General features: G+C 39.4%; 5 protein-coding genes across 8 annotated transcripts; 3 read left to right on the top strand and 2 right to left on the bottom strand.

Annotated features, from left to right (window-relative positions):
- Nucleotides 1-9664: 9664 nt before the first annotated feature.
- Nucleotides 9665-15474, bottom strand: LMOD2 (leiomodin 2). Its single transcript, XM_066550376.1, has 3 exons — nucleotides 15202-15474; nucleotides 10035-11351; nucleotides 9665-9691 (listed from the first exon to the last, which is right to left on the bottom strand). Exons 1-3 carry the CDS (start codon nucleotides 15472-15474, stop codon nucleotides 9665-9667), a joined length of 1617 nt encoding a protein of 538 aa, XP_066406473.1.
- Nucleotides 15475-26137: 10663 nt separating this feature from the next.
- On the bottom strand, nucleotides 26138-35755 carry ASB15 (ankyrin repeat and SOCS box containing 15). Its single transcript, XM_066550714.1, is given in 13 exon segments — nucleotides 26138-26209; nucleotides 26211-26274; nucleotides 26859-26959; nucleotides 26961-27028; nucleotides 27031-27069; nucleotides 27072-27424; nucleotides 27799-27972; nucleotides 28561-28744; nucleotides 28747-28827; nucleotides 28830-28868; nucleotides 29281-29412; nucleotides 29573-29598; nucleotides 35694-35755. Coding segments are annotated over 13 exon segments (1395 nt in total).
- On the top strand, nucleotides 35741-40108 carry NDUFA5 (NADH:ubiquinone oxidoreductase subunit A5). Its single transcript, XM_066550760.1, has 5 exons — nucleotides 35741-35828; nucleotides 36795-36839; nucleotides 38369-38485; nucleotides 39260-39325; nucleotides 39885-40108. The coding sequence occupies exons 1-5, from the start codon at nucleotides 35754-35756 to the stop codon at nucleotides 39984-39986; spliced, it is 405 nt and encodes a 134-aa protein (XP_066406857.1). The 5' UTR covers nucleotides 35741-35753; the 3' UTR covers nucleotides 39987-40108.
- A 3393-nt stretch (nucleotides 40109-43501) lies between these two features.
- On the top strand, nucleotides 43502-63964 carry IQUB (IQ motif and ubiquitin domain containing). 4 transcript variants are annotated; one of them, XM_066550645.1, is made up of 12 exons: nucleotides 43502-43802; nucleotides 44858-45120; nucleotides 45958-46089; nucleotides 46197-46372; nucleotides 46617-46772; nucleotides 49126-49336; nucleotides 52928-53103; nucleotides 57423-57593; nucleotides 58978-59154; nucleotides 60520-60768; nucleotides 61190-61375; nucleotides 63622-63964. In XM_066550645.1, exons 2-12 carry the CDS (start codon nucleotides 44892-44894, stop codon nucleotides 63781-63783), a joined length of 2025 nt encoding a protein of 674 aa, XP_066406742.1. In that variant the 5' UTR covers nucleotides 43502-43802; nucleotides 44858-44891; the 3' UTR covers nucleotides 63784-63964. The 4 variants fall into 4 exon arrangements, with proteins under 4 accessions (XP_066406742.1, XP_066406744.1, XP_066406743.1 ...); XM_066550647.1 differs by lacking the exon at nucleotides 43502-43802 and adding an exon at nucleotides 44236-44317; XM_066550646.1 differs by lacking the exon at nucleotides 43502-43802 and adding an exon at nucleotides 44439-44584.
- Nucleotides 63965-68053: 4089 nt separating this feature from the next.
- LOC136557078 (V-type proton ATPase subunit S1-like) lies at nucleotides 68054-124719 on the top strand. Its single transcript, XM_066550648.1, has 10 exons — nucleotides 68054-68220; nucleotides 74413-74539; nucleotides 74642-74710; nucleotides 81491-81684; nucleotides 82718-82761; nucleotides 90573-90658; nucleotides 110073-110314; nucleotides 110901-110954; nucleotides 116701-116944; nucleotides 121689-124719. Exons 1-10 carry the CDS (start codon nucleotides 68108-68110, stop codon nucleotides 121896-121898), a joined length of 1383 nt encoding a protein of 460 aa, XP_066406745.1. The 5' UTR covers nucleotides 68054-68107; the 3' UTR covers nucleotides 121899-124719.
- The last annotated feature ends 573 nt before the right edge of the window (nucleotides 124720-125292 follow it).

The raw sequence follows: 125292 nt of genomic DNA, 5'->3' as shown, positions 1-125292 counted from the left end.
TTATGCAACTCCTGATTTGCCTTCAGGTCATCCCCAGCTGGTTTCAACTAAACCAGATGTTCTGCTTTAAAGAATGGGATTCTGTGTCAGAAATAACTACTCAAGCCCACTGGTTGCTTTTAAATGCCAGGGAGGGCCCTGGAATCCTCCCATGACCTCAGGACAGGAGGCTGCATCTTTTGCTGACAAATACTGGAACAAGGTGAACACATTTGAATCTTCTTTTCACAGATCATTGCAGCTCCCCCAGACTCAGAAAGAGGACTGAACAGCCCTGCAGTTTTCCACCTCATGGCTTGTTGAAGAACTGAGCAGTTTTACCATTTGCCCCAGAAGTAATGAACTCTCCAGACTTCTTCATTTCAAATCAAATGAGAGACCCTGAGTCTGCCCAAGAGATTCATTAACCTCGAATTTCAAAGAAGAAAATATCCTATAAACAAAGCTATGGTCAAATTGAAAATCTTTTGAGACCACTGCTCCATTTGGAAGAGGGGTTAAATATTTATCATCTTGGAAAGAAGCTGATTTGGAAAGCAGGTGTTTAAACATTCATTGAAATATGACAGTGAAGTTCAGGTCTTTGCTTCGAACCATCTCAGGCATGTGAGTCTCACCACAACAGCAGCACTGGACACCCAGAAATTCCACCTTGGAAGTAATGAATTGACCCATCTCTAATGAAAGAACCTCTGCATCTATCACCCCATTGCCTCTTTATCCCAGGTGGCACTGCTAATGTCAGTGCAATGATGAGACAGTATCAGACAGTCAACAGGCAGAGCAGGTGATGGGAGAGCAGTCTTGGGTAATGCAGATCCCCAAATGGGATGAGGACCCCACATTCCCCCAAATGGGATAAGGACCCCACATTCCCAGTTACTCAGCACCACATCTCCTCTGGTGAGGAATAAAGCTGAGGAGAAAGGTGCTGCAGGGGGGAAAGCTGACTGCCTCAGGATCAGTGTGACTGCCTCAGGATCAGTGTGACTGCCTCAGGATGAGTGTGACAGCCTCAGGATCAGTCTGTAGTGGGATCACAGCTGGCTGACAGGGCAGGGAGCTGAGGGCCCTGAGGGTGGTTGTCTGAGGACCTAGTGCCCCCTGCATTGAACAGGTTTGCTCACCCTGCGTTTAATTAGGCATTAGAACGAGCCACAGCAAGTTGTAGTAGTGCCATGCTGCTCAGTCACTCACAGATAAGGCCATTCATTGCCACTCTGAGGTAGTCAAACAATAGCTATCAGTTGTGAATGGTCCTCCATGTCCAGTGTGGTTGATATCAATGACCTTAATTTTCACCTAAGAAGATGACAAAGAACTAAGACTTCCCAATGGACATTGTTTAGGGAGACTGGGAGCCCCATCTACTATGTATTTTTAAGAACCAGTTTAATTATGTTTGATGTTTTCTAGGAGCAAAGGCCAGTCTGGAGGAGTTTTTATGCTCTGCAGACAGGAAGCTGACAAAACGTGCTCAGTGCCCTTGAGGTAACACCATGTCTTGTAACAGGGAGCTGTCAGAGCAGGATTAGGGCTCAGGATTGTCTGGCACCCAGCTGTGAGCTCAGTTCTCCATGTGACCTGTGGGATTCTTTGCAGTGGGAATTCGAGAGTGGGAGCCAGTGGCACGGGGGGTTATTCAGGCTGCTCAGCTGTGCTGGCCTATCAACTATCAACATCTGTGGCTCTGGAGTCACTGAGAGCTTAGGGTACTGATCCAGAAAAATTAAATCCAAGCTAAACCCATGCTGCCCAATACTGTCCTCCCTCTGTTCCTAGCTAGAGGTTCCCAGCATCTCCTTTCCACCAGCAACACAGCTCTGAAACTGCAGTGAGACATCTTATGTCTCACTGCAGTTTTCTTTCTGTTCTAGAGAAGAAAACTGGAACAGTCTTCCTTTTTGTTGGTTGATTTTTTTTCCTACAGTGCACATCCAGACCTGCAAAATTGTCCTGGAGCTGCACCAGCTGGTGTTGCACCTAAAATCCAGCTACTGGGATGTTTGGAGTGATTGGATCTCAGACTGATTTTAGTCACTTTAAACTTTAGCAGAGACTGAAAAGTTTACCTCATGAGTGGCTAGACAGAAGATAATCCTGGCATGGGATGACATAAATCTTCTAACAAGGGCTTGTAACACACCCAAGCCCATGCTAAACTGGGATGAAAGGCAGGAGTATTTGCCCTGGAGTATCTGTCTGGGTGCTGCCTGTGCAGTCACAAACCTGGACTGGTGCTGGTGCCTGTCTCACCACTCACAACATGGGCAGAGTTTGCTTGCTCCTGCCACCCTCCACAGCTGAGACTGACCTGCCACAGTCTGGCCACACTTGGGGAGGAGGAAAACAAAGGGCTGGAATTTGGCTGAAGTGATTAAGAGCACATGAAACTCGAGCACTGTTGCCTTCCAACTTGTTTGTGAAACACAGCAACACAGGCATGGGTCGCAGATTTAGAGAGCAGTAAGCTGAGACCAAGCAACAGGGATGACCCCACACTGTGTACACATAAACACTTCCTTCAGGTGCCTGCAAAATTCACTGCTTTAACTGTAGCTCATTGGCAGCCCTCAGGAACTTTGATGAGTGTGATAATTAAAAAATACAGCTATACATATACACAAGAAAAATACCCTTCATACGTGGAGGCTATACTTGGTTAGTCTGGTGAAATGTCTTTTAGGCCACTCCTGGGAATCATCCCAGATTTATCCTCCCCAGAGTGCATAAGCATTTCTGACTATCAGTTCCTTAGATGCTTGTTTCTTAAATGAGGGAATGGCAGAAATGGCGTGCCTTCCTTTTCACAGGCATTCTTTCACTGCCAGGTCAGCTCTGAGACTCCCGTCCTCACGGCTTGCCTCATCTGCATTTACAAATTTCCACACTGGATCGTGGGCTGTGCTTCTCTCACCATTTAGAAACACACCATTTAGAAATATTCATTTATATTCCACCAGTTAAAGTATTCCTGTTAGCAAAAATTAAAATAAAATAAATATAGTAATAATGAACAGCACTTGATGCCTGAGGATCTTGGAGCACACTTCAGTCTATGTGAACATAACCTTGCAGTACTGTGAGATGGATCACTTCTGTGAGATGGATCAGTACTGATGTCTCCAAGGCAAAGGAGAGGTACAACAAATTAAAAAATATACCCCAGGGTACACAAACAGCCCAGGACATAACCCTCAGTCTTGGCTTTGAGATACATGTCTGGGCTCTTACCACACACTCAGTAAGAATTTTTACTGTGACTGTGTTTTAATAAAAGAAAAACATCTTGCCCTGTGTCATAGAAAATAACTCAATTGAAGAAGACTTTGGTTTCTATGTGATAGTCTTTGTGTAAAGTAACATCTTACTTGCATGGATTTGAAAATAGAGCATCTTACTACAAATTGTAGGAGATTTTTGCAACTTTCAGTACTCTTCCAGGTTGCAGATCCTGTGGAGTTATCACATCTAAGAGCATTAATTTAATAATGGCAGAGCTTCTGTGTTACCAGTTTCAGGCTTCTGCTTCTGAAAACACCAAACCATACTACTATTTTCATAAGCTTTTTGCACTATTTTAACAGTTAGAATTTGTCCATTCTTTTTTAATGGGAAGGCTGTTCCAAGCACCTTCTTGTTCTAAGAGTTTGGATATGTCTTCTAATTTCTCATCCAAATGCAGTCATGCACGTTTCTGGGTTTTTTTCCTACTGCTAACTATGTCCCATAGCTCCTTCCACATTGCAGTATTTATAGACATGAGCTGAAATCCCTTTGAGCCTTTGTTTGGCTAGATTGATCCCACCACCTGTTCTCATCTCTCTCACAGGACAGCCTCTTCAGTTCCCCAATTATCCCAGCCATTTTCTGTCTCCCTTCCAATTCAAAACAATTTTTCCTGGCTGTTAGTTACTGAAATTGTACACACCCTTCCAGATGCTGTTTCACTTGGGCCTGCACCTGTGAAAACAGTGTTTGGAGCTACCTCTCCCCTTACATCCAGGCCTTGCAAGTACCCTCTTCATGGCTAACTCATGGTGGTCATTCGTGCCACTCTTTAAACAGCCTGCAGAGAAGCCCTCTCTAATTTGGGTGTGGAGCTGCTCTGCCTTAATCATTACTTCTCCTGAGCTGATGGACTTTAAAGAAAGATGTATGAGTGGTGGCATGGAAGTCTGCTGTGTTTTGCAAGAGCCATAACTGTGCTGTGCTGCCATGTGGGCAAGGAGAGGCCTTGGCTGCAGCTTCCCACTCCTCTGCCTCACAGCCTCTCAGGACATCCATTCTCCCACCACGCCATGCAGGGACTGTCCCACACCAGCTCTTCTGGCTCCCCACCTGTGTGCAGCACAGACTTGGCCTCCAGAAATGGATGTGGCTTCACCTGGCAGGAGCCCCCATGGCCACCTGCCCTGTTTGGTGGGAAGGAATCACCTCTGCAGGGCAAGAATTCCCTCTGCTCTTCCAAGCCCTAGCTAGGTGGGTCACTGTCCAGAACACCAACAGGGGACTCAAAAGGAAGCAATAAAACTTCCAGAAGATGTGAAAATAAAATTTCTTGCTCTTTTATGAACTCCTTTTCTTTCTATAATTTCTGCCACTTCCCTGGGTGGTGAGGCATGACCTAAAGGGCCACATACTGGATTTACAGGGAGCAGTCAGGCTCTGGTATTTTGGTTCTTTTAGGTCTTTTATAGAAGCAGAGAATCATTAAGGTTGGAAAAAACCTTCTAAGATCATTGAGTCTAACTCTTAATCCAGCACTGCCAGATTCACCTCTAAACCTTGACTCTAAGCACCACACCTACACATTTTGTGAACACTTCCAGGGACATTTCCACCACTTCCCTGGGCAGCCTATTCTATTACTTGATCACCATTTTGCTGAAAGAAAAAAATTTAATACTGTAGAGAGCTTTTTGGATAATTGGTTAGCTGAGAAAGGACATTTCGATGTGATACCAATGGATAAGGATAGGGGAAACAAGCTGGGAACTGAGCAACCAGTGTCTAATCACTGACAAAGGTCACAGTGACCTTCTCTGAAACGGGAAGACGGGGGAGAAAATCGCTTGCCAGAAAATGTAGTTATCTTAGGTAGAAAAGTTAGAAGAATGCAAACATAGAAGCAAAATAATTGTTAGAAGATAGAAGTAGGTGTGGTTGATCTAAGTGAGCTTTAACCAATGATGAGCTCAGCTTTTGCAATATGTATAAGCTTCATTAACACCAATATAAATATGTGTAAGCTTTCAATAAACTTCGGGATTTGCTATTCACGCATATGGTGTGTCGCATTTCTCCCGCCGTTCACGACACAATACCCAGTCTAAATGTCCCCTGGTGAAATTTGAGGGCATTTCCTCTTGTTCTGTCACTCTGGGAGAGGAGCCTGACCCCCACCTGGTTACAGCCTTCTGTCAGGTAGTTACAGAGAGCAACAAGGCTCCCTTGTCTCCAGGCCGAGCACAGCCAGCTCCCTCAGACACTCCTGCTGTGACTCACTCTCCAGACTCTTCACCAGCTCTGCTGTCCTCCTCTGGACACGCTCCAGCCCCTCAGTGTCCTTCTGCAGTGAGGTGTACAGGAGCTGAGGTGCTGCCTCACAGTGTGAATTGTGCTGTGTTACACATGGAACACACACATGATGGATTTTGATGTGTTTGTTTCTCTGACTGGTCTTTCAGAGAAAAGGGATGGCCACCCACTGCAGGAGCCTCAGGAGTCCAAATGAGGAGCATATCTGCATCCTGGGGCTCCTGTGTCTGACTCTGATGGGAGCATGGCACAGGATGTGCAGGAGCTGACTCCAGGACACCTGTCCTGCAGGTCAAACAAGGGGCAGCCAGCCCTCCAGCAGAGATCATCTCCTTGTGAGCAAGAAGAAGTGAACTGAGCTTACAGGCAGGACCTGGGCCCCAGGGGTGCCTGTTCCCAAGACAGAAACACACTTGGCACCTCTTGGCTCCTGCTAAACCATATTACTGTCCAGGGAGGCAACACAGTAGCTCCCAGAGGGGTTGGGCTGCTTTGTCATGGGGTGCTTGCCTGTTTGAATGGAGAAGAGACTGCTCCTTGGACACATGCCTGGCAGCAGAGCTGACACCCCAGAGGGAAGGGCACTGGCTTTCCTTTCAGGGGGACATCAAAGCCTTAACAAGGGTTTGGGGGTGCCTTGTGGCTCTGCAAATGGGAGCCATGCCTTGAAATGCCTCCAAGGGAAACTGCTGTGAAATGTGGGCAGGCAGAAGGTAATGGCCCAGATTAGACTTTGGCTAAGGCACAGGACATGACCCTTGGGGAGGGAGTGTGGCACAGAGCTTCGATAGCCACGCGTGGCAGCTGCTCCTGAGGCTGCACAGCTCCTCAGAGCAGGGCTCACACCCCAGAGCAGGGCTCAGACCCCAGAGCAGGGCTCAGACCCCAGAGCAGGGCTCACACCTCAGAGCAGGGCTCACACCTCAGAGAAGGGCTCAGACCCCAGAGCAGGGCTCACACCCAGAGCAGGGCTCACACCTCAGAGCAGGGCTCACACCTCAGAGAAGGGCTCAGACCCCAGAGCAGGGCCCAGCACCTCAGAGCAGGGCCCAGCACCTCAGAGCAGGGCTCACATCCCAGAGCAGGGCTCAGACCCCAGAGCAGGGCTCACACCCCAGAGCAGGGCTCAGACCCCAGAGCAGGGCTCAGACCCCAGAGCAGGGCTCACACCCAGAGCAGGGCTCAGACCCCAGAGCAGGGCTCAGACCCCAGAGCAGGGCTCACACCTCAGAGCAGGGCTCACACCTCAGAGAAGGGCTCAGACCCCAGAGCAGGGCTCACACCCAGAGCAGGGCTCACATCCCAGAGCAGGGCCCAGCACCTCAGAGCAGGGATCACACCTCAGAGCAGGGCTCACACCTCAGAACAGGGCTCACATCCCAGAGCAGGGCTCATATCCCAGAGCAGGGCTCAGACCCCAGAGCAGGGCTCACACCTCAGAGCAGGGCCCAGCACCTCAGAGCAGGGCTCACATCCCAGAGCAGGGCCCAGCACCTCAGAGCAGGGCCCAGCACCTCAGAGCAGGGCTCAGACCCCAGAGCAGGGCTCACACCTCAGAGCAGGGCCCAGCACCTCAGAGCAGGGATCAGCACCCCAGAGCAGGGCTCACATCCCAGAGCACGGCTCACACCTCAGAGCAGGGCTCACATCCCAGAGCAGGGCTCACACCCCAGAGCAGGGATCACACCTCAGAGCAGGGCTCAGACCCCAGAGCAGGGCTCACACCCCAGAGCAGGGATCACACCTCAGAGCAGGGTTCAGCACCTCAGAGCAGGGCTCATACCCCAGAGCAGGGCCCAGCACCTCAGAGCAGGGCTCACATCCCAGAGCAGAGTTCACACCTCAGAGCAGGGCTCACATCCCAGAGCAGAGTTCACACCTCAGAGCAGGGCTCACACCTCAGAGCAGGGCTCACACCTCAGAGCAGGGTTCATACCCCAGAGCAGGGCTCACATCCCAGAGCAGGGCTCACACCCCAGAGCAGGGCTCATGGACACTCAACAGCCACCACTGGGAGCTCTGGACAAAGCTTTATAGGAGCTGTGCCTATCGTCCTCTCCTTCTGCAAAAGGGTAATTCCAGCAGCTCTTACCAACCTGAAAAATGAATTCTTCCCTCTTCCTTTTTTTCTAGGCTTTTTCTCCTTTCGCATTTTTCTCTTCTCTCATCTGACACTTTTCAGTATTCATTTTCTTCTTTATCATCTCCTTTTGCTATATCATTTTTCACCTCTCATACAGTTTCCTCACTTGTCACTCTACTTCTTTTCTCAAAAGCATGGTATTGGTTTTTAAAAATGTTTACTTGTCTTGTCCAAATCCTCTCCATCATGCTTTCCCTGAGTTCCCTCGTTGCCTTTTATTTTCCCTTGCAGCTGCTTAGCTGCTTTTGCCTTTTGATTAAACATCCAGGATGTTTCTCATCGTCCTCAAGCTTCTGTGTACAAGGTCTGTGGCCACAGGTCTACTCCTGAATGGGGTCTGCATTCCAACATTTCTTTCATCCTCAGAAGATCCCAAGCCCCAGCTTCCATTTGGTCACGGGAGATTGACCACAGGTCAATTTTTATGCTATGGGAGCCTATGCAATTATAAAGGCAGCTAAAGACCAATCATACTGTAATATTGAATTTAGAAATACTCATAAGTAGTTGTGATCCTGAGCAAGAAGAAAATTGTTGCAACATGTTTCAGTTAGTCATAAATTGCTTTTGGTATGTTTTGGTCAATAAATACAAAAGAAAAAGGTGTCTTCACTGGTTTTTTTTTGCCATGGTAGTAACATTTCTGACAATTCGATTTCCCTCCAGTAATTTGTTCCTATTTCTGGGAAAATCTATCTCATTAATATTTATAGGAACAAGCTTACCCATATTTTTTCAGTAACACTGCTAGGTAACCTTAAGTAATTCTCATTGGTGTGGCTTCATAGAAAAGAAATACTAATTCTGTTATTTATAGTTGCAATGAGTAAACTAATTAACACTTAGCAGTGCTTCTGGACATACCTACCTTCTTGCCTTTCAACATTTTGGCCACTACTCAGTTTTCTTCATGTTATCACTGCCTTCACACTAGCTGAAGCACCCAGAACCATAACTAATTTGACAGAGGGAGATGTCTAGTGCTACATGAGGAAGGGCTATCCATGCCATTGCCTGTGATGTGATATCTCCAGTTGTGCATCTCCAAGTGACATTGGCTCTGCTTCCACTGTATCACATTGACAGTTCACACCCTGCTTGTTGTTCAACTGATACCATAGGAAAGCCTTTTTCCACCTGGTTGGTAGGCTGCTTTTCAAGTTTCTCTGACTGGATGTCTGCACTGGGGTTAGTTCTGATTACAGACAGGACTTGCATTGAAGGGATCTCACTTGAATAACTCTGCTGCATCCTTAAAATATTGACATTAACTATCAGCCTCTAAGTCAAGGTGAACTACAGCTCTGTTCATCTTCCAGTTCTTCAGGCCAAGTTTCAGGACCTGGTGGGCCATACTGGTGACCTGACACAACCCATAGCTTAGTTTTAATGGCCCTATAAACCATTTTTTCCAATACAAATATGAAACTGCACTAACATATGGGCTCAGGTACTGTGCTCCACACATGCTCAGGGGCAGCTGAGAAAGATCTCAGATTCTTTCCCAGGAGACTTCCCAAATGCTCATGAACTTGATGCAAGCATCTGGAGGGTTTTCACTCACAGAAATCCAGGACTATGTGTCTGCTTGAAAGCTTCAAACCACATTTATTGTAAATTCATGGGAAAAAAAAAGAAGAAACCACAGGCTGGTAAACTATTACATCTCAGTGTAAAGAACTTGTCCAGTTATGTGCAATCAGATATTGACAAGAATATCTAAATAAGCAACAACTTCTCAATATAAATCTCATTAAATAAAAAAGAAAATTATTTCCATATTTACAGATTACAATGGAAATGGATCCTTAAAGCATTATTTTGTATTTAGCAGGTTTATTTCTTTGAAATAAAAGAGAAATGGCTTGAATCTAAGAGTGTACTTTGGAAGCAGCTTTCTAGACAGTCTATGTTATCACCAGTGAAAGGACAAGCAGCCTCCCCTCGATCACTGTTCTGCTTGTTCTGCCATCCAGGATTTCACCGAAGGGCTTCTGGTACCTCCACCTATGAAACAGGGAAGGGAAGGGCATTCATTACATTTGCTGTACAGTCTAGATGGCAAAACACCTGAAATTCCTGCAGACATACACTGCCAAGAGCTCTGTGCTACACATTATCTCCCATAACAAGACAGAGCCTGGGAGAGTACCCCAATTTCTGTCAAAATCACAGTCAGACAGAAATCACTGTGCTGAGAAAAGCCTAATCAGAGGGAAGCCTCCTCCCAAGTGCTTTATTATGATCACATTGCTAAGATTTTTTTTTAACTAACTATGTGTACTAAAATTACTGAGCTTGTGCTATATTTGGACCACAATCAGTTACTGACCTAGGATCTCTTACTTACCCGCCTTAATTGCTTTATGCTGCTTGCCCGAATTGCTTCCATAAGGTTGTCATGGAGAGACCTTTGTGGGGTGGATGGCCGGGTGGAGGGTCGTGAGCCTTCCTCTGATTTTCTGTCTGAGATTGATTTTAAAGAATCTTTAATTTCTTTCAATATGTTGTTCTCATGTTTTCTGGTTTTTTTGCCTTTTTTCTTTTTCTGTCCATTATGCAAGGCTTTTTTTGAGCTTTCTTGCTGTTTGATGACTTCAGCTATATTCCTGGTAGGTGCCTTCTTCTCTGGAAGAAGCGGAGGAGGGGGAGGAGGAGGGGGAGGTGGGGGAGAGGGGGGAAGGGGAGGGGGGGGTGCAGGGGCTGAAGGCTGACATTTCACTGGCAGTGCTTTCTTAGGAAGCTTTGGGGAAGACCACGGTGAGCTTTTAGGTGACACATAAGGTGAGGACCGAGGTGTCCCCTTCTGCAGAACTTTGGTCTTTGGATTGATAGCTCCGTCACAACCTGACTCCTGCTGCCGCTGCTCCTGCATACGCTTTTGCCTTTGTTTATCCATATTTCTTGTCAGGATACTTGTCATGCTCATTCTTGGGCCAGCAAGGTCAAAGTGGTAGCCCAGCTTTACCAGAGTGGTGTTCTCTTTCAGCAGTTTGACTATGTCCATTTCCACCTGGCTGCCCATGATGTGCCTTTGATTGTGGAAGCGCAGTTCTGTTAGAACTTTGTTGTGCTGCAAAGCTCTCATGATGGCCAGCACGCCTTTGCCTGTGATAAAATTTGACTCAATATTCAGACTTGTTATATGCTGATTAACCTTTAACATACCAGCAATAGCTATTGCCACGTTGTCATCAGCATGGGTGTTAGCCAAGCTGAATGACTTAACCATTGTGTTGTCCCTCAGGGCTTGAGAAAATTGTATAAGCATCTGTGAAGTGATGTTTTCAATGTTGTTCAGATTGACCTCTGTGGTGTCAGGGTCGTTGCTCCTAACTTTTTCCAAAGCATCTTCAATAACTGTTGGATTTCCACAAGGGTGGATGGCACTGCTTTTTGAGCTCCGATTATCACTGTCTTTTCCATCATGGCCATTAAGGAAGCTTTCATTGTCCTTTGCACCATTACACTTTTTGTGTCTGACATGGTCAGAATGCCTGCCAGCTGCAGCATTTTGCTCTTCCTCATTCTCATCATCACTCTCATCTTCATTTTCCTCTTCATCTTCTTCTTCATCATCCTCTTCAGTATACGCCTCCTCAGACACTTCACTATTGCTTTCTGTGAAACATTCTTCTTGAAGTTCTTCCGAATTGTCCTCTTCTTGCTCAGAATCCTGAACAGGAACGTAGGTGTGGGTGTTAAACATGATTGAAGTAATGGAACTGCTGCCTTTTAGCACAGGAACAATTATACTGTCACTATATAAATTAACATTGAAAGCTAAAAACAAACAGATGCAGTTAGGAGAACAGAAAAATGATTCATCTAACACCTATACAACATTATTTCTTTTACATTCTTTAGAAAATGCTTAGCATAAATTGCAAACACTCTACCAATGTCAGTGATTTCTGCCAAGAGACAACTTGATACAAGGTATTATGACACGGACATACTTCAGGTTTTCTATGTGTTGGCATGTCTACAAGGGGATATAATTTGGATACTTGACAGCAGAAACATAAGACAACAATTTCAGAATGAACATGAGCAGCAAGCTTCTTCATTTCATGAGGATTAGACATCTCAGACTCCCTTGCATATGTTAGTATGTCTAAAAAATTAAAGGTTGCCATGTTTTAAAATACAAATAGCGTCTGCATGTGTAGTCTTGTATACCAGCATGCAAAACAGTACTACTGAATTACAGAATTCATGTCAAAAATTACAGAATTGAATTACAGAAGTCATGTCAAAAATACTTTGGATGTATTGCATGGGCTGCACATACTAATAAACTATTTGTGAAGAAAGGTTTGAGGTGCATTCCCACAGGTAAGATGTAACCACATGTCAATAACCCCTGAATTTCTTTGTGTTTGTCAGGAGCTAAGCTGGTGCCCACCATCAGCTGTCACAGGTCAGCCACCACACTGAAAATTGTTATAACTCATTGTCTACAGAGCAAATGCATTGTTTTTCTGAAACACGAGGTTCTTTTAGTGTGTTTGGTGGGTACCAGGAAGGCAAATTTGGAACCATGCCTCAAAGGTCTGCTTGCTGCCTTTAGCAATTATGGTGCCTAAAGAGAACTCTATGCAGAGGAGCAGGAAAAGGTCTCTACCACAGGAAAGACTCACTCTTCCCATGGAGGACTCCAGCAGTGTGATGGGGATCTATGGGGTGTTACAGAACCCAGAATCTACAACCAGCCTTAAACCTCTTGCTCAAAAGGTCTTCCATGTCATGTTTTGCCTACTGGAAAAACTATAGGTACACATTTTTCTTTACAATTGTAAATGTAAAACTTTGGATGAATTATAATTGTTCTGTAAGCACTACTTTAGCAATACTTGTGTTTTAATCTCTGTAAAATACTAGATTGTATTTTGCAAAGTGAGTACACTGTGCAGAGACACAGTGATTCTGTTTCTGGAAAACAAAAGTGTTACTAGCAGGGCAGCCTATTTTTAGACAACCTGTGCAGTTTTAGGTTTGCTTAGTTATCTGTCTCTGAAAATAGAGACCTGTTAAAATGCAGGGTACTGTTTCACAATTTTCAGTAGGATTCTGTGCTGGGACATATGCAAAAAAGATGCTAATTGTAATGTTTGCAGAACTGTGACTCTTAATGAAACAGGACATTGAGTTGTTTCTGCCTGATGTTCCTGAGCATTCAGTACTTGGGATCTTGCAGGGTCTGATTGCATTGGCCTGCACACAGAGGTCTTGTAGGACCCAGCCCTATTGCTTCTCCTGTAGAACATGTGCAGCAAGGCCCTTATGCTGAGAGATACTGTGCTACCTATAGGCTTATTATGGGATTAAGATTTGTATCTGTATCTTCCATATATGTGTAGAGCTTTAAGACTTGAAAACAGCAGGTATCCAAAACCCTATCTTCATGGCTTTGGTTTTATATCTTGAGGAATATATACTACAGATGAGCAGAAGGAGGTGCCTTTAAATTTACTATTGATATGTGTAGTGATGTTAAATTAATAAAAACCTACTTGATTTTTTTTTTTTGAGTGACATTTCTGAGGTCAAAGGCAGAATTTAGTTGCCTGTCAGGTACATTTTCTGGTGTCATAATAATCTGGATGATAATTTTGAAATTGAACATGGAGAGACATACTCTTACTGTAGCAGCACTGTGGCACAGGACTGCTGTAGGCAACCTGTAGGGCTTCATTTTACTTTTTGGGAGTAATATAATGAAAAGTTAGGACTAAGAGAGTCAATGCTGAGGTAAATATCTTGGGAGGACAAGTTATTCACCCTAAAAGGCTATCTGCAAATTGTTTGCCTTTTGGACCAGCTGATCTGTCACCACTAGCTATAGAAGGAGCATGAATAACCATCTTAGATAAAGGTGCATAATTTCCAGACAGTTGAAAGCAAGAAAATTGTTTTCAAGGACCTTTCTCATTGCCATCAGTGGAGAGAGTCTTTGCAACGTCTATATCAGCATATCAACCTTTTATTATTTAATGATGCATTCTGGAAGTTTTTTCTCAGATCAAAAAGTATAGAATCTTTTGCCAGGACTTGGAGGTATAGCCAGTACCCATCATTAATGCTGCATATACATGGAAAAAGAAAAAAAAAAAGATCCTGCCATTGCATAAGATACAGAGCTAGATCTGTTCAGCAGGTTTTTTAGAAGTGCCCAGGTTTTGAGTTCCAGGCTAAGCTGGAAATAAACATTAATCTTGCCATTTACTCTCTAGGACTGACAAACAGGGAGTGAAGTCGATGTCTGCAAACTGATACTAATGGTCTGCTGACAGCTACTGGTCTCTGCTCTTGCCTGCAAAGACCTTATACCTCCATTCACAAACAAGAGAAAATACTTACATGTAAAAACATCCTGGATATTGCAGAGTAATTTAATACATCTGACTTTCATCTAGGAAGATATTTTATCTAATGTATAAACTGCAATTATTTCCTTGCAAATGAAATAAGCTCCTACATCAAGGCTGTTAGAGGTTCTGAGTTCAGTTTTGCCGTCTTTGCCTTTATTGTATTACTTTCTGCTTAAACATGGGAAAATGTGTCTCTGTAAACACAGTAAAAGCTTGGTAGGATGCAGTGCTTAAAAATCCCCAAGTCCCCACTTTGCTTTGAAATTACATGGAGCCATCATGAAAATAGAAGTTGCTTTTTGGTTGGGCTCAGTCTCACATACACTTTTAGCAAGGATCAGGAGTGCCAACGTGGACATCAGCTGAGACTGAGAGTGCTCACTGCTTGCCAAGACTAAGCCCTTCACTCCTGCCCAGCTGTACTCCTCATTTGCAGTTCAGGAAATGGCTTTTATTACTAACATTTTTATTTTGGGGAATGAGTTGCCTAACAAACACTACTGATTGTTTTTTTTGGGAATGCAGTTAAATGGTTTGACTGATGACTCTATCCACTTTTTAGATAATGTACAGCTGCCCTCTGACTACAGTTGCCAGAAGACTCCTGACCCATGCCAAGGATCCTCAGCAGGAACAAAGCAACACAAGCTGCTGACTGCAACACAAGCTGCTTTCTTCCAGAGAGCACAAAGCCTAGCATCCGCTTACTCAGCTTCTGACATAACATGTATTCAAAATTATCTTCCTTACATGTTTCTCAGCAGTCAATACTGGTTGTTTTTAAGGAAAGGAAAAGGCACTATGTGTAGCTTTCTTAAAAAATCAAATACTATCCAAAAGCCCACATCTTTAGCTATTAATAATTTCTAACATGCCCTTTAATTTTTGTTCTTGTTTTAATCACTAACAATAGTTTTTATGGCACTTTCTTCTATTCTGAACTGAGCACTTAAGGTACCTGCAGAGAGAGCAAATACTCTCTGATCTAGTACTCAGCGCTTTAGCAGGCACAGAGGTATGGCTAACAATGTTCTTAAAAATGCCACAAGAGACTAAAAAGAAATTAACTCAGTCAGTGAGATCATGCCAATGCAGAATAAAACCAAATATTTATAGGAAAGAGCAAATGCCTCAGCACCTTACCTTTTCGCATGCACCCAACCTCTCTTTTTCCAGGAGTTTCTTGGTCTCCCTCTCCCAGTAGGCCATCAGTGCTTCCCTGCTGAAAGTCCCTGTTGGGGTTTTCTCTGTCAGGCTCTTCTGCCGCTGTCCCACTGGAAGGTTACGGTCGGGCTCTATGTCCTCCAGCTCCCGCTCCAGCTCCTTCAGCTCCTCTTCAGTGAGAGAAGCGAGGAGCTCATCTTCATCAATGTCTTCATATTTACTGAGCTCTCTTCTGTACCCAAAGGTAGACATGGTCCTGCTTGGTCAGGCTGGTACAAAGCTACAGTGACCAGGCATTCAAGAAGGCTGAAGCAAGCAAGCTGTGTCTGGTGTGGTCAGCAACTGTTTCCCTGCATAGCCAGAGGCACCCTTTTAAGAGTAATCATCGGGGGCTTACGACAATGCATGAAGGGATGAAAGCATGCTCCGTTTTAAGCATCAGACGTCAGCTAGACATCTGAACAGCAAGAATGTCCCAACACTAATGTTTGCAAGTCCCTTAAAGAGGGGGATTATTGACACACTGGCCATGGCCATATTTAGAGCAGGCAGCTAGTGGGAGAATACCAGCCTCGCAGACGGGGGGGGCGGCACCAAATAAAACCCCGGGCGCACTGACACTGGCATCGTGTCCACATTGCAGTGGGGAAAGAACAATGAAAATCCATTTAATCCTGAGCTGTCACAGGGGCTGGAAATAAAACACCCTTGCTGTTGTTCAGTGAACTTCCTCTCACAGTTTTCTCATGGAATGCTGTTATCCCAGCAAGGTGTTTGCAGGTGGTTGGGATCTGTGGAAAGGCAGCCAAGGGGAGGAGGTCGGCGTGCCAGCAGCCATGGGGATCACTGCTCCCACAGTGGTACACATTGTCTGTAACAAATCACACAACTGAATTTTTTATTAATTCCCTTATTTCTTCTAGGACTATCAGAGTGAGAATCAGCTGTTCATGTCCATTTGGAGCACCTGTGAGATTTTTGTTCACGTGGAGAATTGTGCTCTGCTGGGGGGAATGGACAGAGTCACCCGGAGATTTAAGGGTAACAAGCCCTGGGTGGGCAGGGGGGCTGTGCCTTCATCACTTCTGACGGGACGAGCGACTGAAGGCCTCTAGTGGCTGTTCTGTTAATGGCTGTTGCTCGCTGTCACTGACTGATGTGCAGCTGGAGAGAGCCCTTCAAGTCTTTATTCTAAATGTATAGCTACATTATAGTTTCTGATAATACATTTTATACTATTCTGACATTATTTTTATTGACAGGCATCTTTCAGTAAGAAGAATTACAAAAAGAAAGATTAAACTTTGTGCAGTTTATTGTTTGTTTTTCTGATGTGGTCGTTTTTTGTTTTTTTTCCTTTTTTCTATTTAGCAGTGCATGATGGTGAGCTAGCAGCATTTTCTGAAACACGCCGACTAGCAATACCTGCCAACCTCTGTTGTGAGAGAGGGGGAGGGAGAGGAAGAGAGAAGGTTTTGGTACATGGAAGTAGGAACACATCTATAACAACATATATCAGCCTTCTTAAATGATGACACACAGTGTGTTTTAGACAGTCAAGCCTATATTTAATGGAAATGTAAGTAAACATAATTTGAAGTATTGTTATTTTCTGACATCATCTCTTTGGTCAGTATGGATTGGACACCTGCACTGAGGTATGTTGTTTAGCCAAATTGCTCATTTAATTTCATTATTATGCATACAGCTTTACTGACAGTAGAGAGAGGAGAATATCAGACCTTTATGAAAATCATACTCAAACAAATCATATTTTTCCTTTGGTAATTCATCTATATGAACATCATGCAGTTATCTTGATCAAGAAATGGTATGAAACCTTATAACCTTAGTCTTTCCTAACCTACAAAATACATTAATAAAGCAGACATAAGAATATCATGCAGTTTAATATAAAATAAATATTTGCAGGTCATTTACATTGACAGAATCTTTGGATAAAACAAAAAGGAGGCAGATGCTTAGCTTCTGTAGCTAAGAGTGTTACCTTCACCCTTTTACCTTCCTGGTATAAGGTCCCATGATGGGCCAAGTGCACACAGACAGGTCAGTGGGTCCACAGAAGTTCTGATCACTCTTTCACCTGCAGAATGAAGCCTGGGCCAAATTCTGAAAAATGTGAAAGACTAGAAAAATATAATAAGTTCCTTTTTTTTTTAATTTGGCATTTTCAATGCTTTTTGATAGAGCTGACATAGGCATTAATTATCTGTATATAGCTGCACTCCAAGCAATTTTATTTATTTAATATGTCTAGGACAATGGTTCACATTGTTATCATTGGAGTTAGCCAGAGAAGCAGCATAATGAAGTTACATTTCTTGAGTGCATTTTTGCTGACAACATTTTGTTACACATTTTGATGGAGTTAGGAAATGTGAACTGGATATATTTTCTGTTGGAAAATCTGATTGAAACTGAAATGCTTTTAGAAATATGCTATATTTTATTAGTACAATGTTGATATGTACAACACTGATATGTACAAAAATATGCTGTTAAAAATTAAATCTATTCAAAAATACTGTTTCCAGAAAAAAATATCAGCTTCCTGCTGTTCCTTTTTTGTTAGGTACAACAGAATTTCTATGTCTTTCAATTTTCCTGAGCTGAGAGTCCATTATACAAAGTACAAACATACAGATACCTGAATTGTCTATTTGAAATTTTCTATGTATAAACAAAATTTTCCAAAATCAAAGAAACTTTTAAAAAGCAGCATGTATAATTCACTTCTAAAATAATATTCCAAAGGAATATTAAATACCATGAGTATTACCTTCAATGCTACTCCTTACTGAGACATGATACAAGACTGGGCCAGTGGTTTTTTCTACACAAAATGCCAATGATGTCCATTCTAGCCATGAGATAATTTAAAGACCTTACTAAAGATGGACAAGGTACTTTCTTGTACATTTCTTCCCTGAAGCAGGGAGAAAACTGGCAGTCAGGTGAGGTTATGAAAGGTTTGTGTCCCTTCTTGATCCTATATGGCACTTGTGGTATTTTATGACCTATTCTTTACAGGGACATGGCCAAAGGTGAAGAGCCACAAACACTCTCCAGGAAAATTTTAATAAAAACAATAAGGCTGTAGCACATGGAAAATAACACACAGACTAAAAATAATATGCTAAAACTGTAAAGACAAGTACTCACAGGTCAGAAAATGTAGGAATAGTATTTATTATTGCCTACTGATGAGCACTGAAACACAGTCCTTAATTCCATAGTTCTCTAATCACATACTTTGATCCTAGACACGAGTGTCAGAACCTTTACTCAGAACCTTTACTCTTTTTCATTGCATGAGAAAGATCACACACATTTAATAGCTTTACAGTGTTTTATTTTGCCCCTGTTCTTCAGCATAGTAAAGCTATCAATGATTTTAATTGTCAGTGGCCTTTTCAGAGGACATGAAGGTGTTACCAGTTTTTCACGGAAGAAGAAAGAGGTACAGAAACCTTAAGACTCAAAGTACCCACTAATTTGGAATTTGGGATTCCCTTTCTGGCAGTATTTGGCATAATGCAAGCATTTCAGCTGATCAGGGTTGAGTTCCTGTGGGCATCAGCCATGGCTGAAACTTCCCACCCTTACAACATTTCAGATCACAGGTTCCAACTTCCAAGAGGAACTCAGAACAAAGACAGGAGTAATTGTGTTTTCCTGTTATTAGCATTCTTACCTGAAACATTTTGTTCCTGTTTCATAGTGTCCTTTCTCAGGTACTATAAATGTTCTGATTTCTAAAAAAACCAAGCCAAAGACCCAGAGGTCTGAGCAAACTGTTCTATCTCCCCAGCTGTGTTCTCAATCACACCATTAGAAACAGTTTAGGAAGAGTCCATTGTGTGCTAGTGAGGTGGCACAGGGAACTTCCTTCCATCACAGGAGGCAGTGAGTAGAGCATGAACAATATGTAGTACAGGAAGGCAAATTTATAGCAGCTACATTGGCTGGTGTTTAGGATGAATCCTACAATTAGACATTAGGAAAAATCTCTTCATGAAAGGGGTTGTCAAGTATTGGAACAGGTGTCCATAGCTGAGTCACCATCCCTGCATGTATTGAAAATACATGTAGATGTGGCACTTAGGAGCACAGTTTAGTTGTGGTCTTAGCAGTGTTAGGCTAACATTTGAACTTGATGACCTAAAAGATCTTTGTGATGATTTGATGAAGTGCTTTGCCAACTCCTAACAGAAAACCCAAACTCACCTCCCTAATGCCCTGCTGAAATCCTCTATGCAGGGAATTCACCATTTCACCAATAGGTCATGAAAACTCATCTCTCATTCGACAGAATTATTAAATGTTTTTTCACTTCAGAACCTGAGCTGAGAGAAAAGGAGAACTGGAAGCACCCATTTTATAGAAGGAGGATTCACTCTATCATTGTAGACCTTGGCACCCAGGGTTCCTGGCTTTCAGCAGCTAAATTTCAGATAAGATTTTCCATCTTTCCTAACCTGGAGGAAAGATCATTTATTGTCTTGGTTTCACAAGAGGAAACCCTTCGAAGTGTCCATTTTTCCCTTCAAAGCAATTAATTATTTCAATCAGCAGCCAAGGGAACTCTGTTCCGCCTCTCGCATTTCCACACTTGGGGCACATTGGCTCAATTGCTTAAAGGCCACAAGCAACATGTGGCAGGTGGTGCCCACCCCACAGCAGGACAAAGCCCACAGATAAATGCATATTTCCACTCAGATGAGTGCAGGGAAAACTACAGGCAGGCAAGGAGAGGGCTGTACAACCTTGTCCTCAGGCACAGGACAGTGGCTATTTCAGTCCTGGCTCGGGAGGACAGCCTGTCAGACAGATGCGTTGGCTCATACTGAGCTCAGTCCCACACTGCAGGAACTGCTCCAATTGCCATAGAGCACATCAAAAACAATGCATCACAGTACGCTGGGCTTTCCCCATGCCTCCTGCTGCCCATCTGCTGTGCTGCTTGCTCCTGCAGGCCTCCCACCACCACTTTTGCAACCCTCAGTCCTGAACCAGCTCCTTCCCTTGTGCTGTCCACTCAAGGCACCAGCCCCTGAGCTCTCTCTTCATGCCTTATTGCTGCTGTGCTGCCTTCTCCATCCCTGGTCCTGCAGGCCCCCCACTCCTGCTTTCCCTGCAAACCCCTCACTGTTCTCAGCCACCTCCACAGCCTGTTTGCTGACCTCTCCTTCCTACTCCTCCTTGCACGTCTCCTCTGTCCTGCCCTCGTGTTCCTCACTGCCTGCTCTCCCCCCTCCCACTACAGCAATACATATATATATATTTATCTCTATATATGTCTCAGTTTTTGTATGCTGCATGTACAGGCCCAGGTTGAATGCAGAATTCAAACCATCCTGGAGAGACACAGGGTCAAGCAGCCTGGCAAGTACACAAGACCACGAGGCAGACTGATAGGACAAGCTGCAGCTCTTTCCCTCGGGAGACTCGCATACCTTGTGAAAATCGTGCACACGGTACTGTGCCTGAAAAGGATGTGTCATCACCTACATTTAACAGTGGTGTCAGCAGAGCAAATGGGACGAAGCGGGCACTGAAGGCATTTGAAGAAACAATTTTTCAGCTGCTTTTCTCAGTGCCAGATGATTCTGTTGTTCACTCCATCTCTCCGGGTGATGGCTGTAAACAGGGAGTCACACAGAAGAAAAAGATGTTTTCTGTCATACATGCTGGGGGAACCCAAAGTGGGGTAAGTGCAAACATGACCCTGATTCAAAACCAGTCTTTGCTTGGGAATCAGATTCAGCATTCTAGCTCAAAGACAGATTTTTCCCACAGATTCCCTGCAACACACCCCAGGCTACCAGGAGGGCAGATTCCAGGTGCAGGCTGTAGTTTAACAACTCAGACCATCGTAAACAGTAATCAGCTTTCACTCAAATACATGTGCACGTGGGCTGCCTTATTGCTCAGATCAGTTTGGAAAACAGCTTTCTCAACAGTTGCTGGGGACATAATTATGCACATATACCCATAAGGCACAGGACAACCACTAGTCTAATGTATTTCAGTGGTGGGGGTGTTTGTGTTGCCTTACTTATCAAGACAGAAGAGTAAGAGGGAGTGAAGAAGCGAATGGGCTCTGATAATGCTGCTGATGGGAAGATAGTATGGACGCATCCTGGAAGGGGAGTAAGGGGGGAGTCAGGTAAACCTGCCTGCAGGGAAGGACTGGGGGCAAAAATACATCTGAGTGCAAATAAGAACATTTCTGAACTAACAAATTTCTCAATCTTTAATGAAAAGAAAGAACGCTCACCTTTGTGCATGGATCCTGGTGGTCTATTTTATTATACAGAGAGGATGCCACTGGGTGCCAAAGGTGCAGCAGACTTGGGACTTATTGCTCCTTCTGCCTACCTGAATCACACTAAACTAAGGAAGACATTGGGGGAAAATAAATCTTATTGAATAAATGTCATTCCAATTCCCAGTTTTCTTTTCTTCCTACACAGCCAATACTTTTTAATCATCTCATGTCAGTACAATGTCATGCTCTGTATTAACAGCATGAGATGAACCTGCTTATCTTTGACAGCACAGACTATTCCTGCCAGGGTTTTGCCCAAAGCAAGTGCTTTTTCACGTCTCTGCAGACTGGCCACTTCCTCATTTCTCCACACCAAATATAAACTGCTTTGTATGCAAGGACGGGCTTAATGCTCCTGCTTTCCCAGAGCTGCTCTTATTCCTCAGGAAGAATCTCAGTCTGCTTTACAAACATTGCCAACAGATTTACAAACTATATATAGAAATCGTTTCACTTGCTACTGATGTACAGACATAGGGTGACCACAGCAGCTGTTTGGAATATTACATCGCAATATTGCTCAACAGGTTTGGAAAGGAAGTAGAAGCCACTGTATTGCAAAGAAAGTAACAGAGAAACTGCTGTATGCACAGAAAATGTGGGGTTTGGAAGGATAATTTCAGTGGGATGCAGTTAGCCTACTACTTTTTAAAAAATGAAGCATAATAAAATAGGTAAAAATTACCAATGTAAGAACTGTATTATTTATGGTGGTATTTGCAAATACACTGTAATATGCATGTCCGTATCTGGTAGTTATTAAATTATAAGTGATTGTGAAAACCGCATGGATTTCATCCTTTGTTAATACCTGGCAGACAATTCTCTCATGTAACTTAGCCAAACCTATGGTTTGTCATTCAGTTTAAAAAATTATTCTATTTCTTTATACACAAGAGAGCAAAACAGGTAGTTACTATATTTCCTTTGTCACTTATAACAGTGTGTCTTTATGAAGATTTTTTTAAAAAGGAGATGCCAGCAATATAAACAAGTTACATACTTCATAGAGAATTAAATACATGCAGCAGTACTAACCAGGTAAATTCTCTATTGTCTTTAATTATGTCGGGGGTTTGTTTTGTTTTTATTTTTTGTTAGTCCATATTAATGACAACAGAAGTTCTGCCAATATCTACCATGCAAAGCAAATGTGGACAAATGGCAATGGGTTTGCCCAATTAGATGTAGAGATTTCTACTGAAAATGTGAATTTTGAAAATTAAATGAAAATACATTGAACATGTCACCAGAGCTACACTGTTATATCATTCTTATGACTACTAACCATTCACTAATATATTTTTGTAGCTTTTCAGGAAAACGCCAGCTCCCTCAGACATTCCTCATAAGACTAATGTTCCAGACCCTGGAAGTGATGGAAAAACAAAAGAGATAAAACCTGTTCTACAGAGATAAATCAAAACAAATTATATCCATGCAAGCCATAGCCAAACCATGGATATTTTAGTAGAGTTTTTTTCCTGCCCCAAGTAAGGGTCATGAAAAATCCGTTTACCTTACCCCAAGCTAGACACAAAAGAGCCTGTGACTTAGTGACGGTGTTTTTCCATGTGTGACTCGTGCACTGATGGCAATAGTCTGAGAAAGGGCAGCTCAGGCACTTGGAGCCCATGTCAGAACACAGACTGCTGCAGTAAAATTGCTGCTCACTTCCCACCTCAGCCTCACCCTGGCCTTGATACCCAAAACAAACTCTGCCATGCCAGCTCCCAAAATTAGATGGTAGCCAGTGCACAGAGCTTTTTGGATAACCCACACACAACATTATGGCTTCTACAGGGAACAGCTCATCATATACAGGACTCGTGGCGATGGTTTTCTCCCTCCTGCACTGAGCTCTGAAAACACTCACAGCTACAAACTCTATCCCACGGGTGCTGAAAAGGCTAAAGGCTGATGTAACCACTGTTGAATGTCTGGCTCCTTGGAGAGCTCACAGCCTGGTGCAGCTGCTTGTGTCAGATTTTTATGAGAAATAGAAACCAAATTATACCTCTGATTTCAAACATTGTCCCCAAATTGATAGGAGGCCCTATCCCACAGCATGCCTGATTCAGTGCCAGGGCATTTAATTACTTGTAGACAACATTGCCCGGGGGTGGGCATGCCATGGAATTGGGTTGCGATGGAACAGCCTGTGGGACACACCCAAATAGTCGAGAAAATTAAATGCTAGTGTTGCAAGGGTTCAATCACAGTCCAAGTAGGGAAAATAAAAATGTTTTTTCCTACCAATTTATTCTTCCAGCTGGGAATGAAGCCTTTGTGTCTTTTCACACAACCACCAGCTCTGGCCCAGTTACATTTCCTGGTTCTACCACCACATAGTCAAGTCCATAAAAAGTAGCATCAAATGGTCTGGCTGCAAAATACGGGAGTCAAAAGAGTTGTGTTCAATTCCTAGCTGTGCCATAAGCCTGACATGGGGAAAACAGCTCCATGACTATCTCACCTCATATTTCATTTAAAATAAAGTTTTGCTTTTCCCTCCATTCAGTTCACAGTTGCCTTGAAAATATAAAAGACACTTTCTCATAATGCTGTACTTGCTTTAGAGTTAAGGAGGATGGGGGTGGGAAGGAAGGGAAGCAAGGGTGGGCAGAAGTCTTTAATAAATAAACAACTTCAATGATGAAGGATAGAAAAGCTTTATATCAGTATCACCTCCTATAAAAGGCAACCAAACAAAAAAAGGGCTTGGCTGTACTGATTAAAAGATAAACACAACCAGTACCATGTCTTTTTAGCTTACCTAGTGATATTCAAAGGACTAGTTCATGGTATTTTAAACACTTGGGGCAATGCTCAGTGCTACATCTGAATGCTTTGATGCTACAGGCAATGTAACTACTGCCTGATGCTTGTATGAAGTCCTAAATATAAACCTTTGCCCATGAACTAAAATTACTAATGGAATTTGGCTCTAGCCACAGAAAGGGTTTAAAATCTCCTATCTAAAGCCTTATTTGATCATGTTTCCTTTGCTGGTTGCAGTATACTGTATCAGATATGCAATTACCTAAATTCTTCTGTTGTGGTCACTGTATTAATTAAAATTACCACAATTTAAGATTTACTATGATCAGGCCCATATTTCTAATTAAGAATTCCCACAAAGAAGTATCAGTTTATAGGTTAGGAAGCATACATGTATTTATCCTGTTATGTCCAGGAGGTATTGGCCAGTAGAGCCTTGACTTGCAGTCAGCTGTGTTGGGCTCACTGGGCACTCTGTGCTCAGGCCATGCCTGCAGTCACCAGTCACCTGGGGCATCCTTCTGTCAGGGGCCTGGCTCAGATGCCAGATGCCTAGAAATTTTTCAAAAGTGACTAAATTAATATTTTTCATCCTGGTCAAAATTCCTGGCAAAATCCCCAGAAGTTATGTCTCAGAAAGCTACATGAATAATAGCCCTACTGAGAGCAGAAGGAGGAATGAAGCCTTCTGTTAAACCTTCTTCGTATCCCAGACCAGTAATTTTCACGTCTTCCATTTGCTCCAGTGAATCTGTCATGAAGAAGGACACACAAAGGACCAATCTAGCTGCCTTGGGAAGTGGAATTTACATGTCTGACTCAGAAGTTAGGTCTTATATGACGATGACATTCAGCAAGTAAGGAGAAATTCTGAAGAACATGGAAAGCAAGTTCAGGGGGTAGGGCAGAAGCATACTGGAGCTGAGTTTTGGTTTCTGTGAATATGTGTATGTGTAATAAACAGCAAATCTCTCAAATAACAGGATGCCCAGAGTTGTTGTGGCTGCCCCATCCCTGGAAGTGTTCAAGGCCAAGTTGCAGATGGCTTTGAGAAACTTGTTTTAATGCAAAGTGTCCCCACCCATGGTAGGGGAGTAGGAACTAAATGATCTTTAAGGTCCTTTCCAACACAATAATTTGATAAATGTGGGTTTAGCTAAATGGATTATGCCCTGTGTAATCCTGATATCCACCAATTGAAATATCTTCTTAGTTGGGAGGGTCTGTATTTTTTTCTTTCCTCAAGATGGAACAGATGCTAGAAAAACAAAGGGAGTAACTGCAAATAATTTTTAATTAAATATCTTTAAATTTATTCTGTTGGATGTTTGCTCCTCTAAATGTGCAGAAACATACTGTGCAGTGCATGACAGCATGACTGAGGGTGAGTCTGTTAAAGAACTGGTCTGCCAAAACTCTGGAATGAAAATTAAAGTTACAATATTTCTTAACCAAGGGGATATGCTCCTTGATTTCCTGGTTTGCTCATCAAAATCTACTCTTTGTTTAAAAGAGCCTACCTAAAGTCCCTTAAATTTTGCCAAGCCTTGAAACATGCACACACCGAAGGTGTACCTGGGACCAAACACTTTGCAAAAATACCTAAAAAGAATCATTTAGGTGTTTGAAGAATTTTACATAGGACCATGACCTTTAATGTACAAAGTATGCTACAACACTTTGGATGAATGTGACCTGACATAAGCAATTAAAATTTCCTATAATAAATCATAATGTTATTAACTGGAAGTTAGATATTTATCCAGTCTGTGGTATCTCTGCTCATTTTTTCTGTGTTTCTATGAAAAACTGAATTCTTGTGCTTAGAGGCACATAATCTGTGTAATCTATAAAAAACACAAGCCACTTTTCCAGCTAAATGTCTCAGTCACAGAACAGCAATAACCTCACAAAACTGAAACAGAGAACACATCAAGCCATAATTTCAAAATCTGTGCAGAGAAATGCCAAAGAATACATTTTAAAGTAATTACAGAAGATAATTTAAACAAAGTCCTAGCAATGGCCTTCAACAGTCAAATTGATACCTAGGTAGGTTACTTTAAAATTCATTTTCTTCCATGTTTAGCCTTTGTGAACCCTTAATTTATGCAACCAGGCTTGAAGGCAAAAAAAAAAAATGCTGTAATCTGTGGCTCTGTTTTGTTCAACAGAAATATTTCTTTGGAAACACATCTAATCCACTAGTTAGGAAAAGAACAGAAATTCCAGAATCTTTCCTCATGATTTCTTAAAATTTCCTTTCTAAATTTCTAATATACTAATGAAAATAAATAATAAAACCACCTCACCACCATATGTACATCATTTTCTCTACCTCAGAGAGGAAAATGAGGAATGGCTATTTTAGCTTTAGAGTGTTTTCAAAAAATTATTTTGACAGTATGTTAATCTTAATTCAACACTATAAACCAGAGTGTTTCAATCTGGCTAATGAAAAGAGCCAAGTGAAGAGAAGCAAGGAATGTATGTATTTATTAGTTTATTATTTATTGAAGAAGTAGTCCAACTGGGAATAGGCTCGAGCTCTGGAGCTGGCCACACAAAAGAATTTCCAAAGATACCCTGACACATAAAAGCCCAAACACATCTTCACATTATATCCATGACTGAGCAACAGCCTCAGCATCATGTCACCATTCAAAGAATACCAAATGCACTGGGGAAATGTGTATCATTAAGCAACAAAATTAGCAGTTGACATCTGCTCCACAAGATAGGAGTAGTTTTACAATTCCATGGCTGTCAGCTCTCACTGCTACAAGAACACAGTTTAAAGGATCCTTGTTTGGATTTGCTCCTGCTTTGAGCAATATTTTGGTGCAAAGAATCTCATTACTAGAAACAGCATGACAAAGTGCAGTCTCTCTTCTGTCATCATAAGTATTTGAAGTTATGTGTTCAGACAAGAGAGTGTTGACATCCAAAGCATTTTCAATGACAAGCTCTAGACACTGGTTCTGGCTGTCTACAGCAGAATGAACAGTGCTTGACCCACTTTCCTGGATTAAAGTTTGGGATGTGGCTGCAAAGAGATACTTCCTGCTCCTAAAAAACTGTCAACAAAACTAGGCAGGTGTAACTTCCTTACAGGACGAAAATAACCCTCATCCATCTATGTTCTTAGTTACTACCTAGACATCTTACAAAGAATCAAAACACAGAAACATCAGTTTTGAGTACTCTCAAATAAGATGTGTTTAAGTCGTTTCAGTGGTTTTCACTTAATTCTAAGGAACGTGTTTTGCATTTTGCTTAGTTTCTGCTAAAAATAAAAGTTAATTAAATCTAATCAAACAGAGGTATTTCTGAAATAGAAATGTACCTGAATATACATTTGCAAGCTTACTACAAACATCTTTGACGTAACCATGTGCCACATTGTTTCTTAGAGAAAATGTAAAGTCCAAGCTCATACTCACAGGTGATGCCCCTCATAAGCCATTTTGTGTATGGGAAGCAGCCCTGCCTCACCAGGCTCATTGCCACTTCCTCCAGATTTCAGAAGCAGAGCTCTGCAGTCTAGATTGTGTCCTCGAGCTGCTTAAAACAATACTGGTACACGATCATCTGCTAAGGCCTTGACATGTCCACCTCAAAGGAGGATATAGAACTTATATTTATATTCAAAGTGATTTATAGATCATCATAAAAACAAATCCAGAGTACCTTCCTCCTTATTTTCAGATATATTTAAGTTAAAGCTTTACTAAAGCACGGAATATTTTTTGTGACAAATATAAAACCCAAAATCAAAATAAAAGGTGTACAGACACAAGTTCAAGTGCTCACCTGAGCGGGCTCTGCTTTGACTGTAAGCATTACAACTGAGGACTTTCAAACTGACATATTTCAAATATACTTCAGTAATTAATACCAATATAATTCCATACGTGGAAGGAAAGGTAGGAGGCAGGGATTGAGTGGAGTAAAGAGAAACACAGAAGGGCAAGAAGACCATGTATAGCAATCTCTCCTTGACTGAAAGGGATTGCTTTCAACTCTGCCACTCCTCTCACATGCATTACAGAAACATGTAAGCATCACTCCAGTCCAGCAGAAACACTCACATATGCTTCCTTTCCTTCCAGCCAGTTTCCTCTTTTTTTCCTGAAAGACCTCAGCACTCAGGCAAGACGTATGCCAGTGCAGAGGTGAATTTCTCTTTTCCTCACTACATATCATTATGATTAAGATGCTCCAGCACATCACAGTGATCACATTCAGTCGTAACCCCTAATGGTCTTACCCAATATTTGTCCTTAATGTTCACATTTCCATCATTCTTCAGAATGTCAACAATGTCTTTGCATCTCTGTTTTGCAGCTTCTTGCATTGTTGACCAATAAGTTTCTCCTTGTAAATCATGGTATTGGGATAAACACCCTTTTCCAGGATCATTTGCCCATTTTCCACAAAGCCAGTTTTTGTTGCCAAAGTTAGTGCTGTTTTCCATTGCATGTTTTTTATTGCCACGTTGATTCATAAGATGCTAGAGGTAAGAAAGTGAAAAAAAGATACAACAAAATAGAGCACAAGGCTGTTAACACATACACATATATCAGAAATCCTTAAATGCTAAGTTTTAATTACAAGTATTTGTAATTATGTTCACCTAACCAGTTCTGCCAAACACACTGAATACTGAATAGAAATTCTTGCCTTGTCTGTAAGCTTCTGAACAAAATGTTAAAAATGGTCCAATTTATTTGTTGGTGTAAACTGATGCAACTTTTCCAAAACGAGAAATTTGTTGGAACATTTAAACAACATAAGCAAGATGCTTCATGGAGGACTTGATCATACTTCTTTCAGTTAACATTTCTAGCCTACATTGATGTCTACATTATTCTATATTTCTTTGTTGCTCCCCTTATCTTATGGGATATTTTAACCTTTCTTGCCATCTAAAGTGACTTCAAATACTTGTAGAATTGGCTGAACTGCAACCTTGTGCAGTGGAAATCACTCTCTTTGATCAGTTTCCTTCAAAGCATATGTCAGGTTCACAAGTCCTTGAAGCCCAGATACTTGACCTTACAAACTTGAATGGATAAACATGATGCAGTTGAAAAACAATATGTCAAAAGCTCAGATTTGCAAAGGGACTATTTTATTTAATTTTAGGGTGTCATTTTTGTTTTGTTGTTTGTTTGTTTGTTTGTTTTGTTCTGTTCTGTTTTTACCCCAGGACACCTTGCTTCATGGATGTTACAATTTTCCTGTTGTTCTCACGAGGTGATACAATAAAATGGTCTCATCTCATGTCATTAATTATCTCTTTTAATGGTCCTTAATATATTAAAACCCCCCAAAACAAACCTCAAACACTCACAAATATTGTTTTATCTTTATACTGCCAAAGCACAGTGTATTAAAGAAGAAAAAGGTCTTTGGACTCCCCGCACTATTTCTGCAGTCGTGAAGTTTAATGGACATTCACGTGAGTTTGGTACACAAGGTCAGGCCATGGCCAAGCCATGCCACCTATTATTTTCAAGGTGTGAGAGTCATAGAAATGCTCAGTGGATTAGTAACAGAGTATGTCAAACCTTTTAACTATAGTCATCAACTTAATTCAGTCTGTTCATATCACCAACTGTAACTGTGGCTTATGTTCACTATGCTTTTTCCTCATGATATCACACCAACCAACCACCTTACTAGTAAATTCTCATTACAACTGGAAGGTCAGGAATTATCTCTTTACAACATCTTCCATGTTTTTGAACTGTAAAATGCAGTCTTTATATGTTATAAAACAGACAGAAATAAAAATGTTTTAAGTTAATACATGCTGTACCTACCTAGGTTTTTCCAAATGAGTTTTGGGTTTTGATAGTTTCAAAATAGTTTGACTGTTTGATTCAATCTTAGTGGCTTAACCCATTTGTCTTGTTGAATCTTTTTATTTATTTTTAAACTACTACTTCCACAGTTTGTGCAGTCATGTGCTCTTTCTACCACACTGAACACTTATCATCCTCGAAATGTTGCACAAATATTACACAACTATACTAAGTCCCCGTTGTATGTTTGTCACAGCTCATGGTTCTAGTCATCCTGCAAATAGAGAAGGAGCATTGGAAATGCTACTTGGAAGAAATCTTCTGAAACTTATTTTCAAGGGGAAGAGTTAATCAACTTTCTCTTCAGACTAGTTTCTGCACTGCTCTTGTAAGCAGTAAGTCACTCAAAGTACCATAGCCAGTATTATAATCCCATCCACAAATACCTTACAAGTTAGTATATTATGATAAAGCTTGCAAACCAAAATTAAATTAGTAAGGGCTTACATTTAGATTGACTCAGAAACTAACTGAAAACTAACTGACTAAAGGTCTCTTGGATTCAAACTCCCACATAATACAGTTTCTCACCTTTTCCAATGTGCATTGGAATCATGGCCTGGGTTTTCAACTGCAAGGAAACAAATTTGAAGGAAGATGTTAAAAATCTCTACGTCAATCCCATTTTCTCTGATGGAGAAAATATACAGCTTGGGTCTTGAGTGCCATCTCTGAGCACAAAAAAAAAGGAGTCCAAGAATAATAAAAGAATATTTACAAATACATTTTCATTTAGGGCTTAGAAAAACAGATCTTTCTGTTGTTCATAAAGGAGAAGCTTTTCTGAAGGTTCTCTTCTCTGTCTCTTCCTATTGTGTCCATAGTCAAGATTTCAGCATAACAGGCCAAAAGAACATTTAACATGGAAGGTAGACTGAGGAACTGCTCATCACAATGTGGACACATGTACTACTCTCCCTCATCTCTTGTGGGCAATACACTCCATTGACAGGCAGAAGAATTCTGAGGCAAGATTCTTTAACGCATTTTTCCTCTCATTTTCATTAACACTTCTCAAATTCTGATGGCACCTTACAGCTTCCATCACTTAACTCACAAATACACTCCTGTTATGAACACTCACAAACCTTTCAGAGAGCAAAGATAAAATTTCTCCTGGACTAGCAGTTTCAGAAATATACATCAATGAACACAACTGCAACCTCCAGCTGCCATCAGCTGAAAGGAAAGTACATTTTAGAGCACATGAATATCTCATTGGCAGCTAAGAGGTGCTCCTAATCAAACAGTTAATTTACATGAGATAATTTATTAAGGAGAAATATGTAACATTCATAAACTTATTTCTTCCACAACTGCTTTAAGACAAAAGTTACCTTCCCCTTTTTCATACCTTTCATTTTGAAAACCCTCACTTTGAAGATTTTATACCATTGATAAAACTTTTTTTTAATGAGTCAGGATCACCCTATTGGATCCATGGAGGGACCTTCATGCTCTGCCAGCCTTACTGAAGTTGCTGTCCTTAGGAAAGTTGAGAACTATTATATTCCAGCCCATCATGTTATATTTACCCCAGAGCCTGAACTGAAAAGGCTCCTGAAGACTTGCACAGACCTCAGATCACACCCTCACACTGCAAAATCTCTGAAAAAAAAAAGTCAGTTTAGTATATTAAAAAGACATTTTAGCAATGTTCACATATGGTCTATTCCTGCCAGATGATAAATATGCTCTTAACATCAGTGTTTCCAGGAAGAGTTAAGAACACTAAGTAAGATAGTTTTTTTAGTAATAAAATAGTTTTATTTTCATTAGAATGTATTTCCTTTCTATGACTCCTTTCTCTCCAAAAGATCAGAGGAATAAACCAGTTTAGAGGCCACCCCAGAAAATTTTCTCGGGTCACATAGTTTCCATACCCAAAACCTTCTCCTGCTTTGCTATATTCCCCTGAGTGATTTCACCAGAGGCATCATAAAGCTCTTGAACACAAACTTAACCAGAAAGGGCTCAGATGAGCAGTGTTTCAGAATTGCTGTGTGTACTATTTTCAAATTATCTTATTCCACAAAAATCCAAACATTGTAAAATGAGAAAGTTGGTTAGTAGCAAGTGACTGTGACAGGGTAGAGTCAGTGTGAGGCAAAGAGCTCCCCAGAGCTGGACACGCTGCCAAAGGGTCTACAGGCACTCCAAGAGCCTGATTTGCTGTATCACTGCTGGTAATACACTGTGCTGGGGTGACAAGGGCTGACCCAAAGCATGGATGTTCCACAGGGATCACAGGGAACAAAACAGCATGGCTGATACACTGAGCAGCAACAGAAACATCGCTGCTCCCTTACGTGATGTGGCAATGAAAAGGCTAAAAAGCTCAGCAGGAAAATCTTCTTCCATTCACCCTCTGGCACTTTCTCAACTGCCAGACGCACACACTAGATCACTGGAAACAATTGCAAACCCTTACTCTAAATAAGTTGTAGTTTTTTATATTACAAAGAAGATTTTCCTGAAACAACATTTTGAGTAGCCTGATATTTTTCTGATACGTTTTGTATTCATACCTGAAACACTAGACATTACTCCTTGATGTTCTATTTAGAAAAAATGTTTTTCTCTCTAAATTACTGTTTTCTCGTTAGAAAAAAATATGAGCTACTTGCTAATCATGGAAGTTGCATCTTTCCTTGGAAAGATGTGTATCAAGCATTTATTGCTTTTAAACACATAAAGTTAGGTGAGAGTTAATGCTATTCTAATTTCTTATCCTTAAAATAAGCTAGACAATCTTAGCTTTATTCTATAAATAGGAGGCCCTTAGGCATGCACAGAGGTTATTCATAGCAATGAAAGAATTACTAGCAACCTAAATTTGGACTCAGTCTCTGAAGTATTACGTTTTTAAACTATTTCTCTGTTAGTTTAATTGGCGAGCACAGCACAGTCTCACCATTTCAACCCATTATCTTGCCAGTGCTACTCTGGGGCCTGAATTTTAAGCAGCCAGGAACAGTGCCCTGCAAGCTGAGGTGTCCTGTGATACTTCTAAAATTAAATACGCAGTTGTTAGATAAATTAAGGTCTGACCTTGTACAACTGTAACATAAGCAGACTCGACCCTCAGGAAAGTATTACATATGACTTCTCTAAAATCTCATCAAATGTAACACGAGGTCTGGGGATATAAGAGTATCTGTGTCCCCATTGGTTAAACTACTCCCATTAAGAAAATTAAGTATTTGCCAATTATTCTCAAGCACTACGTTAACAACATATGGGAGCATATTTACATAAATCACAACAAATTTGAGAAGGTTTAGCCTTCAACTAGTTGCAGATCCCACCATATTACATCACCAAACACTAATCTCTCTCTCTGAGGCTGACATGATCAAAGCTTTATAGATTCAATGACAGACAATTACAGTACTTATTTAACCAGTTTAGTAACTTGAAGATGGACAAAGAAGCAGGAAGCATGGCACCACAGACAGCAGTGAGGAAAACACAGAATAACTCCAGAGTAAGATCAAGAACAGCAGTACCCAGCAAGCTAAACCCAGGCATGGGATGAGGAAGAAGCTGGAAATGTCACTGATTCAGATCCTGTGTTGTTCTTGCTTTAACCAATTAGTTATCATTTTTACCATAATGAACAGACAATAAGGGTACACAACAAACTGAAAAAAACCCCAAAACTTCCATCTTGTGTTTAATTGTTCTAATGAAATTAAATTTTACAGTGAACTCCTCTGTGACTTTTGACTCACTTGCATTTATAGAACCATAAAAGTGTAAGCTTAACTAAAGCACTACATGCATTCCAATCTTTGAACACGAGATCAACAAAACCATTTAATGATGATAAGCAATATTCATTGCAACTTCTTTGGCCAATGCAACCTAACTAAAGGTGGCACACTCCTAAAAAACCCCAGTATAACAGAAGCAGACAGAAGCAATGCTGAGATCCTGTTCTACTGCTAGCTATGAGATTATATGAAGAGAGATATATTCTTATCTAATTTAAAAATGAAAAACATGCATTTTTAATACATATAAAGAACACAAATGTTGTAATTATTTACTTTCAGTTCTTTCATTTTCTGTACATAACCAAGACACCATCAGAATTAGTACATATCCACATTACAAACATGGAATTGTTTTGATTTTCAGATATTTTTAATAACATTGTGCATGAAATGCCTGATTCCACTCATACATAATTACTAGATATAAATCCATCAATTATGTTTCATGCAGAATAAATAAGTTGTAGTTGTATATACACCACATCCCATGGCAATTTGAGATATAATATCATGCAATAAATTCATTGGTGAGACAAACATGAGATGGAGAGCTATAGCACGGCCTTCTTAAGTTACCTACATACTGAATATTAATACATAGGATACTAGTCATAACAGAACCCACAGTGTAAAACAAATAATAACTGTGAAATGCTATGTGGGAGGTTTGGGGTTTTGGGTTTTTTTGTTTGTTTGTTTTCAAAGTCAGTACACTGATAATACTTTGTAGGTTTCAGCTTTGTTATATTTTAAAATAAATCATGTATTGAAATGGGATTTGACCAGTTTGGAGAACTTCCCACAGTACCACTTTGAGATGGGTTTAATGAAGATTTTCATCAACAATGCCTATTGTTTTTCACTTTGTTTGGATGTGGCAAGCACTCCCACGTGCTTAGGCTGTCCAAAGTCCCTAAGAACTACTGCTGGAATGACACTGACTGTGCTAAAAGATCGTCAGGGGCAGAACCATTGGTGCTGTGCTCTGTTAGTGTCACCAGGAGACAGATCAGCTGGTTGGACCATCACAGAGAAGGGGAAAATACAGGGCTGGTCCAATAAAAAAAAAAGGCATGAACTTTTAAAGACTGGCATTTTGGAAAGAAAGAATTTCAGTACCTAGAAAAGAAATTCCAGCTGTTTCCGATGCAATTGCAAAGAGCACAGGTGTAGGGAAACACAAACCTTGCATACTGATATAAACTGTATGAGGCACTATGCTTTAGTTGCAGACTGGAGGAAGTGCTTGTTTTATCAAAGCACTGGCTTCCAGGGAAAAATCTGATATTCTGAGACTCAGCTGGGGGAGTTTGCTTACTAGTTATGAAAAAGAGGAGCTCAAGAGCAGGACAAAGGAATGATAAAGAACGAGTTGTCCAGAGTAAGACACAAACTTACAATGTGATTATTATAAAGTATAACTGCGGAAAACTCACACTTTAAGCTAGCAACTAAGCATACGACTTAATAGAGGGACAACTGGATCTTCAAATGAACATCATGTTCACCTCAACCAATAATTTAAACTGTCTTTTCATTGCTCCTTTGTCCCACTGTCTCTACCTCAAGGTCCTTAATTAAGTTCCCTGTTTTCTATTTTCTGCCTAGTTCTGTTTTAGGGCATTTTTTGCTTTTCTAAGCGATCCCACGACAGGACCCCGAGCAGGGCGCTCCCGCCGCAGCCATTACCCGCAGCGGCCCCGCGCACGCGCACTGCTGCCGGCCCGCCGGCCGGGGCCGCTGCGGCGCATGCGCAGCCCGGCGCCCTCCGCTGCGTCCTCTGCGGGCGCCGCGAGCGCGGCCATGGCGGGGGCGCTGAGGAAGGTGAGGCGCCGCCGAGGGCCGGGAGCCGCGTCCTGCTCCTGCGGCGGGCCGGCATTTCTGGGGGCGGGCAAGGAGTGCCTCAGCCGTGCCGCGAGAGCGGGCGGCCACCCTGCTAGGGAAAGGCCGAGGGCGGCGCAGGGCCTGGGTGACCTCCCCGGCAGCCGGGGGCGGCGGGCCCGCGGTGTGGGGCGGCTGGAGCCGGGGGCACCGGAGCTGTGCCCGCGGCTGCTTGGTGCGCATCAGGCACAGCAGCGCCAGGATGGCGAAGGAGGGATTGTCCCGCTCTGCTCTGCACTGAGGCGGCCTCAACTAGAATGTTTGATCACCGCGGTCTGAGAAAGATATTAAGCTATTAGAGAGCATCCAAAGGAGGGCAGCGGAGATGGTGAAGGTCCTGTAGGGGAAGCCCTGTGAGGAGCGGCTGAGTCATTGGTCTGCTCAGCCTGGAGAAGAGGAGGCTGAGGGGAGACCTCACTGCAGTTACAGCGTTCTCATGAGGTGAAGAGGAGGGGCAGACACTCATCTCTGTGGTGACCAGTGAGAGAACCCGAACAAATGTCCTGAAGTTCTGTCATGGAGGTTCAGGTTGGATATTAGAAAAAGGTTCTTCACCCAGGGGGTGTTTGGGCACCGAACAGGCTCCCCAGGGCAGTGGTCACAGCACCAGCCTGACAGAATTCAGGAAGTGTTTAGACAATGCTCTCGGGCACATGGTGTGATTCCAGGGAATGGTGCTGTGCAGGGCCAGGAGTCAGACTTGATGCTTGGGGGGTCCCTTCCAACTCAGGATATAAGGTGAACTGTTCCCTCTTGGAGCACTGGAACTCTGGGATAATGGGCATATGGCAGGAGGTAAGGCTGGTGTCATGGAATGACCCCTGTCAGGTGTATATTGAGTCAAAACAAAATGATTAGTGTGGAAATGGATGCTTAGGTGTGTTAAGTATGTTTATGCTCTCTCTGCAGACCACTGGACTTGTAGGATTGGCTGTAGCTGAGAACCCTCATGAGGTATGTAACATATCTCATTCTGTAGTAATGGAAACTCTCAGTGAGCTCTAAGGTTTTTGTGATGTGTTTGCATGGGTAGGTATGCAGTATATCTTAACCTGGTTCCAGCTTTATGAAATAATTAAAATTGTGCACTGTGATAAAGGTTTAATGCATGTCATTATAAGTTATTTTACACATGTACTTTTTGTGGCATGCACTGATTTCAAAAACCTCTCTAGTATTAGTATCTTTATGAACCAATATTTGACTTCTTTCATCAGTAATTCCAAAACAAAGAACTCTTTAAATTCATTTCTTCGTAAATATAATTCCTGCTTCTCAGGCAAAAAGATTTTTGCTGCTTTGCTGTGTAAGCAAGTATTGAAATAACTTACACTAAAGGGCTGGCCTAGTCTTAGATGATAGAGACTAGCCACGTGCAAAGCCACACCAAGGCCCCGGGATGGCAAGCAGTGCTGAGATTGGAATACTTGAGTGGTACCAGGAAACTGCGTTAGGTGGTTCTTGTAGCAATATGTGGCTTTCTTTTTACCTCCTCAGGCTCACTAGTGTAAGTATGTTTGTCACATCATGCTTATTCAGGAGGCATTAGCTTTGAAAGAACTTCAGTGATTTTTTTAAAGTTCTCCACTTCGAAATTTCTTATTATATAGCAATTCTATTTCAAAAATGCTTTTTGACTCCAATACTTAAGAATGCTGTAAAAAAGAACCCTTGAAAAAATCACTGTTTGGTTGAAATTATTCTAGCTCAGTCTACAGCCTTGTCAGATGCCTTCTGGGTGAACTTAGTACATTTTAGTTTTTTTCAGCAATTCAAAGCTAAGAGTAAAGTACTCGACAAGGGTTTAATTGAAGTTCAGATTCTTTGCCAATTTTCTTTTTGTTTCCTGTTTTTTCTTCCTCGAACTTCTTTTAGTATTCTGCTTCTATTTCTTATTGTTCCTATGGGACACTCATACCTTGTCAGATAGATACAATTACCCAGTACAAAAGTGTGAACTTATTCACCACAATGTGTCCTTTATCCCTGCATTTAAATCCAGCAATAAAAGTTTCAGGTTTAATTTAAATCTATTTGTTAACCAGAACTTTGCACCAGCATGAGGAAAAGTGACAAAAAACCCTCACTTATAATCTCTCTGTATCTACTCAGATAAATTTTCAGTATCTGATGGGTTAGACATGAATTTGCCTCTTTTTTCTCTCTCTTTTTTTTTTTAAGAGCACTTTATGGTCTTTATTGTTTTTCATTTTGCATCAAGTGTGTTCAGATTGCAACTGTCTTTATTTTTTCATGGTTCTTTTTTTCCATTGAGGAATGTGACAGCAGGAATTTTTCAGTCCTGAGAAATACTTGCTTTACCCAAGATAGAGTTCAGTGGCTCAGTCTTAATTATTAGTTGATCTTACACTTCTGGATTGAATACCGTGTTTTGTGTATAGATAGTAGCTTAGCAGGTTTGTTAGGACAAGAAGTTAAAAATTGCAGTTGTGTATTTTAACCATGTCTTGTGATCACCTCAGCGCCTGCGAATACTGTACACAAAAATCCTTGGTGTCCTGGAAAACATTCCCAAAGATGCAGCTTACAGGAAATACACTGAGCAGATTGTAAATGAGCGATTTGATTTGGTTAAAAAGGTAAGTAATGCTAGTGCTAATTCATTAATGCTGCTCATTAAAAAAAAATCATAGGATGAGAAAAGTGATTTTTGGAGTGCCTGGCTGTTTCTTAGGTGCAAATGTAACTTTCAGGTATCAATTCAGAAACAGTTAAAGTATCTAGATTTGTTTTTGTTATTGACTGGGATATTTTGATGTGATATTGACTGGGATATTTGGATATTTTGGTATGAAAAGGAATTGTTAATTTCCTGCTGATGTTTAATGATAATTAGAAGCAAACTTTTTTTTTTTTTTTTGAAAGATTCCTAGAAAAGTGGTAATTTTCACACACTTTGACAAGAAAAAGTACATGCTCTTGCCAGTGTAGTGTCTTAGCACAAGCCTCGTCTTTAATATTTAAGACCACTTTTTGTTACATTAAACCCTGCAATACTGTTACTGTGTATTTTGGGTGATAATTGAAAGCTTGCATATAGTTCTATAAAAATCTAAGAATAAGACTTTTTTCAAACTAAAGCCTTTATCTGCTAATATTTCTTTGGATTCAGTAAATAGCATTCATTCTTTGTATTTATCATTGAGGGTTTGATGTTTGCTTCTCAGTAAGAAATGAGTGTGAGATTTCTTTCATAATGTAAAATTATATAATTTTATATATAATTTTATAGCTGATTTGATAGTAGTTCTGAGAAAGATTGGAGCGTGATCTAGTTAAATTATTGTTTTCATGCTTCTCATGGGCTTTCTACTCTCACTAAAACATTTTATTGTATGTATTGAAACACACAGGAATCTGATGTGCAAAAACTACAGGACAAACTGAACTGTGGTCAGATAGAAGAAGTCATTGTACAGGTAAAGAGGGGAAATTTGAGATGACATGCAAATTTAGCTGTGTTTTTTAGTGCTCCTTGGGCTGAGCTTTTGTTCAGAAAATTGGAAGTTTCGTGTATCTTCCTTTGCTGCAGAAGAAAAATCCCTGATAACAAATTGTCATGTAGTGATGGGATGGCCTTGCTAAAACCTAAGAAATTAACAGCTGTTTCTTGCATTATGCTTACAGATATGCATGTATACCTACATTGCTGCTTACAGAGTCTAAATCAGTGAAAAGGGCAGGAGAGGATTGAATAATACTGGGGGTAATCCAAACCAAGTGGAAAATATCATGAAGTTGTCATTGGGAATGTCTCTCCGAACAGAATATCTGTTTGGGTATTTAGGGGTGATGGGAATTTTTTAAAAAATAACCCCCAAAAACATACAGTTCCTTTGATATTTATAGGTGAATTTTGTGGTAGTCTGTGATCATGATAGATAATGACATCACTGAGGTAATTAACTGACATAGAGGTAATTAATATTTTGGCAATTGTATAATATTTAAGACTTTGTGTATGGTGTTTATTAACAGGCTGAAAATGAGCTGTCCCTGGCAAGAAAAATGATACAGTGGAAACCATGGGAGCCTCTAGTTGAAGAACCTCCTTCTAATCAGTGGAGATGGCCAATATAATTTTCAAAATGGAGTAACCTCTTGAAAGTCAAAAGAAAAAATTAATTATTAACCTATTGTTACTGACAGTTGTCTTTAAATTAAAGATAATCACTTCATTAAAATATATTTTGTCCACTTAATTTAGCAGTCTAAAGGCTGCTGCCAATTTCTTGGAGAAATGGTTTTAAGAAAATTCTTTCTGGCATACCTACAACCTTTTGTTTATTTAATTTCTTGCATTTTATATTAACAGGGTACTTGCGTCTTATGCTGAGTTGTTTTTATAATCTGTATTTCTATGTTAAAAATACATATATTATAGGCTATTTGAAATCAAAATCCAAGTTGTAGAAAAGTATGGTGATTTTGTCCCACCTTTGGCTATGTATTTTTGCTACCCCCTGACAAGGTCTTAATGGCCATGCAGATACTGCAGTGAGGGATTTAATGCTTCCCAAAAACAACAGGATTTTAGGTTTCAGCTGAATCTCTGTCCTGAACTGGCTGACCCTACTGCCCACATAACTAAACACTATTTTTGACTTGTGGGAGGTACTGGGAAGATGGGAGAGGTGACGGGGAGAAAGAAGACTGCCACTCAGATTGATGGCAGCAGCAGGTTCCTTGTTAACAGGTAGGTTACCATGCTTGGCATAACACCTGTGGCACAGACCTTGGCGTTGGCATCTTAAGGAGCCATTGTGCAGATATTGGTCTATTGTTGATTCACATCTTGAGTGTTAAGTGTTGCAGGAAATGGGCTGACATCAGGCTGGCTACCAGTCACCAGCTGGGTCCCACAGGGCTCCATCCCAGCACCCTTCAGTATGTTCATTAAGACTTAGATGCAGGACAGGAAGGGATTCTCAGTAAAATTGCTGATGACACTACTTTGGGAGGAGCTGTTGGCTCCCTCGAAGGCAGAGAGGCCTTGTGGAGAGACCTCAACAGGTTAGAGATGGGCCATCACCATAGGAAGTTAAAGAGACAAGTGCTGGATTCTGCACCTGGGATGGGGCAACCCTGGTAGCAACACTGAGGAATAAGACACTGGAAAGCTGTGCTGCAGAAAGAGACCTGGGGGTCCTGGTCAATGGCCAGTTGAATGTGAGCCAGCAGTGCCCTGGCAGCCAGGAGGGCCAATCCTGTCCTGGGGGGCATCACCAGCCAGGCAAGGGAGGGGATTGTCCTGCTCTGCTCTGAGCTGGGGCAGCTTCACCTTGAGTGCTGGGGCAGTTTTGGGCACCACAAGAAAGATAAAGAGATTTTGGAGAGTGTCCAAAGGAGGGCAAGTAAGCTGGTGAAGGGCCCTGAGGGGCAGCCATATGAGGAGTGGCTGAGGTCAGTGGAGCAGAGGAGACTGAGGGGAGACCTCATTGTGGTCTTCAACATTCTCACAAGGGGAAGTGGAAAAGCAGGGACTCATCTCTGGTGACCAGTGACAGGACCCAAGGGAGCAGCATAAGCTGTATCACAAGGGGTCTAGGTTTGCTGTTAGGAAATGTTTTTCAACCACAGGGTGGTTGAGCACTGAGATTAGCTCAGTTGTTAAAGTGTGTGGGGCTAATCACACCAGGGTGTGGGTTCAGTCTCTGGATGGGCTGTTCATTTAAGAGTTGGACTTGATGGTCCCTTGCAGGTCCCTTCCAACTCAGAATATTCTGTGATCTGGGAATTCAGGATATTCTGTGATTCTTTTGAAATCTTATGTTTAGAGATTTAATCTTATAAATCCCGAACAAAATGTCCAAACTAGATCTAAGGGTACTGTGCAGTTTTGCCTTTACTGATGTTTTTTTCAAGACCATTAGCAACATTCCTGCAAGTTTAAAGACAGGAATATAGCTATATCACAAAAATCTGCAGTTTAATAAGCATTTGTATATGCACTACTAACATTACACAACATACTTGGTCACAGCTGTTTTTTCATAGATTTTAGGCTTATAAATTTACTTGTGACATGATTATTATAAATGGATTAATTACAAATTTATATTTTATGCAATGGTATTTGGGGGTAGGTCAATAGAAGAGAAAACCAGTATTCCCAAGGTATTCACTCCAGAAACTATTTTCACTGCATTCTTTAGCATTGGGTTTCCCCCCCCCCAACTATCATTACTATAATTACATAAATATTTTCAATTTTGAAAAATTAAGAATTGAAAAATACTTAGTTTTATTGTTTGGTTTTAAAGGATTTTTCAGTCTTGACCAAGATAGAAGCTGGTCTTTTCCTAAGTAAAACCACTAGATGGCATTCCAGAAGAGGACTTTGCTAAAGTCAACAAATACAACTTTCACATGAGAAATAGTAAGGGATTACAGATTTGAATGAGGTCCAATGCTGTCACATGAGTAATGAAAATTAATGGATTTTGGTAATATGTATTGAGCTGACCTGAGAGAAATCAAAATAAATTAAAAAAACAAAAGCACAACAAAGTCTAGTATAAATGATAGAGACATGAAATACTGGAGGTAGGGGGAAAAGGAGTTTCCAGAATATGGTAGCAACAATTGGAATTCTTTCTACTCTTCCATAACTGAGACATTTGCTGAACTTGTTCAGTTCTTTTCTCTAGTTCTAAAGATATATTTGTCATGTGATTTAAAACAGCTCTCCTATAAGCTTATTAATTGTCCTCCAGGGGAGAGGAAGTTTTTTTCATGGCCCACTGCTGCTGAAATTTGATATATGGCCTTTTAAAACTGAGTTTCACAAATGAAAACATACTCTCATCTTCCTTTCACAAATATGTGCGTCTGTGTCCTCCATACGGGTCCTAATTTATTCTGAGAGGAATATGCTAGCAAGGTATAATTTGAAGGCTAACTAATGATGCTGCTTGATTTTTCTCCTTTAATTGTTGGAAATACATGATGATGCAAAGAATTTTATAATCTGTTGTAATCTAATTTTATAATCTGTAGTAAGGTAAATCGCTGCAAGCTGTAGAGTTAACAAAGTTTAGATCTTTAAAACATTGAGATCATCACATTGAAGTCATGTCAATAAAAAAGTGGTTTATCTGCAAGGATGGGCCCTAGCAGAGACAGAGCCTTTTACACCAGAAAAACAACCTTCCCATCATGAGAGCAGAGCAAATACTGAGGTTTTTGTAATTCCTAACCTGCCATCTGTGCTGCTTAACTTATCCTGAGTGGCTGTGTTCTGAACCTGAAACCAAAACCAATAGGAGATGAGTGAAGGCTGCTTTTTATTATTTTAATATTCAAAGCTTATATGCTATTTCATTAGGGAAAAAATGAAAAATCATTGCAACTTGAAAATGAGCTTGAATGTTTAATCAACTATATAAAAGTGACAAAGTGACACAAATGACAGTATCTTTTTACAGGATTAATGGTGATCCTATTCTGGGAGTTCAAACAAGGTTTTAGAAAAAACAGCATTAGTAGTAGTAATGGGAAATTTCTGTCCTTTAGATGCAGAGCAGGCCACGTTCAAGTGCAAACAATGTCTGGGAAACAAGGTAACAATGATCCTGGCATACAATTATTGAGTATCCATTTGAATTCAATGCCTGCTGAAAGGCTTTCTTTCCGGATTCTCTTGGAATTGCAACACAGAACTGTGTATTTCACATCTGAAAGTTCTGTGATGTGACCGTCCATTCGGTTTTCTTGTAGCATGCTGAAAACATTTGCAGGAGTTGTGTCAGAAATGGCACCTCAAACACCAGGAAATCCATTTTCGTATGGTTTTCATTCTGATTTGCAAGTCTCTAATTTCCAGTTACCAGCCTCAGGCCTCACGCCACGGACCCTCCAGGAGAGCAGCACGATTAGGCACAAGCCATGTCGCAGGTAGGCACAGCTCGGAAGGGACGGTGTGTGGCACGAAGGCTGCCAACACTCACACACAACACCCTTTCTCGATATCCAAGAGTTCTGGGGCTTTAGTACAACTTCTGCTATTATCCGCAGCAGAAGGATATACGGAAAACCGGTGTTTTCATACATCGCTGCCGCTATGGGCTGGTACGAGCTCTCATCGCCCTGCTCCGGCTCACAGCGCGGGCACGGCCCCTGCGGGTGTGCCGGCACTGGGGCCGCTCCAGGCCAGCACGGGTTCGTGCAGCTGCTGTGGGCTGGAGGGAAGCAGGGCGCTTGCTCGTCCTTCTGCACCGCCTCCCTTTCCTCTCTTCCCGACCCTTCTGGTCCCCGGAACGTTTTCAGTCCGCCCGGCCCGGCCCGGCCCGGCCCGGCCCGGCCCCGCTCCCCAGTGCGCACGCTCCTGCTGCCGAGGCCCGGCCCGGTTGCCGTGGCTACCGCGCCGCCGCCGGGCCGAGCAGCGCCTGCCCGGAGCGCCGGGCCGGGAGGTGCCGGGACCGGGACAGGGACAGGGACAGGGCGGGAGGGTGGGTGTGGGGGTCCCAGCCGTGTCCTGAGCAGCGGCCGCACCCCCGGCTCCGGTGCGCACTGTGCCGGGGGCCCGCCCGCCTGAGCCGTTTGGCATCCCCGGGCTCCCGCCGCGAGCTGCTGCGTCCCGGATCCTGCGGGTTTAGTTGTGGTTCTATGCTCAGGAATATGGACTTAGGACTCTTCCAGCCCGTATAATTTCGGTGGCAACTTGGAAAACCGTAAAGGTGTGCTGTCTCTGGGTAATGACCCCTTGGACCATCTTGTTCTGTAGGCAGAGAACGAGAGATAAAAAGAACTGTGCCGGCTACCTGCCTTGGAGTGTTACCTTTGGTAAACACCAGCCAAAAGTGCTTTCTGTTTGGTGGAAGCAAACATCTCATGCTGTTCTCAATAGGCCTTTTGGAATTCGATACACGAAAAGCTTTTCAGGACATAATTCTGGTAGTAGAAATGTGCCAGTATGCAATTTATAATAGATCCTGTGATTATTGTTGCAGGAAGGTTAAAATCATGCAACTAATGCTTTAGAAAATGGAAGATGCATCAGATGGCTTTGAAGTTGTTACATCAGAAGGATCAGGTGCCGAGCAATCACCTGCATCCTCACAAGGAAAAGCAGTTGGAGAGGCTGGGGACCCAGCAGAAAAGCCTCTGCTTCCAGAACCTGCAGGCACTGCACAATCAGAGAAGGGCTGGAACCAGCAGTCTCCTTCTCAAAATTCAGTACTACCAGAGAGCACAGAAAAGGGGACAATGACAGGTAAAGAAGTTGTTAAAATGTTGGGTATTAATGGTTTAAAGAAATATTTTTTATTCAACTTGGTTCTTTCACTCCCACACACCCTCATTCTGTTTATGCTTGCTGAGATTTGGTCCTGCAGTACCTTTTAAATTCTCATTTGAAACATACTCCAAAGGTAAGGAATGTATTCTTTATCTCAAACTGTACTAGTCATTTCTAGATGGCATTTTATAGAATGATCCTTGTTTCCAGAAATGTGTATGAGTAGGTATACATATTTTGTATGTGCATTTAAATTAACAGTTTAGCCAACATTCTAGAAATCACCTTACTATTTTACCTTTCTTAGATTCCCCTGTAACTTACCTGCCACCCTTCTTTCTCCTTGTCTTTCTCCTTGTCTTTCTCCTGCAGTCTCCCAAATACTCCATCATTTCCTACACCTGTTCTTCAGTGTTCTGGATGTCTTCAGTCACTTCCTCTTCCTAATACAGGACCCCATTTTTTTGGTTCTTCAGAGCAAACACAGCATATCCTGTTCAGCACCTGAGCACAGTGAATAACAATTCCTCGTATGGACCTCCTGACTACTTTCCTCTTGGCTAGGTTGCATTTATCTGCTCTCATTTTGAGGAGCTGGCTAGGAATATGTTTATGTGATGGCAGTATTACATTAGATACCACCTTTAAAATTTATGATAATACTATTTCAGCTTTCAAATAGACTGTCTTTTAGCTGAAAAAATGATGGTTATGCTGTGTTGCAGTGTTACAATAAAATCATCCTCGGGTAAAGTTGAAAGAGTTCTTTGTTTTGAGAAGCTTCTCAGGAATGAATTTTGGTTTTATTTTTAGTAAGCATGATTAAGGATAATGTAACACCTAGGAAGACTTGGCCTAACTTTGAGAATCAGGAATGTTTCCCTGGAGAAGTCATTCAACAGGATTACCACATGCCTGATGTCATAACTGTCAGAGTAGAAACAGGTAAATGCTGCTTTTGCACATTTTTCAATACATATGTAAATATGGTCTAACCTAGATGTGTTACTGAAATAAGCAATATTTTTATTTTGGAACTTCCATTTTAACAGGTTCAAATTCATTTCAAGAAGTAGTTGTAAAAGTTGAAAGACCTACCTATAATAAACCTTTTCTGGGTGGATTTAGGAATGTGTCAACAGGAGTGGAATTTCATAATGCGGGATCACAAACAAAACCCAAAAAACGACCTGACAAAGGAATTCAGTTATTTTGTAGGGGAACACAGGTAAAGGCTTTGTAATGTCCTTTAAGAATGTTGTTTTTGCCAAATGGAATAAAATGCTGGCACTATTTCTGATAGGAAAGAGGAAGTAAATCTGAGATAAATGTGCAAATGAAAGTATTTAATAGATAAATATCATTATTCTTGTGATTTTTATTGCAAATAGCTAATTTTGCTACTTACTGTAATGAGGAAAAAAAAAATCTCTGTGTATTTGCTTCTAATCTGACATGCATTTTTTCCCCAGACGGCCGTGGAAAAAAATACGCGACAGCAAACAAGAAATACAACATCGACACAGATGACTAAAACTGGCCTTTATGTATCAAACATGACTGACAAACTAATAACTCCTGGAAAGTATTTTACAGCAGAGGAATACCATAAACGTAGAGTTGAAGCAGTAAGTCCTTATCTGTTTGAAACTATCAGTAAAATAATGAATTGTGAAGGTTATCTGAATATTTAATGAGTGTTCAGAGCGTTCAAAGATGGAATTTCAAAGTGAACTGTAAAATGTCTTCTTATGCTCATCTTTTGTAATCTTTCAGATACAGGGGAAGTGCGTGTTTGCTCTGGGGTTTTAGTGACATTTGATACCTTGCAATCTCTTAAATATTAAGAATTCTGAAATTATTGTTTTCTGTCTCACAGTGACAGTTAAGTTCCCATGTAGAGCATTAAGGATTAAAACAGGCTTGTTCTTACAACATTCTCATGATCTCTTTGGAATAACCTAAGATACATGCTTAATGTATGGCCTCAAATAAGTGCAGTATTGGGTTAGGATTTAGGAGATCTGCATTCAAGCTTTTGAGTTTTGAGAACAATCTATTATTGTTCCTTGTCTGTTTGGTTGGGGTTTTTTTATCAGACTTAGTAGGTTACCTTGTGCAAGCTGATCCATTTTGGATTCTGTTCAAGATCCCTGCTTTGACACTAAAGTAGAAATGGGCTGTTCAAACACAGGCAGTGGGTCTGTGGGGTTTTCTGGTGCACTGAGCTGCCTCATGAAGGCAATTCATATTACAGATTCTGCATGTTCATTGTGCAGAGGATGCCATTTAAAGCTTCCACTCTGCTTTTTGGAAACCATGTGTTCTGTGACTGCACATCTAACTCAAGTCTGCCCTAAATTGTGTTAGATGAGGCACTGCTTTGTAAACGCTCTAGTTATTAATTTGATTGCTGGAAATGGACAGTCTGAATCCAACTGAATGGAGAAACAGTTGATTCCCCAAATGTCTAAGTAGAATGATTGTATTGGTAATTGTATTGACATGGTTGGCAAGATCTTTGAAGTTTTCTGGGCAGAAGTTTTCTTGTAAATGTGGTGGTGTTCGCAGGGGTCCCAGGATGAGAGAAGAGACGAGAATCTTGACTCCATGTTTCAGAAGGCTGATTTATTATTTTACTATATATATTAAAAAAAAATGATATATTAAAACTACACTAAAGAATAGAAGAAAGGATTTCATCAGAAGGCTTGAAAGGAATACAAAGGAATGGAATGATAATAAAATCTTGTGACTGACCAGAGAGTTCGAGACAGCTGGACTGTGATTAGCCGTTAATTTAAAACAACCACATGAGACCGATCAAAGATGCACCTGTTGCATTCCACAGCAGCAGATAATTATTGTTTACATTTTGATTCTGAGGCCTTTCAGCTTCTCAGGAGAAAAGATCCTAATGAAAGGATTTTTTATAGAATATGTCTGTGAGAGTAAGAACTTCTTAAATCGGTCAGCTTTAGCTGATGGCAATGTGCATCTTGTAGAAATGGAACCCAAGTAGGGAGTAATTTCCTCAGGACTACCAATATGTTTTACTGTGGTCTTTAGTGACCCTTATGGAAATCTGTAATGTGTCTATAGGTAATTGATAATGCACAGTAGAGAGATGTCAGCTTGGTGTTGGTTCACATTGATGGATTTGCCCAGTGCTGTAGAGGTCCATATTGAAATACTGTTTGAAGACATATTCAAGAGAAGTTTTAGATTAAGATATTACCAGAGACAGTGGGACTGTATTAGTATGATTTTGTGCTTGATAGCTTTTGATGCTGAACAATGTTTGGTACCTCAAGGCATTGATCTGACTGAACTGTTTGTAGTGCAAGTACTAACTCAGCCAGCAGAAGCTGAGGCTTGTGCAGTATCCTCTCTTAACATATTGTAGACACTTCCCCAGTCCTCAATAGCCACAGCTTGGCAAGATCGATGATTTAATTTTCTTTTTTCATTTCTGTCATAACAGCATTAGAAATTTCACTTTCATTATTTGTTCACAAATAAAATGCAGTTGATATTGTGTCTATGTGTTGATTTTTGTAACTAGAAATTTAAAAGAAATTTTGCAAATGTGTCTACATTTCCACTCTGTAAATTGGCAGTAAGATAAGGCAAAGAATAAAAACAGTGCATGACAAAATACATTTTTAAGGGGAGATTTGAAAAAGAAAAATGGATATTTAAATGTAGTTTATATTTTGATTTGATTATTTGAACCTATTTTATCCACTGTACTCACTGGGTAAATTCCTGCAGTTACCTAACTGAGTAATCATACTAGTGCTTAAACTAATAGTACATGTTTGATTTTGTAACATTTAAATTAGTTTCAGTACAAGAAAAATCTTAGAAAATGTAGTTAGGGAGCTGAAGAAAAGAAGAGTTAAGAAATAATAATACATTTCAAAATACTCTGTTGTTTTATTTTAAATTCACGATTCTTTGGTATTGTATCACATATAGGTAATAGTAATACAGAAGTATTTCCGTCGTTGGCATGCTGCATATTTAGTACAAAATCTGAAGGAACAAAGGAGGTTAAGGCTGGCACAGGAGGCACAAGAAGAATTACAGAAAAAATGGGAGAAAGAAGAAAAATTGAGGAGGGAGTATGAGAAAAAACTGAACCCTAAAACAAGAGAAGACTTTGAGCTACTCTACCATGACTTGCAATGTAAGTTTTCTTAAAGGGATATCCTTAAAGCACCAAAACAGTACAGTTTGTTTGAAACAAACTTAGGGTTTTTACATGTTTTTATAGATTTTTTTTTTCTGCTTGACAGTGGAATCTTTTTCATTGTAAAATTATTATTTTACTTTCATGTATTACTAGAAACAGGAAGAAGGCCTTGATGCTCTGTAAGCACTGCTCAGCAATAACCAAACATCCCTGTGTTATCAACATCCAGCACCTTACAAGCTGCTGTGACTAAAAATTAACTCTATTGCAGCCAAAACCAGTACACCTTTTTTTAGAAACAACTGGCTTATAGAATAGTGCTCTTTGGCAGTTTTATTAACATTTTTTATTTATGTCTAAAGTTAAGGTCAGCTAGAAGAACAAAAGGCTGTTTTTTTAGATCAGAGTTACTTTTATCTTTCACTCTGCATTTAAGATGCTGAAGAATTTTTGTACAGAATTTTACAACATATGACAGAAGTTATTCCTTTTGTCTTAGTTGTCCTCTACTGATGCTTTTTCTCCTTCCTAGTTCATTCCATGTTTCATAAAACTGTGTTGTCAACATTTTAAAAATCTCTTAGGAGTTCTGCAGGATATTCTGAAAGTCTTACATTTCCTGTTCTTGGAATAGATGATGTTTAATACAGGCAAGCACCTCTAAACTTTTTCAGAAAAGTAATGTGAATACTGCAGATAATTGACACAAAACCTTACAAGAATGCAATGGTGCAAATAGAACAAAAAACTCAGAGTATTTCCTTTGGAAAAACGAAAACAGTCAAAAGCTGTGCACTTGTAGCAGCATATAATGAAACTGCAAGACAAATTTTGGTTTTTTACAATGCCTTGCCTCTTTTAAAGCCAGAGGTTTGTACTGTGACTTGTAACAATTCTTATGTTATCTCAGCTACAGTGCTTTATGGTCTAGCTCTTTACCAGTTTGGATATTGTTGTCCCTGTAGCAGAGCTGACCTAAGAGATGACCTGCTTCATTGCAAAGCCACCTGCCCTGCCTTAAACCATCTCAGCTCTTTCTTCAGTGGTAAACTGAGCATAAATTTGATGGCATGTGTTATTCATAGAGCTTAGGATCACGATTCAAAAATTCCCAAGTTACACACTAATCTTTTAGTGCTGTCATACTTTGTGTGGCTTTGTCTGAATTAATAACTGATTTATAAATATCACTGTTCGTGACAAATGTAAAAATTATTGCTTGTCTTGAGCTTTGCAGTTATTGGAATGGTATCTTCATGAGATTTGTGGCTTGTTTGAGGTTGTCTATCCCCTCCTCTTTTTCTTTGTAGATAGTTTGCTTTTCACTTCCCAAGAATCAAGCCCTTTTCAAGTTGTACCTGGCTAAGTAATCAAAAGCCGAGGTACTCAAATAGTACTTTTTTCCTTGCCACTTATGAGAAGTCTTACTATTTCACATCTGATTTTTTTTTTAAGTGTGAAAAGTCTTACTTGCAGTAGAAGCAACCAAGTCCTGTTGAAGTTATGGAAGAGTGCTGATCTTCATGATATTTTTAGATCTAAAACTTGTGGTTATGCAAGTGTCTCTTGCTTAATTGAATGACTTTGGATTCACAAAAAATAAAAGTTTCAGCCAAGCATGTTCAGGAATTTCATATCTAGTCAACCTGAAAAAAACATGTGCCACTTCAGAACAGAACAAATTCCAGTATTTGAAGTGGCTTTTTTTTTACTATTTTGTTAAATATAATGATCTGTATCCATCTTACAGTTTAGTTTTTGTTAACTGGTGTTGAGTAGTTGCTACTCTTCATGGAGATTTGCAGTCATGCTCTTCATTTTAATAGAGCTTAATGATTCTAGGAACTTGGGGTTTTTTCCTACCTGCATCTGAAACAATTTCGCATTCTTATAGTGCCAACAATTTACACAAGCTAAATCATTGTGACAGTAATAGAATGAGACGATTGTCCTCCAGGGATCTGTGAAGGTTATTGCTGTAATCACAACAGGGTTACTATTACAGGGTCAGCCAGTACAAGCAATTCCTGGTGGTACAAGAACTTGCCTGTTGACTATATAGTGCAAATGAGGTCTATCTATATATGCAGCATGTCTGCATAGGCATTTATTGTTTATTTGAAAAGTATGAACTATTTTACTTTATAAACAGTGGAGTAAAAATTGTAACGAGTAAAATCTCTGCAGACAGATAATCTGCAGAACAGATAATCTAAGTGGAGGTTAGATTGGTTGCAGGTAAATGGGGAATCAAGAGGTGAGTATCAATGGTGAGTGGCAGCTTTTTCATTTCTGAATGTATAAAATTGCTTACTGTATTTATTGCTCCACCTTAGAAGTTGCTGGGGGGCATTATTATGCCCCCTTCAGGCATAATAAAGCTTCATGTAAATAATTCTGTATCATGCTGTTGTTTGGTGAATTGGCTGTATTTAAAATATATATCTTTGGGTTCTCAGAACTTAGCAGACAGCTGTCATATTACAGCTTGGAGAGCCTTAAGGAAATGAATTGAAATATTTAAAAATGGAAAACAAGGTGTTGTAGATAAGAAGCCACAGGCAGAAAATAAGCCTTCCTCCTTTCCCTCCTCCTGCCTCTAATCTTACCTGATCCAGGATGTTACAGGCTTTTTCAGTGCCTCACATAGTGAATGGGTTTTTTTTACTCTGGGTTTTGCTTTTGCGTAACTGTTCTGGGATGATAACAACACTTTGAGGTATTCTTTAGGAATGTTGAAGTTTTGGATCTTATAAAATTCCCTACAAAACTCTAGAGGTATTTGAACTAGATCAGACTTTTCAGAGAAGCCAGAAATTGTTATGGGATATGCAAAGGCAGTAAACACAGTTTGATTTTAGAGGCAGATTTCTCTAAAGCCATGCAGTGTCTATATTGGCAGCAAAAGTGTCAGGGGGTCAGATTCTTATGCAGCATGTACTGATCCATGTGCTGCTCTCATCACCATCCTGTGGCTTCTTCTGTGGCCACTTTCACCCACTTGAATTGTTATGTTATAGAAAAGGAAAGGGAGAGTAAAGCAATGACTGTCAAGTTATTAATGTGTTCTCATCTGCCTTGGGTGGCAAAAGATGATACCACTGCAATATCCAGTGTAAAACCTGAAGTGCTAAATGTGACTGTCAGTCAAGTTTTATCTCAGTTTTGGAGGACTTCAAGCTTCTTTAGATTTTACTCATTTATGCAGGGAGAAGCAGTAATATTCTCAGCACTGAGTACTAGTGGTACCACAGTAAGATGCAGCCATTTCATCATACATTTCCATAGGAGCTAAATCCTTTTTCTCACATACAGATTTTTTTTCTCCTACTCATCCTTGAGTTTGGAGTACAAATTGGCAGTCTGGAGTTGATGTACACACACATACTCTAACAGAACATCTGTATAATTTACATTCATTTCTAGGCCATCTTGCATGTATTGAAAATAGCTATAACCATCAATTCCCTAAAATGGAAACTGAGTTTTAGTGAATATTGAACGAAAATTCAATTATGTTGTTTCTTAAATATGAAAGCAGAAATTTTGCTGGAAAGCATCTCATGAAAATATTTGTATCTGCAGTATGGATGCAGGAGGAGACTGAGCGAATTAACAGAACTCTTACTGGAGCTAAAAGAAAGGCAGCACTTTATGCACTTCTGGAAGAAGAGACAGAGCTCATTGCTTGCATTGGAATGCACAAATTAAGTGCCAATCTGGAGAATCAAAAAAAAGCAATACTGCACTTTCTGGGTAAGGTCAGTAATTACTCTGATCATAAAGAACATCAAAGTACAGGAACAGAAAAAACACCTGCAAGGTACAAAAAGTATCTTTTGTAGTTTTTAACAGTTAATCATGTGAATGCAAATGTTATAAATAACCAAATTATGTGGTTGTTCATGTCAATACAATTCAGTAAATTTCTTTTTTCCAAGCTGAGAATTTCGTAGCTGCCAGACCAACTGAAGGCTGAACAGTGGATAACTAATGATGTTAACTATAAAAAATATAAACAATACATATAATTAATTATAATAACATAAATATGTTATCCTTCAGGAAGTACATTTTTCCTTATTTTCCCAAATGATAATAGGCCTCTGGTCATCATATGTCTGTCTTTAAAGAAAGTATTTATTCTGTTTCCCTGTATAAAGAAGAGTTTGAATCTGATGTTGAATTCAGGTATTAAATCACTGACTTTAGTTCCATTAGAACTTTAACTTGAGATTTCATTCTTGTATAATCTTGGGGATGATAATTAAAGGAAGTGTTCTTCAGTCTTTATAAAAAAAAAGAGAATTCTTTAATTCACAAAAATGATTTAAATTGGCATTAAATTCAGTGGTATCTTAATGTAAAATACAAAAACCCCTTGTCCTTTTAGGTAGATGTCCAGCCATTGGAAAAAAGTAATAGTTTAGTTTCAAAATATATGACATGATTATGAAAAGAAATACTGCAACAGAAATGGTTTTTAGCTATCTAATTTTTTTTATTATTGTTATTTTAAAATTTTGACTATTGAGTGCTTAAAAGTAAAAATGGTGGTTTTGTCCAAAAGAGACTTTTTTCCGTTCTTTTTATTACTCATGCAGGGGAACTGTACTCTAAATGTGATTTGATAAAATGTATTCAATTTCTCATTATGAACAAGTTGCTTATCTGAAATGTTGGTGGAACTGTTACCGCATTTATTGCTGTGGTATGACTGTTTTCTGTCTTACTGCTTTCAAGAATAAAAAAAACCAAAAAAACCAGAAAACCAAATAATTAGGATTATTTTCAGAGCCTTGAATCATTTCTATGTTTAATGTTTGCTTCTTCTACTTACAATCTGTTCTGTTACCTTCTTAGAAAAAGAAGCCTGGAACAGTCAAAGCAAATATATTTCTCTTTTAACTGACTCTTGTTACTTTTCCATAAGGACTGTTTTCTCGTGTCCTACCTGTACAGATTGTTTCCAGCACATATTCTGACAAGCTGTGCAGTTTTCTTACATCTAGAATCAGAAGCAAAATGTTCTTCAGCACAAGAACTCTCAGTGACAGTTTATATTTGGAGAATCAGGAGACACATCAGAGACAACTGATATTTTGTCTTTCCAAACAGTGGAAAGACAAGTGGAAAGACTGTTTTTCCTGAAGCAGTCACTAATAAGTTATTTATTCCTACTTTAAATGTATAAATTGTGCTTTTCATGAAAGGGACTGTAATCTTCTTAGTTTTGAAATTTATTGAGCTTCTGAACTATTGCACATTCTGTGCAATGTTTCATGTTTTTTATCATGTCAGCTGTAGGATTTTGAGTGTTGTTCTAACATGGAGATAGTTGTAACTCGGAGAAAAAGTAAAAATTTTTGCATTTTTATAAAAGATAAATATAATATATGACTGTAACAGTGCAACTTAAGCACTTTAAATTACAGTATGAAATTTATTTTTGAGTGCTTGAGTAGAGATTATTGTTTTTTTCTTGAACTTTGAGCTGGCAATGTCGATCTGGACACTTGCTAGTTAAAGCTGCAATAATATCTTTCACATCTGAAGACTGCAAGCTGCAATAGCCAATGTGGCATGAAAGTTGTTTCTCCATGGAAACCTCTGTTCCCTTCTTTGCTACTTTAGGCATGTACCTCCACAGGCATGTGTGCCCTTATGAAGGCTGCTACTGGTTGTGTGTGCCCTATGTTCTAGGGGGTTCTTTATGCTGAACTTGTTCTTCTTCAGCATTTCTACTTTGGAGAGGAAGTATTTGATTAAGCTTTTGTACAGCAATCATATTTAAAGAAATTTGTGTCACTATTAACTGTCATTCAGTTCATACCTTTCATGCCTTGTACTATTTCTGCACACATCCTATGGATTTTTTTTGATTATACTTACCTTTTTCTCTCTCTCTGTGGTGGTGTATTTCTCTCCTCAGGCCCTTTTTCTGCTTTCATGCATTAGCAGCAGAGTGTAGTTGTAGTAATACAGATAACAGGATTATTGTAAGTTCCACAGCACTGCCAGCAGACTGAAAGACAAGAGAAAGCTGGCAGAAGATCTCAAAGTTTTAGTTTTTCTCCTGTCAGTCTGGAGTACAGAAAAATAGTCCTGAAACCAGAGAACTTGTGATTCTTTCTTTTTTTCAGCAGAAAGCTGCATATTTTTTTTTTTACATTTAAAAAAAATTTAATGTAAGACCCAGCTATGATAAGGTAGTAAGAAAAAATACAGAAGTTACATATTTATTTTTGAAGAAATAATTATAATAACAGAATTGGTCTGTATTTAAGGGTCATTTGAAGAATGGGTTACCAAGTCTACTTGCACCTATTTGGTCTGCAAATTATCAGAAAGATCTAATTTTACTGACTATTTCTTAGGGTCTACCTTGGCCATTGATTTTTTCCTAGCATTAGCAAATGACCTTTCTCTGTTATTGTAAGTGATTTCCTTGACAAGGATCAAATGTCAGTACTGAATTAACTACTATATGGAAAAGAGTGATTTGTCCCAGTCTAACATACAAAGGATTGTCAGTATGATAGACCTTCTAAGTTGGTCTGAATTTCATTGTTTGCAAAGTGTGGAGTTTTGGTTTTATTTTAGGGTTTTTTTAAGAATTTCTAGTATTGTGCAAAGATAGTGAAACAAAATGAACCTACAATAGAATGCTCCCTATATATGACAGAGAAAAAACTGGCTTGCTCAAGTTTTGCAGAAATTCAAAGATTTCACCAAGTAATTAAGAGTTGGTTGGTTGGTTGTTTTGGGGTCTTTTTAGCAAATTTTAGCAAATGTCTGGTTTTGCTATTGCATTTCTTAGTTTTGGCTGTTAAGAATATCTACTTTAATTAGATTTCTACCCCCACTGATAGTGTAATTTAGTGTCATTAATTTGATGTTAAGTCCTTTCTAAAATTATTTTTTCTTTCTTTTCCTTACCTAACTATTTATTTAAAAGTGAGGAAAAGTTTTGATTGTAGTGATAACTAATCATGTATCTTCCAGCTATCTAAATATTCTTGATATTTTTATTACTTATCACCATATCAAGTCTATTTCATCAAAATAATGATTGTGTCAATGCTGGGATCATGTCCAGAAAACTACTAGGCATGTGTATACTGCATAAAGTGTTCCTGTTGTTAGGTCACACTGAGATTGCAAGGTGAACTTCGTTAGTGTTAGTGAGTACTTAAGTTCCAAATATAATGAAAGCGAATAATTGAAACATAGAAAGAGGTTTCAAGTACCTCTCCCCATTAAGAGAAGGAAATAGAGTTAAGTAATGTTGGGAGAGACTTTTGAAAACTTTTTCTATTGGAATTGGACACCTGTCTCTTTATGTAACAGTTATTTCTAACCAAAACCCATCTTCTGGAAAGAAGAAAATGAAGAAAATGGTTGTACTTCTTAGATCTTGTGGGGCAGGTGACATCATGGAACTTCTTACTGTCTATAAAAGTTAAAGGTGTGCAAAGAGATAATTGAAGCACAAGGCATATGGCATGTGGTGGAGTTAGCAAACAAGAAGCTAGGTGAAGTGCCTGGTAAACTGTGAACACATAGCTTGCCCTAGCTCTAACAAACTGTATTCCTTCTATCCTTCTCTGCAACTAGTATAAATAGAACAGTTCCCTGCAGATACTTTTTACAGCAGTAGACTTTAAGGTCTTAAATTTTCAATCTTTGCACAGTCAACAGACCCATTGATTTTTACTGATAGTTTGATGGGATTTATGACTGCAAAGTGAAATACAAAACAAATGTATTCTAACACTACTGTCAGTAAATACACTTTAAAGAAGTAGAGCATATCCCTGTAGGAGAATATTATTTGCTTTTAATATCCTGTAAGTCAAAATTGTCATGACCTGCTGCTTTAAATAAAGTATGCAATTGAATGCTTGCTTTGGTGGAAGAGGTGCTGTATCAATATCAGCAATAGAATTAGCCTTTTGCATTAGTCAAGCATTAATGTTGAGTCCTTCTTTGCTCTGATAAAACTTGATGTAACATAATGCAATTGTTCAGCTGGTGGTCAGATTTTAATAGCTCAGAGTTCTACAAATTGTTTCTGAAGTGTGCACAACCTAGGAGGTGGAAAGCATTTGATGGAAAAATCACTGAAATGGATACAGAGAACTCACTCCGTGGCAAAGAACTACTTGAAATCTACCGCAGCATTAACCTAAAGGACATCCCAAAAGATGAGAGGATATCTGTGCTGTTAACACTCAAATGGACAGTGAAGGTAAGGTTTAGTTTTCTATTTATGTTTAGCTTGAAGCTGTACTTTCCAAAGGTGCTGTCACTTAATTATGTTGACTCATTTGCAGTGCTGCTGCTGGCAGACAAGTGCCATGATGGTGAGCTAGAGACCCTCATGCACTATGTGGTGTGTGAGTGTAATTTAAATTCCAGATACACTCTAAATTCATCTTTCACTTTATCATGTGCATATTTGTCTTCAGGTTGTGTTCGAATTTTAACCCCGTGGTTTTAGACTTCTTTGTATATTAATACATAATACAATTTTAGTACAAAGTTTTGTTTCCTACTTAATATCAACCTTATGAGTACCATGGCAGGGATATATGTGGCAACTACCATTAATTTTTTCTCAGTTCTTTGAAATATCTGTTTAGAACCTTATCTATCTGTTGGTTTGGATTGCCAATTTTATGGGTAGCAAATACTGATTTTTTTCTGCTTCTCTTTGCCTGCTGCCGCTGTTGCTGCTAGTGTTCCCAATGAATTTGAAGCTGGTTGCATTTTTTTTTAGTCTTTCATATAGGTTTTATTTATTTACTCATGTACAAAAAGAATGAGTCTCAAGGTCCTTTCAGGATGATACTGTTGACATCAGCCTAGAATAGAATGCTGCTTCCTGGTCTTATTAAAACAACAAGCATCTTGCTGTTTGTTTTAGTAGTGGCAGTATTTGATTTAAAGTCACTATGGCATTGAGAACACTTCTGGTTTATGAACTCTTGCCCATCTTAACACAAGTCAATATTGCTGTAGTGAACAAGTGAATTTCTGTAAATTAGCACTCTCTTTTGAGAAATCACTGAACTCATTCACCTCTAATATCTCTCTCTCTGGAGAATCTCCTGCCAAGCATTAGAAATATTCAAGTGACTAATTTCCAGGCAAAGTCCCCCATGCCTCTTGTGTGGTGGATTTTTTGGGTTTTCTTGTGGCATTTTTTTTAAACCCATCCATATTACACCTCCAATCTCATAGCCAAAGGAAGCTTCTTAGGGAAATATTTCTTTGGACTTTTGAGGACTTAAAATTTTGCACTTGTTGAGTACCTCTGCTAAATATCTTTTAGTTCTTCCAGGCTTACAGTTCCTCACAGCTTTGGTATACATATACAGGCTCTTTAAAACAGAATCTGTAAGCATTCTCACTTTTGTAGTTCTACAGTTGTTTCCCTGGAGATTTTTTCCCTGAGAGACTAACGAGTTCTTCTGTGAACATGTTCTTATATGAACATACAGAGGTATGAATGGTAATGTCCATAGATTCCATAGGTTTCTTTCATGTCTTGTTGAATGATTTTGTTTGTTTGCTTCTTTATGGTTGTGCACTTTATTTTCCTTTTTCTCTCTTTTTTTTTTTTTTTCCAGGAACATGAATGTAAATTAACCCAGGAAATAGTGGCATTAATTGACAGGGAAATTGATCTTATGTCAAGAGAGTTGAAAGAATGCAACTTGGAAGGACTGAGGAAAAGAATTTGTACATTATTTCTCCAGTATATCAAAACTCCAGAGTTTAACCCTCAAGTTGCTGGGTTAATTAAGGTATTATTCTTATTTTGCAGCCTGACATAGTGGCCATTGAACTAAAGAGAAGGGGGATGGAAAATATTGAAAGGTTTTTTATTTTGCATTTTGCTGTAGAATTCGTGGAGGAGTTCCTCAGGAAGTAAAATGTAGCAAGTACATAGGTTTCACACAAATAAATTTATATTGTCCTATTAGGAAGCATGGGGCATAGACATGGTCATAAGTACCTGACAAGTGGCTGGCAGCACTGAGAGAGCCCAGGAACTCTTGTGTCTGAAATAAAAAATCTGAAAGCTATAAATGGTAGATCTCATGGAATGGTATCAGCAAAATGTAATAGCAAAGCAGTATCAGTATACTGAGAGATGAAGTTGTGTTTTTTCTACTGGTCAAGAGGCCGCATGCCGTGCATCCAGAAAGGAAGAGCATAGCCCATGTCAATGTCTAGTGAGTTTGCACCTAAGCAAAAACTGTTCCAGGCTTCTGTTGCAGAATCATTTACTACTGTGTGTGAAGAAGATGTGGTTAGTTTTGTGTGAGTGTTTTTCTTTTCTGACTACATATTACAAATAAAAATATGAATCACTGTCGTATGTTGCTGCTCTAAGTAGCAATGTCCATTTTGCATCTATCAGAAGAGCATTCCTCATACAGTGGTCAATGTTATCTCAGGAGCAGAGAATCTGTCAGATGTAGATGTTAGATTTAGAACCAACTAACAGTTAATGTTACACTAGGTTTATTAGCAGAGACTGAAGATTATCAGACTACTCAAACTGTCCAGTTACAGATTCAATCCATCTGCACAGACCACATTACATTCTTTTCAGAACCCATGAAGGAATGTGGGGATGAGGAGGTCACTATCAAGTTTAGTCTATTTTCTTCCCATGTGTTGTTTCTGGACATGTGGGACTGATGATTTCGTATTCTTATGCCAAAATATTAATATGCCCATAATCTCAGGGTTTTATCTTTGCCATAAAGGGCAGATTCTACATGAAAAATAAAATGTGGAGAATTTAGTTTCTGTTTTCTCTGTGTTGTCATCTTTCCAGAATAATTGACAATCTGCATACTTAAAAGCACCAGGAAGAGCACTGGAACATAAATTTTAGGATCTTCATATAGCTTAAAAATGAATTGACTGATTTATATAACTGATTTTAGCAAATGCAGTAAGAAAGTACAGTTTCTCTTGGTATCCTATCCAAGAAAAATCACAGCACTTTATTGGGTATTTTTAAATAAATACTTTAGCTTTTACATATGAAAATACTTGCATGAAGATATGGAAGACTTATCCTGGCAGTGTTTGAGTAACATACAAGTAATACAAAGATACCCTGTGGTAAATTAACTTTTTTTTTTTAATTTTAGGTTCCACAAGATCCCTTAACACTTTATAAAAACGTTTACTTCTGTCATAGCTGTGAAAAGTACTTACCACCTTCTGAGTTTCCCATTCCTGCAAGTTCCCACACCATTGGCAGATGTCGCTCCTGTTACCAGCTTGATAATGAGGCTCGGAAACGAGAAGCATATTTCAAGTACAGACTTATACTGGAAAATCTCAGGAAGTCTGAAATTGATTATCAGGATGATAGTAAAATTGTTTTCTTAGTTCAGGTACTGTTGGAAAGAGCACTGCAACTCATAGTAAGCAGTGGCTTTGACTATATGTCCTCTATTTTGTGTTTGTTGTGGACAGATTGAGAAACGGGCTAAAAGCTACAGCTTCTTCCTGTGATATGTGATGTTCCACACCATAAAGAAGCAGCCCTTAAGCTCTTGAAGCATAGGGGTGCTTTAAAGGGGGATTTGCAAGCTGTACACTAAATGAAGTCTAGCTGACAGGTCAAAGAATCAGATATTCAACAATTATGCAAAAAGTATATATGTATATCAAGATGCTCTTTAATCAAGTGATCATATGACATGTGCATAGAATTTTTTTTTAACCCAAAGGTTTATTTGTATTTTTACATGGGTTCAAGAATTGTAGGATGAAACATGCTTATTTCCTTTTTAACCCTGTTTTCTATTTCAGCTTCCAGATATGCAGTACCTGATTGAGAACATATGGAACTGCCAGTCAGCTCTAAGTGCCTGCAGTGACCTGTATGAGTTGGTTATGATCAGGTGGGATAAGCAACATGAGTGGTCTCCATGGAATACTATTCTCCTCACTAAAGAAGAGGCAGATGCACATCTTAAGCTGCATAACCTTCAGAAGGTAAATTTCAATGGGCTTTATTTTTTACCATATTTATGTTATGTTTTAGTAGAATCCTGTGACTAATTATGTTGGGCCAAATTTAGTCATTACACTTGTCTGTGTTTGAATTGGCTCATTGTGACTATTTAAATGATTGCAGTACTATTAAACAGAATGGACAGTAGTCCAGAAGGCATCTGGCATGTCCATCGCATTCCATGTACCTGAACTCTGTCTTGCCCCAGTTCTCCCTCCTGAAAAGCAAGAAGCTGAGTGGCCTCACGCATGCTGCCTGCTGATAACAGTGCCATGCATGCTCTCTTCCTTCAGATCAGATCAGACAAGAGCCAGGCTGGATGAAAAGCATTCTAAAGACTAACCATAAATACTGTGTCCATTGTGTGCCTGTGCTCTTGGACGTGCTCTGGCCTCATTAGTTTCTGGTCTTCTAAATTTCTCATCAAAAAGAAGAATGGTTCCTTGTCTATAACTTGTCCATTTGTCATCATAAAATTTGTCACTACTTTCTTACATAAATATCAGCTAAGTATCCCTTACAATGTAACCTTATAGTTTGCATTTAAGCAATAGAGGCATAATTTCTCTTCTGAATTAAAACCACTTAGGACTGCATTAAACTCATAATCAAAACTGGATTTTTACACAAATCCTCCCAAATTCCATATCTAAACATGGTAGTCTTTGAAATACCTCTCCACTGAACATAATATATTAAGAGTATTTAGTTTTGTAAGGCACAGGAGAATCCTGTGAGTTGTATTTGTCCTGCACTTAATAATGGCTTATTAAGCCTTTCAGTTCCAGGTTATTGATTTAAATAAGTCGTGATCTGCACTCATTGTTGCCTAGTGTTCTTTTGTTTTGGGTGTTCTTGATTCAATTTTTAACACAATATATGTGCATCACAAATGAAGCTTCAGCTGTTATGTATTGCTCTTCTTTCTGGAAGTCCTAAGAGCAGACTAAACAGAGCAAATTAATTGCTCTCTTTAAAGTGTTGCTTTATGGATGAAATGTATCAGGGGATTCTAAAGGCAAAAGGAATTCTGCAATCCATTATATTTTGTGTGTGAGTGCCCAGTGCGTGTCTTCAAGCAGACACGTTTATGTGAGCTTTAGCTTTAGAAGGTAGAATCAGTTTCAAGCTGAGAATCTCTTTCTTAGCTCCTCTCACTCACTGTGAGTCAAGAAGGCTATTCAGACAATCTGAATCCAGTGATGCTCATCAGCACCCATAAATTTGTTACCAGCACTATGGCAGGCAAAGATCCTGATGGAGCACTTCTCTGGTTTGATGCCATGAGTCTGGATGTCATAGTCAAAGAAATGCCATGAATTTGATCAGGTCCAGGGCTTCAGTGGATGGGGGGGGGGGGAGTTAGGTCAGGACAGGTAAGCTACACAAGCCTACATAAAAACCATGAGGTATTTTCATTAGCTCTTGCAACAAATCTGGATGTGAATCAGTTGTAGTGAGGACTCAACTTTCTTCTTCAAAAGAATAAAATGAAGAGTGTGAAATAAGGGAAATGAGGCGAAGATAGAATGTTGTAAGTTGAATCATTGTTTTCATTCACCGAAACAAAAAAGGCCTCTTAAGCCTTTTGTTCAATAGCAATTATTCATAGGGATTTTACTTTAAAGCAATTATTCAAAGTGATGACTACAGCAATCGCAAAAGGTTTTTTCAATTAAATATTCTGGTTATTTATTCCATCATCCAAACTACTAATAATAACTAGGAATTTGGGAAAATGTCACCACTGCATGCAAGTGCTGACTGAAATGCTGCAAAATACTTGCTGCCATGATTAGTTGAAAATAACTACTCTGATTCTTATCAAAGAATGCCCCTACATCTTCTCCTTGCAAATGTTGCTATCTAAGTGTTGCCTTTAATTTTCAAATGTAAGTGCAAATGTTCCCACCAGAAATAAATAAATAAGTAAATAAGTAAGTTTAATCCTGAATGGATAAAAAAAAGTTACTCTGGTTATAAAACACGACTAATATTTCACAAGGAGAAATTTTCACTACTGGTCCATAAGATAGTACTATAGAACTACAAAATATTTCATTATGTATACATACAAATAAATGATCTGCCTTAGTTTATTAAAAGATCACTATTTATAATTTCTAAAATATGTTGAAATGTTTATAATATCTAAAATATGAAGCAACACATATATTTTTAGATATCTTAATTGTATTTATGGTATTTGAATTTTTTTTTTTTTCAGACTTACGAAGCTCCATTTATTTACAAAATAGAACAAAAGCATATCCGGGCAAAAAACTACTTTGCTCGAATTCCTGCGATGGCATCATTTTTGCATAGAAGTAACAAGCAGTCTAATGCAAATTCCTACCAAAAAAATAGTTCCTCGAAGTTAAAGAAGTGAACTAAATTCCTAGATTTTAAAGAAATATACTTTTTCATCAATACCCTAATTGTATTAAACAGATCAAAATAAACTTCTTAGGATAAAATAATTTGATCCCAATCTGTTAATTTAACTGTGTTTCAAGTTTTGTAACTTCATTAAAAAAAAAATAAAATGTTGTTAAAGGGCTTTGTAAATTCTCAGTTTTTAGAGCAATGATTATTTTTCTGTGTATTCCTGAATTGCTTGGAACATTCTGTCTGTAGCGTAATATTCCCGTTGGGCAAATTCTGTTAATTTTTTGTCACCCTTTAATTAGAAAATTAATACTATAGCACTGTATTAAATTTATTTTTCTTCTCTTAAGCACATAAGGCAGAAACCCCCTCAAGCCCTGGATTCTTACAGAACAATGGAATATATGTAGCTTTCCAGATATAGCCACCTTGCCCTGCAAACATTTGTGCAAAAGAACAACTTTACATTTTGTTGCTCATAGCTCATATAGATGGTCATAGAAGAACTGCCAGCATGTAATTGTATCCAAGATGTTGAAATGATTGTAATTATTATAATTTGACTATTATAATTTAAATACCATAATTTGAAATACACATTTCAGACTGTTTGAAATATGTTTCGTTTTGAGGAGTTTGTATTTTTTGAAGAAGGGAATTCTCCCCATAATTAAAAAAATTTATGTTTGATCATAGTTACAGAGAAAAACATATGGTGTAAATCCAAAAATCCAACAGAAAGTTGCAAGGTTCTTCTTGAAACCTCTATTATAAGATGTGGATTGACCCAGACTTTTGTTCTAACAGATGAAACTACTTAGGAAAAAGCAGTAGCATTTACAAGGAGAAATAAGCACATATTTGCCAGCAAACAGCTGAAAACTGAATTGACTCCCTCAACAGAACATGAACTGTAGAACCCGTATCTGGCTGACAAGTGCATTTTAACATCATTGGAAGCTTTCCACTGATTTTACCATTAAATTCAGAATTTTAGTTTGTTTAAGTTCTGGATTGTAGTTCAGTACTGAACTAATTGTAGAATTGCAGCACATGAGCATTCCAGCTGGCTTATGTGCTTTCTGACATCTGAGCCTTAAGATAAGGATGGCTGCTAAGTCTGAATTTCCCCCAGAGTGATAAAAGGAGTTTTGAAGTAAATTATGGGTTGAATGGCAATGAGTCACATAGATAGGAATCTGCCTCTTTATAAATTTTTTCCTTCCTTCTTAAGCATATTTTTAAAAAGGTAATTAACAACTCCAGAAGGATGCTTTAAAAAAAAGTAAGGAAATAGTTCAAACAAATGTGAACTCAGTAGTCCATTGATTTCAATCCAATGTGGTGTTGGAGGCTTCTGGAATCCCAGAATCATTTAGGTTGTGAGGACCTTTAAGATCGAGTCCAACCATTAACTTGACTCTGCCAACTCCACCATTAAACTGTGTCTCAGTTCTACATCTACGTGGCTTTTAAATACCTCCACGTGTGTGGTGACTCCACCACTCCCCTGGGGGCAGCTTCTTCCAAAGCTTGACTACCCTTTCTGTGAAGAATTTTTTCCTATTATCCAACATGAATCTCTTCTGGTGCAAATTGAGGCCATCTTCTCTTGTCTCTCTCAACTCTTCACTAGCTTCATTGCCCTTCTCTGGACATGCTCCCCCACATCATTCTCTTTCATCATCCTTAGGCAACAGACCCCCTCATCCAGGTCATTGGTAAAGACATTAATCAGGACTGGCCCCAGTAGTGAGCCCTGGGGAACACCACTGGTGGCTGTGTGCCAGATCAGTGTGAACTCCATTCACCAGCACCATTAGCTCTTTTCTGGCAGTGCCATTTAGTCACACTGTGAAAACTTTTGTGTAAATAGTTAAAAAATTGTGCTGGAAGTACAGTCAGTCAGATGCTTGACTAATATTTGGAACATGCTTTTCCACAAAATAAGTGTCTTGTAACTGTCATCCTTCAAATCAGTGTCCAAAAACCCACTATTTTTAGGAGTGAAGAAAAAGGAGAAAATATATGCAGATATATTTGTGAGCTAAATTTACTTAGTGAAGCAAATTAAAATCCCACTCAATAGGCTCTTCTCGTTTCTTTTTTTCAAAGCTTTTTTCACTTCAGCTGTTCCCAAACTGTGGTTTGTGGCGAAATATTAAAAAGGAAAAGTCAGTTTGTTTTCAGTTAAAAGTTTGTTCATAAGAGATATGGTAATCTGAGAGAAAACACTCTGGTTATGTTTCAAGAAGATTTAAGACTGTTTCTGTAAGGCAGAATACAGAGTATACCCCCCAACTGTGCATCTCACTGGTGTGTGTTCCAAGCACTGAGCAGTGAAGAGAGGGCAAAGCTCAGGATGTGACGGAACCTGGGTGGAGTCCTGTGGTTTGTGTTGCCACGGCCATGGGGAAGAACGGGAAGTGAGGGTAGAAACCATGTGGCTGTGTTCCACTTGTTGCCCAGAAATGTTTTGTACAAACCAAGTGCACCTCCTGCCAGCAAATATTCCATACAATGCAACTTCACAGAGTGAAGGTTTGACCACAGTCCTGCCAACAGTGCTTTGCACAGCAATGGTTAATAAAGTCTAAAGTGTACCTCAATTTTGTACTTCAGTGGGGGATGAGAATTTGACACAAAATTTTAAGGAACAGATTGACAGGCTTGTCTTTCTCACCCTCCACAAAAAGGATCCCTTTTGATGAGTCTTGGGTCGTCAGTTATGCTGAGTATTGACACAGGAAATTAAACTTGTGATTGCAGTCATATTGTTAATGCAATATATTCTGCAGCAGCTGCTTTTGTCACCAGCAATCCCAAAGAAGCTACATTCAATAAACCATGGATTTGTGAACCCAGCTGGCTCTTCTGAATGTGATCAGACCTGCAGACTATTTGTGCATCTGGTGTAGGACTTAGGGTGATGTTTTTGTAACTGTGTGAATTGGTTAGTGTGCCAAATATTGTCCTTCTGCAAAATTGAGTTTTGTTGGAAATTCTGCAATTCCTTTATTCTGTCTAGGTGCTTCTGTTTCTACCTCTGTCTTTGAGGTCTGGTTTACTGTCTTACCTGTACAGACCCTTAAACAGACAAACACACACACTGGCTTGTTAAAGGGAACAGATGGGATTTCTAATATATCTCTGAGGTTGAGAGGAAAAAGTACAGTAAAAATCTGTATTATGTAAAGATAACATGGAGAAGAAAAGGAACATGACAATGTTTTATTGCTACCCTTATTTTTTTTCTGAGAAATCAGATTTCAGATTGAGTTGATGAACAAATTGCCTTATATTAGGAAACCACACTCTTAACAATATACTGTGATTCAAGACAAGTAGATTTAACTGATCTGGCTACATGTGCTCAGATTTAGTCATGCATATCTTCTGACCTCTCTTTCTGTCATCTTGTACAGTTTTCACTGTGCTTCCTTATTTTTCCCTTAATACAACTCATTTTAACATAGCTCATAACTTCTTTTGTGTATGATCTCTAACATCTTGTTCTGATGGTGAGGAGGCATTTGTGCCCAGAGCCAAACATGTGCCCAGGCTGTGCTGCCTAATGTAGTCACGAGGTGTAGAAACTGCTCAGTGTTTGGCAGCCACAAAAAAGCGTCCCAGAGCAATTTGCTTCCAGGCATGAAGGAATTCTCTAAGACTATTTTGTTCTCACATGAGTCATGCAAAATACTGAAGTCCTGTCACATTCTGGAGTGATTATAATTTGCCCTGACTTAAAATATTTTTGATTTCAGGGGCAGCATTGCTCCGTGCAAAAGATAGCTTAACAATTCTGTGTTTCAGTGGCTCTGAACATGCCATTTTCTCTCTCTTCCTTCTTGCTGGAATCTGCAGTTTGTTGCAGATTTCAAACCTGTCAACACCCGAGTGTGTGACGCCAGATCTCAATATATGTGAAAAAACTAAGCTGAGGGACATGATAATATGTAGCAGGGAAAGAAGATAGAAGTTCTGCAGAATATATTTTGTGCAGTACAGAAAACTTTTCTGTAAACTCCATTTTGAAGTTACATAAGTGTTATCAGCCTGCATAGGACAGGAGTTTGGACTTCATGACTTTCCCTTGCACTTCAAGGTTAGAGGAAACTGACACTGCAGAGCGTTTTACGAGCTGTTTGAATCACAAACGTGAAAGTATTAAAAATAGGAGTAACTCCCAAGTTCAGGCGAAGGAAGTTGGTGTTCTGAAGTCCCCCTGCTGTCGGGGAGCAGCGTCAGCCCGAGCGGGAAGTGCGGCTGTGCGCAGAGCCGGGCTCTGCGTGTGCCGGGCTCTCCGTGTGCAGCCCGGAGCCATGGCACGGCTGTGCCCCGCTGCCCCAGCCCTGCTCCTGGGCTCCCTTGCCCTGCTGCTCCACGCGTCCCTGGCCGTGCATCACGTGCCGATGCTGCTTTGGTCAACTCGGAGGTAAGAGATCGAGTCGAAGTGTATCCCTGCTTGTGCTGCTGCTCTGTGTGGGTCTGCGCAGAGTGTAGTGTGCCACCGAATATGGTAAATCAGCTCTGGGCAGTAAATTAACCAATAAACAAATTTGCACCTCGGCCATCAAACAAGTCAACAGGTGATTTTACCCATTTTTATTTATAATTTTTGTGTTCTAAGCTAAGCAAGAAGTAAATTAATACTGTAAACTAATCTGAAGTAGATGTGCTTAATTCACCCTAAAGCATCTTTGAACTCTACTGTTAGAGATGTTATGGCTTAAATCCACAATATAAGGCAGTGGCACATAAAGGAGCTGACCAAAAAATCTGTTGTAGTTTTTTAATCCTTAGATTTCCTAACTTCTGAACCCTGACTTTTCACTTTAAATACAAGTTCTTAAGTACCTTGCTGTATGTATATGCATCAGATGTTAGAAACAACTGCAGTCTTGACAGATCCAGAGACATGGAATTCAGGGGTTTGCATATAACTTATAAAAACAGACTCTGAAGCTGTTTTGAAAGAACCAGGAATAGGCCTCTTTCTTTCCAACCAGGAATTTTATTAATGATCACTTTAAGGATTTGTACTATTATGGGGATTTCCAGAAATATGGCAGGTTGGGCAATGCAGTAGTTTCAGGTGGATACTGAATAGGTAAAGTTGTCAGAAAAATTCATTACCACGTATTAACCACCTTTGCCATATGTTTACTCATCTTTTATGGATTTCCAAAACCTGAAACTCTGCATATGGAAATCTGCATGTTTTGAAAAAGTTTGATTTTATAGCTTTCACTTTTTTTTCTCCCCCTAAAAGAAAAAAAAAATGTTTCAACATCAAGGCAATTTTATATTCAAAATACATAGTGATTCACCACTATATAAGACAGGACTCATATGAGTGTATTACCCCTGTGTAATACCCCTGTATTTAAAAGCAAAGTAAATGTTGGAAAGCACTGTTCTTAGGTTAAAAGTGATTCTAAGCATCTAAGAAAAGATCACTGCTTCCTTTGTCCTACTTCCTGGTTTATATAAAAAACATACCTGCTGTATATATAAACAAGATCTTATCACTTAATCCCATGTGGTCATAAAAGCAAACTTTCCATCAAGATGCAATTAGCAGCTTGTTCTACTGCAGATTTTTCTGGTTTATACAAATCCAGAGCAGAAAATCAGGATACTGGACTGGGTAAACAGTTTCATGTCTCCAGGAATACAACATTTTGTGGAGGAAGTGTTCCTCCAACCATGATACTTGCATTTTGAAAGGTAAAGCTCTTGTAGGGCCAAAATTAGTTCTGGTGAAGGTCTATGAAGCAACTGAAAAGAAGTTTTTCGTTATTTTATAAAACAAAGTAACACTAACGACAACTTCCTCTTGCTAACCCCTACGTCTGTGCTTTGCATTTGGTACTTCCCAGTGATGTGAGGTTTGCAGTGTGTCATCCACAGGCCTATGAAATTTGGAAATTACTATTAAGAGTCTTAGGAAAGTTAACTGGAGAATTGCAGTAATTATGGATATCTGTGGATATCTATTCACTCTGTAGGAACATGTCCCACCAGTATAAAAGTTCAGCGATTCATTAATCAACAGAAGTTGTGATTCAGTGATCTATTCCATCATCCTTTCCCAGGTTATCTGTTAGGATTTCATATTGAATAATTGAAGGATACTACATTTTGTTCTAATTTAGAACTAACCAGTGTTTGCCAAGCTGTGTCTCAGGACAGCTGTATCAGAGAATGTAACAGTCTCTTTTATGCATTATTACTATACTGTATTCATGCTATTAAAGATTATGTTAGATGCCAGACAGAGGTGAAACCCACAGCTGACAAACACAGGCAGTGCACAAAGCAATAAGAAGTATGATACCAGTTCTCACAGAGAAATTAGTAAATCAAATACCTCTTTCCTCTAGAAAGTAAAATGCAGATCCCTACTTGGAGAAAAGTTTTTTTTAAAAAAGCAACATTCTATCTCAATTCAAATATGGACTAACTCAGTACGTCACACTGTCCTGTTTTTCACAAAAGAATATATCACTGGATGTTCTTCAAATAACTTTGGTGTGGAAAATTTGACCTTTATTTTAAATCAGCCTGTAAACTAATATTCCCTGGTTGGGTTTTTGAAGCAGGGGAGGTTGAAAGGCTCTTCTTCCATATGATACACAAAAAAAAATTGATTTAGCCATTTTCAACTAATGTTCAGAAGAATTTCTTTTCCTCCACAGATAAAGAGAAGGAGTTTGAGCAAATAAATTCATTAAAATTAGCTTTTGTAATTGCCCCCTCATGTGTTTGTTTTAGGAATGATTTTTCCCTACAGTCTTTTAAAATACATTACTTCCTTTTTTTATGCTATGCTTATATAGGGAAGATAAACTTTTTCTGACAAACCCAGTTTATAAATGACTTTGAGAAGGTCTTAATGCAAATTAGTACATTTGCACTGTTTCCTAAACTACAGGGGCTTTACTGATAAATCTACTGAAAGAAGGTGTAATATAGAAAGGAAAATTTTTTTTAGCTATAATTTTATTGGATGCCTATGGAGACACTGTGTGCCAGCATGAAAGCTATTTTACTTCTCCTGAGCAGGGGAAAACGTGATTTCTTACATGGTAATCACAAGGTGTCTGATAGAGACAGCTGACAAGAATAACTTGTAGGAAAGAGTTCTGAAGCCAGCCACAAAGCAAAACTGTAATCATGAGTTAGAGTGCTAGAAGCCTTGTTGTCTTCCCATCTGCCCTTCTGGTGGGTCCAGATACAGGAAATCTTGAAATTTTTGCTTCCATCAACCCAATTGCTCAAATTCCAGAAAGAATACTGTTCAGGAAGGAGCATAATGTTGTCATGTCAGAGCAGTAAGGTATAAAAAAGGAGCAAAATACCAAGCTAAACTTGCTTTCCTCACTTTCTTTAGGGCACTGTTTGACTGTTGGAGGAAAGAAAGAGCAGTTGAGTTAAAAAAGCTTCCTTAGGGTTCCTTAAAGCTGTGTGCTCCTGCACACATCCATTAGCAGAGATGTTTGTCATTTGGAGCCCCGCTGGTGCCGTGGCAGGCAGCCCACTTGGCTCGTGGGTGGCTGCAGGAGGCTGTGTGTCTCTGGGCACAAGAGTTTGTGTGAGCAGTCCACAAGAGCAATCAATATGTGTGTTGGCCTGCTGCTGGTTCCACACCAGCATCCATCACTGAGCTGAGCAGCTCAGTGGGATGAGCTGCTTGGCTGTGTTCAGGGAAGCTCATCCTCGCTGTATCCAGGAGCCCCTGGCACTCACAGATCTCCCTTTCACCCTGCAGCTCCCAGTAAAGCATCCACTAAAACATCCTGACCAGGCAAGGCAGCTGGTGGGGGCTGGGGCACAAGTCTTGTGAGGAGTGGCTGTGGGACCTGGGGGTGTTTAGCCTGGAGAAAATGGGGTGAGGGGAGACCTTACTGCTCTCTACAACTCTCCAAAAGGAGGCTGTAGCCAGGCGCGGGGTTGGTCTCTTCTCGCAACTAGGAAAACATTGGATAAAAGGAAAACATTGGATAAAAGGAAATGGCCTCAAGTTGCACCAGGGGAAGTTTGGGTTGGATATTAGGAAAAAATTCTTCACTGCAAGTGTGGTTAGGCATTGGAACAGGGAAGTGGTTGAGTCAGCTGGAAATGTTCTAAAAACAGGTGGATGTGGATGTTGCACTTAGGCACATGGCTTAGTGGCGGACAAGGCAGTGCTGGATTGACAGTTGGACTTGATTTTAGAGGTCTTTTCCAGCCTAAATGTTCCTGTGGTTCTCTTTCCTGTCTGAACCAGGCTGAGAATGTTGTAGCACCAAGCAACAACTCCCTCAGTGAAGGATGTAGCCTTCCCTACTGCCATGCATAGTGCTCAGCACACTGTTAAAAAACAGAAAAATAAATGTATGCATAATGTTGTGAATACAAGTATTAGGCAAACGCTGCATTTTAAAAGAATTACTAATCAACTGATGTAGATTTTTTTTTTTGATGATGAAGTTACTAAAGTTGACTGCTTGAAAGTTAAAAAGTGTCACAAAAGGTGTTTTCAAGGTTAGATAGCTAACAAGAACTGCTTCAAGGAACAGGGAATTTCTTAGAAGCAAGTATGTTTTAAAAGAGGATCATTAAACTTCTGAGGTTTTGAGTTCACAGCAAAAGCCTTTATCATTGTGCTGCTGCAGATAATTTCGTTTTGTTTCATGTGCTTTTGTTACTTTTTAGTCGTAATTGCAAGTCCCCAAAGCTCTCAAAAGCTTTATTTTTCTAAGATTAGGTATGAAATAGATTTATTTAGGTTTTTTTTAAATAAATATACCAAGGTATTCAGTGTAATTTTCTTTCACACAAGCCATTTTTTTATCATCTTTTAATTTGTTCTATCTGCTTTTTCTTTAATATCATTAGTATTTTGATGTGGCCATGCAAGGCACAAAGTCAGTATCAAAGTCAGTTCCTGAAGAGTCATTCAGAATCTTTGTGACTTTCTGTGTTTTCAAATATATTCATAGAAAAGATTATACTAATTTTTTTTTAAATTGTGAGGTGTGTCTTCTCTGAAAAGTTGAGGCATGCCCGTTGCAATTTCTCAGTTGTTTATGTTTATAAACATAAGTTAATGTGGATTTCCAAGCACAAATTAACAAAGCGAAGATACTGAGTAAAACTAAAAAAAAATCAGATAATCTGAACCAACAAAAAAACATTTCCTTCATCTCAGCAAGATTTATTTCTAAAGCTTGTAAAATGACGGGCAAAAATTCTACTAGAATTTAATTTTCACATTTCCAGCACATTGTCCTGAAGGAGTCTTCCACATACAGAATTTTCTCTCATGCTTTCCCAAACCCCAGAGTCCAAAGTGAGGTGGGATCACCTGGTGCTGCAGGACTGTGCTGGTTTGACCTCTGCCATGGGTGCAGTTTGACACTTTTGATTCACTTTCAGCAATCTTCTTTGGAATTCTAGGGAGGACATGGAGTGCAATTTAGATTTTCTTATCCAAAAAATCACATTGAACCCCACATATGTGTTCATTAACCCTGCTCTGCCTCCATCTTAAAGGACTGCAAAGGTTGTTCTTGTTCATAAAAGCTTGCTGTGCAATGGTCATTTGCAAATTGCTTTGGGTTAGAAAATTTAACTTTTATCTCAACTTGATCAAATTACAATCAATAATAAATGATGTTAGAGCACACAACAATTGCCTACATTTGACTCATTGTAATTAGAACCAGTTGGAGTGTCATCAATTGCTAAAACCTGTTTTCTCAGGTTGCAATTGATGTGTACCTGGGCAAAGATGGAAGATTATGCATCAAGTTCAGTTTGTTTTTCCAAAGACAATTTTCTTTAGTCAAAACACCTAGGATAAAAATGTTCATGAAAAGTTTCATTCCTACAGACCCATGTTGCATACTGTTAAAATCCCAATGAGATGCTGAAAGAATAATGCCACCTCTTGTTTTGCCTGTTTCCTGTAGCAGCAGAACTAAATAGATGAGTTATTTCTCTGTCCACTCCTCATAGGTTGGTAAAGGAGTTGTAGGCTGGGTGCTTTGAGTCATTCCATTCAGAAGAGCTCCTGCTGCTGGAAAAATGGCTTTTCTGAGTGGCTTCTGTAGAATGTTTCCTTCATCATGAAAACCTTAGCAGAGAACCTGTGTACAATGGCTCTGTAAGACACTTCTACTAACAAAAGTTCTATTGACAAAAAACTAGTTTAAGACAACCTGTGATTTAGTCTGCGTTGTACTCCTCCTGACCTCCATCTATCAGCACTGCAAAGTGTTTTGGGAGCTGGGATGCCATCTGGGAATTCTCTCTGAATGTTTTCAATATATTCATTGCACTTAGTAAGTAACTTTTTATGGAAAGATGCAACTCTGCTGTTGTACACAAACAAAGAAATAGAGAGAGACATTACCCCTATTCATTCCTACTGTAATACAGTCAATTTGATGCAGGCATAAACGAGCAAATTCTTTTTCTCTTGAGTAGAATGAAAGTAAACTGAACTGCAAAGTTGATCTTAAACATGATGATTTCATTACCTGCAAGATGATGATTTCATTACCTGCTGCTGCATATTTAAAGAAAGGTATCATCATTGGCAGAAAATTCTACAGAAAAAGGAATTATTCCTTTGTAGATCACAGTGGAATCCAGACATTGCAGTGCATGAAGGAAAAGTTGTCTCAGAACAGGAGCTGACAGCACTCTTGCAACCTCTTCTTGCCCAGAACTCCAGAAATCTCATCTTGTTCCTGCAAGATAGGGTATGTAAACCATTTTTTTTTCTCACCAGTTCTGAGCACAAGTCTGTACCTAAATGAGATGCCATGGCTTCTTCTCACCAACCTACTCTCTTTGTTTTTCAGCTTAGCATAGATGACTTCACATACTTCAGTGAATCCTATGGCAACAAGAATCCGTTTCAAAATGTTCAGGCAAGCATTTATCTCATTTATTTCTTTATGTGCAGTATTTAAAAAGAAAAAGAAAGATGAAAGAAAGATGCATAGAGAAAATAACTTGGAAAAGGGCACTGAGTTGCAGAAGTTTTCCTGTTTAAATTATTGAGATTATTCCAGTTTAAGCAGATGTGTTAAAGGAAATAAACTGAGTTTGCAGATACATGCTTTGTAGGTATTATATTTTTAGAGACTGAGTTTTCACAAGTCATCATAACTGACAAAATTGTTCTTAAATATGCTGCAATTTTCTATTGTAAAAAACAATATAAACTTCCAGACCAACACCTCAAAATTCGGTTTTGAAGCCACAGGAAGAAAAGAACTTAAAGGAACCAATAACTTTTTTTTGTATTTTCAGAATTGAATATCTCTTTTGTTTTTACAGAAATTGAAGCTCATTCTGGGAATTAACTCTTTTATATTTGTATGAAGTTAATATATCACTAGATGTTATTTGCCTAATCTTCATGAAAAAAAATAATGCTAGCTGATTAACTTGAAATAAACTCTAGGCACAGAGTTTAAGATGGAATCATTCTGAATCAGTCAACAGCTTCAAGTTTTGTCCTTACTGAGAAGTTTTACAGATTTGTGTAGAACATCTATGGTTGTACTTACATGACAGTTTATTGAAATGTAATTAGACAAAATGTTCACTTGTGGAAGTCATAAAGACATTCCTGGAGGCAGTGCAGGATGAACAGAGCTATTAGTAATGTAAATGGCATCAGAGCACACAAGGAAATGTAAATTCCCAAGCACCACACAGCAAGCACTATGTGTAATTAAATACATAAATATTCACATAATACCTGTCTCTACATCTTAGAACCTCATGTCTTCCTTCTATAAGTGGAACTGGAGATATTAATCTCCTTGTCATATAACAGCATTTTAACACTGCTGCTGGAAGAGAAACAATTATTCAGAGTATCTACATGGGTTTTCTGAGGAATGAATGGGAGTGATAATAATCATCTGTACTGGGAGGATCAGTGGCTGTGCCCGCAGGCAGATGTGCTGGTTCTTCTCTGCTATGTTTTACTTTCTCAGGGTTTAACATCTCTGCAAGGCTGTGTCCAGAGGAAATTTTTGTTGCTGCCTGACTACAAAACGGGTTAAATTTCAGCTGTTTGACATGCATTGCAATGCATGACATTGCAAGTTCCTAATAATGTGGTGGTCTTATTGAAGTAGGCCCTCCACGTTTAAGAGGCATATCAAAGTACTTAAAAAATTCTTCTTTGCCTTGTAATCAGGACTCCATCAGCACTGTAGATAGAGATTAAAGGCTTTAAAGTCTAGAGATAAGGCCAGAGACTGATGGGTTTAGAAATCAGGTGGTATACAAAGGGATTGGGACCTAGTGAAGCTGGGAAGGAGGTCCTCAGCTAAACAAAGGTCATGTTTAAGTAAATCCTTGTCTGTATCTGGCAGGTCAAACACTTATACCCAAGTATGTAACAATCTGCAACTGGTTTTTTTCTGACTTTGTCTCTGTTCCCTCTCTGTCTTGGAGCTGAGAAATTTTTTCTGTACTATGGCTTCTTTAAAACTGGGAAGTTTATTTTTACAAATTGCTCACCTTAACTCCAGCACTTCCTACATTTTTTCTGTTGGATTTGGCAATCTTAATGCTTTTCCAGTTTGATGGAGGTGAGGTGAGTGGGTTTATAAATCTCATTTTCTTTCACGTGAGTGAAAGCAAATGAGATGTATAAACTGCATACTTTCCTTTTCACCTGGGTGCCCATAGAGGGAGTTTTGTCAATATCTATTGCTTAGGGTTTAGTTCTCAGGGCCAGAAAAGGAACTTTATAGTCATCCATATTGGGCATAACAGAGTCTACAAAAATTTGCTATCGTATTACCCGAACTCCACTTGAGATACTTTGGGTAAGAAATCAATTCTTAATCATGCAATGAAAGATTGCAATAATACTCACACAACACAGGACAAAATGAAGGTCGGGTCTGAATTTTCTCACTGGGGAAATTAGAATCCTTGATGCTGCATAATCAGAAGGTTTTTACCTACACAGTCTGTATTATACAAGTGATCAGTGAAGCTATAATAAATGTTCCATTGCTCTCAAGCATCCTCCTTTATGAACCTCAGAAATGCAAACTTATTCATAAACCTAAGCTGGAGATTTCATTTAGAATGTATAAGAGCATGTAACAGCATGTGTTCTACAAGAAGAAAGTGTTATTTGAAAAAGAGTTATAGACTTGTAAACCCCAGAAACATTTGCAGATATTTGATTTGTTCAGCTGCATTAGCAGCTGTTCTGAGATTTTGGTATCAATGGGTTTGCATGCAATAAAAGAATCTTATTCCAATTCATACAAATGGAATCTTATAGGTAGATAATTTATCTTGAACTTTCAAACAACTTCTAAATTAAATAATAAAATACAGAGATTAGCATTTGGGGAACTTCTTTCTCAAGAAGTCACCTATCCTACAGACTATTTTTCTTTAATATTAGCTTTGGCTTTCCCTAGACAATGTTCAGCTCCTTAGAACTGCAGTGTATATTAACACACTCCAATTAGTGGCCAGCTGTGCATCTACATAATTATGACTGTAAGTCATTGCCACTTGTAGTGTGATAACTCCATTCTATCCTCACTCAGCGGTCATAGACTGAGCAGTACTATTTATTCACGTGTGATACACAGGTTCTAACAAAATTTTGACTGTCTTTATTTTCTTTCTTCTAGTTTTATTATATTATATTATTTTTTGACAATGGAACCTGCACAGAGCTGCATAATAATCAAGATAAAAGTTCATCATAGATTTATTCAGTGACATGATGATGTTTTGTTCGCTAGCCTTTTCGAAAATACTATTAATATTTGATTTTTTTTCCATCCTGATCACTATCAGCCTCTGAATTACCATTTTCAAAGAGCTGCTGTAACTCTCAAGATTTCATTACTGAAGGGTAACTCAGTTCTGAGTTTAATACCTGTTATTGTGTAGGTAAAATTAGGTTTGTTTTTCTGTCACCCTGCACTGTGCTAAAATCAATTTACATTGAATCTTATCAGTTACTCAGTAGACCAAGAGGCTGTGCCAGAAGCTGCTTCTGTAGCTCATCAGTCAGACACTGCCTTTACTAACCTGGAAAAATCAGCATAATGAGCAAGTTTCATTAGCTCAATATTTATATTTTTATCAGATAGTTTAGGAACATATGGAACAGAACACACCCTAGTGCAGTAACAGGTACTTTTTTATACCCCTTTCTTGCTAAATCTTTATCTATTCTTTAGCTACCTTCTTGTATAGTCTGCCTCTCTCTCCAAAGCAGCTCAGTTTCTTTAGTAGCCCTTGCTTCAAGACTCTGTTAAATGCCTTGTGTGGGTCCAAGCAGACTGTACCATCTAGAGCTTCCTAGATGCCCATTGACTCCTTCAGATATCCTCAGCAGAACTGTTAGGCAAAACTTTTTTTGGGAAGGCCACATCAATCTTTTCCCTGGTACAGTCCTTTGTTATTGTTATAGTCTGTGTTTTATTCTTTGGAATGCTTCCTCCCATTCTTGGACTTCAGGTCTTCTTCTTGACAGTCCCTTGGATCTGTCTGTAATCCTCAGGGAAAAAAAAAATGGTGTCATGTTTCCCACTATACAGTACAGCATGGAGGTTTTTTCAGTACTTCCTGTAGCTGCAACACACTTTATCACATAAAGTACATCAAATCAATTTTCATTAAAATAATAACTTACAGGTTTATGCATACATTTGAAGGGCATGGCTACAGTGTAAAAATTTGTGGGATAGATAACAATTGGAAAGTTAAAATTAAACCTTCCCCGTCTCCTTCTTTCCCCCTTCCTCTGTCTCCTTGTCCCTCTCCTGTTCCTAGCTACTATGTGGTTTTCTTTAGCAGAATGCAAAATCAGGTGTTTCTCAATATCCTCTTCATTCTCAACCCCCTTTTGGAGTTTTCATGTTTTGAACAAGCATGGCAGCTGAAATCCTAAAATGTGCAAAGTAACATATGGGTATTGTAAAGAACAGTGCACGATTGCCAAATGGCAAGAAGGACAAAGAGGCATGGGATCAGATTGCCTACCTGAGGCTGCTGAGCTGATATCCAGCTGTGTCTCCCCTTCAGATAAAAAGCAGCTGAATACCAGTGGCTGAAAGCTGAGACAGATGGCAGTGCAGCACTGGTTAGGAGCAGAAGCACAGTTAAGATGTTACTCAGTAATTATACATTTTATATCTTATTCTACATTAAATGAGTAATCTGCTTAATATTCTTCGATGAAATGGCTGTTGCCATTCTGGCTCCTGCTATGGGGCAAGGGATTAAAATATTGAAAATTAAAAAAAAAATTATTGAATTGCTCAGAGTTTGAGGTCTAAATGCAAATCTGTAAACAAATCAAAATTATATGTTTCATCTTTTTTCTTCCAAGAGGTGCTAAAAGCACTACTCAAAGACTAAACACTCAAACACTCACAGACAGACTCAAACATTACACAAGATCAGTGCTTTCTCCTCTATTTTAATTTCTGCAGTTACTTTTCACTTAGTCTGGGAAATCAGACAATTCCACATAATCCTTATGAGCATCTATAGAAATATGAAAGTACCTATAGCCTTTGCCTAGGAAGGAAGATGTGAGAAATTAGAAAGAATTACAGAGCAGGTCAGAAAAGCAGTCAAAGAACAGACAAAAAGGAAAAAATGAATAGTAGGAGAAAAGTGTTAGGAACACCACAACACTTGCATTGGAGGGAGAGAGAGAGTCTGTAATAGCTTGAAGATCTCAATGTTGGATCAAGTGAAAGACTTAATCTGGACTTAAATGTAGAAAACCCAAAGGCAAAGTTAACAAGCTGTAAACTAGGGCTCAATGAAAAAATATCTTCCAGTATTCAATTTGTATTGGGTTTTTGTGGCAAGACTTTGGTAGTGGGTGGGCTGCAGGGTTGGCTTTTTTGAGAAGCTGCCAGAAGCTTCCCCTATGTCCAAAAGTGTCAATTCTCCAAGAGAGACCCACCAATGGCCAGGGCCGAGCCCATCAGAGACAGTGCCAGCATATTTAAAAAGGTGAAGAAGTTACTGCACAGAAGCAGATGTGTTTTGAAAAGAGTGAGAATTTATGAGAAACCAGCACCAAGGTCAGCACAGAAGGGGTGGGAGGAGGTGCTCCAGGCAACAGAGCAGGCAGAGATTTGCCTGCAGCCCGTGGTGTGACAGCTCTGCCTCTGTAGCCCAGGGAGGAGCAGGGGAGCAGAGATCTACCTGCAACCCATGGAGCACCCAGTGCCAGGAGAGCTGGGGGCCTGAAGGAAGCTGTGACCCTGTGGGAAAGCTCCTGGCAGGACCTGTGGAGAGAGGAGCCCAGGCTGGAGCAGTCTGTTCCTATGGACTGCACCCCATGGGAGGGACCCACGCTGGAACAGTTCATGAAGAGCTGCAGCCTGTGGGAACGACTCTCCTTGGAGAAGTCCATGGAGGACTGATTGCCATGGGAGGGACCCCATGTGGGAGCAAGGGAAGAGTATGAGGAGTCCTCCCCCCAAGTAGGAAGAGGCAGTAGAGACAATGTGTGATGAACTGACTACAGACCCCATTCTCTGTTCACTTCTCCACTGCAGGGCAGGAGGTAGAGAGTCATGGGTAATGTTGTGCCTGGAAGAAGAGAGGGGTGGGTAGAAGGTGTTTTTTGTTTTATTTCTATTATCATACTCTGATTTGATTGTTAATAAGTTTAATTAATTTTCCCAAGTCAAGACTGTTTTTCTTGTGTAATTGGTTAGTGAATTCTCCCTGGCCCATGAGCTTTTTATTTTCTCTCCTTAGTATAGTTGAAGAGGGAAAGGATAGAGCAGCTTTGGTTGGTACCTGCATCAGGCCACGGTCAACCCACCACAACATTAAATATGGGCTACATTAATTTTGATAATTTTCAAATCTTCACCGTGCATTTTGTTTCCCCAAATATTTCAGGTTAATTTTATTATCAAGAAAAATCTAGGACAGATGTTTTTTGACTGTGCAGGTTCCAAATTTAAAGAATGAGAATGTTTTTCAATTAACTTTATTCAAGTATCTGTATCAGGAACTCAGCTATCTGTAAATAAAGTGGATGATACCCTGATGCTTTATCTGAACCAATTCAGCCTGAGCTTTGTAATTTGTACTTTGAGTAAAAAGGTGGAAAGTATGACATGAATTTTGTTTGTGTGTGTCTGGAGGCTCTGTAGATCCTGAAATCTGCAGCTTTTAAAAATTAATAATTACAAATTAGACATTTTTCTGTACCATGTGCTGTACCACCAGGATGTACACAAATGCAGGGTGTTTTTTATGCAAAGTATGACTTAACTGAATGGAGCTGCTGGAACTGGAGGTGTCTGACACTGATCTTTCTCATATCCAAGGGCATTTAGTTAGAGTCATCTGAGCTTTGCTTCTGGCAGTGCTCATAACAACTACACTCTTAGCTTGAGAACTTCTGCATCATCTAGCTCTCCTCTTCCATACATGTGGAAAAGACAAAAAAAATTGGTGTTACTGAGTGCTTTAAGCTTACTGCAAGAAAGTTTAGGAGCAGTCTGCAAGCCACCATCAATCAAGCTGGTGAGAATTCACATGCTGTTTACTGTGGAGGTCCCTCACCTTGAATGTTAAATTAAGAAAACATTATAAAAAAGGTTGTGTTAATTATTAAGCAACTGAATATTAAGCAGGTAAATAAACATCTCGTAAATTTTTTACAGGAAATTCTTCAGTCTTCTCCTTCATCTTTAGTTTTGCCAGCTGTTGACTGCAAGGCTACCAAGTATCTCCTGAATGTTCTTCAAGAATCCGGAGATTGGAAGTTAACAAATGTAACCAATCTCAATGTCTCTCAGCTGGAAGTGAATGCATCTAACCCAAACTTACTGGTGGTTCAGCTACTACCACTTGCCAGGTAGGGGCTTATCACAAACGGAGCTGACCCACATGTGTGCATGACTTCTAGAGCTTTTGAAAATGTCAGTTGTATTCAGGAAACTAAAAAAAAAAACAGAGTGCAAGCTTGTAGTGCTATCAAAATTGTTTCTCTTACAAGGAAAGGTTCAGTGTTTTTCACAGTCCCCTGATGAGCTTACCAGGTGTAATAGATGAATTATGTTGAGAAAGGTAGTCAGGCATTCCTATTTTGTCTGCCTCATTATATGAGAACAAAGGGGCAGCTAATAAAACTAAATGGCAACACACTTTTCAGCAGAACGGCTCAATTATTTTACTTGACACATGATTTACCTGCAGAATTAATTGCTAGAGGCATTCCAGGGGTCAAAAATACTGGCAGGATAAATAAGCAAGCGAATAAACATACAGACAAACCTGAAGCTAATAAAGAGCCTTATTTTCCATCGCTATGGAAGGAAGGGGAGGGTTATAATTTTTCATGTTTCCAGCTCTGTGAGGGCTGTGATCTAACAGAGAAAGGGAGAGACTGTTCCTTCAGGTGAATGTATATTTAAAAAATATAAGGCATGGTTGCTGAGTTCCTTCTGCTTACTCTTCTTCCCAGCTTGTTACTTGGGCATTTGTACATCTTGGTGTAAGGTGCAGATATCAACATGTCCTAAACAAATGCAGTTCTAGCTGTCACATCACAGGAGGCATGATAACAATTTTAAAGAGCTCCTGAACAAATGTTAAACAAGGGCCCAACACCAAATGAAAAACAGCTTCTCAGAGGCTGACCAAAATACTGTCAGTAGTATGGCTTCCCTGCTGCCTAGAAAATCTGAGGGGTTTAAGAATCAGCTGAAGTTGTGGCCCTACATTTTTAATGGCTTTGCAGAAGAAAAGGGTCATTAGGAGGAGATGAAAGAAAAACAGAGGGACTGACAGTAATCCTTTTATCAGTCAGTATCTTCATACATTTCTGATTCACATCATTCTTGCCTAGGAAATATTTTTAATTATTTCTCTTCCCTCTTTTTCTCTAGTGATTTAAAAGAGATTTCCACCCTGGAAGCAATTGCTGAAAATGGTAAGTGATAGTACCTAGACATAACTAACATTTCATCATTTGTGGTTTCAATTGAGCAGCTAGTATTCTCTAGTTCCCAGGCTTTGCTTTGCTACTACCATTTAAAGGCTTTTATCCCACTCCCCTTCTACAGTATTTATAAGCTCTGGCTGTCTTAGTTTTAATCAGACTCTAAGTGTCTGTGACATGAAATGTGAGCTTGATAAATTCACATCTGCTGCAGGCATGGGCCTTTGCTCATTCTCTGAGCAAACCCTACCTGTCCGTGCAGCTTGAGCTGCCTCCTTCAATCTCACCTTGCACACTGGCAGCTGGAGGTGCCAGGCTCATCTGGCAATTCCAAGGCCTTGGTCTCAGCAAAGGGTGTCTGCATGAATAGGAAATGTTTTTCTAATCTTTATAAAACAGTACCGATGGCCTTCTTTGCCTTTGATATCAGTCTTCTATTGGTTTTGCAGTGTATTAAATGCTACTTGTTAAAGTTGAATGTCTCAATATAATACTATAAAAAAAGTTTCTTGCCTAGCATCTCGTTGAAAAAGAGGTGCCATACATGAAAATGGCACTGAGAGGCATGTCATTGCAGAGCTTTCCCTTACTACTCCAAATTAGAAATCAAATTATAAAGCATGCAAATCACTGAAGTGGTGGTTTTGGAGGTTTACAGTGTAGTGGGCTGATAATTAAACAGTGTTCTTAGTGGCTATAACTGTTTCTGCTCAGAACTGGGGTTGTAAAATCAGCAGCAGATTTGAAAATCAGGGGAAAATACCTTAGTTGTGTATCCTTTTATGTTTGTTTTTATTCTAGTTCAAAATGAGTGGGTTTTATACTAAAACAAGCAGTTGGGTTTTCATCTCTGAATTGCAGAGGAGGTATTTTGTTCTATTTTCTTGTCCCCAGAGCATACTGGGTAGCTGAGCTTTGGCTTAATGTTGGTCTTGGCTAAATAGTGGCTTTGTCTTTATGGGACATTTCTTTCATCAGCTGCATGGATTCAAGAACAAGCTTCCCAAGCCCTAGAATCATAGTATCATAGAATATGCTGAGTTGGAAGGGACCAGCTGGGATCACTGAGTCCATCCTAGCCCTGCACAGGACACCCCAAGAATCACATCATGTACCTGACACTGTTCTCCAAATGCTTCTTGAGCTCTGTCAGGTTTGGCCCTCTGCCACTTCTCTGGGGTGCTCTATTGCAGTGCTCTGGGTAGAAAACCTTTTCCTGATATCTAGCCTAAACCTCCACTGACTCAGTTTCATGTCGTTTCCTTGAGTCCTGTCACTGGTCACAAGTGGTGAGATCAGCAGTGCCTGTCCCTTCTCTTCCCCTTATGAGGAAGTTGTAACTGCAATGAGGTTTTGCAATGAGGTTTCCCCTCAGTCTCCTCTTCTCTGGGGTGAACAGACCAAGTGACCTCAGCCACTCCTCATAAGGCTTCCTTCCCCCTTTGACCCTTCATTGTGAGTCAGTGAGGAGCTAGGGGTGGAGCTTCCTGTGTTGCTGCTGAGTTGGGCTGATTTTAAGAGGCCTCTGGGGAGCACAGCGAACAGGAGCGGGCAAACGGGTGTGGTGATTGTGTTGAGTCTCTGGGGCGTGTACAAGGCAGTTTGCACAGGCAGGGCAAGCAGGCAGGGCAAGCAGGCAGGGTTGCCAGCTCTCTTGGTAGTAAGGAGTCCTCTGTGTTCTTTGAGGTCTTTCTGCTGCCTGGTTGTGTTTGAGGTGTCTGTTAGTAATGTTTTCTACACGGTCAAAAACTGTGGCTGGTACAAGTGTAAGTGACCAAGTTGAGCCCTCCAAAATGGATGTGTCTGTACAGACCCATCCGTGCCCAGAGTGTTTGAGCTTATCGGTGGCTTCAGGGAGTGTTGTGGAGGGGACCTGCCTGCAGTGTGAACAAGTGAACGACCTCCTTTCACTGGTGACTGAGCTTAGGGAGGAAGTTGAAAGGTTAAGGAGTATCAGGGAGAGTGAAAGGGAAATAGACGGGTGGAGCTCAGCCCTTCCACCTTTAAGGGAGGCCTCTGACCGAGAGACTGAGGACTTATATGCCTCCCGCTCTCAGGCAATAGAAGGGCACCCGGTAGATGAAGAGGAGTGGAAATGGGTCCCCATTCGGGGAGGCAATAACAAAAAATCCTCCCCATCCCCATCATCCAGACAGGTACCACTTCAGAATAGGTATGAGGTCCTGGATCTAGAGACCCAACTAGATGATTTAGGAGAAAATTGTCTGCCCAGTGAACCCCCCAGTTATGATTCATCTGTAAGATGGATCACTACCTCTAACATCAAGAAGAAAAGAAGGGTAATCGTAGTAGGTGATTCCCTTCTGAAGGGAACTGAGGGCCCCATATGTTAACCAGACCCATCCTACAGTGAAGTCTGTTTCCTCCCTGGGGCCCAGGTACAAAATATCACTGAGAGACTTCCTGGGCTGATTCAGCCTTCTGATTCAGCCACTGCTGATACTCCAGGCTGGCAGTGATGAGATTGAAAAGAGGTGTGTCAAGGCAATTAGAAAGGACTTCAGGGTACTGGGTCAGGTAGTTGATAGGGCAGGAGCACAGGTAGTGTTCTGCTCAGTCCCTTTGGTGGCGGAGGAAAATGAAGAAAGAAACAGGAGAATCCGCATCATCAACAAGTGGCTTAAGGGTTGGTGTCATCAGCAAAATTTTGGATTCTTTGATCATGGGGAAACTTTTACAGCATCTGCTCTGCTAGAACCAGATGGGGTACATCTCTCTGTTAAGGGCAAAAGGTTTTTAGCTCATGAACTGGCAGACCTCATTGAGAGGGCTTTAAACTAGATTTGGAGGGGGAAGGGGGAGCAGCTGAGCTATCTGGAAGCAGGCCCAAGAGTTGCAAGGCTAAGTCAGGGGCGAAGTCAGTAACCCAGCTGAGGTGTGTGTATACCAATGCACACAGCTTGGGCAACAAACAAGAAGAGCTGGAGGCCACGGTGCAACTGCAGAGCTATGATGTAGTTGCCATCACGGAACCATGGTGGGATGACTCACATAGCGGGAGTGCTGCACTGGATGGATACAAGCTCCTCAGAAGAGACAGGAAAGGAAGAAGAGGAGGAGGGGTGCCCCTTTATATTAAGCAGACTTTCGATGCCGTAGAAATTGAAACTAAGGAAGATGGAGTTGAATGCCTATGGGTAAGAATTAAGGGGAAGGCCAACAAGGCTGACACCCTGCTGGGAGTCTGTTATTGTCCACCCAACCAGGAAGAAGAGGTAGATGACTTATTCTATAAGCAGCTAGGTAATGTTTCAAGATCATCAGCCCTTGTTCTTGTGGGTGACTTCAACCTACCAGACATCTGCTGGGAGCTTAATAGAGCAGTAAAGAGGCAGTCCAGGAAATTCTTAGAATGTATGGAGGACAACTTTCTGTCGCAGCTGGTGGGTGAACCCACCAGGGGAGGGGCTATGTTAGATATGCTCTTTGCCAATAGAGATGGGCTGGTGGGAGATGTGGTGGTTGGAGGTCGCTTGGGGCAGAGTGATCATGAAATAATAGAGTTCTCAATAGTTGGTGAAGTCAGGAGGAGCACCAGGAAGACTCTTACACTGAACTTCCAGAGGGCAGACTTTGGCCTGTTTAGGAGACTTATTCAGAGCGTCCCTTGGGAAACAGCCCTTAAAAACAAAGGAGTTCAGGAAAGGTGGGCATGCCTCAAAACAGAGATCTTGAGGGCACAGGAACTGACTGTCCCTGTGTGCTGAAAGATCAGTCAACGGGGTGAACATCCAGCCTGGCTGGGCAAGGAGGTTTTGGAGGTACTTAGGAATAAAAAGAGGATGTATCAGCATTGGAAGGAGGGTCAGGTCTCTAAGGAAGTATTCAAGAAGGCTGCTGGAGCATGCAGAAAAAAAATTAGGGAGGCCGAAGCTCATTTTGAACTTAGAATGGCGACTTCTGTAAAGGATAATAAAAAATGTTTTTACAAATCCCTTAATGCTAGAAGGAAGGGTGAGACCAGCCTTTGTTCTTTATTGGACAAGGGAGGGAACTTCGCATCTGCAGATGAGGAGAAGGCAGAAGTGCTTAATGCCTACTTTGCCTCAGTTTTTAGTGGGAAGATGACTTGCCCTCAAGACACCTGCCTGCCTGGAATGGTTGATGGTGTCAGGGAGCAGAATGGTCCCCCCATTATCCAAGAGGAGGCAGTCAAAGAACTACTGAAATGCTTGGATGTTCATAAATCTATGGGACCAGTCAGGATCCACCCCAGAGAGAGCTGGCAAATGAGCTTGCAAAGCCACTCTCCATCATTCACCAACAGTCCTGGCTCACTGGTGAGGTTCCGGATGACTGGAAGCTGGCCAGTGTGATACCCATTCACAAAAAGGGTGCAAAGGAGGATCCTGGTAATTATAGACCAGTCAGGCTGACCTCAGTACCTGGCAAGATAATGGAACAGTTTATATTAAGTGCCATCACACAGAATTGACAGGATGGCCAGGGTATCAGACCCAGTCAGCATGGGTTTAGGAGGGGTAGGTCATGTTTGACCAACCTGGTCACCTTTTATGACCAGGTAACCCGCCTAGTGGATGCAGGGAAGGCAGTAGATGTTGTTTATTTGGATTTCAGCAGGGCCTTTGGCACTGTCTCCCACAGCACACTCCAGACAAGCTGGCAGCCCGTGGCTTGGACAGGAGCACTCTGTGCTGGGTTAGGAACTGGCTGGATGGCCAGAGAGTGATGGTGAATGGTGCCGCATCCAGCTGGCAGCCAGTCACCAGTGGTGTCCCTCAGGGGTCTGTGCTGGGGCCAGTTCTGTTCAATATTTTTATTGATGACATGGATGAGGCTTTAGAGTCTTTCATTAGCAAATTTGCAGATGACACTAAGCTGGGAGCGTGCGTTGATCTGTTAGAGGGACGGAGGGCTTTGCAGAGGGACTTGGAACAGTTGGATGGATGGGCAGAATCTAATGGGATGAAGTTCAGTAAGTCCAAGTGCCGAGTCCTGCACTTTGGCCACAATAACCCCCTGCAGTGTTATAGGCTGGGGATGGTGTGGCTGGACAGTGCTCAGGAGGAAAGGGACCTGGGGGTGCTGGTTGACAGTCGGCTGAACATGAGCCAGCAGTGTGCCCTGGTGGCCAAGGAGGCCAATGGCATCCTGGGCTGTGTCAGGAACAGTGTGGCCAGCAGGAGCAGGGAGGTCATTCTTCCCCTGTACTCGGCACTGGTGAGGCCACACCTTGAGTGCTGTGTCCAGTTCTGGCCCCTCAGTTTAGGAGGGACGTTGAGATGCTTGAGCGTGTCCAAAGGAGACAACGAGGCTGGAGAGGGGCTGGGAACACAAACCCTGTGAGGAACGACTGAGGGAGCTGGGGGTGTTCAGCCTGGAGAAAAGGAGACTCAGAGGTGACCTTATCACTCTCTTCAACTTCTGAAGGGTGACTGTGGTGAGCTGGGGGTCGGTCTCTTTCTCCGGGCAACAACAGACAGAACAAGAGGCCACAGTCTCAAGCTGCGCCAAGGGGAGATACAGGCTAGAATTAAGGAGGAAGTTTTTCACAGAAAGAGTGGTCAAATACTGGAATCATCTACCCAGGGAGGTGGTGGAGTCACCATCCCTCGATGTGTTTAAAAAAAGGAAGGCTGTGGCACTTGGTGCCATGATCTAGTTGAGATGTTAGAACATGGGTTGGACTCAATGATCTTAAAGGTCTCTTACAACCTAGAAATTCTGTGATTCTGTGATATCCTTCTTATAATGTAGCACCCAGAACTGCCCCCCAGCTCTGGAGGTGAGGCTGCCCCAGCTCAGAGCAGAGCAGGACAATCCCCTCCCTTGCCTGGCTGGTGATGCTGTGCCTCATGCCCCCCAGGACAGCGCTGGCCCTCCTGGCTGCCAGGGCACACTGTAGACTCAAGCAGCTGCTGTCCCAGGCCACTTTGTTTTGGGAAAGCAAAGTTAAGAGGTGATCTGTGGGAGGATGGAAGAAAAGGCTATGCCAACTTTTTGGTTAGTATCAACTAGATTTTAATCAGGAAGAAGGTGTGCGGATTAGAGATGTGCCACTTTGCTTGGCCAAGTACAGAATCTGCACTATTGTTCCCAAGTAGGCACCTAATTTAGGTGCTCTAGAACATGGTGGACAGTCTGAGCTCTTTTCTTTGGAGAATTTGAAAATACTTCATAAGAAAGGTATATTCTGATCACAGGCAAACAAGAGATCTATATCAACCCTCTTGTCATAAGGATGTTCACAGAAGCTTCTCTGGATGAAGGAGTTACCTCTAGAATCTTCCTGAAGGCAGGAGTTATAGATGTTACTGGTAACTATAGTTACATGTATCTCCCTTCTGAAGGGAAATGCAAATAATATGTTATTTCAGAAAGCTATTGGTTGCTTTAATGAAAGAAAACCCAAAGTCAATCTCTGCATTTTTATACATATTACTTTTTTTTTGTTCTGAAAATTTTTGCTAAGGCAGAAGAGAATTTCCTATGAATCCAGATTACAAAATCAATGTTATATAATGCCTTGGATCTCCACAACCAATGTAATTATGGCAGTAGTTTTTAGGCAGTTGTTTTTCTGAGTAAGTACATTTCTCATAGTAGATTCTCTTAGCAATAATTTTGAGAAGGAAAATTCTGTGCTGTGATTCTTGACTGATATGAGGAAATCAGTTCAGCTGAAATCCTACAGAAAAAAGCAATACTTCAATTCTTACAAAAGCCAAATATTTTACTCAGCCAGAACACCATAATTACAGTAAATAGAAGTGATTAAAGAGGATAATAATAGAAATTCTTAATTTCAGCAAATGCAAATAAAACACAATTCCTCTAAAGTATAACCTCAAAAATCTGAGAAGTTTGTATATCCAGGTTGCAAAATCTCCATCCACCAGACTGGTACATGAAGGAGAAGTGGGAAGGCACTGAAACAGTAAATGTGAGTCTGCTTGCTTGCTTCTCAGGCAGTCCCAATAACAACACTAATAATGGCTCATGAGTCACAGCTATTGTGCTCCTTATAAGCAGATGTTCATGTTTCTGCACAAATATTGAAAACATTTGTCAGTTGAAAGCATTTATTGCAACTGCCTGTGGTTTCAGAACTAGAGGAGGGTCTTTTGTAGAGGCATATTTGGACCTTTTTGAAAGGCCCTCTCTTCCTTATTTGCTTCTTCTTACTTTTTCAGAATACTCCACCATATTTCTCCTTTGGCCCAATATAATTGGGGAAATTTTTCTGTGTCCTGTTGGGGGTGCAGAAGCAGGCTTTAAATCCATGGAAGAGAAAAGAATTATTGCTACCAGTATTATACATATCATGCTCCACACTAAACACCATGTTTTGAGTGTTGTTTGTCAGTGGTAGTTACATGTATTTTGTAATTCACAGAACAACACTGATTACATTTTATTATTTATTTATTAACTGATCACTTGACTAACAGTATATGCATCCTGCATGTACTCTCTTAAAGAAAGAAAAGAAACCTCTGAAGTGATTTCTCCTGCTCGTGCTTTTAATTGCCCAAAGTTCAAACTTTTGGGTATATATTCTGTGGTTTTACTTTTCTATTTCAAAATCACCCCTTTTTCTGAACAGTTGTATTTTTTTTAAATCATCTCACTGAAATTGTGCATTTTTCAAGACATTGAGAGTGTCTTATCCCATTTGTACCTAGATAGAATGAGCGCTTAAGTTGCTGAAACAAACTGAATAAGCTTAAACATCTAGCTCATTACTTCTCCAACTGCTGTAGGATTTTAGCTTTCTCAACTTACTGAGTTTGTTGAATTATACATGTTTCTGTTTACAGACAAAATAATTGGAAGAGTGACCATGGATCTGCAGGAACGAGGGATTCATTTTTCAGTCATTTACACTGCAGTGAGACCTTCAAGGGTGAGTAATCATCAGTGCCTACAACTGTCAGATTTTTGTCATCCAATAGCTTAATGTTTACAGGAGAAGTCTGTAGATGATTTTCAAGATTATAGAGATAAGCAATCTATATTATATGAGGTTTTGACCAGAAATGATTGCATGAATTTTCATATATGATAGCTATATCACATAACTATTGAAGTTTTACTGTTCTAGGAGACTATAAATTTGCTTTTGTCCATAGAACTTTTTAATGTTGTTAAGAACTGTAAGTTAATTTATTTTTTCAGTTTAACTCTAGTGGTTTTGTAGTGATTTCTAGGTGGAACATTATCAAACTTCCTAGTGTGGCTGGTTAGTACAGACAGAGTGCTATAAATTAACTGAAGGCTACTAAAGTATTCATTTTAAAATTAATTGGTTTAATTTCTTTTAAGCAATACTTGGTATTTACAACTGCAAGGTTTTCACCCTTGCTGATAGTCAGAATATAATTTATAGATCGCATCATATAACATTAAGTAACAATGCAGGATAGTTATTTATTCAGTTATCTTTTTGTATGACATACAGGTTGCAATGAAAAAATATTAAATTTTTAATTTTTATGTGAATAAATAGAAGACAGTCTTGCCTTGAGGAAAAAAAAAAGAATTCCCATTGAGAAGAGAAACATGTGAAGGATGGGCTGAATCCTAAAAAATGCAACTTTGAAAGAAACGTGTCTATCTGTTTCAGAAGTAACACAATCTGAGCTCCTAATATGATAATGGACTCATAGAATCATTAAGATTGGAAAAGACCTCCAAGATCATTGAATCCAACCTTTGACTGATCACCATCAGGTCAAATAAAGCAGAGCACTAAGTGCCACATCCAGTAATTTCTTGAGTAGTTCCAGGGAATGGTGACTCCACCACCTTCCTGGACAGTCTGTTTCAATGCTTGACAGCCCTTTCAGGGAGGAAATTCATCCTGATGTCCCACCTGAACCTCCCCTGGTGCAGCTTGAGGCCATTTCTTCCTGTCCTCTTGCTGGCTGCCTGGAAGAAGAGGCTACACCTGGCTGCAACCTCCTTTCAGGCACTTGGGAAATGATGAGGTCCCCTGAGCCTCCTCCTGTCCTGGCTGAACACCCCAGCTCCCTCAGCCCTCCTCATGTGGCTTGCTCCCTAGACCCTTCCCCAGCTCCACTGCCCTCTCTGGACACGCTCCAGCCCCTCAGTGTCTGTCTTTTTGTTCTGAGGGGCCCAGAGCTGGACAGAGCCCTTGAGGTGGGACCTCACCAGTGCTGAGAACAGGAGAACAATCCCTGCCCTGGTCCTGCTGGCCCCACCACTGCTGATACAGGCCAGGATGGCAATGGCCTTCTTGGCCACCTGGGCACACCCTGGATCGTGTTCAGCTGCTGTCAACCAACACAGCCACGTCCTTTGTACTCGCACAGTTTCGTGAGTGTCCAGGTGGCACAGTGGGTCACTAGCTGCCTCCTCTTGGATTGCAGGGCTCCTAATCTGCTCCCAGACCTTGTCTAGCAGCTAAAATGTTGCCCTGAGGACAACCAGTCTTGCTGTGACAGACTGAGGCAAAGAAAGTACAAGTACCTCAGCCTTTTCCTGATACTTGGTTACAATGTTCCCCCCTTCCCCACATCCAAGGAAAGAGAATTTACTTAGCTCTCCTTTTGCTGGTAATTTATTTATAAAAACACTTTTTATTATCTCTCACAGCAGTTGCCAGATTGAGCTCTAGCTGAGTTTTCAACTTTCTAATTTTCTCTCTACATGGCCTAACAACACCCTTCTACTCTCCCTGGGCTGCCTGCCCCTTCTTGGAAAGATCCTTAACTCTTTTTTCTTTTTTCCCCTCTGATTTCCAGTGAGAGCTCCCTGTTCAGCCAGGCAGGTCTTCTTCCCACATCAGCTCATCTTCTGGCACATGGGGATAGCCTCCTTCTGTGCTTTTAAGATTTCTTTCTTAAAGTGTGTCTAACTCTCCTGCACTCCTTTGTTATTAAGGACTGTCCAAGGTAGAGGTTTTATTGACCCTCTTCCTCACTTCACCAAGAATTGTGAACTCTACCATTTTGGGGTCGCTATGCCCAAGGCAGCCTCTTAGCACCACATCTCCCCCCAGCCCTTCTCTGTTCATAAAGGGCAGATCCAGCAGGGCACTGTCCCTGGTAGACTCAGTCAGATGTGTCAGAAATTTTTCTTCCTCATGCTCCAGGAACCTCCTAGACTGCCTCTTCACTGTGTTGAGTTTCCAGCAGACATCTGGCAAGTTAAAGTCTCCCACAAGAACAAAGGCTAGCAATCATGAAACATTAGCCAGTTGGTTATAGAATGTTTCACCTGCCATTCCTTGGTTTAGGCAACATGAAAGACGTTTGTGTGATTGTCTAGATCTAGCATGAGAAGTGCCAACAGGATCTTGAGAGGCTGGGAGGTTCTCAGGAGGTAGCACAATGAAAAATGCACTGCTATTCTTATTACAAGAATAAAACCTAGAAAACCTGTGTTCAGTGGGTGCGGAGGGAAGTCCCTTTATCTTATCCAAAAGAAGAGTAAGAGGCCACATAAATGGACTTCATGAATGTTCTTTAAGTGAATGAGCCCCTCAAAGGGGCTGTGTTCATTTGAAAATAGGATGGGGTTTTGCATGGAGGCAGGATCTTGAACCTCTGACTAATCCAACAAGGTGATCACAATACTCTCTTCAGGCTCTGGGGCAAAGGCAAATTCTACTGAAGAAAAACAAGAACTTTCTTCAAAAATTCACCCTGGAAAATTAACTTCCAGAGACTGGATTTTGGAGATCAAACTTAGAAAAAAACCCAGTAACATAAGGAAGCAAGCTCACATTGATATGTACTGTGTGTTTTTTGTGGCAAAGGATAGAATATTAGTCCAGAACTTGTGATCTGCCTTTTCTTGTCTTTCTTTTTTTAACAAAGACCCAAAATGAAACTAAAATTTATTTTGTTATTGTGGCTCTTTATGGTTTGAAATCAAAGGCACATGGGCATTCTTAGCTGAAAATTGCATTTAGAACAATTGGAATGAAAAATATTTTTAATTAATGAAAAAGTGGAATTAAGAGAAGGAATTTTTTTAATCAATTTTAAAAAGATTTTAAATGTATGCATATTTCAACAGGCTTTCCAAATTAAAGTAACTAACTTTGAGCAGCTGAAGAACCTTTAAATAATTAAAATAATGTATTTTAAGATGTTCTACATTTTTAAAATAAAAGCAATTTAAACTTTTCACAATTGTATAAAATTTAATACTTTATAAAAGCATTTGAACCATTTTTTGGCCCCTCACAATAACTTTATTTGAGTGCATTCAAGGTTATCAGCTTCTGTACAGAGCTAGAAAAGCCAAAGCAGAATGTACTTTTGAGGGTTCATCACTCTGTGTATTTGTATATAACCTCTCCTTGGTATGTATTGCATATCTTTGGCTGTGCTTGAACTGCAGAAGGTATGAACTGTTTGGTAACTGTAAATACAAATACTAACTCCCTCTGCTTAAACTTTAAAGACTATAGTTCATGATGTAGAAGTTACAGGATCACTCCCCAGTGATAGCCAAGATCAGTATACATAAGAAGTAAAAGATCAATATATATAAGAAGTTTAATAACAATGAGAGTGATTTTCAAATGCGCTATGTAAGCTGTATAGCTCTCATTCACTATGGAAGATTTTGCATTCACTAGTGTCCTTATTCTCAGTGATAAAGGAAATTAGCTTTAGGTATTGCACTTTTTTAAAAAAAAGTAATCTCCTTCTAGTTAGGTAAATTAATTTTTTTATAATAAAGCTCCCAAAAAATGATGCTTTTGTGATGCTTCTCTTCTGAAAGCTCTACCTCCTTGCTCTTGGTCTGCTTATGGCTTAATAACACCGCTATGTCATATTTGTTTGTTCTTCCACTGCCTCAAACAGAAAAAAATAGATGTGAGAAATGCATATATTAGAAAAGGTTCCAGACTGGTACTGGCTTCACAGAAAGTGAACTAATGAGCAGAACTCACCTATGGTTGAGAGTCTTTTCTGATTTGATGAGCAAGAGCTATTTGGTTTAGTCAGTGCAGACACAGATACTTTCAGGCTATTATAATTATCAGTTCATTACCCCAGTGCAGGATGGAGATTTGCTCAGACTGGTTCTTGTTCTGTTCCAGTTTCAGCATGATTGGAGGGCTAGAGTACCTCTTCTACAAGGAAAGGCTGAGGGAATCAGGATTGCTCAGCCTGGGGAAGAGAAAGCCTTAAGGTGATCTAATTGCAGGCCTCCCAGTACCTGAAGGGAACCCACAGGAAAGCTGGAGAGAGGCTTTTTTACAAGAGGGTGTAGTTGTAGGAAAAGGGGAAATGGTTTTAAACTGAAAGAGAGTAGGTTTAGAAGCCCTGAAACAGGCCAATGCCCCAGTCCTGGAACTGTTCAAGGCCAGGCTGGATGAGACCCTTAACAACCTGCTCTAGAGGAAGGTGTCCCTGCAAGGGGCTTGGAACTAGATGATCTTTAATGTGCCTTTTAATTCAAGGCTTTCTATGATTCTATGATTTGAAGCTCGAAGACAGAATTAAGACTCTGAAAGAGACACCACTTGGTGACCGATTTGAAATGGTTTCACTAACCAGTTGATGATTCCTCCCACCATCTCATAAAGGAGCTGCCTTCCTCCAACAAGGCAACTGCTGAGTTCTGTGGCTCATGTTTTGAAATGCTTTGCCTTGTAGGTCTGGCTGAGTTGGGATGAGTTGGGATCTCTCTGGCTGAGTGATTTGTATCACCTAATTCTGGGCAAGTGAGGTCTATATGTCTATATCTGAATTCATCCACCAGGGTTCTCTTTACAATCAAGGGTTTTTAGGTTATGATCTTTCTGACTGTTTTGTAGGAGATGGCTGCAGGATGAGATAAAACTCACCCTTAGAGGCAGTCATCATGCTTGGGTTAGATCTTGACATGTACATATAGTCAGACAATTCTCACTCAATATTTCTCATATTTTTTCCATTAAAAACCAGAAACTTATCTCAAGATATGCAGAGTGTCTGGCCAAGACTTTCCTTCCCTTTGAAAATCATTTGATATCTTATTTTTCTTCATGAGAACCAAACCCCTCTGCAGCCCTTTTTCTACTCTTTCATCAGGAGTTCTCATGCATCTATGAATTTCTGTGTTCTTGAGGCGTTTGATCATGGTCACCTCTCTACTTTGCTTTCTTCTGGTTAGTTTTTTGTCTTATGGTTGTAATGCATAATTTTACTGTGCTGTTGTAATTGCAGAGTTTAAAAAGGATGCAATGATTTAAAGACAGATATGCTTCAAATCATAAATCTTAACAAGTTCCCCATCCTTCTGATACTCATAGATGTCCCTGTAACATTTTACTAGTTTTCTTCTGAAACTGCAAGAGAGTTTTATAGTTGTTATCTTTTCTTAGTGAGATTGAATGCTGAGGGACCACATACTGCTAAAGGAGATTTATGGCTACATTCCAGCTGATACTCAATTTGTTGACTCCACTTTTTACAGATGCATTGTGAAATGCTGTTTAAATTTTCTGTACTGCCTCCACATTTCAGAGTGCTTCAGTTACCATCAGCTTTGGACTCCATTCTACGAGCTGACTGCTCTAGTTGGTGTTTCTGTGTGTTGAGTCTGTGGTGCCACTCGGAGCCAAGCAAGAGTTACAGAAACTTTTTACAGTCAGAAGTAACATTGGAATCTGTCACACAAGTGGTTACTTTTGACACTTAAAAAGTGTCTCTTGGAGATATCTTCAGGTGCTATTGTTGTGCACCACAGCTGAAAGGAATATGAAAAGTTTTCATCTGTTTTGACAAGTGCTTGTGGTTATGTTTTCTTTGTTTCTGCCTTCCATCTAACACATTTTAAAATGCATCATATTTTGCTCTGCTGCCTCTTCCTCTTACATCCAGCTCCCCCTGTTTTGTTGACTATTCAGTTTACCACTCCGAGGAGACTAAATGCTGCAACAGCCACCCCACTGACTTCACAGCTTCTGGCTAATGGAATGCTTTTGACCATTTAATATACTCAAACTTTACATAACATGAGCTTTCCCATGAATAAACATTAGGAAAATACTTATAATGCCATTTGAGGAGCTGGGGTGGAGATTAAATATCCTCACATATCCTTGAATACAGGAATTGCCTTATTCATTTAGTCTTCTATTTTTACATTTGAAGGAGCAGCTGTAGTTTGGCACAGTATAATAAAGCATTGGTGTCTCCAGCCTAAAAGAAGAAAAAAAAAAGGAATTCCTTTTCCTTTGGTATCCTTTGATCCTCTCCTCTCCCCACTTAATGAATGCCATTATAATAAAACATAAACTTGTAGATGAAGAATGTATATTTGATTATTTTCTAGCAAACTCAGTTTTGAGAATTTTTTTCTGAACAGAGGTAGAGTATTTTTAAATAACTACAAAAGAACTGCTTGAGGCAGGTTGAAGCCAGTTAGTTGTCACTCTAGATGAACAAACATTTAGCCAAATTAGTTTCAAAATTGAGTGATGAAAATGTGAGAGATTCTTGTTAGCAATTCTGTATGATTCATTGAATGTGTTAGTGGGGAATTCAGAGAAGTAACTAGTGTTTTGCCTTTAACTCTAGACTTTGCACCAGAGCAAGTTGATTCACTTACTGTAAACATTTTTACAACTTTAGCTAACATTTTTTATTTATATATATATATATATTTATATATTTATGCATTTCACTGCTCAATGAAGGGCAGCATGGAGCTAAACTGTTATTTTTATCTGATCAGAACAGCTTTGTTATTTTCAGGTGCTAAGTTTTTAAGGCATAGATGAACCCATAGATGTACAGATGTTCCATATAGATCAAATCAGAAAGTTGTGTTTATTTTGCTTTTAAAACAAAGAACCAAGAAAACTGGGGTGGAGGAGGTATGGAGGGAGAAGGACACAGGTAAAGATGAATTGTGTCTTAGGAATAAAATTTACTATAAATTGGTAAAACGCAGGCATAAAAGTTGCAATGAGTATTCTAAAAGATACAGTCATATATAAGCAGAAGTCATAAAAGTAATAATGCAGAATGAAATTAAGGTATAAGGGTAAAATAGGATAGATTAAATGGAATGTGTAAATGTAAACAGGCATATTTATATGACATGTTGGTAGGCATACTAAACACTTTCTGGAAGGAGAATGCCTAGGTAAAAAAAGTATTGGAGTGATAGAATAGAGTTGTAAAGGACTGATGTTGTGTATTAAAGTGATTTTGGATTCCAGGGAAGAAAGATAAATATTCAGAGAATCCTGGAGACCTATTCTAAGAACAGTCTTTGAAGACTGAGGTTGAATGAAATATCCAAGTGATATCTCTTTAACCTAAAGATTAAAAATAATCCATCTATCTGTGATTTGATAAATTGCCCAATAATCTACACTGATTATGTTGATTGACAATGCTTATATCTGGAATACAAACTGCTTCAACACAACATATTAAAAGGTCAAATAAGGTCAAATAATATGTCAATAAAGCATTTTTCCCCTAAACCCCCTCCCCACATGGAAACATCCCAAACTGTGTGATAAATAAGAGAGTGAAAGAGTGAGGCTATTAAAAGTAATAGTCACACTTCAAAAAGTATAGTCCTGTATGATACAGAAAATTAAAAGAAATATAAATAAATATAGTGCAGCATCATATGGCAGACCAAAAGAGATTCAGAGGAATGATGTGCAAAAGACCCGAAATCTATTCATAAAAACACATTAGATAGGAATTCTTTCAGAGAGTACTGGATCTAATAAAAAAGAGGAGTGCAGAAAAATGAGTTACAATGCAAGGCCAAATGGCCTTTGTGTTGATCATTGCTGTGGTAGGACATAAAGAAGTTCTCATTTCAAACACTATTTCAATAGTCATTGAGCCTCAAAACATTTTGCTGCTACTCCATTAGCAATAGAAGAGATTTCAGAATAAATAAATAAAATTAATTATGTCCTATCATCAAGGTCATTTATTATTCACTTAAGTTTAAACTAAAATAAGAAACTGCCAAACTGTCACCATGATTTCTAATTTACAATTTTTGAATTACAATTTTTATAATGTACATGAAAACTAAAAAATAGTTTAGTCTTCACCACAAGTGTGACATGGTGCTTGAAAAGAGGCTCCATATGTCTGGATAAATACTTCCAGGAAACCTACCTTGTATACTGACAAAAATGGTTGAAACTGTAGTCATAAATATGTGGATCTATGAAGAAAATACAATGTGGTTCCAGTGTTCTCTAAGAGGCATAGGATGTGCAAGCAAAAGTTACAGTGTTGCTAAAGTAAAAAGGGTAAAAAAGCAAAATCCTTAGAGATTAGCAGAAGTAAAATCTTTAAAGGTAGGAAACAGAGGATAAAAATAAAGGATTCATGTTCTCAGTGGGGAGTATTTGCCAGTGGAACTCTGTGGGGATTGATGTTGATGCCTATGCTGTTCAGCAGAGTCATTAGTATGGAAAGGGAGCTGAAATTCAAAGTGCCAAAGTTTGCTGATGTACTGACGGGTTGGAGAAACCACTCACAGCACAGCATTACTGAGTGATGAAAAGACAGATACAATCCAATCTGAAGAAAAGTAACATGTAGGAAGACCTTAAATATGCATATTACACTGTAGTGAGTGGCTGCTATTTCTCAGAAGAGGAATTGCAGTACAGACGTGGGTAGATCTCTTGGAACATCCCAGCAGTCAGCAGTAGGATGAATAGCAAGCAGAGTGTTGGAAAGGAGGAAGGCAAAGCAGCATCAGTTCACTAAGCCCTTACCTAGTACAAGTCTGCCAGTGGAATAGTGCGTGTGGTTCTGGCCACCCCATCTCCAAAAAGGATACAGTAAAACTACAAGATTAAAATATTTCAGCTAGGAAAAGTGAGGGCAAGTCAAGAGGGAAATAATAAATAAAACTGCCAATTGCGTGGACAGGCTGAACAGGAAATATTACTCTTCTCTGAAAAGTATTCATGACAATCACCACTCAGATAGTAACATGGAATTCAGGGGCACCAAAGCCCTTTAAAGAAAAAAAGTCAACTAATTTTGGATGACAAAAGCACACAGGCTTCAGTGATTACATAAACTAATGGAAGAAAGATAGGAAGGATGGGTGGAAAGAGGTCCTATTTACATGTGTTCATTTAAATGCAATCTTCAGCCCTGAAGGTTTCTAACCCAAAGATTACAGAACTCAAAGAGGGCATCCTAGGACAAGTATTGTTTGTATTTACCCTTTCCTTATCTCAGCTGCCAGTTACTATCAGGAGCTCTGGCTGTGAGCTAGGTGGACCTTTGCCCTCACACGGTTTAGCTGGTCTCATGTCTTGGCAGTGGAAGCTTGGGATATTGACATAGCATTTCTCTGGAACAGGAGTGTGAAAAGTAATATGTAACTTATTTAACTAAAGGCCAAGAGCCAGAAGAGGCACCCAACAGAATAAGCAAAGCTCCACTATAAGAAGCTCACGGACTTTCCTCCTCATGCTCACGTATTAGGTTGCTGTAGAACTGCCACTTCTGGAAATGAAAATAATTGCCACATCATAAAAAAAGCCTACTGCATGTAAATCATTGTTCTGCTGTCAACCAGGAAATCCATAAGGAGAAGTGACTGTGCCAGATGAAAATCGGGTAGATGGCAGCTCAAGCTTGGTGCAGTCTTCCCTACTTTCAGTACAGTGAAACAGGCTGGATTCTCAAGATCCTTGTGGTTAAGCAACTGCAAATTGCCTCTGGGAGCTCTGACTCTTTTCCCTGTTCATTGCACAGAGAATTGTGTCTTCAATGTCTACTCCTGACACCAAAGCCCACTGGCATGATCTTTTTCACAGGGAGATACACGTTCCCATTTTAGGAAGCTCAGGGTTAGAAGTGGGAAATGATTACATCTACCCAGAGGATGACTGTGTATGTGAATCCCCCCCAGGAGATACCTGGGGCTGAAAAGCCAGGAGCTGGGAGATGTGTGACTGTATGGTTGGGTGGCCTCTGCATGTGATTAGAGCAAGCCTTACCCTAAATATCTACCTGCAGTATTTCTTGTCTTCCTTCCCTACATAGGAAATTAAACTAAAGCTTGTAAAAGAAAAAGCTGGTGCAATCACAGGGATGCCCCGTGCACTGAAAAAAACATTTGTATCCTGTATCATTTGTTTTGTACTGCAGCCTCTGTTGTCCGTGCTAGAGAAATAGCTGTTAAAGGAACAAAGACATGCTTTACTATCAAGGACATAAAAATTTGCTCTTAATCAATAAAATGCAAATCATGTATTCTGGGAAATGTGAGATCTGATGACAGAATAACAAAGCCCTAAGTTTTAATGCATCCAGTCTGTAATACAGTTAGGACTAGTTAGAAGAAACCTGGATTATTTAATTTTAGTTTCACGTGAAATTTCTTGTTCTTTCTTTTCACTTTATAAAAATTTCTGAAAAAAAAATCTGTATGTAGTGCCACAGAAAGTTTTGATTTTGGAAGTCAGTTTTGTGGTAGGAAGACATTTTGTTGTGAAGTTCTAGATCTGCTATATTTTTGCATGTAGCAGATGTGTTTTTCTCTAATTTTGAACTCTTACCCTGAATGTGATTCCCTGAAGTATTGGACTGTTCAAAGCCATCAACTAATGATTTTCTGCCATTTGGAAAGGTAAAGAGGGGCCATCATTATTCACACATAGTCACTGTGTATACAAAAAAATAGAATCATTAAGGTTGAAAAAGACCTCTAAGATCACTGGGTCCAGCTGCCAAACTGTGCAGCCATTTAAACTCCTAAGTGTGGCATGCATCCCTCTAAAGTTAGGATAAAGAATGATAATTTCTAAATGGAATTTTAGATATATTTAGATAAATTCTAAATGGAATTCAAACATATTTATGATTTTAGGAGAGGAATATATCCTTTAGGGATGGGTATTGAAATGTTCTCTCTAAGAGTTACTTTTATTAATGTTTAAGTAACTTAAAAAAGTTAATTTCATTAAATAATGAAAGGGTTTTCCATAAAAATTTCGAACCTGGAATTGCATGCAAGTCTCTTTTCATAGTTTGTACATTAGAGCACTAAGCATACAAAGCTAAGGAATATCCAGGGTGTTAATAAAAGGTTAACAGAATGTTAATGCAGTATTTTGGTATTGAAACACAGAGCTTATTTCTTTCTGAGGACTGTATAACCCATTCCTGCTAGATGACAACTTTAAATTGAAATTTCAGTCTACTAATACATTATGTTTCTTTTTAGAAAGCTGTCTAACTAGAAAATAGACTGAATAAAGAAAGCTCTGGTACTAACATCCTTTTAGGGAATAGTCCTGTATGGTCAGACCCCTGTACAGTCACCTGTGCTAGCATCATTGAGAGTACAGCAGAGCTAGAGGCAGTGTTGGGAGAGCTCTGGGACTTGCCAGTGTCCCCCTGGACTGTTTACTGGGGAAGGGAAGAGGCAAATTTGCCCTGCATGAGGTTGACAAGTCATTGTTGCTTTTGGGATCCCAGCTAGTATCACAGCACTGTTCTGACCCATGCAGGCCTGCAACTCCCTCCAGCCTCGCATGGGAGTCTGGTATTGAGTTGCTGTATCACATAATCATTAGTGTCACTGGTAGACCTGAAAAAAGGCAAGAAACTAATCCCTTTCCTGACAAAATGTCACAGACATATTTTTTAATTTGTTGATGGAAGAATTACTTTGAAAGCTGTACATAAAGTGATGCTTGACATCAAATTTGATATTACACGGCATACTTTGTTCTTGTGCTGTCTTTTCTGTTTTATGAAAACCTCAATGTTCACAATTTTATTGAAAAACTGCAACTATTATTCTGTGATTTGATTTTTTATTTAGACTAAGTGATTGAGTGATTTCCTAGATTGATATTTAATGAATCAGAAGAAGCACATTCTACTTCTTAGTGCACTACAGTATGAAGGCTAAACCTCAGTTATTTTAACAGCTAGATTTTCTCTTCTTCTGGGACTTTCAGCCAAATCATTTGGAATCAGCCAAATCACTTGGAAAATTCTGCAACAGAACAGAGTGTTTCTTGCCTTATGTTGAGCAGAACTATTGGAAGGTCAATGTCAGATTCTGCTGTGCTTTATTGCTGTTAAAAACTCCTTCCTTCTCCCCAGTAGGGGAATTTTTAGGTTCATTTCCTTATGAACCTAAAAATATTCCTTGCTCCTGATCCTCAGTTCTCAGGATCTGAACTTCCACCAGGAGTTACTGACTGTGGTTGAACCAAATCCCCAGCCAGGCTTGCCATTACCTGGCATTGAATCCTGGATATGGTGTAAGAACAGCAATAGGCATCAAGCTGCAAAAGCAATCCCACAAGAATGGTGGAAGGAATTTGGTGTTTATTTTCTAATAAGCCTCACCTTACACATTTCTATTTTCCAGAGTTTCATATCAAAGCATCCTGACAAGGATCCATAACTAGCAGACACAGAGGTGGTAGTTCCACCTAACTGCTGGGAAAGATTGCATGCATTGGTCTCATTTTGGTTTATTTGGTGGGCTAGAGACCGGTGGGAGATAAAGGAAATTATGAAATTGTGGTTGATGACATTGGCTGGAATATTTAACTAGGTTTTGGTGGAAACATATCTGTTTTGAGAAAAACTTGGAAGAGGAAGAAAGGTTTGTCAAGAGAAAAGTATGGAAATCTTAAAGCATGGATATTATTTCTAGGATCAGTTTTGTCTAGACTTTCTGATGTGGATTTCATTTATATATATACACCTTCTAGCTTCCATATCCTACTGTCAGAAGAATTATATGCATATTAAGTGCAAGAAAGCAGAGTAGAAATTAAAAACCTTTCAATAGATCTTCTGTGAAAAAATGCTTGTCTTAACTTCCCTGTCAAAAGATCCAATTTGCTAGATTTATTGGCCAGTTTTGCAGATTAGTCCTCCAAAGTCCTGCAGGATCCCAATATTAAGTAGAGAAAGGGAAAATTTTAAGGGTCTTCAGGTTTTTAATTTCCCTGTGACTAGCCTACATCTGGGACAAACAGTGCTGGCAAGTCTCCCAGCACTGTGAGTAACACACTTTGGCTCCTGTCTGCATTTTTCAATTAAGTGACCCACCAGACCCCTGTGTAACCTCTGTCCAACTCTCACTGCATATCTGTTCCATTTTTTTGCAGCAGACACTCCTCCATCCTTTTTCACATCTCCCATAGCAACTCGAATTTTGCATATGGACATAAGAAAGGGGGAAAAAGCAACCAGTTGGAAGTAGGTATTCCCCTAGCAGTCTAAAAATTATGCAAAATCTGTAGCTTCTTTTATCTCTGTGGCAGAATTGCCCGAAACAGGGCCCAAAATCTAATGCTCAGCCTGGGGACATTGGCATCAGCAAATAGCTCTTGAATGATACATCTGGTAGATTCCTTTCAGGAATAATTTTATTTTACAAGGCAAGTTCTTAATATATTTTTTCGCTCTTTTGTATATTGCTTGCAAAATCTGATTTACTAAAAAGGGGTAAGTGAGTTCTAACACTTTTGAAGATGGCCAATACATTGTTTTCATTGAAGTAATTGTGTTTGGGTTATTTGTCCTAACTGAGATTTAAGGTGGTGAGCGAATTAAGTGTATTGCTCCTTCCAGCTGCTATTCCAGCTTATGTTCTGTTTTACTTTCTAAAATCAGGATATTTTTGTAGAAAAATACTGCTCTTTCTTACGGTAGATGAAAAAGTTTAGTATAAAAATCCATTGAAAATTGTGGCAAGAAAATAACAGGAAATATACATTTCTCCAGAAAATGGGGATTGCATTTACAGATGTTCTTGTATGTACCATACATTATCTGATTTTAAAGCCTTTCAAGTGGAATTGAATTGAAGTTTTCACAAGTGCTGCATCCCAACACCTTGCTCTGCTCTGGGTTCTGCTGCTCGCATGGTCCCTGCTAACTCTTGTCTCTGCACAGTATTGGTGGCACAGAGTAGTTCCATTCTCTGTAAATGACAGTCAAGAGATCTTTTATCCATCCCAGGGCTGCTACAGGACAGGCAGCCTGTGAAGAAGCAGATCTAGCCATGAATGTGTGAGCTGATCCTGCAGATCATGTTTATGCATAGATGGATTTGTCCACTGAACTGAGCAGTGTAGTAATTACTGAGGTTTTGTTGTCTCTTCTAGCAGAAGGTCTTGAAGTGCTTGCTCATGACTTGGTAATCTCCACAAGTCACAGCAGTTCTATCAATTATAAAAGAGAACATTATGTTTTACAGTGAGATCATTATCTCTTACTGTAAGACATGCATTTTGACTTTAACATTTGTGTCCCAGCCTTGTTTTTGTGAAAAACTCTGTGTGATGCAGAACGCCAGGCACAAGCTGAGTGTCACAGTTGCCAAGCCATTTGGCTTGCTGCTAGAAGTGTGCATGGTTCAAGAGGTGCATGGTTCTGCATATTCATCAGATACTAATGTGAGACATTAAGGTTGGTTATATGTGCAAGGCACTAGAATGATCATAATCACTGTTAATAAATGAATGCACATTTCTGTGCATTCTTTTTTACCTGCTTCATCAGAGTAATAATAGAGATGGGAAATAGAGGTCAAGGATTCTTCTGGGAAAAATATCAATATGCTATTGAAATTTATTCTGGTGTCTTGTTTAGGCTTACAGTTGCAGTACAAATACATAAAATAGGGTTGGAAGGGATCCTAAAGGTCATCCAGTTCCAATCTCCATGCCAGGAGCAGAGGCACCTTCAAGTAGACCCGGTTGCTCTAGGCCGTGTTCAACCTGGCCTTAAACACTTCCAGGTCTGAGGCAGCCACAAGTCAGCCTAGAGGGGAATTAAAAAACAAAATCCTAAAATGTTAGAAATAATAAAAATGTAGACAGTTAAAAGTTTCAGAAATAGAGTTAATTGGTAACTCTGCTTAATGTTCTAGATTTTGACAGCTTAAAGCACTGTTATGTTACAGGCTTCCACTGACAGGTGAAAGAATGAAGTCCAATCAAATATATTTCTGTTTGCTGCATGTGTGATTTTGTAAACTTGACACCAAAAAGAACATTTTTTCAGTTATGCCAAATTCTAATGCTTGCCTTTGAAATTGCTGACCTTTAGCAGTGAGATTGCCTGCATCACAGATTCGTGATACACTATCCTTCAAGAAAATTATGTATTAGTAGAAGTGGTCGTGATGCTATCCATCGTGAGACCATGAGGCCATATCAAATAGAAAGCATGGAGGAAAACTGATCTGTTTGTGTGGGAAGGAATATTGAAATGATAATTTCAAAAAAAGGATTTGAAATGTGCTGATACTTGGCTGGGATGTTAATGCTGAGCAGCTTCTGATATGCCACAGCCAAACCCCAGAAAGAATCACGATCTGCCATTTTGCAGTACCCCTCTACTGAGCACATGGCAGCCTCCTAAGGTCATTTTTTTAAAGGATATCTTGCAAAAATTTTTTTTTTTGTTGATCCCCGTTAAAGCAAATGAAGAACATGAAAGCATACAGTTCTTTTGGTATCCTGTGAAAAGAATTACAGTTGGTACATGATATGTAGGAGCAGTTCCATCTACCAAACCCCAAATCCAGTTCAGATAAAAGTTATTTGTCTTTGTGGTGTTATTTTAGCAGTTGCAGCACCTGCCCTTGGACCTTGTGCTTCATGATTTAGGGCATCATATGTGATCCAAAAAGATTCTTTGTCCTCAATTTTACAATGCATTTTGAACTTATCTCTACATGCATTCCCTAAATATTTTCAGGTTATTTTCTTCATTTGTGCTATGCTGTGCAATGCTAATAGGCAATATCTGGCTCTAATACTGCACTTTTTTTTTTTTAGTAGAAGCTGGGATTCTTATGTAGTTTTGCAATACTAACAACTGGATTAATCAGGTTATGACTAAAACTAGAAAAATTGCCATTTGCCATCCAAGTCAGGTATATACAGAGAACACACTGTAGTGCACAAAGTATTATGGATGTATAGGCTAAACTAAGATACAGCCTAAAAAGAGAAAGAGAATGGACCCTTCTGCCTACTAACCTCCCTCCTTGAAAGTACAGAAATATCCTTTCAATAAGAGCACCAATCCCACAGAGAGGATGTGGTCATAAATCTATGCTGTTAGAAATGAAAAGGAGCAGCAAGCACCACCAGGACAGTTTTCTTATTCTTGATGTGCACACTTTAATGTAGCAATAAGAAGTCAAAAACCAAAAGATTGAAACAGAAGACACAAGTGTCTGTTGAACTGATATTCAGAAATCCCATGTTGTAACCTGTGTAAAATGTCTGTTTCTGTTGTTCATTACCATTTGTCATTTCAGCAAATGAAATTTTTATTTTCACAGTATTTTGTGTGGTTTTCATATGTGTTTTCACCTGTTTGATTTATATTTGTTTTCAAGTGTAATTTCAAATGCATAAAATGGCCCCAAATCTTTTTTCTTTTCTCTAGCCACTCTGTGTTGGAAGAGCCAACAAAACTGTGGCAACAACAACAGAACAAGTAATTTTGTATGTAAGGTCTGTTTGCTTTGAAAAAGATTTGTATGTTGGTGTATCAAAATGTTCCCAGATCTGCTTCCTTTCTTGTTTTCAAGAGAAATTATTCTGAATCGAGAGGCTTGAAAAACAGATCAAAGGGAAGAAGTCTTTCAACCTATTGCAGGTTCAGTTAGTAATTACAACATTCCACCGAGGTCTAGGAAAAAAAACCAAAGTTCTTTGTTTTTCTTTTCTGTACGTTATTTAATCAGGTCTTGCTGTTGTTCACTGCATGACTGGGATCAAAAATGCCATTGATAAATTCAGAGAATAAGTCAGTGATTCACACATCCCTCAGTTCAGGTTAGCTGAAGGAGAAGAGCACACTGAACAACAGAATTAAATATGGTGTAATGATTGGCAACACTTCCACCATGTATTGTTCCTAAGTAATCTAATTTGATTTACAGTATTTCAGCATAAATATAATCCATTTGTCAAGGAAATGTCTTGTAATTTATACTTTAGCATGAAATATATGACATCTGAGAATGATTTTGATTTGGTAAGCTCATGTTTGTGCAGCAACAAAAGAAAATGTTCCTTAAACAGAGAAACAGGGACATAGTGGGGAAGCTCTCAGCTTCCCACTGCAGTTACCTGGAAGGAGCAGCTTCTGTCCTCAGGTCTTCAGTGGGCCCCAGGCGGGGCTGTTTCAGAGATCCTCCTTCCAGCCTGAAGACTAAATTTTTAAATATCTCTCTCTGATTTCAAGCATGCTTAATTCACAGAATCACAGAATATCTGAGTTGGAAGCAGATTGAGGGACCCCATTAATGCTCATTTCCCCAAGTTTTGGCACACCATCTCATTGCTCTTCACTGGACAGCCTGGTTTTGTTCCTTTCCCCCTTCCAAACTCATTTAAAGCTTTGTCATCAAGCCCCAGTGGCTCCTGGGCTAGAGCTCTTCCCCTCTGAGACAGGTACATTCTGTCAGGTGTCACTGGACCACATGTTGAGTAAACTATCCCATGGTCAACAAGTGCAAAATTTTTCCACTGACACCAACCTTGGAGCCGTGTATTGACCAGATGGATCTGCCTATGCCTATCAAACCAGTGAATTTCTTTGCCATTGAAAACCCTTCTTTCCAGGTTTGCATTCTTTTGGGTCATATGCTTTCTGAGAGAGACAAGGGAATCTGTATTTAAGAGCCTCATGGCAAAGGACTGCTCAGAGAGCAATAAAGCTGTAGTCTTATGATTATATTTTAATAGCTTTCCTTTTATTTTAAGGTACTTTGACCTAATCCCCAAAGTTATCCCAGTCACAGTACCCAATTGTTTTCAGCTCTTAGCAGGTGGTTTTTAAAGCCCTCTTTAGATGATACATGGGGCCCACATAGTAAAGCCAATAGTTAGACAGGATATAATTTAGACTTCAGCTTTTCCTCTCAATTTGAAATAAAATGATTACATTTCAGGAAAGTCTAAGGAAAGATTTAAAGTTTTATATCAAAAGTTGAATATTTTCTTTTGTTGTACCCTCTTCTTTTAAAGAACATGGTATTCATTTAAAATAATGCTTGTTCTGATGTATTTGAAAAGGCACTACTCTGAATTAAAAAGAAATTCATAAAGTATGCATGTATGGGAGGGGAAGACTGCATTCTTCACTGGAGCATTTAGTCAAAGGGTTTTAAAGCAGCCCTTTCTGCTTAATTGATATAATGAGGTACCTGCAAAGACAAGCTGTAAATAACAGATGGCCAATAGTGTTTACAGAGCAGCCGTTCAGGTGACAAAATCTTCTGGGGCTCCTCTCCACAGGGAGGTGATAAAGTGATATTATAGTCACTGTTTCAGACTGGAAAATGACTGACTGTCATTAAACCTGTCGTTTTACACTGGTTACAACATTGGCTGTATTTAAACCCATGAAAAGGAGTTCCAAGCAATACCTCCACATAATTACAGTACTCCTTGTAACCTTTGTGATGCCTTTCATTTCTTGTACCCTAAAGTTATACAAGGGTAGAGGCCACTTGTAGCATACAAGGTTGTAAAGCTGATATGGGAATCAAAAATAGGTGGAATATTCCAGATATGAATAGAGTAAGAAGTGAGGAGTAAGATAAGAAGAGAATAAATTTGTTGTGTGGTAAAGTTGCTTTAACTGTTGACATCTGTGGGGCTGCTTTACCAAGGATGCCCTGGGCACCTTTTTTAAAAGCATTACCTACTAGGCAGAATTTGCGGAAATATCCTAAATATTCATGCAAATATCCTAAATTCCTGGAAATATCCTAAAAACGGATGTGTCTCTTGTAGGCTGATCACTACATCACCCAAATGAGTGAAGATCTTCTTTTTCCAGAAGCCATCAGAAGAGTTTAAAAATAAGCTTGCTGTAGCTTTTAGTAGACTGCTCTCATGCTTGTTAAAATGAAGACTGCAAAAACAGTTACTGTTACTTAAGGGGAGAGTGTCCCTGAACTAGCAAGTTGAACTTTTCTCATTATGTTATTGCAGGAAAAAAAAAAAGCTGATTTCTTTCAGTATTTTCTTCTGGGAAAAAAATCTTCTGTCTGTTAGCACAAATGAATGCTACTATCTTAAGGCAACACTACCAACATTGTTTTACATTCATTTGCCTAGTATCAGTGGTGCTTATTTTCACATGTGGACAGCTGGCCTTGGGAGCCTCCTTAGTCTCCACACCACCAGTTAAATAGACAGACAGTAACAACTATTGAGGTTGATTGAGGATTTAAGAAGAACAGGTGCTCATGGTACAGAATGGTGAAGTCTGTTTTCAAGTGAAATGACTCTTACAAAGGGATGAATTGTTAATGTGTTGTTATTCCAGATTTCTAGAAGAACTGATGTGGTGGCAGAATTAAGACGACAATTAATGGCTGCTGAGGAAGAAGAAAGTTCATCATATCCTCCTCTGAATGTAACCATTGGAAATGATACATGCATCCTTTTTTATGCTAGTAATTTCAGCCTCAAAGCCAACAATTCAGTTTTAATAGATTTGACAAACACAACATTTTTAGCACAGAACGTGGATATTTCTGCCTCTGAGTGCACAGACAGCAACACAACGTGAGTAGCATAAGAAATTTCATATCATAATACATGCAATTCAGAAAAATTTCAGAAATATTATGTCAAATCAGTGCTATTTTAATTGTTTTCTTCTAAAGCATCCAAAACTTAAAAAAATTATTCTTAGAAGAAAGAAGTTAAATCAAGACCACAAAAACTGTTCAGATGAGGCCTGTTATTTTCACAATTTTTTTCTTCTTATGTTCCCCACTTCCTTGTTTGTTTGTATTTGGTCCAAACAGGTTTCCCTGTGCCTGGTCTTACAATCACAAAAATCTCCACTGGCATTAATGAGACTATAATTTCATTCCCTCAAAGGGGAGTATTCCCAGTTACGAGGTAGTAACTCATCTACGAGTACATTAATGAAACATGATCTCTGTTTTCCTTTACTTTGAAGCACCTGCTCTTGGGTAAATAAAACTCTAGAAATATTTAGTCATATTTTTCTGTGTACTGAACCTTTGCTATATGACTTTTGTAATTGCCTACTGATTTACAATATATCCCTCAAATTGAAATGTCACAATGATCTAATTAAAGCTGACTACTCTAACATTAAAAATCTGTTTCTTATTCTTAGACTGTCATTAAAATACACAAGACCAGTGAATGGAATCAGCAGCCTAGAGATAAGGTAACTTAGGATTTATTTTAAATAGACCTTTTGTGGTTTACAATGCCTGTTAAGGAACTAGGAACAAAAAAAGGGGAGAAGTTAAATGAAAATATTTTTTACTTTATTATTTGCTTTCTCTTCTGAGGAGTCATGATGGAGGAAAACAACAGTACAGTCTTTATACTGGAAATATATTATTATTCTCAGGTAAAGTTCTGAAAAAATATTGTAGGCAAACATCCATACCATAAGGTACTGGTATATGCAGCTTCCTGTATTACTAATAGGATTGTTCCACAGTCCTCTCAGGTAAATCTAACTGTGATTTGAAAAACTTTGAGGGGTTGAAGTCTACCTGCATGGCCAGGGCTGTATTGAGTCCTAATGTGGATTTCCAGTGCACTCTGTTAGTGCTAGCTTGTGGTTAATGAGGGATGCAAAAAGTTTTAAAGTCTTTACTCCATGCATGGTGACAAGACCATATCTCTCCTACCGTGGCAAGAGAAACATTCTGTGTTAAGGTAAAAGGATCCCAAAAGAACTTGTCTTAAGGAGAGTCACTGATGTGTTTGGAGTGGTATTCAGAGTGCATAGAGACACTTGTATTCAGTGTTAGAGATCATGACAGGTGGCAAAAGACATGTATCTCCCTTCTCCCTCAACCAGCTAGAGCTTTGTAAGAGAACATACTGTACAGATCAGATTGCTGTTAGTACAGTATTTTTACTTTTTTGACTATTGAAATTAGCTGTGTATAGGATCCTTGGGACTTGTCTTTGGTGATGGTGTCAAGCATGCCTTGGTCTGTCATATAAATTATCAAAGAGACACGTATTTCCTTAAACACCATGGGGAATTAAAAAAATATTTTCCTTTGATACCATTTAAAAGGTACTGATCTCAAACCAAGACTCTACCCAAGCTGTGTTTTTCCTTTTACTACAAGTCCCAGAATATAATTTTTGCTGGTGCTGCCCCGATGCTCTTCTGTCTGTTCTTTAGTGCTCCTCTCCCACTCTGATAGAGACAGGCCCTCCAAAACACTGCTCTGATTCTCATTCTTCATCTTTGCCCATCCTAGCACAAGTCTTAGCTGGTCTGCTATAATCTCTTTCTGTATGAATGAGTGTGGTTGTTTCCTACATTTGTCCTGAATATGGCTACCCTCAGCATATAATCTTTTCTAGTAAAATTACAGTTCCAAAAAAATAGTACAAATCACAATACATCCTATAGAGCATGACACTGTGCTTCAAAACTAGTTCACAGCTAGATCTTAAAGGTGTTGTTTCCTTTAGTAGTCAACAGGCTTCACTTAACTGTACAATGGCAAGTTTCAAACCTTGAGATATTACTATAGAAACAAAATCCTTTGGCAGTTGAAACATTTGTCTTAGATTTTTTTTCTGCAGCTGGCAGAAGATCAAATGTGATGTTAGTGCACACATGGATTTAGTGAAGATTATTTAGAATTATGTTTAGTAATCTGTTTGTTAAAAATTTTTCATTTTAATTAATTATTGGATGAAAAATTTAATGCAGTCATGAATCTGAGTTGCATCTGGAGAGAAGAAATTTGGAGCAATTCTGCAGACAAACTGTAATTTAAACGAAAATGCCAGTACAAAAGGTGAATGGTTCATGTTTTCTTTCTTTTTCAGGAAACAAATTTATATCCTTTGAGCCTGTTACAGTAGAGGCAGAAATAGTCACAAAGTCTTTCTTGACCTGTGCCTCTGCTTGAACACATTATAGCTAAATACTAAAATGCATAAACAGCCCTTGAAGCTGGAATAAGAAACTCAGGCTCTACAATAGGTGAGGACTTGAAAAGAGAGCTCAGGTAAGGTCCTGGATGTTTTCATGCCAAGTAAATAAGAGTAGCACAGGCTGGCTGTGTTTTGCAGGAGAATTTGATTTATTCCATTGGGCCATGTGTGATCCAGGTTTTTAATAGACCTTCAGGGCAAATAAACACAAATATGTCTAAATTGATCAATTTTTATTTATGACACAGGTGCTTAGAAATATAAAATGGAATAGAGGAAGAATGTAGGGAGTAGCTTCCAGGGTAATCATTTCTTGGACCTTCACTATGCCTTGGCCTGTATGTGGGAGATAGAGACTGACTGTCTCTGTACTGGTTTTTTTCCCCTATCCCCATAACTTATTAAGCTGTCTTCATCTTGACCCACAAGTTTCCTCATTTTTGCTCTTTCTATTCTCCCTTCCGTCCTGTTGAACATGGGGAGTGAGCAAACAGCTGAATGTGTGCTTGGCTGCTGGCTGATATCAACCCATAACACCTCAGAGCCTTTATAAATTAACAATAATTCTAATGACTCACTTGATTATTTTTAGTTTTCTGTTGGATTGTCACTTGATGGGACAATGCTGTCATTTTAGGCCTCTGTTAGCTACCATCATATAGCAGTGCATGCTGTATAATGCAAATAATAAGATACATGGAACAGAACCAGAACAAGCCATTGACTTTTTTCATGATTCGCTAACACTTTATTCACCTTGTGTATCTCAGCATGTCTCTTGTCAGAGCTTCTAAAATCCATGGAGATATGTTGCAACCTCTGTTTTCCCCTCTGGTTCAATTTGATTTGATTTCTTTTTCAAGATTACACCTTGCTAAGATCATGGTCTGCCTAACAAACAGGATACAAGCCAGGCAGAGAGGTGGAAGGAACAGAGCTGAGAGCCATGACTGCACTTTTTGCCTCTGTAAAGGCCTTTTACTAAGTGTAGGATAGCATTTCTTGAAAGTGACTCCAGAGAGGACCATGTTCAAGTAGCTCAGTTTATTCTTCAATAAGGTAGGTTCTAACTTCAGCAGCATGAGCAGGATCCAGAGGCTGCCCCCCTTATCAACACCAGTCTATGCCCAGTCAGAGCAGGTGGTCACATCCCACCTCCACTGACAGCTGCACTGCTGCTTCATCCTGTGCACACACACACAGCTGGCACCTCCCTCTCTCTAGCAAGAGCCAGTCTCACTCATCCTCCTGCACTTGCACTGGGACATGAGCTGTAAGGGAGTGCCTGGAGAGTGTTGTTGTGATAGTGTTCGGAAAGCAAGCTACTGCTGCAGCAGGAGTGGGAGCAGTGGGCAGTAGTCCTTTGCTGGAAAAAGCAAGATCTCAGTTCTCTCATAAACTGATCCAACTGTTCAAGCACTTGTCTGTCATTTTCTCTGGGAAAGTGTCAAAGTGAATGGGAGTGCACAACATTAGTATTCCAAACTTACATTGATACATACTTGACTGCTCTTGTTGCTCCATGTATAGAACAGAACAGAGCTGACCCAAAAAACGTGTTTTAAAGCCTTTTGCTTAACAGTTGTCTTTCTCTTTGAATATTTGAAACAGTAATTCTAGCTACCTTCCGCTTCAGAAATACCTCTGCTTGTAATGATTAGCCACATGAGACACAATCAGTGGTGGTGGCATTCAGAGTTCATACAGTTATCTGGCACAAAAAATTCCATGACCAGGAATTTTTTGTGCCACCATTCATAAAGTACATAATGTACATAATTGTCTCTAATGTTTAACACGAACGTAACATTTCCTTAAGAAGCCAAGGTACTTTCAGTTCTGCAGATAAAACCTTTGTTCTCTCTCTGCTCTGTATGATTAATTTGCTATAATGTGCTCTATTTTACTATCTACTCATTTGAGAAAATGTTAAGCTAAATTAAGTAATTCTATAGCTTTTTGTTGTTTGAATGCCTTTTTTTCTTACAATTTCATGAACTATATTTACATCCATTATCAGTTAAGTGTGTGCTTGTTGGAGGCTATTCACTGTTAGTTTGGAAAAATGCTAAGGAAAACAGCCTTCATTACTAAGTTAACTGTGATCAAGTAGTTAACCAATTAGAATGCTAATTCTCATAAATCTGCAAGTAACACAACATTTTAGTCTTTGGTGTAATATGAAGAGAAACATTCCTTCAAAGTCATTTTAGACTGTACTCACATGCATGGCCTTATAAAACTGTTTGTTCATAAGGTCTGTTTAAAAGGAATTTCCTTCTTTACCACTTTTCTCATCTTATGAGCAAAAGTACAGACCACACCCAGCCTCTGTGGTTGTCATAAACATTTAAGTAATCTTCTCTGTGTTTATAACTGGCTTTCAGCTAGTTATAAACACAGTATAGTGCTAATATAGTGCCTATAGCATTGCTACTGGGGCAATTCTGTTCAGATTGTACTGTACATCAGGAAAAGGTTCCTTTCTTCTAGCAATAATTTAATTTTGTAACTGTATAAGAATAGAACATTTTCTATATATATATCTACAAATGTGGACTGGATAGAATTCTTTTTTTTTCTTTTTCACTGATGCTTGCAGAATGCCATAAGACAAAACATCCTTTTCTCACTTCAATGACACTGCATTCTGGAATTCCTTTTGAGCATTTTGAAACTCTTGATGTTTCTGAACTTACCTGAATCAAAAGCCCACTGATTATTAATAAATATTTTTTAAAAGCATCATTTGTGCTTAGATTCTATGCTGTGTGGATGACACAATATTGAAAGTAACTAATTTGAACAAACAAGCAATATTCTCCAGAGAATAGAGAACATATTCTCCAGAGAGAGAATATGTTCTCTATGTACATATACCCTACAGAACATAAAAAAGTTTATATTGTGCCTCTTTTAAGATGACTATACTTTTTTTTTCGAACCAATCATAATTGCATCTAAGTTATTACTTCAAATTTTAAAGTGAACATACAGTGTCACTCATTATGGATAAACATACTAGAATGTTTCATTTTGTAGAAAGTCTTATTTATTGATAAATAGATTTCTCTTCTAAATCTTTTGTGGTTGCCAATAATCAAAAGAAATCATCAGCAAACTATGTAGAAATACTCATGCATAGACCAAGTAGGGTTAAAGTATCAAACAATGTACAGTAAGGGTAAAGGCTTATAATTTCCTTATTAAATAGCTTGAATGCCTAAAAGTAACTTATAAAAACTGATAAAGAGTAGCAAATAGTCCTGATCTGTAAAGGATCAGAATGTATTTCTGGATGTCTGGATGTTCTCAGTTATGTCTGCTGGGAGCTGTTCAGATTGGTAGTAACTTAAATTACATCATTATAAACTGCTGCAATACTACACACACACAGATGCTTTCAAAATTATAAAATAGTTTTTTGTGCCCTAGCCTACTTCAAATTGTGAAACTAGATCTGACTACCCCTCTGACCCACCAGTGAGAGAAAGCTCTGTCTTCTACACCAAATTCAGACCTTTGCAAAGGAAATGGCTATTTAGGCATTTGAGCCAAGAAAGAATTGCAATGATAAATTAGAATGGCTATCATGCCTATAGTTATCAGAAAAACAATTTTCCAAAAATCCCATAAAATGTTTATTCAGAGCCACTGCAATCTTACTGACACTTTCTCACTTTCGCCTCCATTTATTATAAACTGTTGGTAACTGATGAAATACAGGACTGGCAGAGGCCCTTGAAGAATGAAACTGCATTTGCTTCTTGCCTGCCACAGTTATAGAAAGCTGTGCTTGTGAGGTGAAGCTGTAAGTAATAAACACATTCACAGAACTTCTTCACTTGAAATAATCTTATGACATGGGAGCCCATGTCATCATCAACTGTGATGTTTGCAGCTAGCAATAGTGAGCCTTTATCTGTTACTTTATATGTTTATATTTTCCTTCTAACCTGTTGACTTTTTCTTTTTGTCCTCTGTTGTATTCCTAGGTTTTTAATGACCAACAAGTTCTATGAAGTCTCGGCTAGAAGATGGTCCACTTTAGATTCAGTTGAGATTGTACAAGATGGAGACAAGTTAGCTAAATTTATTGTTTCTGGCATCTCTGCCCCTGCAGAGTATTCATTTCATTGTCAGCTGGTGGGAACTAGCAATCTCTATCCTGCAAGGCTGGATAGAGATCCATCCAACAACGAGGCAAAAAATTGGGATGTTTTCATTTCCAATTTGCAAGTGAGTATGCTTTGCCATTTCAGAGATAACTCCAAGTACTATTACTTGCTATTGTAGGTGGTGAATGACACACATTCATAATGCCCTTACTTTCATTCCAGCCAGAGGGAAAACATAAAAGAAAAGCTGTTCCCCTAGGTGAGCTATTCAGTAGAGGGGTAAACAAGACACCAGTTGCTAAACAAGGAAAACATGAAAGCTCAGCTTTGAAAAACAAAACTATGAAGTTGTTCACAGAAAGAAAACCCAATTAAACCAAATGCGCCTAATCAGGCAAAGAATGGCTAAGTCCTCATGCCTGTTTAATGAATTGGGCTGCTCTTGGAAACAGGGGCCTCTTAGGTGGGTGGCTTTATGCTGCTTACTTAGTTTTATTTGATTTCTTGGTGCTTTGTTTACCTAGGAAAGTACAGCTTAGTGTGGCTGCTGGTTTTGGAGACATGGACTGTCTGTACTCCTGCAGAGAGAAACAAAGCCCAGTGCAACGAGATTTAATGGGAGGTTTGCCATGGACTTTGATCAGGAATGGTACTAGTTCCTGCATGACCCAGAAGGAAAGCAGAGGGCTTTTTTTGAATGACACATAGCTTTTCTGCTTATTTAGTAGTAGTTAAGACTACATCTGTGAGGTATAAATGATTTAACTTTTACTACTTTGAGCTTTGCTCTTGACTTAAGAGAAGCATAACAACATTTCTATTTTAAAACAATATTTCACTAAGGGATCTCTTTGATGGAAGAGATCATTAAAATAATAGGAATAATTCCAAACTGTACTCTATTTGTCAAACATGAGCTAACCCCACAATAACTGGATACAAATGCTGATATAATTGTATTTATAATTTTGATAGCAAACCAAATCCCAATAACCTGACTCCAGACTTGACACTTCTGCTTAAGCAATGGAAATCTCACAGAGAGAGCACTGGTGCTTAGATTTATTTTCCACAAATTCCAGTATCATGTCTCACCATTTTTTGAGAAACAATGTTGTAATACATACCAATGTTGTGAAGATTCTTTATGATGTTATTTTTTTGTAAAGGCTTGTAAACACCATAGTTCATGCAATTGTACTTTGCCTAGTAAACTCTTTGGAGTTAGGCTTTCACATCAGTAAGATATGAAAGGACATGGCCTATGAAATTACAAAGTGTATACTTAGCACCTATCTTTCCTGTCAGTTCCTATATGCACTGATATTACTGCCTTCTTAAAGCTTAAATAGGCCTTGCTCCAACCTTAGCAGGCATCCTTTCATTGTGGTCTTAACCATGAGTAGAAGTAGTGGTTTCTCACCTTCCTTATTGATTTGGAACCGCAGCTGCTTCCACTGTTCAGACAACAGAAACTCCAGTTCCTCTTGAGAAAGAGCTTTTTCTCTGATCAAATCCTAAACATAGAACACAACCCAAAAACTCCCAGTCTGGTATTCTTCTGTGGTGTGAGAAAACAGAAGGTGACCATTCTGGGCTCATTTCCAGGTTCTATCTGACTTAGATCATACTTTTCCAGGTATCTTCCACTGATACGTACTGAAAGGTGATCTCTGTATCAGTCTTATTGCATAAGGTTTAGAAACCCCCAAACTCTATTGCTTGGTGAAAAAAGCATGTGGGATGTGCTCAGTAGTTGCAGCCAGCACAAAATTTTGTTCCTGAAACTGAGAAACATGATTTTCATGTCAATGTAACGCAATGAGTTAGAAACCAGGATCCAATGCCAATCAAACTGGCACAATTGCACTTCGCAACGCTGGGTCCTGGAAGCTGAATCACAGCAACAGAGGGACAATTCCAGCTGCACAGGGAAGCCTTGCACAACTTGTTCCTGGGCAAGGTTGAACAGGTGTAGCCCTTAACTTCAGTTCTGGAGCTGCCTCACTCACTGCCATGTAAAAGAAGCTCTGTGGGAGGCTGGCTAGGCATGGTCACAGCCCTGGGTGTCACCAGACCTCTGCAGAGCACCTAAACTGCTCTGGGTTTGGTGGGGGTCTGGTTGGTTGTTGCTGCTACAGGAATGGTTGTTCTTACATGATACCTTTTGTGCTTTTGAGCATCTCATATTTGTCAATGAAGTTAGAGAGGAGGCTACCAGCAAAAACACTGCTTTTCTTTACTATGCGGGGTTCAGAAGTACTTTGAAACCCATGAAAACCTGCCCAAAACTTCAAAATCAATAATATTTTGATTCTTTGTAGCTAAAATATCTCAAAGTTCAAAAATTAGAAGTTTGGTGGGCATGTAAGAGCCATAAACCCAGCATATTTTACTTGAAGTTTTTGTCATAGGCCATAGGATGAGAAATCTACATTCAAAAATATTTTAAAATTAACAGTAAGTACAGACTTGTATAACCAAGACAAATGACTGGTATAAACACCAAAATCAAAACTTCCACTGGACAAAGGCCTGTATACAAAAGACTTCTGCATTCATAAATATTAGAGAACTACATGTAAGTATTTTTAACTTTTTTATATATGCTGCTGAGATTCTCATTTTTTGCCTGGTGTCTAACACCCCCACAGAAATGATAAAGCTTCAGAAAAATAATAAAATAACCCAGCATATTCTTTCTTGCCTTCCTAAAAGTAGACATAGCATTTTAGGAATGTACAATTGAATCTTTCACCTAGATGGTTCAATAAGCATAATGCTGTTTTAAAAATATATAAGACCTCTAAAATTGAAACAATAAATTTCAGTATTTCTGGCTCTAAATCAGGAGTGACAAAGCCCTTCTAAACTGAATATACCTGTTTAGTACTTCAGAGAGCCCTTGAAAATGTGGTAGGAAATGTGTATTGTTTTCCAGAATTTCAATCAATTTTTTTTGAACACAAATGACATAAATCATCACTTTCTGTCCATTTTTACTGTCAATAAGTCTTTCAGGCTACATTTCACAACTCCTATTCACATTCTCACTGGTGGTCAAAGTAGTGGCTTAACAAGCAAAGGCTTTTGCAGTCATGTATTCTCTAAAGCTGTGCAAATAGTTGTCCAGCCCTGCAGCTTGTGTTCACTAATCCTGCTTTAATCAGAAGTCTGACTACCTTTGGTGAAAGCAGACAGTCTTTGTGAGTTAGCTACCATGATTTGGCTTGGAAAGATTCTTCTGAAAGGTTGAATTGCTAAAATTGTCTTCACCTCCACATTATCTAAAGAGCCTTTAATTCCTCATAGTTTTACTAATCACCATTCTGGAAGGTACAGACATTGCTCTTAACACACATATTACATGAACATTAGCGACCTGAGCCATGCCTGAATACAAACCCAGAGTGTGTAATTACTGGTGTGTTTGTTGCCTGGTAGATTTGTTTGGTTTGTACCAACACCTTTCCTAGGAAGTACAAACTCTTTTATTACCACACATAAACTCAAGCTTTCAATTTTTTTTTATTGTAAATCATAGAATAATCATGGTGTAGGAACACATAAAAGTAGAAATCCATGATCTTCTGCTTTCATGCTTATTGCTGGGTGAGAGAAGTGATTTAAATAAAATAATCCTTTAAAAAATTTATTTGATAATATTTTATGGAAAATAGTAATTTTTAATATGTCATTTCTTTACCAGTGGGTTTTTGATATTTGGTGCTTTCCTTACACACCCATTTCATAGATGCTGTAAATGTATAAGAATCCCATTCTTAATTTTTCTTTATAAAATTATTTAAGAATGAATCAAAATGAATCAGATTAATTCTTTCCTTCCTCTTCTTCCATCACTTTTGTTCCCTTCCTTCTAAAGGAATCAGTGCCTTTGCCATTATGTGCATGTTTGTAGAGGGGGGATTGTCTTCCCTTTCTTCATAGTTTTCTAATCCTCTGATTGGTTTGAACAAAATTTCTAGGAAGTCACTGGTCTCAAAGGCATTCAGTTTGTTGATATTTTTGTACAATTGGCATCTAGACAGAGACCGTATCTCCAAATTGGTTGATTTTTTTGAGGAAAATAATATGGTCAGAGGACAGTCAGTGGTAGACAATGTGAATTCAGTCAAATCAGAGATATTACAAACTTTTCTAACTGCTGGAAAAGTTTATATAGGTTTTATAAGTTAATAGACAACACATATCCCATACCTCAGTAAAGCAAGCCTTTCCTTCTGTTTTGAGTCTTTGAATTACAAGGAGGGAGGAGGAAAGATTTTGCAACATTTTTCTCCCTGAATTCTCACTAACTCTCAGCCAAAAAAGGTCATATTTTATGTGTTTTAAAGTAGGTTCCAGGAATTTTGTCTATCTCCTCTGTCAAGGAAATCTTAGCTAAAACTCTCAGACTATTTCAACAAATCTCGTGATCTGAGGAGGCTTAACTCTCATGCCTTTTGGGTGCTTTGAGTTTCCTGGTTCTGAAGTGGTCATAGAGCTGATGACCAGTGAATACTGACAATACTGACTATGTGAATACAGAATACTAATCAGAATACAGAGAATGAAGAAAACTGACCATACGTCCCCTCTGGGACTTTACTTCTATAAGTAATACAAATTTCTGAAGTGGGGAACCTACTGCTTACCAAAGAAATGGATTCTACGTTTTTAATTTCCCTGGGTGAAAAGGAGATCTGGAAAATTGTTATGCAGAAAATTTTGTTCTCACTCTTTTTTTAATGGGCAGAGGGTATGATTGATAGTTAAAAGCTGTGGGGTTTTGTAATTAACAAATATATCCTGAAAGTAAGGACTATGCTTAATTGCACTCTTCTATCTGCCTTTCTCATTTTCAGATTCAAGGCTTCAACATTATAAACAACCAGTTTTCCTATGCAAGTGACTGTACAGGTTTCTTCACTCCTGGAATTTGGATGGGCTTGGTGACATCTATAATTTTACTGTGGATCCTGACCTATGGCATCCATATGATCATGCAGCTCACAACAAACAACAGATTTGATGATCCCAAAGGTCCAGCTCTATCAGTTCCTCAGACAGAATAGCCATGGATTGACTTAAAGCCACTGTGGCTTTTCCCAGCCTGGTGTTTATGATTTTTATAACCTTTTTACTTCAAAATATGTTTAACTTAAAAAGATATCATAGGAAAACCAGATAATGAAACTACATACAAAAATGATCCTTGTGCTTAGCAATGATAATAATTGTATCTGTTACTATGATCATTTGTTAACAGCTTTTTGTGTTAAGGTTCTGAAGTGAGACTGTAGATTACTCTCTCTGGTTATTAGAAAGACCATTGAAAACTTTCTTCAGATTAACTTCTATTGGCAAAGAAAACATACCAAAACGCAGATAATGGGGAGGGACAAAATATTTGATGAGAAATTATGCAGTAAAAATACTGGTCTCTCTAAAGGCTCTTTAGCATCATGATGCTACTTCTTTAAGAAATTTTAACTGTGTTTTGAAATTTTTTCTCTTGAGTAAAACATCCAGAAATGTACAGAACTAATAAAGTATAAGTCACTAAATAAATAGTCCTGAGGAGTTTTTTCAAAATATATCACTTTGTTCAGATGTGGTATAACAAAGGAGAGTGGGTAGATTAAGGTTTAGCTTCCATCTACTGTTATCTTACACTTTTGAGAATTATGTTAAGTAACACTGACTTGTGTTTGCTTTAGCAGTGGACAGCTGATGGGAGGGCAGTCAGTGGCAGAGAGGTCCTTGTCCAAACTGATCACAAAATTAGATTTGGTGTCATGGCAATGAATGCAAATTTTCAAGTATAGAACCTATTATGATTCTGTGTGCTGGTTCACACAGCATCTTAACAGAGGTAAGGTAGTTTTCTTAGCCTCCTTCATTTTCCAGGCATCTTTGGAAAAGTTATGAAGTTCACAGTAAAAAAAAAAGGAAAAATAATATTATATAAAATCCTTAGAAGCACTGTGTCAATGTACTGTTTAAGTCTGAGCATTTTATGGTCATTTCAGTGCTTCTAGAAGCCTGAAAACATTCACAGTGTTCTTTATTCTTCTGCATTTAATTGAAACGCTACATTCTCTAACTGGGTAATCTGATTATGGAGTGAATAACTGCATTTTATGTAGAACTACAAAATAGTAAAAGAGCAGTGGTAAAATGGTAAAAAATGGTAAAAATAAGACTTTTATTCTTTCCTCTGGAATGTTTTTATGACTGTGCATGTTCAATTAGTAGTTCAAACTCCAAAAAATACCATTTTGACAAAATTACGTTTGTGAAATGAGAAAAATTGTAACTTTTCTGATCTTGATCCATGTCATAGTACAATGATACAGAGGAAAGACAGTTAGAATCAACTATTTAACTAGACAGACAGTAGTTTCTACCCATCATTTCTGGGTGTCACATTTTTATTATACAGTCCAATATGTAGATTAAATGTTTTCCGAAGCTATACCTTCTGAATAATTCAATCCTGACCTGTAAAACAAAAGGAAAGTGTCATAAAACTAGCAGAGGTTTCTCCTGTGCTGTAATATTTTTCCCAAATGCTTTTCAGAACTTCAAAAAATGTATTTGATCTACACAGAACCTCTTTGTTAGAAAGGCATATTTCCTTTGCACAAATTAGTTGCCAGGAGACAACTGGACTTGTTCTATTAATTCTCCCTTTGAAGCAAGCTTGATAAGTATGAATGTGATGAGAGAAAATTGACATAATAGTCATGTAACTATTGCTGGAAGAGGGAAAGGCTATGCAAAGGACTTGAAAACTGCTTTCTTAGGACTTTTATCTAGCTTCAGTAAAATTTGGAAAAGATTTTGTTGAACAGTGGCAATAACAAGAGCTGAAGGAGAGCTTTACCTGGCTACCAAGTTTAGGATTCTATCCCCAGCAGTGGTATGAGTATGGAGAGCATCTCTTAGTGCTCCCTGCAGATGTTCTCCATTCTCTACCATTTAGCTCAGGCACTTCCACAACCAAAAGTGTTGCCTTTGTATTTAATAACTCTGGGTATAGCTACAGCCCATAAATTTGTCCAGCCTGCTCTGAAGCCTGTGGGCTGTCATACAGCTCACAGTGTCCTGATTATAGTATGGCATGGGAATGCTTATATCCTCTCTTGCTTGCCTAGGATGGACTCTGGAGAAGAGGGCAAGGAAACAGTCTCATATTGACTGTATCATGAGGAAAAGATAAGTCTCTTTCAGAAGAGCTGTTTGATGTGTTTGGTATTACACATTCCAAGGTGAAGGTGAAAGCATTTTTAATGGGGAAAAGCTTTTTCTTCCTACCTTCTCTCCCAGCAAGGATACCATGCTTTGGCAAGTAGGCCCTGTGGGGCATATAGTCTGTTTGTACAGCTACTTGGATGGCTTTAAAATGGAAAGATGAAACCCCAGGCTTATCCTTGTGATGTATATGCTGGAAAACACATCGGGAAAAGAAAGGAACTATCTACAGCTCTAGCTGTCCTGTGGGCCAGGTGGACTGGGCTCTGGGGACAATGGCCTGTCTGGAAAGGAACTGCTCTCTGCCCACGTGGAATGGGTTCACCTTGGCTGGCTGGCAAATGCCCACCCTGCTGCTCGGACCTCTTCTCACAGGGGCCACCCCTGCTGACAACACCTGGACAGACATCCAGAACCCCACCTCAGAGGACCATGCAGTCTGCTGGAGTGCCATGCCCTCTGAAACCCCTGGAGCTGCCCATCACACTCCCTGTGGCTGGAGACAAGGACAACTGATCACCGTTCAGCAGGGCTGGCTTCCTTTGTAAATAGGACTTCTGTGCCTCAGGAAATTCTGGGAGGATTTTGCACCTGTCTGTGTTTGTTTCCCTTTCTGAATAAAGTTAAACCCTGTCAGGAGCCTTCCAGTTCTACGTACTTCTGATTTCACAATTCAGCTTAATCATAAATGTACTTGTTAAAACATGCCTGTTTTGGGAGTTGTTCCAGACAGAATATTAGCTCTGTCTGGAAAAGCGTGAGCCTTTAGGACTTCTACCAAACTTCATGAATTTATCAGAAGTACTGACTTCTCTGTGTGCTAGCTCATTTCTCTACCAATTTTAAAAATATACAATAAAGATGAAGGAGATGATGGATAAGAGTATGAATTAGAAAAGTAAATTATTTTTTTTCAATTACAAATATATAAATTAAATTTTATGGAAAAAAATCAGGAACTTTATAAAACTATGGAAAAACTAAAAAAAAAGATAAAAAAGATTTAACTGTGAATAATCAAGAGTTAAACCAGAGAAACCCAAAACTAAACAGAGAAGTCCTGAAGAAATAAGGTGTTTCATCACAAAATGCAGCAATAATCATTTGTTGAAAGGGATAGCTGAGATGGAGCTAGAATCTGAACCTCCTGATTTGTGGCCTGGTCTGTTGGTTTCTCTGCCTGTGAAACTACTCATTCCACAAATCCTACAG

This window comes from Molothrus aeneus, chromosome 5 (assembly GCF_037042795.1).
Source record: "Molothrus aeneus isolate 106 chromosome 5, BPBGC_Maene_1.0, whole genome shotgun sequence".
Lineage (NCBI taxonomy): Eukaryota > Metazoa > Chordata > Aves > Passeriformes > Icteridae > Molothrus > Molothrus aeneus.
This window is presented reverse-complemented; position numbering and strand designations above follow the sequence as displayed.

Coding starts and splice junctions, on each gene's coding strand:
- LMOD2 (XM_066550376.1), bottom strand. CDS start 15,474: ATGTCTACCTTTGGGTACAGAAGAGAGCTCAGTAAATATGAAGACATT. Junction 11,352..15,201: donor GGTTGGGTGCATGCGAAAAG/GTAAGGTGCTGA, acceptor CAGGATTCTGAG/CAAGAAGAGGACAATTCGGA. Junction 9,692..10,034: donor GCATAAAGCAATTAAGGCGG/GTAAGTAAGAGA, acceptor CCTGTTTCATAG/GTGGAGGTACCAGAAGCCCT.
- IQUB (XM_066550645.1), top strand. CDS start 44,892: ATGGAAGATGCATCAGATGGCTTTGAAGTTGTTACATCAGAAGGATCA. Junction 57,594..58,977: donor CACTCAAATGGACAGTGAAG/GTAAGGTTTAGT, acceptor TTTTTTTTCCAG/GAACATGAATGTAAATTAAC. Junction 59,155..60,519: donor AAGTTGCTGGGTTAATTAAG/GTATTATTCTTA, acceptor TTTTAATTTTAG/GTTCCACAAGATCCCTTAAC.
- NDUFA5 (XM_066550760.1), top strand. CDS start 35,754: ATGCGCAGCCCGGCGCCCTCCGCTGCGTCCTCTGCGGGCGCCGCGAGC. Junction 36,840..38,368: donor TAGCTGAGAACCCTCATGAG/GTATGTAACATA, acceptor TGATCACCTCAG/CGCCTGCGAATACTGTACAC. Junction 38,486..39,259: donor GATTTGATTTGGTTAAAAAG/GTAAGTAATGCT, acceptor TGAAACACACAG/GAATCTGATGTGCAAAAACT.
- LOC136557078 (XM_066550648.1), top strand. CDS start 68,108: ATGGCACGGCTGTGCCCCGCTGCCCCAGCCCTGCTCCTGGGCTCCCTT. Junction 74,711..81,490: donor ATCCGTTTCAAAATGTTCAG/GCAAGCATTTAT, acceptor AATTTTTTACAG/GAAATTCTTCAGTCTTCTCC. Junction 116,945..121,688: donor TTTTCATTTCCAATTTGCAA/GTGAGTATGCTT, acceptor TCTCATTTTCAG/ATTCAAGGCTTCAACATTAT.